This window comes from Anabrus simplex, chromosome 2 (genome assembly GCF_040414725.1).
Source record: "Anabrus simplex isolate iqAnaSimp1 chromosome 2, ASM4041472v1, whole genome shotgun sequence".
Taxonomy (NCBI): Eukaryota; Metazoa; Arthropoda; class Insecta; order Orthoptera; family Tettigoniidae; genus Anabrus; species Anabrus simplex.
This window is the reverse complement of record NC_090266.1, coordinates 53,192,091-53,336,269: the sequence shown is the minus strand read 5'-3', so window position 1 is coordinate 53,336,269 and position 144,179 is coordinate 53,192,091.

Sequence of the window (144,179 nt, the reverse complement as noted above, 5' to 3'; positions counted from 1 at the left end):
GTACTCCGGTTTTCCCTGTCATCCTTCATTCCGGCAACACTCTACGCTACCATATCATTTCATCTGTCATTCATTAATCATTGTCCCAGAGGAGTGCGACAGGCCTCGGCAGACGGCAAAATTCCTATCCTCGCCGCAAGATGGGGGCTTCATTCATTCCATCCCTGAACCGGTCACTGACTGGAAAACCGGTTGTAAGTTTTTAATAAATAAAAAAATCAATTATTATTATTATTATTATTATTATTATTATTATTATTATTATTATTAGACTATTATTATTATTATTATTATTATTATTATTATTATTATTATTATTATTATTATTATTATTATTATTATTATTATTATTATTATTATTATTATTGCGAAATGTGAACCAGAACATGGTTGTTACGCCAGTGACGGACGTAGGATTTCTGCATTGATATGATCGACTTATTTAGCAGTTGTCTCATGAAAGAGAAATTTCTCAGATTTCTGTTGGAGGTGAAAGCGGGAACGTTGTAGTACGACAGGTGTTCTTGTGGGGCAGACAGCGAGACTCGGGTAGTAGCTGGCTTGGTGCCACGCTGTCTGTCCCGAGAGCAGGTGGGCACGCACCCCCTCCCCCGCCACAGTGAGGGCCGCACCCTCAGACATGGACACCATGAATGGGCGGATAAAGGCCATACAACTTGCTGAGAAAGACGGGCTTTAAATCACCTTCAAGCAAGTGAGCGGCTCAACAGCGACAAGCTCTGCTTAATCCAGTTCATATTTTTAGCTTAGTATACTATGTAAGCCTATAACTTGGCTAATTTATAGATTTAGAAGTCAGCCACTGTTTTATAAATCGTAGGTTATGATAAGTAACTCGCAGTTGACATATGAATCATTTCAATGCCTAAAATTCTAGACTGGTCAACAGATTTACTTTTGTAAATCACCAAAGTTCGACGGAATAACTGACTGTGCAGCATATTCCTCAGGATTGACAAGTTGACGTGGTTAAGAGATGAATAGTTCGATCTCATTGACAGAACTAAATAGTTTTCTCCGTTTGTCTCCTCACCTGTCTCAGGTAAATCAAATCCTGGAGTACCTTCTCCAGAACTATCCACAGATACAAATTGACACTAAAAAACTCAGGATGTTGGATAGATTTCACTTACGTAATTTGTGTGAAGTCCTCTGGTGCCACTACAATATTACAATACAATGAAAGAAAAATCCACAACCTGTTTCCATTCATTTGACTGGGTCAGGAATGAAATGAATTAGGACTCCATCTAGCGGCCAGGAGAGGAATTGTGCCGGGTGTCGAAGCCTTTCGCACTCCTCTGGGGCAATGATGAATGACTGACAGATGATATGAAATGATATTTGAGATTGTTGCTGGAATGGAAGATGACAGGGAAAACCGGAGTTGCCGGAGAAACTGACCCACCTCCACTTTGTCCAGCACAAATCTCACATGAAGTGACCGGCATTTGAACCACTGAGTCCAGTGGTGAGAGCCCGGCGCTTTGGCGCCTGAGCCAAGGAGGCTATCCATTACAATACAATACGTTCTGCAAATCGTTATACACAGACAGTATATCGTCGCTGAAGGAACAATACCTCGTATGTTACAATGTTCTTCCTGTCCATTAGACCTCTATCACTTAAGACTTGTCACGCCTCCTAGTCACATATGGACATGCAGTACATCATAACAACGTTCGTTATGTTTTTCCTGGGCTGGGAGGCGTGACGAGTCTTCAAGAAAACCATGGATAAGAAGAGCATTGAGACTACGATGTTTTATTTCTTCAACGGTCAGCACATTACATTTTAATAGTGCCAACTTTTTAGGTTTTCACTTTATCGAAAACACTAATGATAACAGATATAATACTATGGCACACCTGTAAAAAGCACACTAATAAAACATGTAGGTTATAGTGTTTCTCCATGGCGCAAGAGTCCCGAAGGGCCATGGCCTACCAAACGACCGCTGCTCAGCCCGAAGGCTTGCAGATTACGAGGTGTCGTGTGGTCGACACGACGACTCGTCACGGCTGTTATTCTTGCCTTTCTAGACCGGGGACGCTATCTCACTGTCAGATAGCTCCTCAATTGTAATCACGTGGACCTCAAACTGGTCGTCAGATCCGGGTAAAATTCCCTGACCTTGCCGGGAATCAAATTCGGTGCCTCAGGGTAACAGGCAGGCACGCTACACCTTATATATTTATTATTCTTATTTCTATTTTTCTGAACAGACCAGGTGAGGACCGCTACGAAACGCGCCGGTACTGGTAGCAAATAAGGCCCCCGTCCGGGGTGCCTAAACAGTAACATTTTGACCTTGAGGTCGTATGCGAAATTAACTGAGTTGACACTCGAAAGTATGGCTTTCTTCTTAACGAAACGTTATTAATAGTGTCGATTGGCTCATTGAATATTAACTTACATTGAACTAACTAACTAACTAACTAACTAACTAACTAACTGTACTACGGTAGGTATGTACTAAATCCGGGGTACGGGCTGGGTGGCCAAAAACATGATCTGAACACTACAATGCACTAATAAAGGCAATATTAAAATATTTTTCAACTTGTATTAATTTCTTCTTCTTCCTGGGTGGGGCCGCTGGTGTAAACTGTGATGGAGATGTGACGCGTTTTACGGCCCGATGCTCTAAAAGACATCAGTCCGCGCCCTGCCTGTTATAAGCTTAGGCTTTAATTGGTGTTCTAGTGTTCTTACAGCTTCATCTTAAGCGAGTTACGCCCCTGTATATATCGTCAATCAATCAATCAATCAATCAATCAATCAATCAATCAATCAATCAATCAATCAATCAATCAATCACTACTGATCTGCATTAAGGGCAGTGGTCCAAATAACAGATTCCCTATCTGTTGCTTTCCTAGCCTTTTCTTAAATGACTGCAAAAAAAATGGAAATTTACTGAACATCTCCCTTGGTAAGTTATTCTAATCCGTAACTCCACATCCTGTAAACGAATGTTTGCCCCAATTTGTCCTATTAAATTCCAACTTCAGCTTCGTAATTAGGATCGATCCTTCTTTTAATGACACCACTCAAACGTATTCGTCTACTAATGTCATTCCACGCCGTCGCTCCACTGACAACTCGAAACATACCACTTAGTCGAGCAGCTCGTCTCTTTTCTCCCAAGTCTTCCCAGCCCAAACTTAGCAACATTTTTGTAACGCTACTCTTTTGTCGGAAATCACCCAGAACAAATCGAGCTGCTTTTCTTTGGAATGAATCAAGTTCTTGAATCAAGTAATCCTGGTGAGGGTCCCATACACTGGAACTATACTCTAGTTGGGGTCTTACCAGAGACTTATATGCGCTCTTCTTTACACCCTTATTACAACCCCTAAATACCCTCATAACCATGTGCAGATACCTGTACCCTTTATTTACAATCCCATTTATGTGTTCATACCAATGAAGGTCTTTCCTTATATTAACACCCATGCACCCACACTGATCCCCAATAGGAATTTTCACTCCATCAACGCAGTAATTAAAACTGAGAGGACTTTTCCTATTTGTGAAACGCACAACGTGACTTTTAACCCCGTTTATCGTTGTACCATTGCCTACTGTTTATCTCACATTTAATCCCCACTTCTTGCAAGTCTCTTTGCCTCCGTGAACCAGGGTCCTTTGGTTTTCTTTCCCAGAAAGTTGGTATTGTCAATCTCATGGGGCTCCTTCGTGCTGATCATAAAGTACAATTATTTATTTCCGCATCTCTTCAGTTATTTCTTGCCCGTGGGTGAAGATTTCGTGGTTATATCGTCGTGTATTTCTCCGTTTTAATTTACTGGACCCAAGATTTTAATCAGAATGTTTCTATGACTTCATGTTACTCCATAAGGCATTTCCTTTGCATTGCAAGGCACTCCGCAGCGTATACGGCTTGCGGTCGGATAACTGCAGAGTAATACCTAAGCATGGCATTTAATGATATTGATTTTGATTTTAGGTGCCCTTGGTTAACTGATATGTTGTTTCCACTTTTTCACCCGTGATATGAGGGCTTCCTCCTCGGTGATGTTGTGCTCTATCCACTCACCTAGGTACTTGAACTTTCCTGTCCTCTCGATGTTTAGGTGTCTAGCGTCTATTTCTCCAAGTGGCAGATTCAGGTTACGCATAAACTCTGTTTGCTTAAAGGAGATATTGAGGCCTGACTTTGCTGCTTGTTTCGGGAGTTTATTGATTTGTTCCGCGGCTGTATCAAGGGAATCCGTAAAATCGTGAGAGCATCTACAAAGGATATTCAGTCCACTGTCAGCTTCATGTTTTTTAGCTCAGTCTGATCCCATTTTGGTCCCCCTTTCTTGATCACTTCTCTCCGCCACTCACGGATGACTTTCTCAAGTACGCTATTGAAGAGCAGAGACGGCAGTCCATCTTTCTGTTTTACCCCGGTCCTGATTTTAACGGCGTCAGAAAACTCTCCACTGAATTTTACTTTGGAAGGAGAATTGGTTAGGACTTGCTGAATGATGGCGATAGTTTTGATGTCCAAGTCTAGTTTTTTTACGGTAAATCGATTAGCGGAGTCATACGCCTTACTATAATCATTGATCTCCAATCTTGAGATATGCAAGGACGAATTTAATATGTATGATCTGCTCAGCATACGAACGTACTCTCCTAAAACCTCCTTGGTATTCTCCCAATAGGGGATTCAGTTGTTTTTGTTGTACCCTAGTTTAATTAGATTTCGAGAGGATCTTGTAGGTTATTGTGAGAAGCGAGGTGCCACGGTAGTTGTTTACGACTTGCTTATGAGGAGGATGAATCAGGGCTGAGATCAGCCGTCAGGAAGCTTCTTTCCAAATCTCACATATTACCTCAGTTAAGTAATGAATAGCCTTGTCACCAGCATGCTTCCATAGTTCAGCGATTATAGAGTCCTCGCCGGTGACTTGTTGTGCTCTAGTAAATGAATGATTTGTTTAATTCTTCTTTTATTGATGGAAGAGAATCTGATCTGGTTGACCGGGCGTATCATCTACGAAACTGAACGTGGATGCTGGAGTTTCGCAGTTGAGTAGGGACTCAATGTATTTAGTCAGGATTTGGCAATTACCCTTGTTATTCTAAGCAGATTTCTGTCGGGATCCTCGAAGTATGTATGGCCTTAGTAGAGTGTATATATTGTGGTACTTTATGAAAGTTCTGATTTATTATTATTATTCTTTCTCCGTTAGGGTTTTCTAGGGACCACGAGACAATTTCAATGCTTCATCCTTTGTTGTTCTTTCTTCCTCCCCCAATACTCCTTCATCTGCACACTATGCCTCCTTTTCCTCTCCTCACTGTTTTTTCCCTCGCGACCTTAGAATCCTTCCATTTTTAACACTTTCTTCTTAAAAATCTCTTTCTCTCTGTTGCTTCTTTATCCCTTATGCTGTTTCCTTCCAAATCCTTCTTGACTTCATGAATCCAGGTTGTTGTTGACGTCTTGTTCCAAGGATGTTTGGTTAACGTCTTGTCATCCATTCTGTATAAATGCCCAAAAATACCAATCGCCTCTTCCGCATTGCATCTGTTATGTTTTCTATCCTCTGCTATACTTCTTGATTTCCAGAGTTCTGTACCGGGCGAGTTGGCCGTGCGCGTAGGGGCGCGCGGCTGTGATCTTGCATCCGGGAGATCGTGGGTTCGAGCCCCACTGTCGGCAGCCCTGTAAATGGTTTTCCGTGGTTTCCCATTTTCACACCAGGCAAATGCTGGGGCTTTACCTTAATTAAGGCCACGGCCGCTTCCTTCCAACTCCTAGGCCTTTCCTGTCCCATAGTCGCCATAAGACCTAAAGCAAGTAGCAAAAAAAAAAAAGTTCTGTAGCTCTTAGCGGACCGAAGATTTTCCGTATAATTTTTCTTTCCAGTACTTGTACAGTAGGGGCTGCCTGGCCGAGGCGGTAAAGGCGTGCTCGGTTCGCCCGGAAGGACGTGGGTTCGAATCCCCGTCAGGAAGCCTTTCCACTTCCGGAGGTGCATATGGCCCTGAGGTTCACTCAGCGTATACCAAAAATGAGTACCAGGTTAATTCCTGGGGGCAAAGGCGGCCATGCGTATAGCTAACCACTCTACCCCATCAAGTGCCGAGGTTACGAAAAGTGGAAGCCTTTACCTTCCACCACTCCATGGGCCTTCATGTTCTGGACGGAGATATCTTTGCTTGGCGTTTAATTGTACAGTAATTTATTCAGCTTGTAATGAAGTACTAGACATTCACTCGCCAATATGCATTCCGGTTTGATTACTGTGTTGTATTTTGAAGTTTTTAGATAAATCCTTTTTGTTGTCGATATTCCTAGTATACCGTACGCTATTTCCATTTTGTGTATCCTGTTTTCTACAGCGGAATTTCCCGAACCATTTTCTTGAATTGTTTCCTCCAAATATTTGAATTTCTTTACCTTCTTTATTTCACCAATTTCTGTTTCTAGAAATTCTGGAGGATGTTTTATATTTGCCATAAATTTGTATTTTCTACAGAAATGTTTAAACCTGTTCTGGTGTATATTTCAATTATTGTTATTATTATTATTATTATTATTATTATTATTATTATTATTATTTCTTCTTCTTCTTTTTCTACCGCTCTTTCCACACCAGTGGGGTCGCGGATGCGAACTGCGTCGCACGTGTGGATTTCGCCCTGTTTACGGCCAGATGCCCTTCCTGACGCAACCCTATATGGAGGGACGTAATCACTACTGCGTGTTTCTGTGGTGGTTGGTAGTATGGTATGTTGTCTGAATATGATGATGAGAGTGTTGGGACGGGCACATACTCCCAGTCCCCGAGCCAGAAGAATTTATCAGAAGCGATTAAAATCCCCGACCCGGCCGGAAATCGAACCCGGGACTCTCTAAACCGAAGGCCAGTACGCTGACCATTCGGCCAACGAGTCGGACATTATTATTATGATTATTATTATTATTATTATTATTATTATTATTATTATTATTATTATTATTATTATTATTATTCAAAGTCTGTCTGTCAGGCTCACACGGTGTTTAGACTAGTCCACGAGTTGTTCTGACAATGCTCCCAGTTCCCTGTGCCAGGATCCTATTATCCACGGCTCCAACTTTACCTGCCTAGTTCACATAGTCCACTCTTAGGTTTTCGACCGCTAGAACCTCCTTCATCTTCCCGTCTTCCAAAGCTCTTCTTCTTCTTTATTCCTTGCCCTCACCATTCGGGAGAACGAGAAATTCTCCGAACGAGCCGTATTAGTTTTGGATACGTGCTCACCATCTATGCTCGAGACTGTGTGTTCGATTCCGAGCGCAGTCACAGTGAAACCTCGGGAGGCCCATGCAAGTAGATATTTTTGTTTGCTAGTTGCTTTAGGGGCCTACGTCGCACCGACACAGATAGGTATTATGGCGACGATGGGACAAGGACGGGCTAGGACTGGGAAAGAAGCGGCCGTGGCCTTAATTAAGGTACAGCCCCAGCATTTGCCTGGTGTGAAAATGGGAAACCACGGTAAAACATTTTCAGGGCTGCCGACAGTGGGGTTCGAACCTACTATCTCCCGAATACTGGATACTGGCCGCACTTAAGCGACTGCAGCTATCGAGCTCGGTTGTAGATGTTCTACCATGTAACAATACCTCCTTTCCAGGTAAGATGTCCCACTTTGATGCCTCCTAAAAGCCTTTTACTCGTTCAGTGATTTAGCTGCTCAGGCTTTTAGAAATACATACATACATAACGGAGAGTGTTGCTATGCCCACGAGTCGTGAAGCTGTTAACTTGTATTCGGAAGACGGCAGGTTCGATCCCCACCATTGGCAGTGCTAAAGATGATTTTCCACGGTTTCCCGTTCGCACACTTGGCAAGTTATTCTCTTCCCTATCCTAAGCCTATCCTATTACACTGTCGCTGTGAACCAGTATGTGTTAGTGGGGCGTTAAAACTAATAATAACCTATATATGGCCAATCCTGTGTTGGCATGGTAGTGTGCTTATGCCGGAGGCCCTGAATTCGATTCTCTGCTCGTCCAAGGATTTCAGTTTTAGCCGGGAAGTTGGAACGGGATTCAGTTATTCAGGTGAGTCAGGGGCGTGCTGGTTAACCCAAGAGGACGGTGGTTAGACCGGTACGGGGGTGCCGAATGCCGGGAGTCTGGGGGCTGGTATCCCCGCTTCACCCCTCCAAGAAAGTGGGGTTCGAGGATCCTCCCGAGGGAAATTTTTAATTAAAAGATGTCTCAAAACACGATTTTAGACTATTTAATGACATTGTTTAAATAGGTTTTAATTTAAAGTCTGATCGCAATTGAAATAAAATCCGCTTCCTGTTTCCGGTCATTGATCGGGCCAGGAATGGAATGCATGAAGCCCCGATCTAGCGGCGAGGATAGAAACTGTGCCGGCTGCCAAAGCCTCTCGCACTCCTCTGGGGCAATGTTTAATGACTGACAGATGAAATGAAATCATATTGGAGAGTGCTGCTGGAATGAGAGATGACAGGAAATTCCGGAGTACGCGGAGAATATCCTGTACCATCTCCGCTTTGTTCAGCACAAATCTCACATGGGGTGACCGGGATTTTAACCCAGCTGTGAGAGCCCGGCGTACTGCCACCTGAGCCACCGAGGTTCTACAGCAAACTTAATATTTACAGTATGTGATACAGTAGCGTAAACATTCCGGTAATGCAGGTGACATTCACTCAACACAGAACGCTGGTGCACGACGGAAGAAGAGTTCAGTGATATCCTACAGGAGAAATTCTTAAATACGAACTTTTAACATTCTCCTCAAGGGCGAGTTTAGGGCGTATACTATTTTATCACCTCTCGTCCGTTTCTAAAAATGATTAAAATATAAGTACACCCATCACAGTGGTCTTCCGAGTATTTCTAGCCTCCTCTTCGTTTTAACATTTCTCGTGAGCACTGAATCACTCCTTGGTCGGAGTCCCTCCTTAACATCACTCAACATTGAGTTAGAGACTTCCATAAACATGGTCCACCATTAACATCGGAATGTGCTGCAGGTGTTAAGGCAAGATGGAGAAGAGATAACACCTTTGCTCAGAGACGGCTCTTAAGGGCCCACCTGGGACACCAAAGCTTGTCAATCGATTCCGAACGTTTCTTAAGCTTATGGAAACTAATAGTCATATTGTTCACATGACTGGTAGATCCTTGTGGCTCAGTTGGAGTTATATCAAAGGCTCCGGGAGATCGTGTACTTTCAGGGTGGTATCGTCCGATTTGTTGGCTGAATGGTCAGCGTACCGGCCTTCGGTTTAGAGGGTCCCGGGTTTGATTCTCGGCCGGGTCTGGGATTTTAACCTTCATTGGTTAATTCCAATGGCTCGGGTGCTAGGTTTTTGTGCTGTCCCCAACATCCGTGCAACTCAGACATCACACATAACACAATCCTCCACCACAATAACACGCAGTTGCCTACACATGGCAGATGCCGCCCACCCTCAACGGAGGGTTTGCTTTACAAGGGCTGAACAGGGACAGAAATAGCCAAACGAAATTAATTAAGGGTGATATCATATTGAATTCCTTCTTACTATGTACACTTATCACTAATATTACTGCACTTATTCTACAATTTTCTTTACGTCGCTCCGACACCGATAGGACTTATGGCGACGTTAGAATAGGAACGTGCTAGGAATGTGGAGAAAGCGACCGTGGCCTTAATTGAGGCAGAGCCCCAGCATTTGACTGGTGTAAAGATGAGAAACCCAAATGTTACTGTTCGAATGATGTGTGATCTGCGAAGAAGAAGAAGAAGAAGAAGAAGAAGAAGAAACTGAAGTGAAGACGTAAGGTCCATTTCATACAACCAGGAAGGAGCACCAGTACCGCACCTTGGCGGCCTCACCTTTTATGATGAACAGGGTCCTTGTGGGGAATGGGAAGATTGGAAGTGATAGACAAGGAAGAGGGAAGGAAGTGGCCGTGGCCTTACGTTAGGTACTATCCCAGCATTTGCCAGGAGAAAAAGTGGGAAACCATGGAAAACCACTTCGAGGATGTCTGAGGTGGGAATCGAACCACCCCCAACCCGTCTACTCGTTTGACCTCCTGAGGCTGAGTGCACCCCGTTCCAGCCCTCGCTCCACCTTTCAAATATCGTGGCAAAGCCGGGAATCGAACCTGAACCTCCGGGGATGGCAGCTTACCACACTAAGCACTACACCACCGAGGCGGACGAGAGCCTCAGTTATAATTAAATATATAAAAAGGGTAGTTTGTTCCTCTGTTCAGAAATGTTCTGGGGATATTGAAATGAGAACATTCCAGAAAGTTATAAACCAAACCAAAAATAGCCGGGACCATAGGGTACTTAAATCAACCCGTAGTTCACAAGATTTAGGCCTACAAATTCTTCTTCATATTATTATTATTGTTGTTTTTATTATTATTCTACTACTTTTTCCACACCTGCGGGTTGCGAACTATGTAATATAAGTTTTACGACCGATGGCCCTTCCTGACGCCAACTTTATATGAAAGGATATATTCACTACTGCGTGTTTCTGTGATTTTTTTTTTTTTTTTTGCTAGCGGCTTTACGTCGCACCGACACAGATAGGTCTTATGGCGACGATGGGATAGCAAAGGTCTAGGAGTTGGAAGGAAGCGGCCGTGGCCTTAATTAAGGTACAGCCCCAGCATTTGCCTGGTGTGAAAATGGGAAACCACGGAAAACCATCTTCAGGGCTGCCGATAGTGGGATTCGAACCTACTATCTCCCGGATGCAAGCTCACAGCCGCGCGCCTCTACGCACACGGCCAACTCGCCCGGTTTTCTGTGATGTTTGGTGTTGTAGTGTGTTGTCTGAATATGAAGAGGAATGTGTAGAGACAAACACAAACATCCCGTTCCCGAGTCAGAACATTAATCAGAGGCTATTATGATCCAAAACCCGGCCGAGAATCGGACCCAGGAGATTAATTTATATGGCATAAATATACGGGCGGATGCCAGCCTTAGCAGAGGAACTAATAAAGATGAAATGAGTGTTGGTGAATAAAATTGTGTAATGTCCCCATTTCTACCATCAAGGTAATTTGCCCCAGACTAGTCAGCCGCTCTCAGAGATGCTCAGTTCGAAATACGATAAGGAAAAAGTCCTAAAATTACATACACCCTGGATTTTGATGGGGATCATATAACAAGATATGGACACGGTTAGGTCAACTAAAACTGCAAAATAAAGCAAGGGGAAGCATGACGTCATTTTTGGAGGAAAATCTGTTTATTGAAATAAACATCAAAACTATGAAAAATTGCAAAAATTATCAAATTATCAAATGATACAAATTTTTACATGACTCAAAATTTTTCTTTCAGCTTGATGAAGTCCATCTTGAGTATCAAAAAGAAAACATACAAATATACAATTGCATGCCGACGCACATACTTAACATATCAAATCAAATCTTGAGGTTTCATTAATTTCAACACATTGGCTTGCGTGCTCGCACCACGCACCTGGCTTTATATTATATATTTGTTAACACCTTCAACTGTACATGAGTACATTTCCCTTTCCTGCACACTTGACATTGCAGTGGAGATCACTAACCTTAAGGATAGACGTGATTTCATGCGCAAAGGGGGGACAAAAACTAATCTAACTGTACAACGCACAAATATATACACCCTGAATCATGAGCAATCTCATGATCACAACAAATTAAAGTGGATCGAAAAAAAACCAAACAAAGACCAATCCCCACAGCCCTTAACGCCCTTGAAAGGGCCTTGGCCTGCCGAGCGACCGCTCCTCAGCCCGAAGGCCTGCAGATTACGTGGGGTCGTGTGGTCAGCATGACGCATCCTGTCGGCCGTTATTCTTGGCTTTCGAGATCGGGGCCTCGATCTCACCGTCAAATAGCTCCTCAATTCTAACCGCGTAGGGTGAGTGGAACTCGAACCAGCCCTCAGGTCGAGAGAAAAATCCCTGACCTGGCCGGGAATCGAACCCGCGGACTCCAGGCGAGAGGCAGGTACGCCAAGCTTCAAACACGAGGCCGGCGGATCGGAACCACACACCAAAAAATCAAATAAATGGCAAATATACACAACCAAAGACACAAAAACATAATGTCATATTTTCAGAGGGCTCACCAAGAAAGCCTGCGGCACTCACGCATATCTCATTCATTCAAAGCGTCGATGGAAAGTATAAGGAAACATAATTATGCACTTTAAGTAACACTTCCTATTCAACCTAAGTTCCTGAAATTAATTGCACGACACAAAATCAATCAACTATTGGACTTTATAACGACACGCACAAATCAACATGGATGCCTGAGGTAAATTACACGACACAAATTCATTTAAAAAAGAACAGAGTAGGCTCTAACTTTCATCACATAATTAAACGTTGGTCCCTGAAATAGATTACATGACACAAAAATATTCCTCAGCGCGGTAATATCGTAAAAGAAAATCCAAACGAAACGTCGCGGTATAAAAATCTCGTCTACTGCAACACGTAGTGACATGGACAAAAACCAAAAATCATCACGAAGTGTAGGCCGCTAAAATAAACTTTCCTCGGTAGACGCACATATCACCCAAGCCAGTACTCGGCGGAATGACTCCAAAGTCTAGATTCAGTCTCCCAAAATAATGCAGGAATCACCAAAAATACACAGGGTCCAACACTTTAGACACGCTGCTCAACAGTCTACCCGAGGCAAGTCACAGATTCATGAAATAAATGCAGGCCATTCAAATGAAGAACGCGTCCTCTTACTGAAAATCACCCTAAATAATATCAAATGTCCTAAAGTTGCCGAAACTGAATAAGTGTACAAAATGACGTCGTCTAACATTCGCTCGTATGAAGAGAAACAAGACCGCGCTGGTCACAAATCATAGCACTCGCGCTTGTAATGCTAAACTTGAATGATAAAGTGGCCAACTCTGAAATAATACCATAACTGAAATTAGGAAATTGCCACATAGACAATCGATCATGTCTGAACATCGGAATGTTAATCAAATATCTCAATCTTACAACTCGAAAAACTCGCATTAAGAATATTAATAATAAAATTTTACAGAAAAAGTCATTCTAACTATTCGGAACTTGAAATACGAAACTGGGTTCTAGGAACACTTGAATCAATTACTACTTTACACTCATCTTGATATTTAAATAGTCGTGAAGATGACGCTATCAAAGTTTGTGTATCTTAACTCCACCATCTCACGCACTCTCTCATTCACACATCACGCCATAAATCCCAGGAAACGCGACGGCATGTTTCCGTACATTTTGAGCTCCCATTAATAATACTTTAATCTAGTCCTTCCTGACTTTCATTTGAATCCGTATTTACATTTACATTTAAGCCCCGAGAGGTACACTGCGTCTCAAACATCAAAGCGAAACAAATCAAATAAATGAGGCTAAAATAAGAAACTGACTCGTAAAAGAAATGACGCTAACCACTCAACTAAAAATCTGCATAAAATGGAAAGAAAGTCTGCTTTGACCTTATGCAAACGGTCCATATTTACGTTAAAAATATACTGTATTTACATTAACAAGCTTCCTAACATTTACTTCAAATAGGAAAAAGTCCTTCCAAACAAAAGCTAAATTTACTGAAATAAAAATTTACACTAAACGATTTCCTTTTGCAACATTAAAACACGTTCTCACTCACATCATTACATTGAGAATTCTGTACTCAACTATTTCGTTGACTTATCGCCGCCAGCTTTTCGGACAGCCGCCCCCCATTATTTAACCAGCAATAGCGAAGATGATGCCTTCAGAAAACAATTTGATCATCCCTTGGGTCTCCATCGTGGCATAGAACTGTGATCTTGTGGTCTCCGTCGCTTCTTCTGCTTCTGGATGTCGTCAAAAACATCCCCTCGTTCACGATGTAGGAAAAGGGGTCAACATTAAGCCACCAGTTACCAGAGAACTACAGCCGGGGTAATTCCCACTACCCGTGAAACCAGTTTTCATTCGGTCGCGGAACATCTTCCCTTATCTAATGCCGTAACTAGGTCAAATATTTCACATTTAAATGCAGGACTGGAAATTACTGAATTTGATGTCCTCGTAAAATATGTTTACACCGACAAGATACCAAACATTGAATGACTGTCTGGAAAGTGTTCTTCCCTCCGGAAATCGAAAAATAAAAGCCATTCTCAAAATTTTAACATCTTGAATAATTGAAATGCAGACTGAACGTCTTAAACCAAAGTTCAAGTCCCCACGCGATCAAGAAACACAAGTTCTGACCCACAGTCGCGTAAATAATACGTCTCTCGATGTTACCTGCACAGAATCTTGCCGAATAATAGGGTAGCTATCCCATGCTCACATGGACATTTTTTATCAATTCGTCCTCTAAGTCGCCGTTGTATCCTCGATCGGGGCCATCACTCGCATAGACCAATGCCTAGGCAAGTTGACTCCGGCTCTATCATTTCATTGGCTCAACATGTCGCGTACCGGACGCTTGCTTCAAACGTTTATTTGCAGCTCCTCTAGCCTCTCGCCGGGCCTCCGAAATGTTGTTCGTTGGTCTGGCCGTTGGAGTTCTATTGTTTCCTTGTTCTGCCTTGTGTACGTCATGTCGCAACTCCTCCTTCTAAACTTACCTGCCGAGTAAATAAACCCGAGCTCCAAGCTCCCTGCAGAAATTGCGGCATGGGCTACTGAATGTAGTTGTTCCCGGCCAGTTACTATTATTTAATAAAATAAAATCTTCTTTATACATTCGAATAGATGACTGATTAATTAAATGAGCACTTCAATAAGGGCTCAGAAAGTAGGTGGAAAGGATCGGATGTGGCCTATGAATAGAAACTCTCCCGGCATTTGACCGGAAGTGACAATGGCAAACCACAGAAAGCCAATCACAAGACAGTGGTGTTCGAACGCACTCGCCTACCGAATGCAGAGCTTGACTGCATAGACGCAGCGCATTAGCACGCCCGACCATTCTGCTCGTATATTCTTATTCTTATTCTTATTCTTATTCTTATTCTTATTCTTATTCTTATTCTTATTCTTATTCTTATTCTTATTCTTATTCTTATTCTTATTCTTATTCTTATTCTTATTCTTATTCTTATTCTTATTCTTATTCTTATTCTTATTCTTATTGAAAATGAAAACCTACAACCTGTTTTCCAGTCTTTGACCGGGTCAGGGATGTAACGAATGTGCCAGATATAGGCTCTTATTACTCCCAAGGTGATACAAATAACTGATAAATGATATGAAGTGATAATGGAGAGTGTTGCTGGAATGAAAGATGACAGGAAAAACCGGAGTACCCAGAGAAAAACCTGTCCCGCCTTCCCTTTGTCCAGCGCAAATCTCACATGGAGTGACCGGGATTTGAACCACGACATCCAGCGGTGAGAGGCCAACGCGCTGCCGTCTGAGCCACGGAGGCTCTGTTTATTATTATTATTATTATTATTATTATTATTATTATTATTATTATTATTATTATTATTATTATTATTATTATTATTGTACCGGGCGGTACACCTCCACGCCGCTATTTCAAACTTTGCGCCAGTTGAAACTCCCCTACTGGAATAAGTCTGAACTTTGTCTTATGTGTTAATTTTCAAGTTACCCTGAAGATGTCACTACTTGGAAATTTTGAAGTTTCTGAACTGGGTCGTTTTCGACGTATTTTTGTTTTGCTTGTAGTAAGAAGTGTGAACATTCTCTTCTAGAGGACACTACTGAAGAACTACAACGGTGCACCCTAGTGCGAAGCGAAAGAACTGTTTTTTTGGAGAAAATTTAATTTCAAAAGTTTGTTCCTTGCTAAATTTCTTTCAGTCATTGTTTAAGTTGGCAATATTAACCCTTTCTTTCCCCTTGTTTTGAATTTAGCCAATCCCGAATTTCTTTAATTAATTTTCCACCAATAATGTGTTTCTTCTTCATCTTGTGTAGGGGTTTTCTTTATCCACCAATAAAATGTTTGTGGGAGGGTGTTTTCCTTCCTGAAACGCCTCGAACTTTCTGCGAGAGTATATAAACTGCTGATTTTAGGGTCTCTGCGCCACTTTAGTAACATCTTTCAGTGTGTAAAGTACATAGTAGGGGGCGGGAAGCGCCTCTTTCTTCGGGGAGCAGTTCAACACCAAGGTAATGGCCTTTTAATAACTTCTTTTCTTGCTAGCTCAGCAGTTTAACTCTCGGGGCGGGTCCGAGCGTTTCTACCATGTAACTTTCCCTAAAATGTAAAGACTCTTAGCATGTATTCTCTTTTAAAGCTACATATTGGGATAGAGAGTGCTTAACCCTCTCGAGCTCCCACTCATATTGTTTTGAGGTGAACTTATTTCTCACAACCGATTCTTCCTTAATGTAATGTAAATTGTTCTTTTCTAAAGTCACCTCCGTAGTATGGGATTAGCCCTTGCATTAGCGGCCTAGAGCCAGATTAGGTTTTAAACAAAATGTCTTAGGAGTGCAGATCGCCTCCTCTCAAATTGTTATTTTAGAGGTCATGTAATTAACCTTTTTCTCACTTAATAGACCTCAGTAGGTTGGGTATTTAACCCCTGTGTATATGTCGTTAGAGGACAGCTTGAAGGTGGAATTTGGTGTGGCCTTTGACAGGCTTAAATTTTGAGAGCAAGTTGCTCTTTCTTGAAAATTTTGTTTTCTGCGCGCCTCAAGGAGGCCTTACTGTGTAATTTGGAGCAAGTGCTCCTGGGCATGAATGGGGTTTTCTGCCCCTCTGTTGAAACTTGTTTTGGGGTAAAGTTGGGCTAATTGCCCAAGAATTGTGAGTTAGGGGCTCGAAGCCCAAACCTTGTGAATACTGTACTTGTAATTTGTTACCTTGCTACTCTGTACCTGCCATTCGTGTTTTTTCTGAATTTTGGAAAGAAAATATAACCTTGTTAAATTTTAAATTAATTTTAATTTCGTAGCTTGAGACCTGTTCACCCCCGCACCTTCTTTCACCTCTACCTACCACAAAAATACGGTAACAATTATTATTATTATTATTATTATTATTATTATTATTATTATTATTATTATTATTATTATTATTATTATTGCCAGGTTCAGATGTTTGAGGCGGTGGCCTTCTGACCCCAACTTGGTAGGTTCGATCCTGGCTCAGTCCGGTGCTCAAATACGTCAGCATCGTGTCGGTAGATTTACTGGCACGTAGAAGAACTCCTGTGGGACAAAATCCCTGCCTCGGCGTTTCCGAAAATCGAAAAGTAGTTAGTGGGACGTAAAACCGATAACATTATTATTATTATTATTATTATTATTATTATTATTATTATTATTATTATTATTACTATTCAGTGAGAAAGCTTAGGCGTTCGCCTGTAGCTGTACTGCACGTTTAACAAGACAAACTCACTGATTCAGTGTCTTTTTGTTGGATATTCTGAAAGTGAGCAAACACAACAGTGGATGTACTGAACTCTGCGGCAGTGTGCTGTAGGAGCAGGATCTCTGTTTAGGTGTGCAGGCAAACTAAAGCCGAAGAAAGGAGAATTTTAAAAAATACATGCCAGCTAAAATCTGAGGCGAGGTACAGCACCTAAGGATTGTCTGTTGTGTGTGTCTGCTGTGGCCAATTTCTTCATGGAAAACTTCGAAGAGAAAGCATTGTCGTCGGCACCTTGCAAACCGAAGATCTGGTGGCGATATGTGGATGATACCTTCGTCGTATGGACAGAAGGTGAAGACAATCTTGGTCACTTTCTGGATTACCTAAATCGCCACCACCCTTCCATTTGTTTCACCTTGGAAATGGAATCTGACGGCAAGATACCATTTTTAGATGTTCTCGTCACCAACAAAGTGGATGGATCTTTAGGACACAGTGTGTATCGTAAGCCTACACACACCAATAGATATCTCCAAGCATATTCTCACCATCACCCTGCCCAGAAACATGGTATCCTTACAACTCTGACTACCAGGGCCAGGAGGATTTGTGAAGCGTCAGCTCTACAAGAGGAAATTAACACCTTGAGAACCACCTTTGAGTGCAACGGTTACAGCAGAGATTTGATCTCAAGGGTTCTGAAATCGACACATAACCGGACGTCTGTTGATGTAAAAGGAACTGCTTACCTATCTTACATACATAACACGACGGATCGTATTTCTAAAATCTTACATAGGTACCATGTACGAACTGTTTTTCGAACATCAATTAAGATTAGGCAACTCCTGCGACCAGCTAAGGATATTTTGCCTAAATTGCAACAACCTGGTATCTACAGAGTTCCCTGTACTTGTGGCAAGGTTTATATTGGGCAGACTTCGAGAACGGTGTGTACTCCCATCAAAGAACGTACCAGATGTATCAGACACAACCGACCTGATAAATCAGCTGTTGCTGATCATGCCTTAACACCTGGTCATGATGTCTTGTTCCAAGAAGTGGATGTTATTGCCTCGTATAAAGCAATTTTCAGGGAGGCGGTTGAAATACGCAAACATCCAGATAATTGCAACCGCGATACAGGTTACAACCTCAGTGAATCATGGCTACCTATTATCAGAACCATTAGAGAGTAATGCTTTGCTGTTGCCATTCATTGTCTCTGGCATGGGGCTAAAATGGCGTCCCTTTTACATCTTTGGGCACCATTTCAAGCTTCCTTGTTGCTTTCTCCTAGCAAACATTAATAAGTCGTTTCTTTTCTCTGTTGTCTCTTGATAGAAAGGCAAGGTTCCTTTCGAAACGTTGAGTGTGCTTACAATTATTTACACGGCATTAGCCCAAAATATAACTCGTGAAATGTTCTTTTTAGTTTTAGTAGCAGATATGTACCATCCCCTTATCATTTAAGGCGACATTCGGGAGACAAAAAGAGACGTTTTCGTCATTTTGGTGAAATTTTTATGACTGAAATTGAAAGGATTGAGTTTCATTTTTCTTGTCAGGAACTTACTCTGCTGAATTCAAACACTTTATCACTGTAATAATGCTTTGTTTGCCAATTGTAATTTTACATTTAAATCCCATATTCTCCCATAATATTCTGCCAAATGTGACAAAATTTATATGGTATATGTATAACAGCTACATCAAGAAACCTGCGTATGGAATTTTTTATTGCAGGTTTTTTCAAGTAGTAGGGATTTTTTAGTCCAAAATTTTAGAACATAAAAATTACACAAAATTTAGTACGAATATATCTCCTTATACAAATTATGTACAGAAAAATCGATACGCAGTTCTTTAAAAAAGTATTATCTACCTAATTAAGAATTAACATTAACACGTTAATTAAATTTCATGAAAAATGAAATTAAAAATTCAAAAAAATATTTTCTAAAAACTATTAATTGTATATGAAAGAAATGATCGTTATATCTCTATTTTTATGTAGGCGACATTCTCGCGAAATTCCGTAAAAATCCATGCAATAGGTAAAAATATATTTTTATCTCCGGAATGTCGCCTTAACTTTAATGTTGGAATTGTTTACTTAATAAATATATTACTGTATTAGTCGAACTCTATAACTAACGCTAATGATCAATTTCAGTACAAAACTATGAATAATTTTAAATTGTTACAACTTAGAGAATTTGTACTTAAAATTGCAGGTGATTGAAAACTACAGTTACTATCTTGTAAGGTATCCAGGATTTAATGCGCCAGCAGTTTGATGCATGTATCAATGCTAACAGAGAGCATTTGACCATTTGATATAAGAAGGATTTTCATATGGTATGCTGGTACGTTCTGTTCCGTTATGTTTCTCGCGACTCGTGTGCTATTTAGAGTTGTTGAAAATGGGTTCTAACGTGGAAGTTATGCGTTTCCAGTCCCATGTCCATATAACATATTTTCTCCTTCTACGTGTAAGGAATGTGTCCTGAAAGTTTGGCCTACCTTACTGTCACACCGTGTATACAGGATGTATCAAGACTATACTGACAAAAATTATATTCAGGGATGCTCTTCGTGTTATGTTAAAATCGATGGTGCAAACGGATTGGCGGAGAAAATTGTTCTTTTCGAGAAAATGAAGCTATTTTGTTACTTTGGGGCGCACGAATCAAAGTGACGAACTCGCCGTATTTGCTATGCCTGTATAGTTCTGATACTGTATAACGTGTTCAAGATCAGGCAAAGTGGACGAGAGGATTCTTAAACAATGACCTCCCTCCTGATATTGGAGCAAAATGTTGTTTGGTTCTAAATTCAATTTCACTCCATCAACAAACTGGGTTTGTAATTCCGGATGCACATTCAGATAACAGCCATTCCACCCGGTTAAACTTCCCCTGTTTATCCTTTGGGTGCACACCTTTATCGTCAAGGGAAGAAGTTCGCCAAGCTTCTTGTGAACGAGTTTTACTCCACAACAATTGACGTCCAGAGTCGTAGCGCTATCATCAACCTTAGTGTGCTCATCCACAATCATTTCAGTGGCCCCATATTCAATAAGATGATTGATCCTGTCTGGACATATCGTCGCTATTCGGGCAAATGGCCATGTCTCACAATGCTCTTCCTATTCATTATTTTCCTTTAGAAACCTATAATATAGTATTGTTAATTTTTTAAAAGGTTGCTTTACATCGCACCGGCACAGACAAGTCTTATGGTAACGATGGGGTAGGAGGGAATCGTACGTTTTTACCCCTCCTGTTAACCTAAGGAGTTATATATTAGATCAATTGATGTAAGGTCCATATTTTTAGTAAGTATGTTGGTAAAATATGGATCTCTTATTGATGAAATTATTAAAATTAATGTTATAAATAATAAAGTAATGACAAAGGTTTTTATAGAAGTATATGCAGTCCATCAGAACGATTTTCGTTACGAACATTTTCGTAGGCCAACGTGTAAAGAAAAATTAACCTTAAGTACATTATACTGTAAGGGTGCGCAAATAAGTCATGCAAACATACATTCCTAGAGTGCGGTGCGGTAAGGTTCATTTTCTTTTGCTACGATACATAGCTGAATGTGGTGCATTTGATGTTCTTGACAACGTTAACTGGGACACTGAAGATTCGAGATGCTCATCTCCCAACTGCACTAATGCATCATTCATCCAATGTACTTATTGTCCTCTAGATTTGTGCTTGACATATTTTTACATCAAGTCACAGAATCTTCTTTAAGCATATCGTCGCTGCGCGAGCAATTTTTTTAAAAGGTTGCTTTACATCGCACCGGCACAGACAAGTCTTATGGTAACGATGGGGTAGAAAAGTTCTAAAAGTGGGAACGAGGTAGATTTAATTAACGTATAGCCCCAGCATTTTCCTAGTGTGAAAATGGGAAAGCACGGAAAACCATCTTCAGGGCTGCCGACAGTGGGATTCGAACAAACTATCCCCCGAATGCAAGCTCACAGCTGCTCGCCCCTATCCACACGGTCAACTAGCTCGATGCTGCACGAGCAACACCGATTATCTGACAATGTTCTTCATATCCATTACTTCCCTTAGTACAGGTCAATAAAAAATAATCTTAATCATTAAATAATTAATAATTAAATAATAAATAATCATTATTGATTGCTCAGTTTCCTCTCATATTCATTATAATAGCCTACAAACATTTATCTAGGGTCATAAACATGTGAAATATTACCGCTATAGGCAGCTAAAATTGCTACATTAAGCAATGGTTACAACAGAAACTTTCCCCTATTTGATTTTACATCATTATCAATCAGACACTTCGCGAATATTAGTAGCAAGTGGAAGGATCTGTTCACTATTGATAGTTGGCAGTATGATGCGATGTAAGGATAAATGAAGAGCTGTTTATTAATACGAATATAATCGCCTATTCCCCGAGCGAGAGGAAATAATCGTCCGCCTCTGCGGTGCAGTATTTAGTGTGATTAGCTGCCACCCTCGGAGGTCCGGTTCGATTCCCGGCTCTGCCACGAAATTTGAAAAGTGGTACGAGGGCTGGAACGGTGTCCACTCAGCCTCACGAGATCAACTGCGTAGAGATGGGTTCGATTCCCACCTCAGCCATCCTGGAAGTGATTTTCCGTGGTTTCCCACTTCTCCTCCAGGCAAATGCTGGGATGGTACCTAACGTAAGGCCACGGCCGCTTTCTTCCCTCTTCCTTGTCTATCCCGTATTATTATTATTATTATTTACAATGAACATAATTTCTCTGTTATGCAGGAAACTTTATGACTAATAACACCACATGGGTTGTGACTAGAAGTATAATTTTTTCTTTACAAAAGAACATTTAATGTGCCTCATAAGTAAAACTCGACAATATTTGTGTCGCTGTTGTTAAGCACCGTGTATCTTGTTTTATGTGATCGCTGTTAATTTCAGATTTTTAACGCTGAGCATCATTTTTAAATGGTGACATTTGTTTCCCACATAATATATCAGCTACGAACATGGAGTATAGAGGCAAGCAGGCGCATGACAGGGGTTAGGGGGTGTTGCCAGAGCGACATTAATCTCACCATTATCGGCCTGTTACTCGAGACGGCCAACTACTGCTTAATGCTCGACTCACGCGAGCAGTAACTAGGATGTGATAGCATTATTATTGGACTCAGGATAATGTTTACTACATTATACCAATACACTCCGAAACATGGACAAAACTCAACACTACTCTACAAGCCGCAATATCAAAGCTACTTCTCGCAATTTACCACCAGGTGTCACTAAATACAAACACGTGTCGCTTCACTAATTGCATAATTTTCGCGATTTCTTTCTTTCTTGTTGTGGTGCAAGTTCATTATAGTGCGCTTACAACGTAGCTGTATCGCTTTATAAACAAAGGTGGTTTGTTTCCCCCTCCTTGTTCTACAAGCTCTAACTCACGCCATTTTTCTGGAACTTCCTTTAATGCGAGTTTTGTGGTTTATGGCACCAGATGGCAGGGCAAGCGACACAACATTACGCTACACCATTCTCGCCTTAATTACAGTGGATTGCTCACTTTAAAACTCTCTGCTCTCAACTTTTACATTAATCCCCTTACAATGGTGAATTCTCACCACCCAGAAAGTTAACTTTCCTTGTGTGACGTCACCAGCTCGCTTGACTCCGAGAAGACTTAAATAGTGGTTCATTTAAAAATAAACTGAGCAGTGAAAATCTCTTTGTCGTTCCTAGTTCGTTGTACGGATTTTAAAAGTCGCTGAGGGACTGACATTGAAGAAGGAATATTGTACACCGGAAGTTGAGGGTGGCAAGGTGAGGGGGTGGTAAAGCTCATTCATCCCTTTCTATTCTTTAGAGGTGTTAGGAGCGCTGCGGCCTTCGGACATTGAAACCTGTTCCTTGCAATCTCACGTAGCCCGCACCTGTAGAGTGCGTCTTTACTACAGGTCAGGTTAGTTCATTCACAAGTGCAGAGAATGGGCTCGTAGGGGGGAAGTAACGTCAACGGGGGTGTCAAAATCTAACTGTGTTGAGTCAGGACTAATACCTCTCTGAGGATTTCGCGTATTCTTTGCTCAGACTTCCTCCCCCAAATTTCTGAAATCCAGTCATTCAGAGGACCAGTGCTTGTTATTAACCAGGATATCGTCAGCAGCTCTACTCTGATCGAATGTAGTGTTTAATTAATGTACGAATTTGTTTATTTTATTCTTCGGCCTGTCTGTTTCAGTTTTCTCCGCTAAACTGCCCATATACCAGAATTGAACCACTTGGAATTTAATACGATAATAATAATAATAATAATAATAATAATAATAATAATAATAATAATAATAATAATAATAATAATAATAATAATAATCGAGCAAGTGGCCACGCAGTTTCGGTCATGCAGCTATCAGCTTGCATTCAGGCGATAGTGCGTTCGAACTCCACTGTCAACAGCCATTAAGATAGTTTTCCGTGGTTTCCCATTTTCACATCAAGCAAATGCTGAAACTGTACCTTCATAAAGGCCAAGGTCGTGTCCTTTCCACTCCCGGCCTTTCGTATCCCATTGTCACCATAAGATCTGTCTGTGTCGGTGCGAGGTAAAGCAACTTGTTAAAAAAAGAATTACCGTACTTCGGAAGAGCCTCATCCAGGTAAACAGTTCCACAAAGGTTAACAGTCCAATAATAGAGTTCTCATATCCCTCTGCGGATCAGAGGTTGAGTGCCGACCTCTAGATCCCAAAGTCGTTGGTTCAAACACGGCAGATATAGTCGGATTCTTGTAGGGCCGGAAAAAAGTATCCATTCGGTGCTAGATGTCGTACGATGTGGAATTTAAATGATCTCTGTGACACATTTGGTGTTTGTTCGACAAAATAAATTGAAAGTCAGACAAAGAACGCCCGACAGAGATTCACTTCTCTGCGATGATAAGACGGAATGTCGAAAGTGACACGGTGGCAGCCTAGACGGCGTCATCTTCTGCTTCAGGACCCTCGCTGTTTGGCGGCTGTGAATGGCCACAACGTTCAGTAATTTGAATAACTTGAAATGTTGAGCCCTCATTTTTTTTTATTTACCGCAGACCGGAGCCGCTATCTCACCGTCAGATCAATCAAATATTGATCTGCATGTGGGGCAGTCCCCCCAGGTGGTTGATTCCCTATCTATAGTTTTCCTAGAATTTTCTTAAATGATTCCAAGGAATGTGTAAATTTATTGAACGTCTCCCTTGGTAAGGAATTCCAATCCCTATCTCCTCTTCCTATAAACGAATATTTGCCCCAATTTATTCTCTTGCTCCTCAGATGTAATCACTTAGGCTGAGTGTACTTTGAACCATCCCTCAGGTCAAAGTAAAAATCCCTTACCTGGCAGGGAATAGAAGTAAGAACCTCCGGGTCAGAGGAAGGCGCGCTAATCCTAGACTAGCGGGCCAGCAGTAATTGAATACCTCGCCGGAATAATGATGTAACCAACAAATCAGTAATTTTTCAGGAGAGAGGAAAATTATTTTTGGGCTTTATTTCGTGGTATACACTACTTGAACCACTTGCATATGCAAGTGCACAAATGAGTTCATCTATTTTTAAAAAAATATTGTTATAACTGAAGGTTTAAAGTAAAATGTTTGAATTGGAAGTGATACAAGGGGAAGTAAGCTGCAAGTTTGTCTTATGCATACAACAGTAGATAAATCCTGTACATGCACTTGGAACGCAAATGATAGCAAATAACTTTGGTGTAATAATAAAAATAACAACAATAACAAAATGGTCCAGGTCGCCAACACAAGCACTGTCCACCATCATGGCTGATGTTCCATCCTTACACCACGGAGGACAAAGTTCTGTTGGCTGTAAACCAGCTTGAAGTTCAAATGTAAGACATAAGATGACACCACAGCACAATCCGACCCGTTGGCTGAACGGTCAGCGTACTGGCCTTCGGTTCAGAGGGTTCCTGGTTCGATTCCCGGCCGGGACGGGGATTTTAACCTTAATTGGTTGATTCCAATGGCCCGGGGGCTGGGCGTATGTGTTGTCTTCATCATCATTTCATCCTCATCACGACCCGCAGGTCGCCTACAGTTGTCAAATAGAAAGACCAGCACCTGGCGAGCCGAACCCGTCCTGGGATATCCCGGCACTAAAAAGCCATACGACATTTCATTACCACAGCACAGAGGCGTGTCCACTGAAATCTCATTTTTCAAAAATTAGTTGGTTGCATCCATATTCCTGGGAGATCTTCAATTACAACCACCAACAACCATGAATTATTCAGACAGGTCTGAATTTTATATTAGACACTTGTTCACTTCACTTCTACAGACAACTCTGAATTGTATACTACCGTAACGATGTCTTAAAAAACGAAAGAAAACAATATTGGAAATGATGGATTTTTGAAGGTAAACCATTAGGAAAATGTCAATTTAGAAGAAAGGATATGAAATGAAGTTAGTAGAAAAAAAAAGGGCATTGTGAAATTTTGTTTAGGAAAGAAGCTAATAGGGAAATAGTTCATATAAAATTAGTTTAGGAAAATCGTATTATGAAAAATAATAGGGAATCTTAAAACAATCTGTTTCCAAATTCAACCCAAATTTTCTCGCTGGCCGGTCTGTTGTTGGCAACTTCCACCTTAGCTGCAATTGGTTCTAGCTGCCTTTTACGGAAGTATTAGATGTATCTCTGGTCAAGACAGATTCAGAAATGTTTAGATCTGTGTGACTGACAGCTAGTACCTAGTCGTCAGGACAACCGAACTTCTGAGGCGTGGTTTTAGGAATGTCTACTATATACAGGCTAAACAGAATAGGGGGTAAGACAGATTGTTAAGCTTTACTTGCGAGCTTATCTTATTGCTCACAAAAGCTTAGGAGCTCGTGTTGTTGGTCATGACATTGACGAGACTGTCAGTTTTCAGACACGGGTCAGTTCCCAATAGTGTATATGTATTACACCATACCTCCAAAGCCGCTTTCAAGTCGGTACTTGCAGCTGTAGTCTTCCGTTGTTTCTGAAATCTGTCATCTATAGAGGTTGTTAGTGAAAGCAACTAGTCTGTAAAACTGCGATTTGGACGGTGAACTGCCATTTCAACAGAACTAGTTTGGAAGATCTTCTCTCTGATTATCACTAATTCGGTTTTTTTAACCTTGTAGAGTTGCCATGGTAATCAATATCATGCAGTAATATATTTAATAATAATAATAATAATAATAATAATAATAATAATAATAATAATAATAATAATAATAATAATAATGAACTGAGGAGGTTCTTCTCTGTCACAGTGTACAGGCATTTGGATTTGACGCCATTTGATCTGTTTGAGTGTCAATATCCATATTAGTTTACAACGTGGAAGGGAAACCAGATTTCTATTAGGCGATCTATTGCTGAGATTCGATTTTTTTTCGGGTAAATTTGCCACCAGAGATTGCAATGTTGGTATTAGTGGTACTACGTCTCACGGCTTGTGGAGACGCTGAGATGCCAGAATTTTGTCCCGAAGACTAACTTTTATGTACCAGTATATCTACCGACACTGGCGTATTTGAGCACCTTCAGATACAACCGGACTGAGCTGGGATCGAAAATGCACACTTGGACTCAGAAGGGCAGAGCTTCTGCCATCTGAGCCACTCAGCCCGAGTCACCAAAGTTCTTTTTCATGGCGAAATCATGGGACAATGAGTCACGAACGCACATCTTTCTGCACGTCTAAAATCCATCTAACTCAACTGATTTTGGACCGGGAAGCAGACACCCTACCTCTGATCCATGTGAGAAAACAGGCCAGAATCAAAATCTGATAAGTCGTAGAATATGAGTCCTAGGAATAAACAATTTGTAGAATAAATCTGGATAAGGTTTTGTTACTGCTGAGTAATATTCTTCTCTGTAGACAACAACTGTGTGGAAATGATAATACTATTACCACTAACTATAGGCTACCAATTTTATATATTTAAACAGCCATCCAGAAAGAATACACTACCTAAGAACTTGAAATGCTGAATCTGCTTCTTATTTGAAAGTGCCGAATTCAATTCTTTGCTCGTCCAACATATTTAATTGAGAATGAGGGTTCACTAAGTCCCGGGAGGTCAACTGGGAAGTAACTTATTCCCATCGTGACCTAAACGCCTCACCGAGGAGGTCCAACTTTATGATACTTGAAAGAAAAGATACGCTAGCAAAATGATGCCCCAATAAAGCACAATAAAGGGACACAACTTGAAATTAATTGTCTGTGTATTTTGATATATTTTAACTGCTAATACATTTTTTAATTTCGTGTGGCTATTTGTAGCCGGGTGCAGCCCTTGTAAGGCAGGCCCTCCGATGAGGGTGGGCGGCATCTGCCATGTGTAGGTAACTGCGTGTTATTGTGGTGGAGAATGGTGTTATGTGTGGTGTGTGAGTTGCAGGGATGTTGGGGACAGCACTAACACCCAGCCCCCGAGCCACTGGAATTAACCAATAAAGGTTAAAATCCCCGACCCGGCCGGGAATCGAACCCGGGACCCCTCTGAACCGAAGGCCAGTACGCTGACCATTCAGCCAACGAGTCGGACATTGTAACTGCTGTTAAATACCGTATTATCGTTATCAGCTAACTTTTTTAAAATTATGACTTATTATTATCTTCAGTCGTGAGGTATAATCACGAATGGCACATTATGTATTCCCATTCTTTCCAAGAAACTTCAGGTAGCAAATTTCGAGGACGTTGTTATCACGTCGAAATTCTCCCCTTGGTTCAGTTTATCGCATGTACGCCATCCTACTCATAACCTTCACATATTATGTTTAATATATTTTAATTACCTGTTATTAACTGTTAAGTGTATTGTAAATTTGTATAACCTCAAATACGTATTGTGAATACGTCTAACCTCAATATCTGTGCAGTCGATAACTGTAGAAAGCTCTGCAATATCCGTATATCGGGTATAATCTACAATCATTCTGATACATATGGAGGTTTCTGGAAACTTACTGTAATGAGTTATTATCGAGATACATGTAGAAACATTAGAAATGTTATAGACTTGTCCATGTGGTGTTTGTAAACTGTAATCGACCATTCGAGTTTGATCTACTCCAATCGAGAGGCATGTCGATCGATTGTTCCTTATATGTTCGGATGCGTTCCATTTAGTGTTACAAGAACATTTCCAGAAGTCGATATTTCTAGACGGTTTGTAGAACGTATATTAACTGAAACTCTTGACTGGTCTACACACGTAACAAATACATGACGCTATACCCACTGAAGCGACATAAGGACATTTTGCCACAAGACGTAAAGATAAAACTACTTCAAACTTTGATACTACCAATACTTGACTACTGCGACATTGTCCTCATTGATGCTACCCATGAACAAACTATGAAACTTCAACGAGCATTGAACTCTGGTCTTCGATTTGTTTTTAACTTGTGCTACGATGCTCACATAACCCCTAGCTATACATTTCTTTCCTGGCTGAAACCCAAGAGGCGACGGAAATTCCACGGACTTACGTTGATATTTCGAACTCAGAAGGAAAATCTACCCAAGTACATCTCTTCAAAATTCCATTTATTATCCTCATTCCATAATTGTAACACTAGATCTGGCACTTCCCTCAACCACTCTTCAACATATAACAGATCCTTCGTTGTGGCTGGGTCACGACTTTGGAATTCACTCCCAGCTGCTGTCAGGAACTCAAACTCAATATCGAAATTTAAGACTGCATGTAGAGATTACCTGTTGAATACGCTGACTGTTTCGTGTGTATGATGACGTATGATAGGTTGTGTGATTGTTGTTATTATTATTATTATTATTATTATTATTATTATTATTATTATTATTATTATTATTATTATCATAGTGCAATGTACATAATATTTAGCTCCTTACTCATGTACGTAGATCACTTTTATGGCCATACTTATAATTCGATTTACTTATTGTGTTCTCTTTATGCAATGCTTATTTTTTTTTTCAGTTTGTATCTCACTTTTTCATTATGACTTTGTCTCTTTCTCATTATCTATATGCACCGAATTTTATTCTATTTTATTTGTTAAACTCTGCTTGCTTTCTTCATTATATGTTGTCCAAATCTGTAATTTTTAGCTTATCTTTGATTTTAAGATAGAATAGTACATTTCTTTAAATATGTATTATCTGTAGATTAATTATGTGGTTAAGTGTAAGACAGGGCCACGAGCCGTAACTTCGCCACTGCTAAAGTCAATAAATAAATAAATAAGTAAATAAATAAATAAATAAATAAATAAATAAATAAATAAATAAATAAGTAAATAAATAAATAAATAAATAAATAAATAAATAAATAGATATATCGAGCTGACAGGCCGAGAGGCTAGAGAGTGTGAGATTGTAGAGTATGGGTTAGAGTGAGTGTTACACTGAGCTGAGGATTTGGTTAATATCTGAACTTGTCAGAATCGACTTGAGTTAGAAGGTACTCAGTCTTGCCTTCTGATGGTAAAGTGAAAAATCAGTGTGAGGATTTGGTTGATATCTGTACTTGACAGAATCGACAGTAAATTGCTTCACTGTATTTCCATTCATAGTGTAGTAGTAAGGTAAGGGTGTATTCTGCCCGAAGGCAGGTCCGAAACTCCGCAGAGGTGTGCCGGAGTGGTAGGGTCGCCAGTTCCTTTCCGCTCCTCCATTCCCTTACCCTCCACCAATAGCAACCCGTCCAAACATTGACCACGCAAAATGTAGCTTAACTGCGGAGATCTCACGGGATCCGGCCTGTCAACACGGCCACGGCCGTTGGCAGTATTGTTGTAGTGTTGTGTATAAATGTGTTTAACTATGTGTTGTTAAGGAATAGACCTAGAGGCAATAAAGTGGTCTAAGCAAGGAAGTGAACGTATCTCGTGTGATATTTATTTACATCAAACTAAAATCACATGGAGAACGATAAGTTCTGCAGTACCCCCAACTATACAGAAACTTTTTCGATTAAGAAGGGTTAATTGATCATTTAACGATGTGTTATAGTATGGACACTTTATCAACAACGTTTTAAGAATAACCATGTTATCATCGTCGTCATCATCATCGACGCATTTTAATTTTTATTCGTTTCTTCCAAATAATTTCCTCGTCTTCCTCATTCGGCTTTTGCTGTAGGTTCAGGGTAATTACTAGCACAGGAGCAGACATATTTCAACAACACCTATGGTGAATGATCAACCATGTTATCCTAAAATTAATGGTAATAATAATTATTCTTACAAATCAACGGTAATATATAAATTCATTTCTGAGGAATGTCTGGAAAATGAGATGTTGACAACACGAACAGAAGTCCAAGCTCTACAACACGTTCCGCATATGAATACACGAAAACATTAGATTTTTCTACTTCTGTACCGATTATAATGAAAGCAAAAATATACTGTATTATGAAACCATGGTCATATTTCTTGTACACAAAAGTGCGTACTACAGTGGCAGAAACAAGGAAACTGCCAGATTCCCGTTCAAAGTAGTTCGTCTTGTCATGCTGTGGACAACCTATGTTACTGCGGTAGGCGTGCAGTGGTGTTCTACCAACTTTCATAGCAATTGAAGCCTTCGATACAGCACGTTCATTTAAAACTGCAGCAACTAATTATTACTATTTGTAAGTAAAGTTAGACATAAATTTGGTCTTCTCCAAAGATATCTGAAGTCCAGCTTTCTCTGAAATTTCTTTCAGAAGTTTTACCTGCTTAAGGGCTGTTTCTATATCTATTCTCAGAAAGGATTGAAATATCGTCAGCCAGGGCTAAACAGTTTATAACTGGTCCTTTAAATTTTGACCGTAGCATTATCTAATGGAGAACTCCTCTTTCTTTTGGCCGATGATCTAGATGTTCGTCCCTTTTATACGACAAACAAGCAAGATTCCTCTTTCCATGCTCTCATTACCTCTTCCAAGACACAGTTAAGAAGAATCGCGGACAATCCATCCCACTATCTCAAACCAGTCTTCTTTTTTTTTTTTTTTCTATCACTCTTCCCACACCTGTGAGGTTGCGGGTGAGAACTCTGTCGCACATGTGGATTTGGCCCTCTTTTACGGCCTGATGCCCTTCCTGACGCCAACTCTACATCAGAGGGATGTAATCACCATTACGTGTTTCTGTGGTGTTTGGTAGTGTAGAGTGTTGTTAGAAAATGAAGAGGAAGGTATTGGGACAAACACAAACATCCAGTCCCTGGGCCAGAAGAATTAATCACAGGCGATTCAAATCCCCGACCCTGCCGGAAATGGAAACTGGGACCCTCTGAACCGAAAGCCTCAATGCTGACCATTCAACCAAAACAGTATTCATTGGAAATTCCCCTGAGATCACTCCCTTGAACTTCACTGTAGAATTTGTGTTCTTGAGAGTATGTCTGATTATATTGATTGACTGTGAATCTACTCCGAATTCCTCCAGAATCGGAAATGAGGAAGTTCTACATATTAGATCATAAGCTTTCATGAAATCCACAAATGTTATGACGTAGTATTTGCTGCTGGTCATTCTGCGCCGTATTAATGTTTTCAGATTAAATGAATTTCACAGTTAAATTTATTATCTTTTAACTGATCATCCTACCAACTTTCAGTACAACCGGTATGATTCTACCCAAACACTTCCTTACTAAGAATTCACTAGTGGCTTTACATCGCACCGACACAGATAGGTCTTATGGCGACGATGGGACAGCAAACGCCTAGGAGTTGGAAGAAAGCGGCGGTGGCCTTAATTAAGGTACAGCCCCACCACTTGTCTAGTGTGAAAATGGGAAACCACGGAAACCATCTTCAGGGCTGCCGACAGTGGGATTCGAAGCCACTATCTCCCGGATGCAAGCTTACAGCCGAGCGCCCCTAACCGCACGGCCAAGTCCCCCGGTGTAAGAATTCGCATAATGTGAACAGCTTTTCTTGTAAAATTCCCCCTGTATCGCATTGTACGTAACATAGGTCCTGACGTTTCGTGGAGAGACTTTCGAAGATTGATATTGCCGTTTCCTTACAGCTGTGGACTGGTCTCTTTTCTTCGCCAGTGGATGTACTTCCTCTCAGAACACAAGAGGAGTTTTCCGGTGCTCACCCACACTTGACATTCCTTACCGCTAAGCATTCGCTCAATAATGTATTGTCCCTCAGACACACCACACCCTCAGGGTATACAGTAACCGCCCGCCCACAAGTGACCATATTGATACTCTTGAAGCACCTTCGTGCGTGAAGCTCTCCGTCAGAAATGAACGTATTTCGTAACTTCTTACTACTGGAGAACTGGAGAACATGACCTCGATAATGTTGTGAGATGGACAGGAGGCAATGATATGATGACAAACGGGATTAAAAGTCAGGATGTGAGTTTCACAAATCAGTTTTTATCACTGTGTTCATGGGGTGAAAGTTTTTTATGGGAATCATTGTAAGTATATATGTGTTAATATAAGGAAAGATCTTCATTGGGGTAATGACATAAATGTGATTTGTTCTCTGCACATGGTTATGAGGTTGTTTAGGGGTTGTAGTAAGGATGTAAAGGAGACGGCATATATGGCTGTGGTAAGTGGTTAGACCCAAACTAGAGAATGGTTCCAGTTGTATGGGTCCCTCGCCAGGGTTACTTGATTCAAGAACAGGAAAAATCCGAAGGAAAGCAGCTCGATTTGTTCTGGGTGACTTCCGAAAAGAGAGTAGCGTTACAAAAATTTTGCAAACTTTGGGCTGGGAAGACTTGGGAGAAAGGAGACAAGCTACTCGACTAAGCGGTATGTTCCGAGCTGTCAGTGGAAGAAATGGCGTGGAATGACATTAGTAGACGAATAAGTTTGAGTTGTGTTTTTAAAAGTACCGTAGTCTAAGAAAGGTCACAATATGTAGATAATGTTGGAATTCAAGAGGACAAATTGGAGCAAATATTATTTTATGGGAAGGGGAGTTAGGGACTGGAATAACTTACCAAATTTCCAATTTCTTTGAATCTTTTAAGAAAATGCTAGCAAACAAGAGATGGGGAATCTGCCACCTGGGCGACTGCCCTAAATGCAGATCAGTAGTGACTGACTGATTTGATTGATTGATAAGTACCAAAGTATGGTATTAAAACACTTCATGGCAAAATAGCTCTGATGGACCTTGATCTACGAAGCGATCGCTGCTCAGCTCTAAGGTCTGTGGGTTACAAGGTGCCACGTGGTCAGTGGAAATACTCGGGCATCATCTTTTGTTGTATAGACCGAGGCCACTATTAGCCCTCAGATTAAAGTAAAAATCCCTGACCCGACCGTGCATAGAATCCGGGGCCCCTAAAATAAGTAGCAGGTACGTTACTACTAGACCACGGTGCCGGCTAAAAATATTACTTTAAAACTAGAAAATATGACATAAAACAGAAGAAATCCAATGCTGCAACAGCCCCGAAGAGCCATGGTAGACCAATCGACCGCTCCCCAGTTTGTAGTGTGGTCCGCTCTACGAACCCTCTCGCCCGTTGTTATTATTGTTGTTATTATTATTATTATTATTATTATTATTATTATTATTATTATTATTATTATTATCGTGCATTTAGAGTAGTGAGGTAGTTTGCCGTTGCTTTACACATCGAGCCCACTGAAATGGAAGCGCCCGTGGCATTTTCATATCATTCTAACAGGGGCTGGCTCTATAAGGTATGTCATTACCAGAATTTTTCAAAATCTTACCTCAGTCACTTTCAATCAGTGAATCACCACTGATCTGAATTTAGGGCAGTCGCCCAGGTGGCAGATTCCCTATTTGTCGTTTACGAAGCATTTTCTTAAATAACTGTAAAGAATTTGGAAATTTATTGAACATATCGCTTGGTAAATTATTCCAATCCCTCACTCATCATTCTATAAACGAATATATGTCCTCTTGAATTCCAACTTTATCTCCATATTGCACCCATCGAATTGAGCTACCGGCTAAAGGGTGCAATATTGTAATATTTCCTACTTTTAAAAACATCGCTCAAAGTTAATCGTGTACTAATGTCACAACACGGCATCTCTCCGCTCACAGTCCGGCTTGATGGCTAAATGGTTAGCGTGCTGGCCTTTGGTCACAGGGGTCCCGGGTTCGATTCCCGGCAGGGTCGGGAATTGTAACCTTACTTGGTTAATTTCGCTGGCACGGGGTCTGGGTGTATGTGTCGTCTTCATCATCATTTCATCCCCATCACGATGTGCAGGTCGCCTGCGGGCATTAAAACGAAAGACCTGCATCTGGTGAGCCGAACTTGTCCTCGGACACTCCCAGCACTAAAAGCCATACGCCATTTCATTTCATTTTCCCCGCTCACAGCTCGAATCATATCATTTAGTCGAGCATCTCGTCTCCGTTATCCCAAGTCTTCCCAGCCCAAACTTTGCAACATTTTCGTAATGCTACTTTTTTTTCGGAAATCTCACAGGCACATCAAGCTGCTTTTCATCAGATTTTTCCCGTTCTCGAATCAAGTAAACCTGGTGAGGGTCCCATACACTGGAACTATACTCCAGTTGGGGACTTGCCACAGACTTACATGCCCTCTTCTTTACATCCTTTCTACAACCCTTATATATCTTCATAACTATGTGCAGAGAGCTGTACTCTTTATTTACAATCCCATTTATGTGATTACCCCAGTGAATATCTTTCCTTATATTAACACCAACGTACTTTCAACTATCCCCGTAAGGAACTATCATCTCATCAACGCAGTAATTAAAATTGAGAGGACCGGGCGAGTTGGCCGTGCGTGTAGAGGCGTGCGGCTGTGAGCTTGCATCCGGGAGATAGTAGGTTCGAATCCCACTATCGGCAGCCCTGAAAATGGTTTTCCGTGGTTTCCCATTTTCACACCAGGCAAATGCTGGGGCTGTACCTTAATTAAGGCCACGGCCGCTTCCTTCCAACTCCTAGGCCTTTCCTATCCCATCATCGCCATAAGACCTATCTGTGTCGGTGCGACGTAAAGCCCCTAGCAAAAAAAAAATTGAGAGGACCGAGCTCGATAGCTTCATTCGCTTAAGTGCGGAGAGTATCCAGTATTCGGGAGATAGTGGGTTCGAACCCCACTGTCAACAGCTCTGAAGATGGTTTTCCGTGGCTTCCCATTTTCACACCAAGAAAATGCTGGGGCTGTACCTTAATTAAGGCCACGGCCGTTTCCTTCCCACTCCTGGCTCTTTCCTGTCCGATCATCGCCATAAGACCTATCTGTGTCGGTGCGACGTAAAGCAATTCGAAAAAAAATCTGAGAGAAATTTTCTTATTAGTGAAACTCACAACTTGACTTTTAACCCCGTTTATCGTCATACCATTGGCTGCCGTGCATTTCACAAATGTCATATCGTCAAAGCCAAGCATCATACTGAGACAGGTCGGTGAAAGTAAAACATTCTTTCCAAGCCCATAGCAGAAGACATAGTGCACTCTAAACACTAGTTCTAGCCAGTCAAGTCATATCTTAATTATAATAATAATTATAGAGTAATATCCTGAGCTGAGTGACTCAGACGGTTGAGGCGCTGGCCTTCTGACCCCAACTTGGCAAGTTCGATCCTGGTTCAGTCCGGCGGTGTTTGAAGGCGCTCAAGTACGTCAGACTCGTGTCGGTAGATTTACTGCCACGTAAGAGAACTCCTGCGGGACAGAATTCCGGCACGTCAGTGTCTCCAAAAACCGTAAAGGTAGTTAGTGGGACGTAAAATATTATTATTATTATTATTATTATTATTATTATTATTATTATTATTATTATTATTATTATTATTATTATTATTATTATTATTATTATTATTACCGGGATACCCGTGGAGCAGAAAGAGGTTAAAGAAGGTGCCGGGGTGAATGGGTCTATCTACGACATCAAAATTGAATTAAAACCTTAAAAGGTTATATTTCTTTTCCGAAAACAAACTTAACAGTCTTTTTCACTGAGTGAACATAGGAACATAACAGGTACAAATAGCAATCTTGACTAGGAAAATCCAAGAATAGTGAATTTTACAGACTCCGCCTTCAAGCCTCTAGTTTACAAATTTACAATTTCAAAGTGGTAGGCTATAACTTAGGAAAGGGCAGAAATCCCCCAATTCAAGAGCACTTGCTCCAACATACAGTACAATATCTAGCCTTTCAGAGGCACACGTTACTATTACAAAACTTGAAAAAGAGCTAACAGCCTTTCAGTTTCTTACTGGCCACTCAAGGCAACGTTATATCAAAATTTTCAATCTCTGGCCTCTCAAGCCACCATTTACAAATTGAACTTACTTTTACAGGGGTATTTAACACCCAATCTACTGAGCCTTCATGGAAAAATAACAAGTTAGATAACTGGCCCAAACACAAAATGAATGGAGGCGTACACTGCACTCCAAGATAATGAAAATTTAAAAACCCACAGGGCTCTAGGCCGATGAAACAGGGGCTATTCCCAAACTACTGAGGTGGCTCGCATGGAAATTACTGTAATCCATAACAAAAGGTTGCGAAATCGCAGACACCTCAAACCAAGATGCAGGGGAGCTCGAGAGAGTAACTTAATCTCTATCCACAATTTATAATTAATGAAGTTTTTGCATTAGCCGAAAGAAAAGTTACATTTTAGAAAATGTTACATAGTAAAGATTCGGACCTTCCCCTCGAAATAATTTGCGGCTACAGCAAGAAAGATGGAATTATGTGGCCATTACCTTGTAGATGTTCTGCTGACTGAAGAAAGAGGCGGCCCCGCCTCCTGCCTTAAGACACACAGATTGACGATGATCAATTGGCAAGGAAACGTGAAAAGCCGCAGTTTATATATCCTCAGGGTAGGTTCGAGAGCAGTCAAGACTAATCCAGCCACACCCTCTCAATTTAATTGGTTAATCTCAAAGTTACACTCAGAATCGAACAAGAAGCCTGTGATAGGTTGAAAATTAATCACAGAAGTTCCTGATTATCTAAATTAAAAACTGGCCGAAAGAAAAGGAAATGTTGCCAACCCAAAAATAAATGAACACAGATTCAGTTATGGACAACCTAGAAATACGAAACTTCTTTAAGTTATAAGTTCTTTCACTTGAACCAGAGTGCATGATCATAGTTTTTAGTAGTGTCATCTGTAGAAAAATGCCCAAACTTCTTGATGCACAGCAAAATAAAACAAGGAGAAATTCAGTCAGTTTAGGAAACTTCAAAACAACACAATTACTTAATATTTCAGTGGTGACATCTGAGTAAAGTTCCAAGTTCGTATAGTGTCAGTTTCACCTTTCGAACGATAGAGGCGTTCATTAAGGCGCTTATTTTGAATGCGCGACGTTCAAGTGTACCTCTCGGTACAATTATTATTATTATTATTATTATTATTATTATTATTATTATTATTATTATCACGTTATTTGTTTTACGTCGCACCGTCACAGATAGGTCTTATGGCGACGATGGGATAGGAAATAGCTGGGAGTGGGAAGGAAGCGACCGTGGCCTTTACCAAGCTAGAGCCCCAACATTTGCCTGGTGTGAAAAAGGGAACCACGGAAATCAGCACTGCCGACAGTGGCGGTTCGAACTTACTATCCCCAGAATACAAGCTCACAACTGAGTGACTCAAACCGCGTAGCAAAATCGTTCGTTATATTATTATTATTATTATTATTATTATTATTATTATTATTATTATTATTATTATTGTTATTATCAAGATCATGCTCACAGAACGCCAGAGGTGAGTATAATTATTTCTTCGCTTCTTCACTGCCCCATGTCTTGTTCTCGTCATGGATTCGAATATTGAGACGATTATTTAGGACTCTATGCGATTTAATGAACCTCAGATCTACCGAAGGCCTCTCCAGGCGAAGCCATCTTTCGTGCTATCTGTACTAGGAACAGTCCATTATATGACCGTTGTATGGAACGAGTACCCCAATGGCCTGAAAGCAGAGAATACAGGCCTATTGTGAGCACCGGAAGCAGAGTGGAATGTCGTTCCGCGAGACTCGGATTATGAGCTACAAAGGAATGTCACTGTAAAGTCAGAAAGAATCTGCATTGTAATATCCTCAAAAGGTTTTAAAATGACCTTTCTTGAATCCTATGTTGAAAGGAAATTGTCTAATAGAAGTCAACATACATTTCTAACGGATAAAACTCCTGCAACGGACTGACTGTAGATTCTGATTACCTAAAGATGTGGAATAACTCCCATCCCTGAGAGAGCTGAAAAACTATTTTATTAGTCAGATGGGTGAAATTGAGAATGGTGGATACTGTTCTCCGTTACTTGTCTATGAAAATCTATTACTTCTTAGAGTTTTGATCTGAGTGCACAGCGGTTCGTTTAGCTAGGATACCACCACTCCGTAACATGGAGTGCTAAACATGGCATAAGGTCGGTGGTTGGCTACTTCAGGGTTCATCACTGCCAGCTCAGTTGAGGAACTAGTTGAGTTATATTATTGAGATGAAGATCATTTGAAGTTAGTCATTTCCTTCGGAAGAGACAATCCTTTTTAAGGTCAGGCTTTCAAACCTGTGAATGTCAATTGCTGTGAGGAGATCGATGGCCATATTAGTCTAAATACATTATTCATGTTAGAACAAGATTAAAGACCTGAAATCGCAAAGAGGTTAAGTGCCCAAAATCAACATTTCGAGATGTTAGCAAAGAACTAATTTAAATGTTCCACATTATTGTGTGAATGCAACGAATTTATTTATTTATGTACAATTTAATTTACTTCGCACCGACTCAGACAGGTCTTACGGCGACTAAGGGCTGGCAGTGGGATGGAAGTGACTGTGACATGAATTATGGTACAGTCCCAATACTTGGCCTGGTCTGAAATTGGGAAAGCACAGGAAACCATTCTTATGCCTATTGCTCACGGTAAAATGTTTCGTAAAATTTATTGAACAATTAATTTTATAAAAATTTGGTGAAAACAAGTTGTGTTGCTCACGGTAAAATTATTTTATAAAATCCGTGGAAACATCGGGATGACTATCTATGAATTCACTTCTGAACAAAGATGTATATGTGCTGCCATCTATCGATAAACTTATAAACGATGAATCAGCTGTTCAACTTACAGTGTGTTTGAGAGTATGGCTCCAACAAACAAAGCAACACTTGCTGCTTTGGCTGCAATTATATGTTGTACAGTGGTAAAAAGGAAGAAAAGAAATGCCAGGAAATGCTGGACTCGGGATTGGATCAAAAGAAGAGAAGAAGGTAGAGGATTGCTGTCGTTGGTCGAAAATTAGTTGAGGTTAGAAGACCAGCATTCATATAGGAATTGCGATTGTGTTTTCTGCGTCTCTTCTTGCATTTCTATTGTGGTAAAGTGGCGTTTTAACCTCGTACAAATATGGGTAATTCTGGTATTCGTCCAGTAAAACACTAACAGCTTCCTTAGTCCACCCGGGTCCTGCCATTTTACAAAGAAGTGTTTGTTTACAATCGAGCTTCACAATCTTATCACGGCGTAGCGCCAGCATCATCGTGATGTCAGCTTCGCTGATTGGTTCGTTTCATAAAATTTATTTTATGGTATAGAACATGTCCTATTTTATAAAAAGTTCTATCAAAGGTTTTATAAAACTTGAATTTGACCTTGAGCAACAGAAATTTTATAAAATTAAATTATTGTACAATAAATATGACAGAAGATTTTACCGTGAGCAACAGGCATGAGAGTTGCCGACAAAGGGAATCGGGGCCGCTCTCTCCCGAATTCAAGCTGACAGCTACAAGACTCAAACCACGCAGCCACTCGCTCCGTCAGGATATATCATTCCTTCGAACTACTACAAACTTCAAATTTAATAGACAATGAACCCCACCAAGTGACCGCTGCTCACCGCGAAAGCCTGCACATTACGAGGTGTCGTGTGGTCAGCACGACGAAACCTCTTAGCCGTTATTCTTGGATGTCTAGACAGGGTCAGCAATCTCACCGTCAGATGGCTCCTCAATTGTTATCACGTAGGCTGAATGGTCCTCGAACCAGTCCACGGATCCACGAAAAATTCCCTGGCCTGGAGAATTGAACCCGGGGACTCTCGGTAACATGCAGGCACTCTACCGCTACACCGTGGGGCCGGCTGCTAGACCACTGACAAGTGTTAAACTTTGGTTGGTGACATTTTCCGGACACTTCTTTGTTATTTTACTGATTGTTTTTCAATTATGCTATAGAATAACAACTTTTGTAAACTACATATACCAAAATAAGAAATGATTAGAATAAACAGCACCCTCTCCCGGATCTGTGGTTTTCGAGATTATGGCAGACGGAAATTATCTAATATTATATTTGATTTGCAAAAGATGCATGTTGCGGGTAAAGGCCACGTGATAGAGTAAATATGAGCTCAATTTTTCATCGAAATGTCCAAAAGAACTATCAATTTAGCATATTTCTGAGAACAAATAATCGATACCAAATCAATACTACTAGTTACAAGTACAATGTATTTAAATTAAGAATATACCACCTGCAGTCCTGCCGATGACGGGATCCGAACCCACTACCTCCCGAATGGAAGCTGGCAGCTACGAGGCGTCAGGATATCTCTGCTAACATAAATTTAACGTACCTGTTTACCATATTCGGCAAGTTTGCACTTCGCCGGCATAACTATTACACAAGATACGAAGTGTTTCATTAGTAACATACCAGGACCTTTCAAACGCAGCTTAATTATGAAGAAGATATAGAACTCCAACACAAAAGTGCAACGAATCTCATAAGGGATCTATGGACATGACAATAAAAATTTATTGACTTTAACCCGTTATCAATGTTGTTTACTATGTTTAAACTATATTCTTAGATTAAGTGATGTTCAGTGATTTTTATATGTTCTTAAGCAGCTATGGATTATCGATTGTAGATCGAAACCGGACCTGAAGATGGTGTGTTTTTAATTTAAATATATTTTACTTGTAACTAGTAGTATTGATTAGGTGGAATTATCCCCATTTTATAATTGTGAGATCTATCAATACGAACATGAAAATAATAAACTATAACAACTTTCATGTGACCTAGTTTTCCAGGACATTCAGAATCAGAACACTGACTTCGATTCATATCGCAATACTTCTTGGCTTGAGGTATTTAGGAAGATTTCGCGAAAACCAGGCAGTACGACCGAGAATGTCGTAAAGCTGTCCGCGCACTTCTCCAATATCTGCAGCCTGAGTGGGCAGCAATCGTCTTTGTGAGCCGAGGTCCTGAGAAGGCAATATGAGCCACGGGTTCCTCTATCGAGTGTAATATGTAATACGTATCTGGTACAATCTACATACGTGTCTAAGAATTTGATTTCGGTATAGAAGGAATCGCGATCAATTCCCTTACGTTAGAAAAGGACGACTCACTGAGCTTCACCTTTGATTTCTCATCCCCATCAACCCACAGTGCCTAACACACGTTTGAGACCACCAGCGAAAATTGGTTAATGAACTCCTGGTCCTACAATTATTGTAAGAATCGGTCTGCAAACTATTTTGTGGCTTATTGTGTTGATACACAGATTATGAAAAACAACCGTTGGAATATCAAATGAGGTTTAAGGGTTATTGTTTTTTTCACACTTTGAAAACCTATAAGAATACCCCACTTTTTGGGGATGTGTTTTGAAATTTCACGTTTAAATAATAAAAAATTACACCGTATTTAGAATTGCTTGATAAAGCTTTGGAATGAGCTACCGTCACCAAATTTACACTCCTCACGCAGAACAAGCTTCGCTCAACAGAACGCAGGGGTCGATACAGAGAATTAGGCCTATTGCTAACTGGGGTTTTACCATTGAAGGCACAGTCACGGTGCGAACTGGGGAGTAAGTGTCGTGAAAAATGCAGAATAAGCTACCCTTGATATTTTCATGTTTCGGACTTTATGGAAATATACACTCTATTGGATAGAGACACATTACCTGCTGCAATTTAGTGAATAGGGTAGCCTTTACACCCAATTTTACACATTCTCAACATGATTAAAAAATTATGGCTCATAAACTTCATTCGATATTCCAACGAATGTTTTTCATAATCTGAATATGAAGACGGATAAGCCACAAAATATTTTTGAGGCCAAGGACCAGGAGTTCATTTTCGCTGGTGCTCTTAAAATTTTGCTTCCTGGCCGAGGCGGTAAAGACGTGCTCGGTTCGCCCGGAAGGACGTGGGTTCGAATCCCCGTCAGGAAGTCGTAAAATTTAAGAAACGAGATTTCCACTTCCGGGGGTGCATATGGCCCTGAGGTCCACTCAGCTTACACCAAAAATGAGTACCAGGTTAATTCCTGGGGGCAAAGGCGGCCGGGCGTAGAGCCAACCACTCTACCCCATCACGTGCCGAGCTTCCACTCCTCCAAGGGTCTTCATGGCCTGTAAGGAGGTGACTTTGCTTTTGCTTTACTGTAGATGATGATCAAGACTCTATAGCAGGGCCTGTCAAACGCCCAAAATCTCACGCATGCAAACCGAGGCGCAGAGGTTCTGTCCACTGTGCATCAGTCCTACTCGGCTCGGTTCGGACCAGCGTTCTGTCTCAGGGCTACTCGGCTAACCTCGGTTCAACTCTGCTTGGATGTCGGAGCGATGCAGAGTAAGTGCGGAATGGGGAGACAGGCGGAGTGAGCGAGGCAGGCGTAGAGAAGGAGGGAGACGGCGCTATTGATCCAAATAGAGGAGTAGGGGTCTGTACTCTGGTCAACCTAGTGAAGTCGTCTTTTGCACCTTGCGCCGCGCTACGCACAGGTGCATGCACCCCGAGAGGCCCTGCTCTAAAGGATGAATATCAGTTAGATCCACGGCTGTACACCTACAACTAACACGGAAGTAACTTATATGTACAGTATTTTCTAAGTGTGACCTGATATCTTGTGGAAATTAAAACCCCAATACTCAGCAACTCCGACAGTTCTTGACAATGTCTTCAGACGCGGAGAAATAGGACCACACTGTGCACATTACATATATCCATTTTATTTGTTAATCAAAACACCTTTCAATGGATGTTGGGACAATGTAATTGACACTATGTGCAATATATTGGCCACGGAGGAAATCTTGCGCTGATCTGGCGGGTAATTGGAACGAAATCGAAGAAACTTGTGACACTTCACAACCTCTAATCAACGAACTCAATCCTGTTCGTTTCTTTAAGAAAAAAAAAAAGAAACAAATAATAACATCGATGATGAGAGACGCTGGCTATGGAGACCTTAACTCAATTGCCTGAGGGGCATCCTTACTACACCCATGCTCAGAAATTAAGGATAATGCTGATACATGGTGAAACAACGCTATGGCGGGCGGTTTGCGGTTTTAAATCACCTCGGGTATGACCATGTGGTGCATTTGACCTGCGATCGTCGCACAGTGGCGCTGGCAGCAATTCAAATACGCAGAGGTGTGTTGGTGCATGTCAGAGTACGGTGCAGCGGGTAAGTGTGCAGATGTTTCCAGACGTGCTAATGGTGACTGTGTGGTGAAAATGGCTCAACGAACACATATTGATGACGTTATGAGGGGTAGAATAATAGGGCGACTGGAGTCTGGTCAAACACAGCAGGTCGTAGCACGGGCCCTCCGTGTTCCACAAAGTGTGATCTCAAGATTATGGCAACTATTACAGCAGATAGGAAACGTGTCCAGGCGCTACAGTACGGGACGTCCGCAGTGTACAACATCACAAGAAGACCGATATCTCACCATCAGTGCCCGCAGACGGCCACGGAGTACTGCAGGTAGCCTTGCTCGGGACCTTGCCACAGCCACTGGAACACTTGTCTCCAGACACACAGTCTGCAGACGACTGAACAGACAGTTTATTCGCCCGGAGACCTGCAAGGTGCATTCCACTGGCCCCTTTTCTCAGGAGAGCACGTAAAGCCTGGTGTCAAGAACACAGTACATGGTCATTGGAACAGTGGTCCCAGGTTATGTTCACGGACTAATCCAGAAATAGTCTGAACAGTGATTCTCGCCGGGTTCTCATCTGGCGTGAACTAGGAACCAGATACCAACCCCGTAATGTCCTTGAAGGGGAGTTGTATGGAGGTAGTGGTTTGATGGTGTGGGGTGGGATTATGATTGGTGCACGTACACCCCTGCATGTCTTTGACAGAGGAACTGCAACACGTCAGGTGTATCGGGAAGTCATTTTTCACTAGTATGTCCGCCTTTTCAGGGGTGCAGTGGGTCCACCTTCCTCCTGATGGATGATAACGCACGGCCCCACCAAGCTGCCATCGTGGAGGTGTACCGTGAAACAGAAGATATCCGGCGAGTGGAGTGGCCTGCCTGTTCTCCAGACCTAAACCCCACCGAGCGCATCTGGGATGCTCTCGGTCGACGTATCGCTGCACGTCTTCAAACCCTAGGACACTTCAGGAGCTCCGACAGGCACTGGCGCAAGAAGTGGAGGCTATACCCCAGCAGCTGCTAGACCACCTGATCCAGAGTATGCCAACCCGTTGTGCGGCCTTTGTACGTGTGCATGGTGATCATATCCCATACTGATGTCGGGGTACATGAGCAGGAAGCAGTGGCGTTTTGTAGCAAATGTATTTTGGGACGGTTTTCTCAACTTATCACCAATATCGTGGACTTACAGATATGTTTCCTTTGTGCTCACTATGTGGCTATGCTATTAGAGCCAGTTTTGTGTAGTGCCACGTTGTGTGGCACCACAATATGCAATTATCCTTAATTTATGAGCATGAGTGTAGAAACCACCGTTTTAATTTAAGAATGAAATAAAGAACGTCTGGAGATCTCTAAGATTGGTTTCCATGTGAGACTGCATATACCACTATAATGATTCCTGATGATCCAGATGTGATGTACAACATTTCCCACGCTAGTTTCGGGGGTCTCCCGATTATCCAAGAAACATCAAATTACTTTCCGTCGTATTCCTCTGACATTTTCACGAAATAAGAAGATTGACCAAAATGCGTCATAGATACAAAAATAAAATGGTTACATAAGGAAATGAACAAATGCACTTTACAAAAAGTAGTTTACATACCTGGAAATCGTACGTGGCCTTGCATTATAACAGGCTCACCAGCCTCTCTCAATCTCTTATCTAATCATCTCGACAGATTGCGGCTTTACAAAATGTACTCTTCCTTTCATCAGGATTCCTATCCTAGGTAAAATGTTTGTATTAATTTATATCATTCAAATGAAAATAACGACTTTCACACGTTCTCTTCCTCACGAACCAAACACGTTCGTCAAATCACCGATCCGCACACGCGATCAAGCAAAATAATGATATTTTTTCATTCAACTGCAAGGATTTCGTCATTATTATTACCGTGTGTTGCCTGGACGTGAATCAACATGGCGGATCCACATTTCAGAATACCGCTAATTTGCCTTCTAATCTATCTCCACTTGGAGATGACGTTATATAGCCACCATTGGTCGAAACTGCCTTCCCTTGACAAATTTACAATGTTAGTCTGAATGACGTGCGGTCGCCTCGAATTCAATGGACACAACGCGGAGATTGCAAATAACGTGGAGTGTTTTTCTGAATTTTTCTCCCACTACCATGCCATCCGCATTTACCGCGAAAAGTTTACCTCACAGAAAATGTAATTGTGGCTGATTATGACATAACACATAGTTGCTTAGTTTAGTAGCGGTGTTGATATGCATAAAGGGTTTCTCTTAAGCAATTGAGTCGTAAAATTAACTCATAAACTGGGCACTATATTTTGGTCGATTTAACGGAGTTTAAACAAACAGGCGCGTCTTTCGAGAATTTTCCTTCTCGAGCTATTTAGCGGTCTGAAGTCTTTACCACTAACAACCAAATTGTTTCACTTAAGATTTACTAACTTTTACCACGGCGATTTCGTCTCCAATTATCTTAAAATGGACTTTTAACAAAAAAATAGTTCCACCAAATTACTTTGTATCCCTGCACATTCTACACGTATGGGTGACGTAATATCTGTAGCGTGAGAATGAGAATCACCCCACCTGTTCTCCACGTGACGTCTCTGGTCAGAAATAAAAATGCAACTACGGCTCCTCATGACTTGTAAGTTATATGGGGCCTCATGTAATGAATTTAGGACTCTGGCTCCTTATGATTCAAAGGTCTTGGGTTCAGTGTTATGAATTACTTTTAGTAAAAATTTTATTGGATGGATAACATTGACATTGAGCATTATAAAACAAGGTTGTAATTATCATGTCTTCATTATATTATTTTTTCCTGTTTTTACAATTGCTTTACCTCGCACCGACACAGACAGGTCGCATGACGATGACGGAATATGAAAGGGCTAGAAGTGGGAAGGATGCGACTGTGGCCATATTAAGATACAGCCTGGTGTGAAAATGGAAAACCACGGAAAACCCTGTTCGGGGCTGCCAACAGTGGGCTTCGTACTCACTATCTCCCAAATATAAGCTCAAAGCTGCGCGCCCCTAACCGCACTGCCAACTCGCTCCGTCACTATATTACTTTAAAAATTAGGCATGAAGACATGTGACAGCACACATTGTGGAAGATATTTCGTACGAGATGTTACGTTTACAACGAGGTCAGATCGCGCACCCTTTGATCGCTACAGAAAACAGCAGGAATTGTACATACAGCAATTCAATTACATAAAAACAGTTGCACATTTTACCGATTAGGAACACCGTCCTGCCAAGATGACTGCTGTCCAGACAGACGTTGGATGTCACGTTGTCAGCCTGACGACTTTCTCATCAATACAGCTTGGTTTTTGTGAGCGGTCTATTGCCTGTCACGTAAGATAGCTTCTCAGTTGGTCCCACGAGGCTCAAAGGGCTCCATTCTAGTCCTCGTTCAACCGGCCGAGACTCGTGCCCGGGGCCTTCAAGTAACAAGCTGGCACGATATCCCTTCGCCATGTGGTTGAATGCCTTTGACTTAATTACGTTGTTCAAAATTATCGCTTTAAAAGTGTTGTGCCAGTTAAGTTACAGTGGTCTGTATTTCTACAGTTTGGAAAGCGAAAGTGAATTTTGCGTGGTTTCACGTAAGTGAAATGCAAAAATGTTCCGTCCTGTTCAGTCCCGTGTCTTCGTGTCCTACGTGATGCTGTTTCGTCAAGGGCAAGGGGCGTGGGACTAAAATTATGGTACTCATTGAAAATGTCCAGAAGGTTGATGTAGGTGAACCCAGAATAGCTGGAAGTTGTCGTCGTTCACCTTAAACTAACAATCTAAAATGTGTTATTGCTTTTTGGATGAGAGTAATTCTTCCTCTTCTGCTACCGCTTTGCCAACACTTGTGGTATAGCGAGTGCAAACTGTATCACACATGTGGATTAGGCCATGTTTTGCGGATGGATGCCCTTCCTGACGCCGACACTATGTGGAGGAATATAATCACTATTGCGTGTTTCTGTAGTGGTTGGTAGTGTAGTGTGTTGTGTGAATATGAAGAGGAATGTGTTGGGACAAACTCAAACACTCAGTCCGTGGGCCGGAAGAATTAATCAGACCCTCTGAACCGAAGGGCTCAACGCTGACCATTCAGACAAGGAGTCGGACTTGGATGAGAGTAATTCTTTGGAATATTTCCAGTGTACGGTAATTCTTTTCACAACGATATTGACAGAAATAATACGGCTGAGACGATCCCCATGACCATATAACACAAATATGACACAAATATTTATAGGCCACTTCGGAGGGCAGTAGTCATCTTGGCACGTCCTAGATTGTTTACTGGCCGGGCTGAGCGGCTCAGACACATGGTTGGTGGGTTCGATCCCGACTCAGTCTGGGTGTATTTGAAAGTGCACAAATGCGATATCCTAATGTCTGTACATCTAATGACACGTGAAATAATAATAATAATATACGAATTTATTCTATATTTGGTAATACACACAATAAATGTGTTATTATTATTATTATTATTATTATTATTATTATTAATTTTTTATCATACTCAGAACAGAATATACTGTCAAGCAATTTATCAAAGTCATTTTAAATCTGACTTCCTTATGGAGAGCTGCTGCATTCCTCGTAGTCCTCTATCTCTTATCAAAACAATGAAAATACCCTCTTACATGAAAAATAGCATCCTCTTGTGTACCCGTGTGATTTGGAAGAGGCCCCTTACTAAAAATGACCTTCTATTCGTTATTCTTAGCAATTTTCTCTCAAGTGTTACCACCTGTGTTGAAGAGCTTGAAACAGTAAGACAAAACAAACAAGGCTTGCATCATTTGGAGTGAATGCTGAGACCTGGGATCGCTGGAATGGCTGCTCATCTCAGCGCATCTATCACTCCTCCGTGTTGACAAATAGCTGGATGAAGAAACTTTCCACGGCCTCTTTTTATTTCCATTCCTCGTTTTCCTCTTCCCCTCGTGCCTCCTTTAAAACCATCATTTCTTAACATATATACACACACTCTTTCATGTTATAAAAGCCTGTATTATAAATGGGACTGTCTAAAAATTTGCCTGTAGCCGTTTTGGTTCTGTCGTTATGAGAAATTGTTTGCTGGGTATAGCAGCAGATGGTTCGTTATTTCCACTTGAAATTGGAACGCGACTCTGATTCCAAGTCTTAATCCCCTCAGAATGGTGCTGTATCTTCAATTCATCTCCAAGACATTTTCACTAATGATCCTTAATAATTTTATATGGAAAATGTTAGGTTATGAAAAATGTATCCTACAAAATTCCATCACTTTCTAAATAGCTATCATTACCTCCACCGTTTCGCGCTCCACGTTGAGTGATGTCTGACTACTTATATCCTTATATTTTGAACACGAAAAAAGTTGCAAAAGACTTTTTTGCTGCCTATAACGCGCTTAATACGTTTGTTTGTTCCGGCAATATTCCTCCCTCGCCCCTCCTTTCTCCTCATTCTGCATTTCTTTATTCTTTCAACAGCCCGTGATTTATATTTCAGATGAGAGACTAGAAAAAAGCGAACATTGACAAATTTGTACCACTCCTTCTCAATCTCAATAGTTCTCGTACGGGGAATGGGATTATTATAAGTAACCCCCCCACTTCTCAGGCACTATTGATAAATTCCAGCCAATAAACAAGCGACGCAAGCCTCCAGAAATGGGGGCACATCTGCAGGCATACGACAGGTGAATAATACGCCAAGCCTCTTACTACAGCTTGGAGACGAGGGAGCAGGAATTCCCTCTCTCATACATACTGCAAATACTATCTCACCCTATATTAGACAAACTGTTAATTTTAAAATACTATTAGGGAAGTTCTGCAAAGCAAGGGCTTTTTATAACCTTCAGCGGTTAGTGTATTTAGTGACAAGAAATTTCTGTAGACATTTGGAGCCACTTCTGTTTGACTTCATAACTAGCTTTTCCTTTGTGAGGGTGAATGTTTAAGTTGGTAGTGTCTATGTTAAAATATCATAATCGTTAAGTAATTTTTTTTTTACAGCGCTGATTGTTCGAACACTATACATTCAGTATCGAGAGCCTCCGTGGGTCACGCAGCGCGTGGCCTCTTTTCGCGGAGTTCCGTTTTTCAAATCCCGGTCACTCCATGCGAGATTTGTACTGGGCAAAGCGGAGGCGGGACAGGTTTTTCTCCGGGTCCTCCAGATTTGCCTGTCATATTTCATTCCAACAACACTCCCCAAGATCATTTCATCTGTCAGTTATTAATCATTGCCCAAGAGAAGTGTGACAGGCTTCAGCAGCCGGCACAATTCCTATCCTCGCTGCTAGATGGGACCTTCATTCATTCATTCATTCAATTCCTGACGTGGTCGAATAACTGAAAACAGGACCCTCATTTTTCTTACGGTCTGTATCAGCGCACGTTATAAAATATTTAAACCATAACCGGCTTTGGGAATGCTTGTTTCATCATCAGCGGATATTTTGAAATTATTTTTACAAACTAAAATCGCATTATTGTGTCATCCAATTAGTAAAAAAATGATGATGTCACTTATACGTCAAGACTGACAGAACATCCTGTGTTAACTGTCACCCGCTTACTGATCGGCCTTCACTTTAACTTTCGCTTTCCACAAATTGTTCTGCTCTCACCAACTTGACTCACTATTTCTTGATTTATTATCCAATATACCAATCTCAACTTCAGCTCTATTATTTAACACTACGTTTTCAAGAATTATATATAATTTTATATAAGTTACTACCCATACTTCCATTCCTTGGAACATCATTTATTTATTTATTTATTTATTTATTTATTTATTTATTTATTTATTTATTTATTTATTTATTTATTTATTTATTTATTTATTTATTTATTTGATTTACCTATTGTTCAATAGGCATTTATGCCCACTTACAGAACATTTCCATTTCTTATTTCTTATTTTATAAGTAATTTACAATAAAAATTAAAATATGAAACCTAATGCTATATTTATGAACTATGGACACCGGTAAGCGTATGTTTCAGCTTATTATTTTAATTTCTCCTAAAATATACATCGTTAATCTAAATTAATCTAAGGACTAAATTATTCATGGTTCACAAGTATGCTACTCTAATTTATGCCTTCTCTCTGTGTGTTCTCCTCTGACTGACCTTAACAAGACACTTTCCTCGTGATGTACGTCCACGTTTGGCAGTTTATTAACTGACTGGCTTTTTCTGTCTAATGGTGAATTCATATGGTAATTTGTGTTTGACTTTTTAATAAAGAAAGTTAAATTATTTTTATTACTTCCAAACGGTGCGTACAGGTTTCTTTGGTGGAGTAACTCTGCTTTACCTTTGAAAATTCTATTTAGGTATTTTACACTCGTTAATGTTCCCCTAGTATGCAACTTATCTATCCCAACATTTTTATTAAGTCACTATATGCCACATATTTTGCACTAGTTTTAGAGATATAGATATACAGATATCTCATAATTTTAGCTTCAACATTTTCTATTTCTTTTATACGTTTAATACATGATGGATTCCAGACTATACATGCATATCGTCGTTGCCGGGACAAAACCTCCTATGTGAAATATTTTAGCTTAGAACTTTGGCCGGTAAGGTTCTATCATCTAAGGTGCAATATCGTGTGAATATTGTCAAGGCATTCTCGCTCTTCATAATGTATATGCTGCGGGTCAGTATATCTCCAAAAATATTATCACATAGGAGGTTTGGTCCCGGCAACGACGATATTCTATTACTGTTACTGTTCTACTGTTAAATGCAAAAATCCTCAAAAACAACTACTAGGCATTACTACGTCGAAAGAGAGTCATTTTTCTTCTTACGACTTCTTTTTTAGAGTTGGTCTGAATACCCCCTCCTGAAGTCTCTCGTCAAAAAACGTTCATCTATATAATGTATCCTGCCTCACCTGACTGTACTTGAATGCATTCCAATATTTTCTGATAGGGATTCCTTCCTTTTAACCATGTACACAGGACGTTGTCATACCATTCAACAGCCCCCCCCCCCCGACATCTTCTTCCTACTGCAATAAAATTACAGTGTCATTGGAAAATTTCAAACGATTTTCTCTCCTAGAACTGCATTTTACACATTCCAAATTTCTCTTTTATTCCCTTCACTGTCTATTATCTATAAACATTGAGGAGTAGAATGGACAAACTGAAGCTCATATCTTTCATATCCCTCAATTATTTTTACTGAGGTTTGAATTTTGTTTAGATTCCGGACAACTCTTCATTTTTCAGTATTTGAACCCGATTTATTTCAGAATCTGAAGAAACTTAGTCAAATCAACGTTATCAAATACCTTTACTAGGTCCAAAGATGTAAAGGAAAATGAACCTTAAATACATCATACTCTATGAGCGGGTAAATACGTCATGTAAACATACATTCCTACCGTACGGTACAGAAAGGTTAATTTTTCTTTCCACACCTGCGTAGGAAAATGAATACAACGAAAATTGTTCTGATAAGCTGCATATCCACATATGGCTTGGAGGCATGACCACTCCTGAGTAAAATAGTGGAGAGAAATATAATTATTTTGACGTGCGGGGTTTTGTTTCTTCAACGAAGGTTTAACGATCTCATATCGTTCTTTCCGTACATGTCTGTGGAAAGTGTCCTGAAACATTTGGCCATACTTTATTGTTACAACCGTATACGACTGAACCATAGTCAATGATCGGGAATATCAGACTCTGAACAAGTAGCGTTCGCATGTAAGTTAGTGTATGAAACGTTATTTTGACGTATAATCAGACTAGGATAAGGTTGTATAAACTATTAGACGAAGATTGTTAACTGTATCACTGTAAGTGATATCCGTGTCTAGAATGTTTTTCGCTGGGAAGAATTTGAGATCAACAGTTTTCATGACTTTTACGTATGATCAGAACAGGATAGTTCAGTAGTCATTAGACGAAGACTGTTAACGGTATCACTGTAAGGGAAGAATTTGAGATCGACAGTAAGTCGGGTCTTAGCAGTATTTAATTGGAGATTATGATTTAAGCTCTATTCGGTCAATAGAGAGATGTCTTGAATAAACCGCCTTGTAATAGAAGGTGCGTTAGTGAGACTAACGTGGAAGTAAGCTCTTAATTTGTCAGAATACATGTGCAATGCACTACTTTTGAAGACTTAAGAGATGTCATTAATACAAATAGGAAAACGTAATACACCAATGACCGATCCCTGTGGTGCGACAAATTCTACTGGTTTGCTAGCTTGAGGATCAACCGGAAAGGAAATTGGGTATGATGCGCAAAGGTATCACCCAAATATCACTATAAAATTTGTCACAAATGGAACATAATAATTGCTTTTACACATATCAAGTGAAAAATCCCCGGCAAATTAAGAAATACCGTCGTTATTTGAGAAATATGAAAACATACTTAAGGCTTGTAGACAGGACTGGTTTATGTCGTACTACGCTGCTGGTGCCGTCTTTTGTTACTTTATTCAGGTCCAGGGCTAGCACCGTGGAGTGGGAGTGCTATGTCTGTAAATTCTCATTATCTTTGGCCAGTACAAACAGCAAAATGGAGGTCAAAAGAAAAATAGCATGATCCCTGGACCAATAAATATTTTTATTTCTGTTCGAACGAAATCACTAGTCCACTGAGTTTTTCTTATGTACATTGGCCATATCATTTTGTCGCCTATTAAATATTGCATATCGCGATACAATTCATGAAATGATGTCATTGACAAGTGAAGAATGAAACGAAAGCAAAGAACTTCAGTGAACACAGATATCACACACGAAATTGTTCAAAGTGTAAGACAAAAGACATACGTGTGTCACTGTGAGCGCAACACCAAATGTACTTGTAAAGTAGTAAAGTACGTATTAATATTCTCCAAAAAACATATATTTCTTAATTTGCCAGGGATTTTTCGCTTGATATGTGTAAAAGTAATTATTATGTTCCATTTTTGACAAATTTTATAGTGATATTTAGGTGATACCAATGCGCACTATACCCAGGAAATTTACTCTTTTGATCTATGAGGCAGATGTGATTCAGACCACGACAGAGCACTCTGTGAGAATCCAACTGGCTACAGCATAGCAAAAAACAACTCGTGAATAACAGACACGTGCCGTAGAGAAATCAAAGAGGCATGAGACTGTAAGCTGCCGCGCGTATATTATATGTATCATTTAATAGAGCACTAGTAGTACTATGGTCCTTAAGGCAGATTGCTGGGGATTTAGAATGTGTCATTTACGCAAATAATCACACATGTGCTAATGTTTAATTTTTCTGATGCCTTACTCAGTGTACAGATGATGGTGATAGGCCCAAAATCAACACAGACTGCTGGTATTTTCTTATTGGTCTCAGGTCGTACGTTGCGACCATTTCATTTCGACGGATAAACTTCATTCTGAAGGGAAAAGTCAAATAAATTCACAAGGGCAGAAAGAAATATGTGAGTGAGGGGAGAAATCATTTATATTAGTATCTTATCTGAACCTTTAGCTTTGGTCCAAATTGATCATACCGTTTTTAAAAATATAGAGACTTCTCACATTCAGTAACTCAGGTGGCTCAGGCGAAAGAAGGTTTGTAAATGTTTCAATCTAATATTTCTCCTACTGCATAGGCCTACAGCAACTGAAGTAACTCCACTCACCAGCACATGCCACGCGAATGCTAAGCTATGTCAATACCTCCTCTGCTATTCTCAGCAGTTTTATCCACCTCCAGTAAGTCCTGTCATTTTCGTCAACTTGCAATGCCAGCTCCCGAAGGAAGAGCAAATTCGAAGGTTATTTTATGAACTATCTATAATAATAATAATAATAATAATAATAATAATAATAATAATAATAATAATAATAATAATAATAATAATAATAATAATAACATTTCTTCAGTTAATCCCAGATTTTTCTGTAGTCTCTGGAGCCAGCCAGGCTCATTTGAGATTTGGCCGGGGGTTTATGGCCGCATACCCTTCCTGAAACCAGGCGATTCTTGAGATGAAAACCTCAACTCAGGCATCGACCGAGATTCGAACCTCAACGTTATATGTGGGAAGCCAGCAGCTAAGCCACTCAGTTAATCACGCTTCTTCCTCCCCCCCCCGGCTTCTGATTATTATTATTATTATTATTATTATTATTATTATTATTATTATTATTATTATTATTATTATTATTATTATTCCTTTGCCTGCTGTCATTTCTTGATGGATACAGTACTTTTGTGTCCATCTCTTGGCACAGGCCAGAGTAAAGTGTAGCTTTCACCGAAGTCCCAGTCTCATCCATGGCTGTGACAATATGGAAGCTGCTGGGGTATGGGTAGTTCTGAGTAATGACATTCAGAGCACGACTAGTGCATCTGAGTGTCATGAAAGGTGTTGCTCATAGGGTCAGTCATGCTGCAATAGCACTTTCTGACCCAGTGAGGAAAGCAATGGCCAACTACCTCACTCCTCGTCTTGCCTAGTACGCCTCATTTTGGTGCTGCCATTGGTTTTTGCGGTTTCCTTATAACCGCATAACCTTTGGTGGTGCTATTTGAGGATCCAACCAGCCTCTGGGCTGATGACCTAACAGACATTATTATTCCTTTCCTTGCCTTCTTGATCTTTCTTAATCCGTTTACCTTCCAGGGTTGGTTTTTCCCTCGGACTCAGCGAGGAATCCCACCTCTACCGCCTCAAGGGCAGTGTCCTGGAGCGTGAGATTTTGCGTCGGGAGGATACAAGTGGGAAGGAGGACCAGTACCTCGCCCAGGCTGCCTCGCCTTCTATGCTGAACAGGGGCCTTGTGGGTGGATGGGAGGATGGGAAGGGATAAACAAGGAAGAAGCAAGGAGGCGGCTTTGGCCTTAAGTTTGGTACAATCCTGGCATTTGCCTGGGGAAGAAGTGGGGAAATCCACGGAAAACAACTTCCAGGATGGCTGAGGAGGGAATCGAACCAACCCTCTTCTCAGTTGACTTCCCGAGGCTGAGTGGACCCCGTTCCAGCTCTCGTACCACTTTTCAAATTTCGTGGCAGAGCCGGAAATCGAACCCGGTCCTTCAGGGATTGCAGCTAATCACAGTAACCACTACGCTACAGAAGCGGACATTATTATTATTATTATTATTATTATTATTATTATTATTATTATTATTATTATTATTCCTTTCCTTGCCTTCTTTATCTTTTCTTTCTTTCTTTCTTTCTTTCTTTCTTTCTTTCTTTCTTTCTTAATCCGTTTACCCTCCAGGGGTGGTTTTCCCTCGGACTCAGCGAGGTATCCCGTCTCTACCGCCTCAAGGGCAGTGTCGTACAGCGTGAGACAATGGTTCGGGGTGATACAACTGCGAAGGAGGACCAACACCTCGTCCAGTCTGCCTCACCTGCTGTGCTGAGCAGGGGCGTTGTGGGGGGATGGGTAGATTGAAAGGGACAGGCGAGGAATAGGGAAGGAAGCGACCGTGGCATTAAGTTAGGTACCATCCTTGCATTTGGCTGGATTAGAAGTGGGAAACCACGGAAAACCACTTCCAGCATGGCTGAGGTGGGAATCGAACCTCCCTCTACTCAGTTGACCTCGTGAGGCCGAGTGGACCCAGTCCGAGCCCTCGTACCAATTTTCAAATTTCGTGGCAGAGCCAGCAATCGAACCCGGGCCTCCGGAGGTGGCAGCTAATCCTACTAACTACTACACCACAGAGGCGAACATTATTATTATTATTATTATTATTATTATTATTATTATTATTATTATTATTATTATTATTATTATTATTATTATTATTATTATTATTATTATGTGGTTACTCTCCAGGAAAAGCCGTCTGAATTAATAGTGGCTTACTGTGGCCACATTGGAACACCTGGGTCCACACTACCGTACCTTCCTCATACAGTAATAATCACAACAGTAAACCTTAGGACTTGGCTTATTCAGAAAGAAGCCGCGCGGTTATATTAATCTGAGTTGTTGTACAGGATTCAGATATTTGCCTTGGTTTAACTGTCGGCATGTTGTGGCACTATTCAGAACTCTTCGAGGGGATACCAATGATACGTGATTTATTGTCCTGGTGTTTCCGTAGCTCACCGCGGAGCGTCGCTAGCTCCCTTACATCGGCCTCTTGAGTCTTATAAATTATGGCACCTGGGGATTTCCGAAGGAATCAATAATTTCTGCATGTATATATAGAGATGGCCAATTATTGACTCTATTGAGATGTCAATACATGTAATTTAGTGCTCTAATTGAGGATTTACGGCAGGGATTAATACAGAAGCCAGGTACAAATAATTCAATGCTGCGATTTAAACATATTTATGAGTTTGGGACTGCCTCATGTTTCTGCCCCGCCGGGCTGCCGCTAGATGCTCAAGGGTGCGTCATGGAGCTGGCTGAACTACATAGTCGAGAGTACTAAATAATAATATACGTGTTTAGGAGTCTTAACTATCAACCGTCTTAAGGAGCACCAGTGTGTCAGATATTTGTTTAGAAAGATGGTTATTTAACGAGTCGGTAAATCTACTTCCTCATTACGGTATATTTTAATGAATTTGTTTTTTAAATCCGTTAGCTACCCACTTCCTTACTTTGTATTATATGTTTAAACGTCGTAAGTCACCGACCTCCTTATTTTGTCTGCGATTTTAAAACCCGTTAGTCACTCATTTCCTTAATTTGTGTTGTTTTACTTAAACTACTTAATGACCCATTTCCTTATTTTTTATATGAATTTAAACCTCGTAAATCACCCATTTCTTTATTATTGGTATGCGTAAATCGGCCATTTCCTTATTTTGTTGTATGATTTTAAACCTCGTACATCACCCATTTCTTATTTTTGGTATGTTTTCGAACCTCGTATTTCACCCATTGCATTACTTTGCTTTATATTTTCGAACCTAGTAAATCACCCATTTCATTACTATGTTTTATGTCTTCAAACCTAGTAAATCACCCATTTCATTACTATGTTTTATGTTTTCAAACCTAGTAAATCACCCATTTCATTACTATGTTTTATGTTTTCAAACCTAGTAAATCACCCATTTCCGTATTTTGTTGTATGTTTTCAAACCGCGTAAAACACGCGTTTCTATTTTTTTGCATGTTTTTAAAACTCGTAAATCATTTTCTTTATTTTGTTGTAAGTTTTTAAACCTCATAAATCACCCATTTTCTTATTTTGTTGTATGTTTTCAAACCTCGTAAATCACCCATTTTCTTATTTTGTTGTATGTTTTTAAACATCGTAAATCACCCATTTTCTTATTTTGTTGTATGTTTTCAAACCTCGTAAATCACCCATTTTCTTATTTTGTTGTATGTTTTTAAACTTCGTAAATCACCCATTTTCTTATTTCGTTGTATGTTTTTAAACTTCGTAAATCACTCATTTTCTTATTTCGTTGTATGTTTTTAAACTTCGTAAATCACCCATTTTCTTCTCTCGTATGTTTTTAAACATCGTAAATCACCCCTTTTCTTATTTTGTTCATGTTTTCAAAACTCGTAAATCACCCATTACCTTATATTGTTTTATGTAAGAAAATAACAGTAGCAACGTGGACTCATCCCGGATGCGTCCATTGAATGCTACATTTTGCACATTTTGTTGAACGCGCTTTTGAACGGTCATCTATTGAGTGTGCTCTTGTTTGATCGTAGTGAAAAAGTAGTTAAAACCTACTGTAATTCATTAATTTTGCGTAAGCATGATCCATTTAGTGAATCATTAGGAATAAGGAGTAGTGATATTTAATAAAATGTTCTAACAACTAGTTCAGTTGGTGTTCGATCGATTACGTGTTCTAGGTTTCGAATTTAGGTTTAGGAAATAATTTACGTAATAATATTAACTTTTTAAATTTAAATATCTGTAAGATCGATGATATAATACACAGTTCAAAAACATTAGGGGAACATGTTTTGTAACGTCTGGTATATGAACGTAAATTTGGTAGATAGGGTTCCAATGGTCATACAAAATACCTTGAGACCTTAGCTACTCAGGGCATGTGAAATCGAAGTTATACTCCATCTTTAGGCGTAGCCATGCATTAAACTGTCAGGTGACCCCTCAGAACAAAGTGAATAGCCGTGCGTCCATGTGTCTTCGTGAGGTATACAGACTACTGCGGTCATTTGAGCACGTTTTACGTCAACCAGCACATCCCATGAGACATCTTAACGAGGTTAAAGTCGCAAGGGTCGCCTCTTTGATCCAGGAAGGATGGACGTTTCGTCGTGTTGCTGTAGATCTAAATGTCTTTCCGTCAGTTACTCACCGTTTGTGGAATCGCTACAATGAGACAGGCCAGTTCACAAGGAGGGTTGGACAAGGTCGTGGACGCATGGCAACCCCACAAGATGACCGATATCTGATCATCTGTGCGCTGCGGCGTCGTTCAGCAACTGCCAGAGAACTGCAGCAAAACCTCAGGAGGGTGACTGGAGTCACGGTGTCTGACCAGACAGTAAGGAACAGGTTAAGAGAAGTGTCCTTACGACCCAGACGTCCTGTTCGAGTGCCCGGATTAACGCAGCAACATCGCGCAGCTCGCCTTCTATTTGTCCGTACGCACGTCAACTGGCAAATTCGCCAATGGAGACCTGTGTTGTTCACAGACGAATCCAGATTTCCCTAATACAGCGTGATGGCCGTCAACGTGTATGGAGACGCCGTGGTGAGCAGTACATGCCAAATGTTGTGCAGGAAGGCGACCGATTCAGACAAGGTTCTGTGATGCTGTGGGGTGGCATCAGTATTGATGGCCGTAATGATCTTGTCGTCGTCCGTGGTAATCATACCGCTTGCGGGGTACATCGAGCAGATACTGCTACAGCATGTGTTGGTTGCTGCATACGGTCTTGGAACTTAATTCGTACTCAATGCCAGGTCTCATGTAGCGCGCATCACCAGACCTGTCTTGCGAGAACAAGACATTAAAGAGATGGAATGGCCAACAGTGAGTCCCGACCTTAAACATATCGAGCATGTGTGGGATAGGCTCGACAGAAGTGTTTGTGGGCGCCCTGTTCCACCACAGACTCTCCAAGACATCAAACAGGCTCTCATTGAAGAATGGGACCTGATAACGCAACGCGACTTCCGTCGACTGTTCCAAGCTGTGATAAATGCTCGTGGAGGACATGCACCATACTGAAGCTCTCCAACTGTGATAAAAATTAACCCTGGAGGACTGTTATCACTTTGTTTTCGCGCCTATTTGGACATTTCCCTTTTTGTTCTGGAAATGAACGCGAATCCATCGATGTTATTTTCTATACTTGAACGGTAAAGAATAAAGGTTTAGTTGGTAATATATCTGGTTGTGAGGTATTGTTTTGTGGAGCATGCCATATGTTCAAAGGCATGTTCCCCTAATTTTCTTGAACTGTGTACTTACAAAGACAGTTTATTATAAAGAGTTGCAGCTTCCGCATCTTTTACATTCGTTTAGATATCCGTTCAAACTATCACGAAGGTAAGAACTAATTCAATAACACGATACACCTGTGCAGTTTGATTTTAAATAGAAGTTAAACAGAATATACGGTATTTCACTGGATAATTATAGTCTTTGAACTGTTGACGATTGCTGCATTCCGAGAAGGACAAAGAGTATACGGTTGTTGAGAAAACAAAACAAGAGCTAATAACTGTATTCCGATTAATTGTGGTTGGAAGTCCACGATGAACTTTGTACTTAGCACCTTCGATTATTCATCGACAAAAATTAATAATCAAATTCCTATATCCCGATAATTACAATTCAAGTTCCCGGTATAGTTTTGGCAGAAGGGTTTGAGAAATTACTGAAAACATCCTCCTATTTTTCAACATCCAAGGACAGTTTTAATCTCCGTCCTGAGCAGTAGGGAAAACAATAGTAATCCACCAGGTGTTATAATCACGTAACCACGTTTCAGTTGTGAATTATTCGGCTCCATGGCTAAGTGGTTAGCGTGCTGGCCTTTGGTAACAGAGGTTCCGGGTCGATTCCCGGTAGGGTCGGGAATTTTAACCATAATAAGTTAATTCCCCTGACACGGGGACTGGGTGTGTGCGCCGTATTCATCATAAATTCATCCTCATCACGACGCGCAGGTCGCCTATGGGGGTCATATAAGAAGATCTGCACTAGGTCCCTCCAGCGCCCACACGCCATTATTAGTATAGTTGTGGATTGTGGTGCAGATATCATATTAGATAGTATTTTGTCTGCTATATTCATGTGTGTCCTCGTGTACAGTAACGCTTTCAATTTTTGTAGTGTAATGTAGTATTTTATTAGAAATATTTGTGAAATATTTGTGTAGTAGAAGTATCTCCCTAGACCCTCTCTTATTAGAATTTGTTGTTGTAACAGGATAGGCTTAACTGCAGTTTAGAATTCTGTAATTCTTGTGAATTCCTTTCAATATTCCGAAATTAACGGCAGTTTTCGTTTATATTACGGTGTTTAACGATAAAAATATAATACGACTAAGTAGTATTGTGGTGTGGTAGTATTTTAATTACCTTATTGTCGTGTGTTCCTTGTACACTAACTTAGAAAGTATTCCTTACCTTTTATGTTTTTGGCAAAGAATAAGTTATTTTATCTTTTCTTTTTTTGCTACACTTCTGTGCTAGTATAGGTTTAGCAGTTACGAATACATTCTTCAAGCATAAGGCTATTCACCGCTATACATGGGAGGCTAGGGGTACCAGATCCATAATAGACTATATCTCAACCGACTTCGAATTCAGGAAATCTGTTAAGAATGTAAGAGTTTTCCAGCGATTTTTCGATGATACAGACCACTATCTGATCTGTAGTGAGCTAAGTATCTCTAGGCCTAGGGTATAGAAAGTGAAATCTGTCTGCAAACGAATAAGGGTAGAAAATCTCCAGGACGAGGAAATTAGACAGAAGTACATGGATATGATTAGTGAGAAGTTTCGAACAGTAGATATTAAGCAGGTTCAGGATATAGAAAGTGAATGGGTGGCATACAGGGATCCTGTAGTAGAAACAGCAAGGGAATGCCTAGGAACAACTATGTGTAAAGATGGGAGAAAGCGAACATCTTGGTGGAATGATGAAGTGAGAGCAGCCTGTAAACGTAAAAAGAAGGCTTATCAGAAATGGCCTCAGACAAGGGCCGAGACGGACAGGGATTTCTACGTAGATGACTGAAACAGAGCGAAACAAATAGTTGTTGAATCCAGAAAATGCGTGGGAAGATTTTGGTAATAACCTGCAAAGGCTAGGTCAAGCAGCGGGAAAGCATTTCTGGACAGTAAAAAAGAATCTTATGAAGGATGGGAGAAAGGAAATGAACAGTGTTTTGAGTACTTCAGGCGAACTCAATATAGATCCAGGGAAACACTGCAGAGGTGGAGGGAATATTTTGAACATCCTCTCAACATAAAAGGAAATCTTCCTGGTGGTGTTGCGAACAGCCAAGCTCATGGGCAGGAGGAAAATGATGTTGGTGAAATAACGCTTGGGGAAGTGGAAAGGATGGCAAATAAACTCCATTGTCATAAAGCAGCAGGAATAGATGAAATTAGACCTGAAATGGTGAAGTATAGTGGAAGGCAGGGATGAAATGGCTTCATAGAGTAGTAAGATTAGCATGGAGTGTTGGTAAGGTACCTTCAGATTGGACAAAAGCAGTAATTGCACCTATCTATAAGAAAGAGATCAGGAAGGATTGCAACAACTATCGAAGTATCTGATTCATTAGTATACCAGGCAATGTATTCACTGGCATCTTGGAAGGGAGGGTGCGATCATTAGTTGACATGTCTGATACTTCTAACTTATGAATAAGATACCCTGAGTCCACCCAGCGTTCGCTGCCGTAAAGCAAAGTTGGTCTGAAAACAGACCGATGTAAAGATAGTTTCGTCTGGGAGCTGACTTCCTTCATACAAGATACTGTTGATCGCAACTACGAATTCACTGCATTCGCTTTACTACAACTTAATTCAATCTCCCTTACTATATTACCATCATGGGAGAACGCACAACCGAAATAATTGAAATTATCGACCTTTGCACCACCAATCTGACATTCAATTCTGTTGAATTTCTTACCTACTGACATCAATTTAGTCTTCGAAAGGCTAATTTTCATACCATACTCATTGTACCTATTTTCAAGTTCCAGGATTCCATAGTCCCTCAGTATGGCAACATTTCTTCCCTCCGTACCCTGTCATAATATTCCTCTAGATCTACGAAACATTAACACAACTGACTATTCCTCTCGTAGACTGCAGGCTTTCGGCAAAATCTGCCATTAAGACCAAGTCGCCAGCATAGGCCAGACAGCTTACTACATTTCCTCCTAACTGAATCCCTTTCTGCCACTTTATACCTTTCAGCAGATGATCTATGCGAACTACGAACAGCAAAGGTGAAAGATTACATCCTTGCCTAACCCCTGTAAGTACCCTGAACCAAGAACTGTCTGTCTGTCTGTCTGTCTGTCTGTCTGTCTGTCTGTCTGTCTGTCTGTCTGTCTGTCTGTCTGTCTGTCTGTCTGTCTGTCTGTCTGTCTGTACACGCATCACGAGAAAACGGCTGAAGAGAATTTAATGAAAATCTGTATGTGAAGTCGGGGGATTAGCCACTACAATCTAGGCTATAAATAATTTTACTCACGCTGAGTGAAATGGTAGTTTAGGGGAAGGCCTAAAATTTAATTCTCAAATATTGATATTATTAGTGGTCCTAACGATAAATACTACATAACTAAAGTTGAATAGAATTAAATTCTGATCATTTATGTTATACATTGTTACCTTACCGGCTTTGATAACACAGATATTCATGAACTTGTATTTTTGTTGCCAAGTCCATATCAACGCCGAGCCACGAGAAAATGGGTAAACAGAATTTAATGAAAGTCGGTATATAGAGTCGGGGAATAAGAAACTACAGTCTAAGTTATAAACAATTTTATTCACCCTGTCTGTCTGTCTGTCTGTCTGTCTGTCTGTCTGTCTGTCTGTCTGTCTGTCTGTCTGTCTGTCTGTCTGTCTGTCTGTCTGTCTGTCTGTACACGCATCACGAGAAAACGGCAGACAGACAGACAGACAGACAGACAGACAGACATTACGGAAAAGTAAAAAATGCATTTTCTTGTTACAGTGGACATGACCGATACAGAAATACCATTCTTTTCAAATTCTGAGCAATTTACAGACAAAACTTTTATTTTATATATATATATATAGATATATATATTGAACCCATGACCTTTGTGCCCTAAGAACATTATGCATAATGTAACAATTAAATTAAAAGTTGGATTCTTGATAGCATGGATTTGACACGTGACGAGGGGGTGATTACCTTCGGTCCCACGCTCTGGGGTACGTGACGTCAACCACACGTGTCGACGGCGGAAGAATCTCAAGTCATTTTTATGAACTATTTCAAAGCGCGTGTACATGGCGTGACCACGCCAAGTCAAAAAATATAGTGCCTATCAAAGGAGATCAATCATCTCACAAATCGAACCCGTAAAAATTTTAAATGTCCATGAACACTACCGCCAGAAATGTAGCAAGCATGTAGTCACTTTCAAAACTCTTGAAATTACAGTTTAGGTAAGTCAGAAAATTTATAAAAATTTTCTTGGCGGCAAAGGGAGAGATCCGAAGAGAGGGGGTAACTGCTATAAATATGAAGGGACGCCATGACGAAGCTTCCTTCTCCGGCATTTGTGATACAAAGCGGACGAAAAATTGTTGAGCTGCTCTGCGAAATCAAACCAACGAAAGTAGACTGAGTTCAACTGCAGATTTTAGCCATTGCGGCTAAGTCTTGACTCCATGAGGAGATAGTTTTCTTGAGTGAAATAACTGTACCAGATAGGACGGTCAAAGTACTGAAATATTCTAATGTGATTAAGTAATTCGTGTGCGGGAATAATTATAATCCATCGTGTGCGCTCCGCAAACAAGTGAAGGGTATTTCTTTTTTTTATGCTTTATTCCAGGAAACCTGAAGAAACATAATGAGATGTACAGCCATGAATGTAAAGATGGCTAAATAAAATGCCAGGGTCACAGGTGAGCCCTAAGACGAATACTGGCGTGACGACATGAGGTAGGTGGCTTTCCATCTTACTACCTCTTATATCTCGTCTCGTGATTTCTAAAAGTGTATTTGCATGGGGATATACGACGCAGTGGTCGCCCTACTAAGTTTTGTAAATGTGAGAGTACGACTAAAAGAGTCATTTGTTTTATTTTCCACTTGGATAAAATTTTGAAGTCTTGCGAGTGGCGTATAATGTTGTAAAAGTTATTGAATAGGATTCTGAAGTGATATCACGTCCAATGTAGATCGTCATCCGTGTGAGTGTACTGCTTGTATTTTGTGATGTCGAAGTAAGATGTTCATTCGATGTAAAATTCTTCTGTCTGCAATTTGACGTTAATAATAATAATCCATGGTTACTCATTTTCAATCGAGTGGAAGCGCGCTGTCGGGTGAGAACCTAGGGGATGAATTTGGTCACGGAGAGAAAAGTTCTTTTTAATGCCCATTTTAAACTGTGTCTGACTGACAATAAAAAGGATCTAGTAGAATGTTTCAGTCATTTCTCGTAAAAATCAAGTTATTAAATACGATATCATTTATGCGAAGTTATTCATGAGTAATGCATTGTGCGATATTAGACGTCGGGATTTCTAGTGAGGATTTTATTCCAGTTCTTTGTCGATGATAATTGTGGAGCTGGGAAACAGAGGTTAGTTTTGTGAATCAGGTTGGACCTGTCATTGAAGCCGGGACACGGAAGCCCGAGGAGTGTTTTATATGAGTTGAGATGAGATGTGCGAATCAGGTTAGAGTCCTGTCATTGAAGCCGGGATATGATAGCCCGAGGAATATTTTATAATGTTGGGAATGGAAAGAAATTCATAGAAATCCATAGCGGTATCAATTGCCGACGCGTATAATTAGTGTGGGCATCTTGAAGCATAATCTGTGCATTTTGTTGGTTAGAATATCGTATTTGTTTAATCATGTCGGCAGAGTTTAAAGGGAGCATTTTGAGAAGTCAGTCAGGTAGAACGAACCGGGTGGTTTATGTAACTGCCAAGCGAGCATGGGGTGAGGGACCTCAGCTATGATAGCGGGAAAGGAGTGGACTTGAGATTGTACTGTAATTCTCGGCCAGGGGATACGTTAAAATGCTGGATTTATTTGAAAATTCATAGCCGGTAATGATCTAAGTATTGTGAAATACTGTAATTGAGGACGTAATGAACATTTGAAACCATGAACTTTGAGTATAAGGAACAGAGTAAGCAAATTTAGGGTTGTCCAAAATATAGAGCGATGGTCGTGATTGATCGGTTTGTCTGTGAGGGGTGTGCAAAATTCATAATGGTAATGACGAGATATGACATCGTAATTATATGGCGAGTTGTTTGGTTTGTACGTAGATTATTAGGATATCCAAGTGTTAATAACGGTTAGGACTAGATTAGAATTTTAAAGTGTGATATTGCGAGACGAGATATATAGCTGGACATGAATGATGTAACAAATTCTTTTCCAGCCAGATAAACATCGCAATATTGAATTCACATCACAGCTGCGTAGAAAGTTGTGAAGAAACCAGAGTCCGCGGAGATAAAATTTACTGTTCTTTAACATTTCGATAAATCATTTAAATTTATTAAATTATTAAATTCAGTGAAACCGCATTTTGAAATAACTTTAATCAAGCGAATAACTTGGAGATGCATTCTGGAAATTTTAATTTGTTGTCTGGGGAATATTAAAAATAAAGTAAAGATAAAAGGGACATATCCGAAGGAAATGGATTTTTCTGCCACAAAGTTTGTGAGCATTGCTGTTGTTGTAATTATTGAACTTTGATTGATTGAGCAGTGAATGTGCTGGGGATAGTAAAGTGGAACTTTGGTCATCAACCGATGTAACTTAATTGTGTGTAGCCTTCAGCTTAGAAACTTGGATGGTCAGGGGGTCATCAACCTCAGTGACTTAGATTAGGGCCATATGCCATCGTAGCATCATTTCCTTGCGGTCATCATCCACAATGACTTTAAAGTAACTTAGAAGATTAGATGTCGGTCCATGACGTAGACGCAGGTCACATCGATTCAATTAAGGGTCCATGCCGTAGAACCACTGTGTGGCACACACCGATTGGACGGCCTTAATTATAACCAGAGTCCAGAGTTCGTGTTACGAGGGCTGGACCATAACGAATCACTATGATGGTACATGTGGTCTCACATGGAAGCCGAATTTAAGGATTTCCAGACCTTCCTTTCTTAAATGATTAATAATTGAGACAATGGTTTCTAGTAAGAATGCCCATCAGGCAATTACGTTAAAGTCTCACACCAGTGTTCTGACATTTATGTAAAATGATTGTGGTGTCTAGTGGACACAATTGACTTCTATGATACCATTGACATGCTTCAGAATTTTCCTGAATAAATAGGAATCTTTTAAACAGACCTTTCATTCCGGTAGATAGATTAGAATTAATGAATCCTATCTTTACCTCAGCAAGTGACGAAGAACCCGAAACGACCCAAGAGACAGATCTCATGAACTTTGCTGATAGGTAAGGAAGGTAGGTATCCCTCAATATGGACCTAAAGGGTTCAATATAGATAAGAGTTTTGTCTGTACATTGCTCAGAATTTGAAAAGAATGGTATTTCTGTATCGGTCATGTCCACAGTAACAAGAAAATGCATTTTTTACTTTTCCGTAATTTCTGTCTATCTGTCTATCTGTCTGTATGTATGTATGTACACGCATCACGAGAAAACGGCTGAAGAGAATTTAATGAAAATCGGAGAAAATAGGGGAAGGCGCCTAAAATTTAATTTTGAAATACCTATGTTATTGGACCTATCGAAAACTACTACACAACAAAAGTTAATACAATTTCCGACCATTTATGTTTTATTCAGTTTTACAGTAGCGACTATGATAAGAGCGGTACTTCAGAGTCGGAAGGAAACTGAATGTGAAGGCCTACATTACTGAAAGCGTATTACATTGATCAACAATAACATTACATTGACCATTGTTTGTTGTGATGTTCTTTGTCTTTTATGCTGCCGCTCAACTCAGATAGATGGGATTACTGCTGCGTACCGAGTATAACAGCCTGACTGAATATTGGTGGGTAATAGCTGGGGAGTTGAAAACTTTCTTCTTTAGCATGCCATTCCTCTGGATCATACATTTTCTGACACCGTACTGCTGGTACGTAACAGACTGGTTTATCATAATATTCTAGCTATTCGATCCCTACTCTGACGCGCTGGTTTGAATGAGCAGTGTGCATACTTAGGGCAGAAGCTCATGTAGTAGTAGTAGTAGTAGTAGTAGTAGTAGTAGTAGTAGTAGTAGTAGTAGTAGTAGTAGTATGACCTTGTCTAGACTTACAGTTTAGGCCTATTCCAAATTATAGCACCACAATTCACTAACTCAAAATTCAACCCTGAAAAGAGCCGCTTCTTAAGAAAAGCTTCTTCCTCTTCACTTTTATTAAATTCTACATTCATTTTATTGGAAATTAGCAGTGAAGAGGGGGTTTCTCCTCTGGCTTGGAGGAAAAATTTACCTCAAAGTCAGATAGATTTTTCCGCCGCCTGTGTAGTGAACTGAAAATTTCCGACTCATCGGGTACTGCTAGGAAGCAGATTAGTAAAAGGGCATAGCTTTTGTGTCGAATTGTGGAGACTCTCAGGGCGAAATAAGACAAAGAGTGTTCACGGATCACGGCTGTCTGCGGCTTGGTCATTCCAGCTCTGAAACTTTGGACTGTTAGATCGGCAGCGTAGTACTGCTCGTTAAAAGTAAGAAAATGTTTTTTTTTTAATTTGATAGAGTATTTCATATGAAAACATTGCTTTTAATCGCGCCATTCCTACTGACGTCATTGTAATGACCTACGACGGTCTTTCTGAGGATGTAAAAAAGCAGGTGGAGAGTGAGTGACAGCTATTATAATGAATACTCCCAACCTGATTGTAACTGATGGTAGGAAAGGGGGCCTACCATTACAATGAAATTTCCCTAACCCAGTCTTCATATGATGAAAGACGTTTGGTGACTTCCCCGTCTTGTTTCTAGGTTAACGTTAAGTGTTCTGCAATTTAGTAACCTAGAATTCCGTACAGAGTGTAGAATTCCGTAGCGAAGCACGGGTACATCAGCTAGTACTTAATAAAATGAAATATTTTCTGTACATTCGAATAAATGACTGGTTAATTAAATGAGCACTTCCATAAGGGCTCAATAGTCCAAGTGAGGATCTCTCCTCTAACGGGTTACTGACCACCGGTGGATTGTATAGTCCTACCAACCTGAGCACAAGGTGGGCTATGGCTCAGAATATGTCCGAGATGCCCACTCCCATCCCATAGCAACTGGTATCCCGACTCTCAGGACCACTTACTAGGCCACTCAGCCGTTGACCATGGTTCACGAACTAGGACGTGGCTACAGTGGCCCACACCATGATCCAACCTCTAATTATGTATGTTTGAAATGTTCCTAACAGGACATATGAAAAATTAAGTTTTGACAAACGGTATTCTATCAACATCAACAGTCCTTCAGTAGTCAGCATCAAAGCAGCCGTTGTTTCATATTATAATGACCCTTTAGCCCTTCCTCTGAATTTGAAGAGACTGGAAACATTAAGCTGTTGTTGAGCCTCACCCCTTTACCTGGTGTCTTGACATTGACAACAGGCCACCAATATATTTTTATTTTAATATATGATTCTGTTTCTTTATAATATAGTAGCTTCCACTTTTCGGCTCTTCTATAACATGATCATTGAAAACTTGTAGAGCTAATTTTGCATTCTGTCTTTCAAATGATGAAGGAGCATAACGAAATTTTATGAATTTTTCATGCTCAAGATCATATAATTTCTTAATTGTAAGAAGAGGAACACACTGCGCAGCACTGGTATCTTCAAAATCAGAAAAGTTCATGCACATATTCTCATCCTTTCGTTTTAACCAGTTATTGCTAATACATTTGAGCAAGTGAACACTATCAAACACAAAGAAAAGTGGTCTGCTCTCATCAGCAGGATGAGGATAATCATATTTCAATTCATTTTCAGGTGAAAATAATGCATGAATTTTCTGTTTAGAGAACCATTATCACTAATAACACACGCAAATTAAAACCCTGTTTCCTCTAAGCCTACAATGACTTTTCTTAGTACACCTTGCAAATATTCTCCAGTAATCGATTTTACAGGCAATATGTGAGCTACTTCCTTAAAATAAGATAACAAACTTGAAACCATGAAACTATAAGCACTTGTTGGTAACTGCTCATCATTGAATGCTTTGCCAACATTACCACCTTTACAGTCTATTAATGGTTTAACATGAATTTCGTCTATCATAAGCACAATGAACTTAACACTATCACTGTCACAAAATTTGTCTCTTATGTACTTAAGGAGATTGTTATTATGCTGTTCTATTCTAGGATATACTTTTAAAGAAGAAGAAAGCCTCCTTATGGTACATGGATGAGGCAGAGAAAATAAACTGAGATGTCTAAGGCACTATAATCTATCAGCTTCATTGTCCGTATTGATAATTTAAGAACACAAGTATGAAGGATGAGTTTTCCACCTAAACAATGTAGATAATTTCAAACATTTTGTAAATAAAGTATTGATTAGGTGGAAAACTCATCCTTCATACTTATGTCTAAGGCATGCGTAGCTATGGGGTGAAATGGACAGCAATATTGAAGATAAAATAAGAAAGGAAGGACTATAACTCCTTCTCCCATGTGACCAAAGAACAATTTGTTCAATCAGGAATTCAAGTGGTCCTTTTCAGTCCCGTTTCTAACATGCTGACTTGTTTCATAAGGTATTCTGATCAACCTAAAATGTTTTTAGTGCTGTTTGCACTGTGAACCACAGAACTTAATGTGTCAACTTTTTGAAGAAGCACTGAAATTTCATCCAAGTCCTTTACAGACTGTGGGAAATGAAAGTTACCAATATTGTCTAATTTGATGTTAACTCCAAAGTTTCATTGAAAATTATAGAACTAATTATTTCAGGTTCTGGGTTCGACACAATTTTTAACAATTACTATATTTACGCCTTTGTGAATTATGAATATCCCATGATTCACCTACGTTAAGATTATTTAACTTGTCCTTCAGGTCAGTGAAATTAGAAAAATGTTGTTCTATTCTTGTGTAAATTATATTCTACTTCGCTCTCCTCGATTGCTGTCTGGATATTTTCTTTCCCTCTTCTTCTCCTTCTCTCCTCTTCAGGACTTTCTCGATATGTTTTTGAACTTCTCGAGTAATTTGGTAAAAGTAAAGGAACAGCACTGGGGATAAGTCGTGGAACCTTCAGGGGTAAAGTTATAAGCTGACCATCCTCACAGTGAAACTCTGTATGTTTTCATATTTCGCACGGATTAACATGTAATTCACAAACCTGCAATTATAGGCAATCAATTCACCTAAACTGGACGAATTTCACCATGCATATCGGTGGTTAGGTCCCGTCTAACCTAACAGCCGTTTTTCAGATATCTCATATCTCTCTTGAATGTACGAATATATGAACACAATATGAAATAAGAATATTTTCAAATATAAAACACATAACCTAGTATCTAGTTACTTACCATTTAACACTTCGTTGTAACGAAATTCTCACTCTTCATTGCACACATCCATTTCTTTTCTAGATCTTCATCTTTCGGAAATCGAAAAATATGTACTTTTCTATTAGCACTGTCGTTTCTCTTACAATTAGGCACAAAACATTTGTAGATCATTATTGTAATTTGTAAGACAAAATTAAGGATCACTTTCACAAGGCATTGCCTCAAAAGTCCGCCATTTTCCTTTTAATCTCGACACAATGCACAGGCCTTATATCTAGGTGGTGTTGGGGATTGGAATAATTTACCGAGGAAGATGTTCGATAAATTTCCAATTTACTTCAAATCTATATGTATAAAATAACATATCCTGATTGACTGACTGACTAACTGACTGACTGACTGACTGACTGACTGACTCATCATCGCCAAACCAAAGTTACTGGACATAAACAAATTACATTTTTGGAATACATTTATATTGCGGTGTGGGTGCACACTAAGGAAGGATTCTGGATATTCCTTCGCTAAGGGGATGAAAAGGGGGATGAATATTCAAAGTTAGTATATGCACATCTCAAAAAAATTAACAGTTTAAGGACGGGGTGGGGTGGCTGGGGCTTGTTCGAATGACTGATAAAGGGTTTGAATTCATTTTGGAGGATACTTACATCTCAAAACTGAATATGTTACAGACGTGGAAATAGGTATTAGGAATCTCCTTTAAAAATAACAAACCACGTATTTTTTTGTTTTCGACTTGAGACAGGACTGTTTCTCACATGTGCAATTCCATGTCGCATGTTCCAGAGTTAGCTCTGCCAGTAGCCTGGTCACTTTAGCCCCAAAAAGCAATACATCAAACGTGGTTTACAAAGAGGTTCTGGGATGAGAGAAACTCATTTTTCGGTGAGTTTTGATACTTCACGAATTTTCATATAATATCTTAGTTCAGCACGGAGGAACTACTATTACTTTTATCAAATTACGAAATTACGAGAGCGTAGCCGCGGGAGACAGCTAGTTATTTAATGAAACGTTAGGTATGCAACTGATAGGGAATCTGCCACCTGGGTGACTGCCCTAATTCAGATCAGTGGTGATTGATTGATTGATTGATTGATTGATTGATTGATTGATTGATTGATTGATTGATTGATTGATTGATTGATTGATTGATTGATTGATTGATTGATTGATTGATTGATTGATTGATTGATTGGAAGCTTTATATTCCTATTTTCCTCTGACAAGGAGAGCGCACCAATGACTATCCCACATGTCAATTCCTCTTCTAACGCATACATATCATCTGGAATATTACTTGTCTATATTGGAGATAGTTGTTATCCTCCTTTTGAAAAACGTGTTCGTATATCATGCTGAAAAATGACAGCTTAATATTCTGTCAGAGTGGTGAATTATATCGCGTTTTAACGTTGTAAACAGGATTAAGCCAAATAACGGCGAGGAGAAAAGGCAGTAGGGGCTGATATTGTGCCTAGCAGCTTTCCATAAACAAACACTGCATCAGCACAACGTCTTTTACAATAGAGAGCTTATCCCCACATTGACCTGGCCATCTGGTGAGGGAATGTGCGGAGATTCCTGGGGCACAAATAATAATTTGTGATCAGTACAATCAGGTGATAGTGCACTAGGCCCTCAACATCCTGTAACTAGATCGACCTGCCCTTGAATTAGGAATTCATTTTAATGTTGAAAACCTTTCTTGTAGACAAAGTAGTGTCCACATACAAAGAAAAACCCGTAAAATTAAGCAATTTCTTCAATATTGTGCCTAAAGTTGAAGGGCTAAAGGGCCCGGAAAGGTTTCGAATTGTGAGCCTTGGATAGCTCTATCAAACTAAACACACAAAGTTTCCGGACTAAATGGAGTTCTGGAAATATACGCAAAAATCGCATGTATTTTTACTCGTTTTTTTTTTTTTTTTTTTTTTGCTAGTTGCTTTACGTCGCACCGACACAGATAGGTCTTATGGCGACGATGGGACAGAGAAGGGCTGGGAGTGGGAAGGAAGCGGCCGTGGCCTTAATTAAGGTACAGCCCCAGCATTTGCCTGGTGTGAAAATCGGAAACCACGGAAAACCGTTTTCAGGGCTGCCGACAGTGGGGTTCGAACCTACTATCTCCCGAATACTGGATACTGGCCGCACTTAAGCGACTGCAGCTATCGAGCTCGGTCGCTTTCTTTTTTCATTGAAATGCTAAACAAATTTACTTATTTACATAATAATTTCTGTAATGCTAGTCCGACTCACTAGATGAATGGTCAGCGTTGAGGCCTTCGGTTCAGCTGCTCCCGGGTTCTATTCCCGGCCGTTTTGGGGATTTTAATCGTGTTTGATTAATTCTTCTGGCTCGGGGACTGGGTTTTTGTGTTTGTCCCACCGCTTTCCTCTTCATATTCAGACACCACTACACTCCCAACCACCAGAGAAACACGCAATAATGATTACATCCTTCCATATAAGGTTGGCGTCAGGAAGGACATCCGGCCTTAAAACAGGGCCAATTCCGCATGTACTGGACAGTTCGCACCTGCGACCCCATAGGTGTGGGAAAAGCGGTAGAAGAAGAAGAAGATTTCTGTAATGTGTTCCGTGGTTCAATTCCTCAGGCGTTTTATGACATATTTTTTTGAAAAATGTCCACACAGGGATTAAGTGAAACCCTGCGTTGACTCACTTTAGCGCTCGTAGTGGTGCTAAAGTAAAATAATGCATTGACTCACTTTAGCGCTCGTAGTGGTGCTTAAGTAAAATAATGCATTGACTCACTTTAGCGCTCGTAGTGGTGCTTAAGTAAAATAATGCATTGACTCACTTTAGCGCTCGTAGTGGTGCTTAAGTAAAATAATGCATTGACTCACTTTAGCGCTCGTAGTGGTGCTTAAGTAGAATAATGCATTGACTCACTTTAGCGCTCGTAGTGGTGCTTAAGTAAAATAATGCATTGACTCACTTTAGCGCTCGTAGTGGTGCTAAAGTAAAATAATGCATTGACTCACTTTAGCGCTCGTAGTGGTGCTTAAGTAAAATAATGCATTGACTCACTTTATCGCTCGTAGTGGTGCTTAAGTAAATGCTTTGACGCACTTTAGCGCTCGTAGTGATAAAAAAGGCAAACTGCTAATCTAATCGGCCGGATAACGATGATTAAGAAAAATATTATAATATTTGGGAATGAATAAAGGATATATTCTCGTACTTTATAATATTTTATTTATCTAAAATTCGTAGCTCATATCCCTAGGATGTTTTCAACATTGAGTGGCTTGTCTGAAGGGCTAGAACTGAGGATTTTTCTTAATTTATTGGTAACTATACTTGCTTGCTAAGACAATGTTAAGAGTCACGTTATCAAAATATGTACAGTACATGTACTTAGTTAATTTATAACTTCAGTCCGGATGTCGGACTGTAAACTAATTTGGTTATTAGGGAATATCGACTAACCCACTCTTCCGTAATGTGGCGAGAGTAAGATAAACTCTAGCGGTTCTGATGAATTCTATATCCAAATGTGGTTGAGAGGCGTGACAAGTGTTAAAGAAAATAATGGATAGGAAGAGCATTCTGAGATATAACATTTTGCCCGAACATTGATGATATAACGACAAATTATATCCTAAAAGAGAAAAACTTAACTAAATGTTTTCTTTTTTCAGTTAATTTCTTCTTCTGTTGTGCTCAGTCCGAAGACTGGTTTGTAGCGGCTTTCCATTAACTCCGGTCTGTGGCTAGTCTCTTCAAGTCAAAGTAATTGTGTCAACACTTCTCGTGAATAATTTGTTTTATATATCCTAGCCGTGCTCTACATTTACAGTTCTTTCCTTCCACACTGCCCTCAAGTATTTTGTGCAGAAGGCTTTCATGCCTCAAGGTATGTCCATATCAAATGCCTCTTCGGTCAGTAAGCATGTTCCATAAGCATGGATTCTATCCAATTCTTTTCAGCTTTCCTTCATTAGTGATTTTGTCCACCCATGTAATTTTCAGTATTTTACTGTAGCACCACATTTCAAATGTTACTATACGTTTCTTATCAGCCATGTTAAGAGTCCAAGTTTTACTACCATACAACAGTACGCTTCACACATATATCTTCACACGACATTTTCTGAGGCACATACTAATGTTTTTGCGTGTAAAGAGCTTTCCCTTTTTGTTGAACGCTATTTTAGCTTGGTTAATGCGGATGACTATTTCTCTTCTACTTCCTCAATCTGCTGTTATTTTGCTACCAAGATAAGTGAACTCCTGTACATTTATCAACTCTTCTCCATTTAGAGTACAGCGATGAGGTTCATACTTCCAGTAACAGAGAAGGACTTTGGTTTTTATTTTGTTAATCTTCATGTTATCGTTGTCTTACTTCTAAAACCTCGTATGTCACAATGCTCTTCCTAACCATCATATTCCTTAAAACTGGTCACGCCTCCCAGCCACATATTTATATGCCGTCCATCAGAGCAATTTCCGTTGTGTTCATTTTCCTATGCTGTTGTGTAAAGGCAAATGGACCTTAACATACCGTATTGTAGGGATGTTGTTTGCATGGCGAAATCAGGCTGCCCCACAGTTTGATGTATTTAAGGTTGATTTTCCTTTATGCATTAGCATAGGAAAATGAACACAACGAAAATTGTTCTGATGTACTTTACATCCATATGTGGCTGGGAAGCGTGACCAGTCTTAAGGAAGGTAATGGATAGGAAGTATATTGGGAGATACGATGTTTTAGAAGTAAGGCAACGTTATATTTCTTGAAGGTGGATCGCATTTCTGATAATGTATAATTAAAATCATCTTCGTTTTCTGCCAGGACTGTTATGTCATCTGCAAAACGAGGAATGGTAATTCTTTCTCTTTGAATCTTGAGACATCCAGTCATTGGCAAATTATCGTTCACTTCATCTATTGCTTTGTGGATGTATGCATTAAAAGAATTGGTGAGAGCGAACAACCTTGCCTAACGCCTTGCTTAATGCTGGCCTCTGTTGTGGAATCTCTACATCGTATAACAGCTATCTGGTCTTCATACAATTTCCATTTTGTCCTCCTGTCCTTGTACTTGATATCCAGTTCTTTCAACACCATGAACGGTTTATCCCACTCAAACTTACCAAATGCCTTCTCCAGGTCTACGAAAGCAGTGAATGTATCAAGATCTTTTTGTGGTCGTTTCTCTATAATCATTATTAAAGATAGGATTGCATCCCGAGTCCCTCTTCCCTTCCTAAATCCAAATTGATCTTCTCTCAATGCCAACTCAACCTTTCCTTCAATGCGTATCAAGAAAATGCTGATGAGTATTTCGGAGGTATGGGTTACAAGGCTCACATCTATTAGCAGAAGATTTCTTTGGAATGGTCACTATGATTCACTTCCTTAAGTCCGATGGGATATTTCCCGTGTTAAACATTTCAAAAATCAGATCAAGTAGAGCTTTCTTCACATTGTCGCCAGTGGCCTTTATCATCAGTTCTGCTGGTATATCATAAACCTCAGAGGCCATTCCGTTTTTCAGCCTTTCCATTGGTTGATTAAATTAATCCAGGAGTATTTCATCTCCCTAAACTTCCTTTATCTACTAGCTCTTCTTTTTCTAGTGTTTCATAAGGTGTATGTTTTCCTCCATATAAAGGATATTTTCTTTCCATTTTGAGGCAATATCAGAATCTTCATACACCAGTTCTCCATCATCTGTCGTCATTCAATTATACCTAATCCGATTGTCTCCAAGGACAATTTTGATTACCTTAAAAGCTGTCTCAAATTTATGATTTTTAACTAGTTCCTCTACTTCCATGCAGTACAATTCCACGAATTTTTCTCTGGCTGCCTTCGCCTTTCGACTTATTTCATTTCTCAGTTTCCTTTATTGTTGTTGTCCTCCTTCAGTCGCAGAGTTCTTGAACTTTCTTCTTGTGCCTATCTTCTGAATTAATTCATTAGTTATCCAGGCTTTCCTGTTCTGTGCTTTCGACTTTCCGACAACATCTCTTGCTGCTGTTAGCATTCCAATTATTCTCCATACTTTTAAGTCTATTGCTGATATTTCTACCAGAAGTTCATCTGTCTTCTTCATAAAATCTATAGAAATGCTTTGACCTCTTAGAGCTTCAGTATTCCATTTTTGACTATTCTTCATTTTCATTTTCTTCAGTTTAGTTGACATTCGCTCAAAACCATGTTGTGGTCGTTACCAATATCTAGGCCAAAAGCAGCTTCTAGAGTAATTCAGCTGTGTCTTATATCGCTGCTTTACTAAACTAAAATCGATTTGAAATCCATTCCGAAAACCTGGCATTGTCCAAGTATAACGTCTTCGTTCAAGGTGTTTAAATAATGCATTTGCAACCACCAACTGATTGTAGGCGCAGAATTCCAATAAACCATTTCCTCGATCGTTCCGTGTGCCAAGCCCAAATTGGCCCACAACCATTCCATCTTTACCCTCTCCTATAACAGCATTCCAGTCTCCGAGGATTATCAGATTCTCATCTCCTTTAACACCTTTCAGATCATCGTACACTCTTTCCACTTCTCCATCTCCGTAGGCAGTGGTTGGCATGTAGGCTTGAATGATCACGGTGTCCCTTGGTTTAGGATCTAATTTCACTAAAATCAGTCTTTCTCTCTGCTGAATGTCTCCTTTAACTCGCTGACTCATTTCCTTCGTCAGCATTACTCCAACTCCTCCCTCTCCTGGTTTGTCCATAATGGTTCCCGTGTGGATTATTCTGTAATCTCCACTCCAAAAATCTCCATTATCTGGCCACCTCACTTCTGCTATTCCTAACACATCTATATTCATCTTTCCAATCGCAAGCTTTAGGTGTTTCAGCTTTCCACATTGAAGAAGTGATCGAACGTTCCATGTTGCAATGCGTCTCCTATATTGAGCACTTGTAAAAGCACACCCCGTCCTGAGATCCGATTGCGGGGCCGATCCGGAAAATTTTACGAGTACAGTTTTCCTGACATGAGCCGCTATTCCATTGGATATCCAGAGGATCCTTAATGCAGTGGCTTCCCGTTGCCTTCTGCATTCTGTACCTTTGACGATTCCTTGTTCGTTCATCCACCCTTAGGGGTGATTTCTCAGTCCAAGGACAAGAGAGTGCCCTGTACCTAGTACACGCTTGAAAGAGGGAGACGACTTATACCGGTGGTCACTCGGTCGGACGTCATACCCGGCACAGATGTAAATGTAAACTCGTGTCCTCATCCTGAGGTGGTGCAGCTCTTTTCAGTGGAGGTGAGCTGCATGTACCATTTTAACCACATACCAGCCCTCCTGCCATTCTTAAATTTCTGGCAGTACCGGGAATCGAACCCGGGCCCCCGAGGACGGCAGCTAATAGTGCTAACCGCTACGCTACGGAGGCGGACGGGACAGAGGCAATTCATAAATTTGTATTAATTCACAAATTTGTTTCGAACAGATTGAAGAAATTAAGTGTCATAAATATCACACCAGGTGACCCTTCAGCCTCGTGCTTTCTCCTTGCAAGTTTCCCGCATGCACTAAAAATACCACCTTCTTAAACTGATCTTGCAGGGGAAAACGTGAAGGGCGAAAAAGGCGCTCATGGCTGGAGACCTGCAGGACTGGTCAAGACTGGGTTCTAAGACCTTAATGAGAGCAATAGATGATCGAACAAGCTTCGTCAATATTGTAGCCAACCTACACTAATGGAGACGACACCCGAAGAAGAGAAAGAAGAAGTATGTAAATAATTATGTTTCTTGCGAATGTAATATGTAAGCGACCAAAACTCGTAAAGGACTAAACCCTCTGATGAAGATCCCTTTGAGGCTCAAAGTTGAGAAAATAAAAAAAATTAATTTGAGCTTCTTGCTGTTTTTAATACGCTTCGAATAAAACGTAAAATCAATCTTGTTGAAGTTCAACAATCCGAAATATCCAGTTTCCATATAGACGCCTAAGAAGCAATACCTCGTGTGTCATAATGCACTTCCGGTCCATTATTTTTCTAAAGACTGGTCACGCCTCCCAGCCACATGTGGATAAGGAATCCATTAGAACAATTTCCGTTGTGTTCATTTCGGTATGCTATGTATAAAGGAAAATGAACCTTATGCACAGTATACTGTAGGAGTGCGTAAATACGTCCTACATAAGTGTATGGTACGGTTCATTTTCCTTTACACGTAACCATAGGAAAATTAACACAACGAAAATTGTTCTGATGGACGCCGTATCCACCAAGTAGCTGAGAGGCGTGACCTGCGTTAAGTAACATAATCGATAGGAATAGCTTCGAGCCTCAAAATGCTTCCCAGTATTACACGCCTATGAATAAAGCATATATATTAAGCCTTACACCATTGCCCTAGTCCTATGTGCAGCCTCTCACCTTGTTCCAAGTTTAGCTCCAAGACCTAACGCCACCTTCCAATGTGTCCGACTCGTTAGCTAAATGTTCAGCTTACTGGCCTTCGGTTCAGAGGGTCCCGGGTTCGATTCCCGGCCGGGTCTGGGATTTTAACCTTCATTGGGTAATTCCAATGACTCGGGGGCTGGGTGTTTGTGCTTTTCACATCATCCCTGCAACTCACACACCACACATAACACTATCCTCCACCACAATAACCCGCAGTCACCTACACACTGCAGATGTTGCCCACCCTCAGCCTTACAAGGGCTGCACTCGGCTAGAAATATCCATACTAAATTATTATTATTATTAACTTCCAACGTTACTATGCCATGAATAAAGCACGTGCATTAAGTCTTACATCATCTCCCTAGTTCCAATACTACAAAGTGTAGCTGCTAAACTCGTGGTGGGGGAAGGGAAAGCGGTTAGGTTAACACCTGATCAGCGTGCGGTTGAGCCTGCACAATTAGCTAGGATGTAAAGTTTTGTCCTAGCTGGTGTAGGGAGTGGCAATCGTCGTACGAAAGTTACAAGTTGTGAGCCCCTGAGGCAGCTCTCTAGTTAAGTCTGTACGAATAGAGTATAGCAGCCATTTTCCATAGCAGTCCTTGCCTCAGTCCTCAAAGTTAAGCCAATAAGACAAAAATGATTTAAGTTACATGTTGTTAGCCCCTGTAGTAGCTCTCTAGTTAGGTCTATACGAATAGAGTATAGCATCCATCGTGCATAGTAGCCCTTGCCTCAATTCTCGAATGTTAGGCTGATAAATCTAAAAGGTCATAAGTAACAAGTTGTGAGCTCCTAAGGCAGCCCTCTATAGCAGTCTTCTTGCATGGCAGCCCTTGCCTCAGATCCCGAAAGTTAGGCTCATAAAACTAATAGGTCATAAGTTACAAATTGTGATCCGCTGTGGTAGCTTTGTAGAGTTAGGTCTATAAGAACAATGAATCACCATTAGCTCTTAGTCCATCTCCTTAGTCTCATATAACAAATGTATAGCGGCCATCTTACCTCGGCGGCCCTAGCACTAGGAATTTGGACGCAGCCTCCATCTTGCTTAATAGTCCCTAGGCCATCTCCTTATGTCTTATGTATACCACCTATCCTATCCTGGTGTTCTTTGAGAATCTTTGCTAGGTGTTCACACTTTGCTCTGCTTATGCCCTCGATGTTAAGCTGGCATATTTTCATTGAAGGGCCAATGTTACGAACTTGACGCCTGGAAAGAACAATGGCAACAGCAATCCGCATTACCACATCACCACATCATTGAGAACCCATGCAAGTGCCCAGATGGTTTTTCTCTTCCCAGACGGCAGTGGAGGATGCTAAATCGAATTAGGACCGGCCAAGGTAGATGTGGAGCCACTCTCTTCAAATGGGGATGGAAGACATCACCGCAATGTGACTGCGGACAAGGGGAACAGACAGTGGAACACCGTGCATTTGAGTGTCCTTTGCGTAGTTACAGAGGCTCTATTGAGGACTTAAACTGTGTCTCAAACGAAGCTCTTCTCTGGCTATTAAATTTTGACATGGAACTTTAGTTACGAGCTTGAGATGGCAGTTGTATATATTGTAAATAATATTGTATTCATCATACGCTAAATAAATAAAATAAATAATCCTATCCTGGGCCAGCTTTCTCCATAAGAGCCTATATATATTGCAGCCATCTTGCGCATTTGCCAATGGCCCAAGTCCTAGGAGTTAGTCTCATAAGAGCCTATGTATAGCGGCCTTCTTCCGCACCGTTTATCAAATCATTAGGTCACTTTTTTCTTATGCCATCATGTTCTAGACAGGCCGTACCACGGTATTGGAGGGCTAAAATTTTGTCCATTTTGCTCTACGACGTTCTGTTTTCGAGATATTTGACATTTTGCATTTAGGCCGCAAATTTGATGAATCGAACCGTTGTGCCTAGCACGTTATGACCTATGCCATGGCAAGAGCAGATCAAGTTACGGAAGTTGTTCCAGGACACAACATAACAGGCTATAGCAGACCAAATGTCAAAGGGCTTAAGTAGGAACCGAACCGCTGATCCCATCATTAGGTCACTTGTTTCTTATGCTATCATTTTCCGGATATACGGTCCGTCGGGAAGGGTGGAGGTCTAAAATTGTGTCCGTTTTGCCCTACTACGCCCCTTTTTCGAGATATTTGACATTTTGCATTTAAGCCCCAAATTTGCTTTTTGACTTTTAACTGTTTCTCTGAAGTTATCGTGTTCTAGATGTTAACCATTGTGTCTGCGACATCTCGAATGTCAGGCTGATAAAACTAATAGGTCATAAGTTACAAGTTGTGAGCCCCTGAGAGAGCTCTCTAGTTAAGGTCTATACTAATAGAGTATAGTAGTTATCTTGCATAGTATCCCTTGCCTCAGTTCTTGAATGTCAGGCTGATCGAACTAATAGATCATAAGTTACAATTTGTGAGCCGCTGAGGCAGCTCTGTAGAATTAGGCCTATATGAACAGAGTATAGCAACCATCTTGCCTCAGGGCACCTACCACTAGGAAGTTGTACGCAGCCGCCATCTTGCTCAATTGCCCCTAGGCCATCTCCTTAAATCAAATGTCTCCCCTGGACCAGCCTTCTCCGTAAGAACCTACGTATAGCCGCCATCTTGCACATTAGCCCCTGCGCCAGCTCCGGCCTTTTTTCCCTACTTCACTGCTTTGAAGAAGAAATGTGGTGGCATTCGCCCTATTGCTGCCGGTACCCTTTGGCGTCGACTGGCTGCAGAAATCATATGCTACAGAATCCGTACACCAGCTGTGGACTTCCCACCTCCCCACCAGCTTCGAATGTGTGTTGCCAATGGAGCTGAAGCTGCTGTCCATGCTGCACGTATCTATTAATCGTCTCCTCACCAGTGCCCGAAAGCTTTCGTTAACTTAGACTTTCGTAATGCTTTCAACGAGTTACATCGTGGTACTATGTTGTAGGCAGTGAAGAATGAGTTTCCTTCCATCTATCGGTATGTCCATCAGTGCTACCCCCAGCCTAGTGACATTTTACTTAGTGAAGAAATTATACTTTCTCAATGTGGAGTTCAACAAGGTGACCCACTAGGTCCTGCTCTTTCGCAGTTACTCTTCAGTCGATTGTCAAGTCCATTAATACCGAGTTTAACACTTGCAATTTGGATAATGGTACCATTGCTGATGAACCTGACTTCGTCCTTTCATCTCTGGACATTAGCACACAAGCTTCAAACATTGATCTACATCTTAATTTTCTAAGTGTGAAGTGGGTTTTCTTGGCATTCTTCCGGAACAAGCTGAGATACTATACGAGAAGTTAAATGCTTCTGCCCCTGGAATTTGTCTTTTGACAACATCAAATACTTGCCTGCAGCGCTATCCCCTGAAACTCTGTGCAGGATATTGGCTGAAAAGACGACGAAACTTAAGTTGTTTATTTCACGTCTTTCCTTGGTTTCGGCACATTCAGCCTTCTTCTTGCTCCGCACTTCGTTTTCTGTCCCACAATTGATGTACTTCCTGCGTTGTCCGTCTTGGCGTGAGACCTCACTGTTGGAGAAATTCGATTTTGTATTAATTTTTTTTTGCTAGTAGCTTTACGTCGCACCGACACAGACAGGTCTTATGGCGACGATGGGATAGGAAAGGCGTAGGAGTTGAAAGGAAGTGGCCTTAATTAAGGTACATCCCCAGCATTTGCTTGGTGTGAAAATGGGAAACCACGGAAAGCCATCTTCAGGGCTGCCGACAGTGGGATTTGAAGCCACTATCTACCGCACGGACAACTCGCCCCTTTGATTTTGTGTTAAAAACTGGCCTTGAAGCCATCCTCAGTTGCTCTCTGAGTGGCAATGCCTGGTTACAGGCTTCTCTTCCTGTTGGTTCTGGTGGCATCGGCGTTCGTGCTGTGGATTTTGGCCTTTCCGTCGTTTTTAGTGTCTTTCCACGGTTCTCTTCGTCTTGTCGAGGCTCTCTTTCCACCGTCTGCGAGCTTGTGGGGGCTATGTTGATCAACGTGGCCTCCATGGCCTTTCCTGTTTGAAAAGTATAGGCCGACACATACGCCACTCCACCATAAAAGATGTCATCTTGCGGGCTCTGATTTCGGCAGAAGTTCCTTATATACGAGAGCCCACTAGCTTCTGCCCTTCAGACGGTAAAAGGCCAGACGGGTTGACAATTGTGCCATGGAAAACGGGGTAAATATCTCTTGTGGGATTTTGCCTGTGCCGACACGTTAGCCCAGTCCAATCTTCCCCTTTCGTCATTGAGTGCTGGAGGTGCAGCCACGAATAGTGAAAATGCTAACAGAAGAAAATACAATGATTTGTTGGACAAATTCTTTTCATGCCAGTAGCCATTGAATCCAGTAGTACCTGGGGTAATTAGGCCTCAATTTTATCAAATAGGTTGGTCAACGGATTGCTCAGATTACAGGCAATAACAGATCAACTGCTTGTTTTATTCAGCAGTTCAGCATAGCTCTAATGCGTTGTAATGTCAGATATATTCTCGGGAAACTACCACCTGGTAAAGAGCTGGATGAAGATTTTCTTCTCTAATGCATGACTGTATTTTATGGATATTCAGGTTATATTAGATTACCAGTTTAATAAGTATTTTTCTTCATAATATTTTGAAATATGAACAATAATTTGCAGATGCATGTTGTAAGAAAGAAACTTGTAGCAAAATACTGTGTTATTGTAATTAAAAGTAGCATTAAGAATAAAGTTGTGTTAATTTTTCAAAATTATTTCTGCATAATATCTTGACATGTAATGTTAATTCTACCCTTAAGCAATATTCAATGTTGTAGAGTCGCAACATTTACACTTTCATGTTCATTTGGTGTGATAAATTGTCATAAAATTCATGACAGTCTTTTGGAATTATACTTTTTAGTTTTCTGAAATTGATAGAACTGTTGAGGGACTTCGTTTTTCGTTGAATGTACTTTGCCTCTGTGGTAGTTCCTGACCCTTAATATTGTAGGCCTTCATAATGTTTTCACCCTACACTGCATTTTCCTCACTTCTGACACCGGGGGATCTGGACGAATCGAATTAGAGTACTGCAATGATTTCTGTTGAAAAATTAAAGGAGAAATATTTTAGGTCATAAGGATGTATAATTTTTCCTACTTTCTAGATAAACATGTCTTCGATATTCAATTTGCTCTCAAGAGTAGCATGTGCACTGTTGTGCTTCATTTGGCCAGGAATTTCACTGAATATTTATGATCTACCTACATCTTTCTCGTCAGGTTCGGTCATGGTATTCGATATTATTCAACTACTGTAACGAATATGGACGAAGTACTGAATTTTTCTGAAGTGGAGGTAGCACATTTTCAACACACTCCCCCATTTATTGTGAAGATATTTAGGTTTATTCAATAAATATTCAGTGTTGAAAGTGAGAAGGAGAAATTACCGTGATACGTGTTGTTAGCAGCTGCATTTATTTTGAAACCTATACGTGGTATTAGAATGAATCAACTTACGTAATATTAGAAAAGCAATTTTAGAACACGACATCGAATATTACCGTATATAATTTGAATTAGAATAGTTTTGTAGAACACACAATTCTGCTTCTGTGTGTAACTTCTTCTTCCACCACTTTTTCTCACATCAATGGTGTCGCGAATGCGAACTGTGTCGCACACATATATATATGTAATGTGGATATGGCCCTGTTTTACGGCCGGATGCCCTTCCTGACGCCAACCCTACATCGAGGGATGTACTGTAAATACTATTGCGTGTTTTTGTGGTGGTTGGTAGTGTAGTGTGTTGTGTGAATATGGAGAGGCCAGTGTTGGGACAAACACAAACACCCAGTTCCCGGGCCAGAGCAATTAATCACACGCGATTAAAATCCCCGACCCGACCGGGAATCGAATCCGGGACTCTCTGAACCGAGAGTCTCATAGCTGATCATTCAGCCAATAAGTCGGACTGCTTCTGTATACAACGTAACCTCATATTTACCACAATGTCACTTATGTGGTATTTGAACTACGCCATGGATATAAAGAACACAGATGAATGATAAAAATAAACTGAACATGACATAAGGGACACGTGGAGAAGCTGAAATCTGTATCCCATCGAGCTGAGGATCTTGCTAATTTACCCGCCCTCTCATTTTCAATACAGTGGTTCCAGCGTGACCTTTTGCCCAAATAAAACAGATATGCAAGAACAGGAGAACATGGAACTGTAAGTAAAGTACTTAGAAATACCAGTTACAGTTCAAGAAATAAAAGGAAATAGACAGTACCTAGAAAGGGTTAATATTTTTATATAAATCTCTACCGTTGTTTCACACATTAGTATCAAAAACAGTTATAATTGTGTTGCTGTTTACATCCATAATGATATAAAACATTATTCTTAATCATACATCGTCACCATACCCTTTGGCCTCAAACATTAGGAATTTAAATCTTATCCAGCAACTTGCATATCTGTTTTATTTGGGTAAAAGGTCACGCTGGAACCACTGTATTGGAAATGAGAGGGCGGGTAAATTAGCAAGATCCTCAGCTCGATGGGATACAGATTTCAGCTTCTCCACGTGTCCTTTATGTCATGTGAGAAAGATATTAATATGTGAAATGGAAGGGAGTTGGAATTCTGTACTGACAAATAGCATGTCACGCGTTTCAAAATACAGAGGGATACATTTGTAAGTGCCAATCACAACAAAAGGTAGCTCATTTAATTTTCTATTGTCCACTAAATGCTATCAAAGGGAGGAATTTGTTAGGATACCTGAGTTAGTGCAATATAACCCCCCCCCCCCCCAGTTTCTAATATATTTGTGAAAAGGTGTGGCACTTTTGCTTTTATCTGTTTCCTAGATAAGGTTTTTAAATCATCGCGATATTCTGTGCAGTATTTTGTTCTACTAGGTAATGCATTAATAATATTCAATATCCTATTCTGATAAATTGTAGCCGTAACACACTTTTAGGTAAATATGGCTACCTTCCTTGGAGAATAAGTAATATTAATTCTCATTCTTTTTCTACCGCTTTTCCCACACGTGTGGCGTCGCGGGTGCGAACTGTGTCGCACATGTGGATTTGGCCCTATTTTACGGCGTCGGCCGCCCACCGCTGGGTTCCGTGGCTCAAATCGCAGTCACTCCATTTCAGATTTGTGCTGGATAAAGCGTAGGCGGGTCAGGTTTTATCCGGGTACTCCGGTTTTCCCTGTCATTTTTCATTTCAGCAACACTCTCCACTATCATTTCATTTCATCTGTCAGTCATTAATCACTTCCCCAGAGTAGTGCGACAGGCTTCGGCACAATTACTATCCTAGCCGCTAGATAGGGGTTTCATTCACTCTATCCCTGACCCGGTCACTGACTGGAAAACAGGTTGTAGGTTTTCATTTTCAATGTTCTGACTAGGTTGTCAACAAAGGATCGAGAGCTTGCTCCTTTAGGGTACATATCAGTTTGGTTTTGAAAAGATGCTAAGGAATGAAGATTCAAGCTTCATGCAGAGCATTTGCTGTTGTGGGAAAGCGGTACGGAGCGTTAATGGAGTGTTAGGTGCATATGAGGAGTCAGTGCTGTTCTCTAGTGTCGTATACATGAATCAGCCCATCGAGATGTTTCCAGTGCCTTAATTAGGTACTACAGAGTACCGTCAGAACTTAATGTTACTGTTCCAATATTCTGTGATTTTGTATAGGGCTAAACTTGATATGCCACTCCAAATTGCCATCAGGACACAAAGGATACAAGACTTGGTATGCTAAGACGATGTTGCTAATCCAGATGGTCTGCGGTATCAGAAGCTGAGCTTTAAGAGACATAAACATCCGTGTATATCGTCGCTGCCGGTACACAACCTCCTATGTGAAATATTATAGCTTAGAACTTTGGCTAGTAATGTACTCTCATCTAAAGTGCAATGTTGTGTGAAAGTTGTCAAGGCATTCTCTCACTCATTTTTCATACGGATCTTCATTTGATTTCAAACGGAAAATAAGCTCATTTCCAGTTCCTTTCTTGAGTCCCAGAATTTTCCTCAGAAATCTACGCACTTTCTTTTCTATTTCGGTAATCCCCTTTCTGGCAATTGACTCTGCTGTGTAGAGGCATTCAGGTTTCACCACGGTATTATAGTGTCTGAGTTTGGCTTGATAGGAGAGGGATTTGGATTTCAGTTTCATGGCATTGTCTGAATGCAATCTCCATCGTCCTTGCTCCTTCCTCAATAGCTGGCTTCGCGTTGTTGTTAGGAGTCAGAATCTGCCCTAGATATTTGAATCTGTGAATTCTCCTTATGTCACCATACTTGGTCTTCAATGTCCCTGTTGGTCCTTTGGGATCTATGTCCATGTACTCAGTATTCTCAAAGGATATTTTAAGTCCTGCCTTTTCTGCCGTTTCTTGCAAAACCTCTGTCTGTGTAGCGGCAGTCTCTAGATTTTCAGCGAAGGACACTAAGTCATCTGCAAATGCAAGACATTCAAATTCAAGTCCAGCCTTTTTGTGTCCTTTCATGATTCCCTTCGGGATATTTTGCTGACTCGTTCCTTTTCGCCATTCCCTTATCACCTTCTACAAGACGCAGTTAAAAAGGACTGGGGAGAGGCAATCTATTATAATTATTATTATTGTTACGGAGTTTTCCGTGGTAGTTAGAGGTGAAAGAAGGTGCGGGGATGAACATGTCTCAACCTACGAAATTACAGTTAATTTAAAATTTAACAAGGTTATATTTTCTTTTCAAGATCAATAATTAACAGATATAACAGGTACATAGTAGCATAATAATAAATGAGGAATGTACAATTACCGAGGTTACAGGATTTGGGCTTCGAGACCCAACTATACCCATATATACAATGTTCAACAAAGGGGCAGAAGACCCCAATCATGCCCAGGAGCACTTGCTCCCAATTACACAGTAAAGCCTCCTCGAGGCACACAGAAACAAATTTTTGGGAAGAGCGACCAGCTCTCAAAGTTCCAGCCTATAAAAGGCCACACCAAACTCGACCTTCAAGCTGACCTCCAAACACAAATAACACAGGGGTAAAAATACCCAACCTCCTGAGGCCTATTCAGTGAAGAAACAGGACAATAACATGGCCTCCAAAATACCAACTTGAAAGGAGGCGTAACTTGCACTCCTAATATACTTTACTAAAACCTACTTGGCACTAGGCCGCTAATGCAAGGGCTAATCCCATACTAAAGAGGTGACTTACATAAGAAGACAATTTACGTTACATTAGAAGGGAAGAAACGGTTGTCAAAATAAGTTCACCTCAAAGCAATATGACTGGGAGCTCGAGAGGGTTAAGCACTCTCTATCCCAATATGTAGTTTAAAGAGATAGAATTTATACCGAGTGTCTTTTACATTTTAGGAAGGTTACATGGTAAAGGCTTCGAACCTGCCCCGAGAGTTAAACTGCTGAGCTGGCAAGAAAATAAGTTATAAAACGGCCATTACCTGGTGGTTGAACTGCTGCCCGAAGAAAGAGGCGCTTCCCGCCCCCTGCTACATAATTTACACAATGATAGATGTTACTGAAGTGGCCCGGAGACCCGAAAATCAGCAGTTTATATACCCTCGTGGAAAGTTCGAAGCGTTTCGTGAATGATAACACCCGCCCACAAGCATTTTATTGGATAATGGCAAAAACTACTACACTAGACGAAGAAGAAACACCTTATTGGTGGAAAATTAATTACAGAAATTCCTTATTGGTCAAATTCAAAACTGGCGGAAAGAAAGGGTTAATATTGCCAACTTAAACAATGGCGGAAAGAAATTTAATACAGAACAAACTTATGACTACAAAATTTCTTCAAAGAAAAGTTCCTTCACTTTGCACTAGAGTGCACAGTTGTAGTTCGTAAGTAGTGTCCTCTAGAAGAGAATGTTCACACTTCTTGCTACAGAGAAAACAACAATGAATCGAAATTGACATCGTTCAAAACACTTCAAAATTTACAAGTAGGGACATCTTCTGAAAAGCTTGAGAATTAACATGGTAGTTAAAGTTCAGGTTTCCTCCAGTAGAGGAGTATTAACTGGCGCAAAGTTTGAATTAGCGGAGCGGGGGTGTACCGCCCGGTACAATTATTATTATTATTATTATTATTAATATTATTATTATTATTATTATTATTATTATTATTATTATTATTATTATTATTATTATTATTATTATTATTATTATTATTGCTTTCAATCATTGAAACAATGGTGATAGTCAGGAGCAATTACGTCCAACACCCTGACAGCTTATACATTCAAAATAATTTCCATTTTTATTGAGCGTGAGTGTCCCGTCGTTGTGTCTACTGTTATCGAACAACAGATCATTTAGTATCTACAAGTAATAGTACAATAGTCCGATTTAAATATTGTAAAGCAGGCTCCATTAACCGAGTTCTGAGGGCGAGGGTGATTTTTCCCCCGTCCCCTGCTCGTGAGTATCATGCTGTCATTGAACCAATCCCCTTCCACCTCTCTTCCCCTGGTTCAGGGAAGAGAGTGGTGATTCCCATGGACAGACAGCATGTTTGTGCCGAAAACCTAAATGTAGCGTACTGAATGAAGGCTTCAGAAATGTTGATGTTGATGATAATGATGATTATGATGATTGTTGCTTTAATGGGCCTAACCTTGAGGTCAAGTGCCCTTTCAGAAATCATGAAGGGCCGGGCTGAGTGGCTCAGACGGTTGAGGCGCTGGCCTTCTGACCCCAACTTGGCAGGCGCGAAACTGACTCAGTCCGGTGGTATTTGAAGGTGCTGAAATACGTCAGCCTCGTATCGGTAGATTTCCTGGCACGTAAAAGAACTCCTGCGTGGGTAAATTCCGACACCTCGGCGTCTCCGAAAACCGAAAAAGTAGTGGGATGTACAGCCAACAACATTATGATTATTATTAGAAATCATGAAAACTTGTAATTTAAAACTGAATTTAGGTAGTTTTGTTGTTATATGTAGATAGCTGCACCGGTATTTTTCGGATGTAAGAATGAAACAATCACGGAAGAAACTTCTCGTTTGCCTACGATGAGGTTCGAACGCTAAATCTCTCGAATGCAAGCTTACAATTACGCTACCGCGAAGCCAGTTCTATAGGTAACACTCATGCCATAAATATATATTTATTGTATAAAATGTATGATACCGGAGAAGTACCATCCTATTTTACACATAATGTTGTTATGCCTATTCCGAAGACAGCAGGTGCTGACATGTGTGGAAACTACCGCAAAGTCAGTTTATTATCTCAGGCTTGAAAATTTTTAACACGTATTATTTGCAAAAGGAAAGGGAAGAAAAGTTGAAGCTGATCTGGGAGAATATCACTTAGGCTCAGAAGAAATGTAGGAACACGTGAAGCAATCCTAAATGTACCTCTCATCTTAGAGGATCGAATTAAGAAGGACAACCCACGTACATTCGTAGATCTAGATTTGGCATTCGATAATGATTATTGAACCAAGTTATTTCAGATTCTGAAAGTGATCGGGATCAGATACCAAGAAAGGATGATTATCAACAATCTGTACAAAAATCAGTCTGCAGTGAGAAGAATCGAGGGCTATAACAAAAAAAGCAGCAGTTCATAAAGGAATGAGGCAAGGCTGCAGGTTGTTCCTCCTCCTTTTTAAGTTTTATGTATAACACGTGATTAAGGAAACCAAATAGGAATTTGGAAAGAGAATCACAGTTCAGCGAGAGGAATTCAGAACACTGAGATTTGCCGATGATATTGTCATTTTTATCTGCGTGTGAAGAAGATCTGGAGAAATTTATGAAGAGTATTGAGGCAGTCTTGGAGAAGGATTACGAGATGAAAGTAAGTTCAAAACAAAAGTAATGGAGTGCATTGGAACAAAGACCGGTGATGCAGGAAATATTAGATTAAGAAATGAAGTTTTAAAGGAAGTAGATGCTAGGGGCTTTACGTCGCACCGACGCAGATAGGTCTTATGGCGACGATGGGATGGGAAAGGCCTAGGAGTGGGAAGGAAGCGGCCGTGGCCTTAATTAAGGTACAGCTCCAGCATTTGCCTGGTGTGAAAATGGGAAACCACGGAAAACCAGGGCTGCCGATAGTGGGATTCGAACCTACTATCTCCCGGATGCAAGCTCACAGCCGCGCGCCTCTACGCGCACGGCCAACTCGCCCGGTAGGAAGTAGATGAATACTCTTACTTGGGTAGTGGCATAACTAACTATAGCAGAAGTTAGTAGGACATAAAATGCAGACTAGCACAAGCAAGGAAGGCCTTTGTTAAGAAAAGACATTTGTTTGCTTCGAACATTGATGTTTTATAATACTTTCACCTGGAGCGTGGCAGTGTACAGAAACGAGACAAACCAGCTCAGAAAGGAAGAGAATTGAAGCTTTCGAAGTGTGGTGTTACATAAGAATGTTGAAGGTGAAGTGGATAGGTAGAATCACGAATGAAGTGATGCCGAATCGAATTGATGAGCGAAGAAGTATTTAGCTAAATTGGACCAGAAGAAGAGATATAATGGTAGGACACATCTTGAGTTACCCAGGTTTTGTTCAGTTAGTTTAGGAGGGAAGTGTAGGCGATAGGAATGGTAGAAGCAGCACAAGGCATGAATATGAAAAGGGTGAATTTGTGAAGATATAGAATGTAGTAGTTAAGCATAAATTAAAAGCTTAGCAAAGCATCGCCTATGTTGGCATGGACGGCTGCATCAACCAGTATGTGAACTGATGACCCAAACAAGAACAGTGCTATGTGACGTGCGATTTTCCTTAAAGTCTTAACTGTTTCATGCCATCTATCTGATCTTGTAATAATAGTAATATATTATTATTATTATTATTATTATTATTATTATTATTATTATTATTATTATTATTATTATTATTATTATTATTATTATTATTATTATTATTATTATTATCAAGTCCGACTTAGGTTCAGAGGGTCCCGGGTTCTATTCGCGGCCAGGTTTGGGATTTTAATGGCCTCTGATTAATTCGTCTGGCTCGGGGACTAGGTATTTGAGTTTGTCCCAACATTCTCCTCTTCATGTTCAGGCAACATACTACACTAGCAACCAAACAGAAACGCACAATAAGGACTACATCCCTCCATACAGGGTTGGCGTCAGGAAGGATTTCCGGCCGTAAAACAGTGCCAAATTCACATGTGCGACAACGCTCGCATCCGCGAAGCCTCAGCTGTGAGAAAATTGGTATAATAATAATAATAATAATAATAATAATAATAATAATAATAATAATAATAATAATAATAATAATAATAATTACTATTATTCTAAAAATGATTTTTCTACGGCCCAGTATCTATATTTTTACGGGGTTCGGGGATACTAAAATGCCTCGAATTTTGTCCCTAAGGAGTACTTTTCCATAGGTCTACTACTAAACCTACCGACCCAGGGTTGGCACATTTGAGCACTTTCAAATACCATCGGACTAATCTGGAATCGAACCCTCCCATTTCGGTTCCAAAACCTAGTACTACCATCTGTACCATTCAGCCTGCTCCAACAGCCATCTCTCCATTATTATTAGGCTGCTATTTATTATTATTAGTATTATTATTATTATTATTATTATTATTATTATTATTATTATTATTATTATTATTATTATTATTATTATTATTATTATTATTATTATTATACAGTGGTAGGATCGACAGGAAGCTCTGCTAACTAACGATTGCATGTCACTTGAATGTTTCCTCAATTCCCTAGACGGACTGAAGCTAACGAGGAACATCGTTGTTTGCAGCGACTGTACTCGACCGCGCTGACAATATCATGCACACAATATGGGCCTCCACTCTAAGCCTGTATAAGCCATCTTTTCTGTCCGACTCGTCTAAAGATGGCGGTCAACAAAGCATATGGATATCTAAGCGGCCACCCCTTGTCCCAGGCAGGTCTTGCTATCAGCTCAGAATACACAATGCCAGTAATGGGATAATAGTCCTAACTGAAGTCAATAGGTCTTCCGTTCAGCCACTTCCTACACAAACTCGGCTTTCAGAAGTCACGGACGTTGTGGCACAACAATAAAAGGCCGAGATTCTTGGCAGGGAGCTCCCACCACTACAACCAATTACAAGAGTCGCATGCTTGTACCAATTAGCCTACCAGCTGTGCTGCTCTTAACTGCGAATTCAATACAGTAAAACAACGCGATGTTTGTGTGCAGGAGACCTGCAATATCTGCGAGAAATATCGTGTATTGGTTGCTTGCTTCATTTACAACAGCTCCAGTGAACATAATTGTCGTGATATTAAGTGTTACATGCTTCAAGCTGGTAATATGCACCTTCTTCGTACACATGGCGTTACAACATTTATAACCGCAATCAATAAAGTTTTGTAGGATTTATTGTCAGTTTCTAGAAACAGTCCATAAGATTTTCATATTGAACCCATGACCCTCATGGGTTCAATATCTCCATGCATTACATGCATATTTCCTAATGAGCGGTCGGTCTTTTTGATTCCTTGGCTTATTGGTCAGTGCCATGGCCTTCGTTTAAGATCCCCAGCCTAACTTCGAAGCACTTATGTACATCGTTGACTTAGCAAGAAAAACTCGTATCTCCCAATTCTTTTCCTGTTCATGATTTTCCTTAAGACTGGTCGCGCCTCTCAACCACATATGGATATGCAGACCATGAGGACGAATTTCGTTGAGTTCATTTTCCTATGCACTAGTGTAAAGGAATCATCGTCATCATCATCATCTGTTTACCCTCCAGGTTCGGTTTTTCCCTCGGACTTTGCGAGGGATCCCACCTCTACCGCCTCAAGGGCAGTGTCCTGGAGCTTCAGACTCTTGGTCGGGGGATACAACTGGGGAGTATGACCAGTACCTCGCCCAGGCGGCCGCACCTGCTATGCTGAACAGGGGCCTTGTGGAGGGATGGGAAGATTGGAAGGGATAGGCAAGGAAGAGGGAAGGAAGCGGCCGTGGCCTTAAGTTAGGTACCATCCTGGCATTCACCTGGAGGAGAAGTGGGAAACCACGGAAAACCACTTCCACGATGGCTGAGGTGGGAATCGAACCCACCTCTACTCAGTTGACCTCCCGAGGCTGAGTGGACCCCGTTCCAGCCCTCGTACCACTTTTCAAATTTCGTGGCAGAGCCGGGAATCGAAGCCGGGCCTCCGGGGGTGGCAGCTAATCACGCTAACCACTACACCACAGAGGCGGATACCACGTCAAGAACAAGATTTTATTGCGTGCATTTTATGTATTAAGGAAGTGTAGGCGGTAAGAACGGTAGGAGTAGACCATGGCATGAATATGACAAGCAGATTAGAGCAGATGTGTGATGCCATAGTTAAGTAGAAATTAAAAGGTTAGCACAGGATAGGGTCACGTGGAAAGCTGTATCAAACCAGTCTATCGACTGATGACTCAATCAACAACGACAACAACATGTTCATTTTCAGTGTATTTTACTGTGTTTTAGAAAATGTATCTGAGTTGGCTGTATGGCAATCCCGAAGCCGAAAGTCATAAATAAATAAAATTTTCAATAAAAAATCCCAGCCCTGAAGACCAGCACGCGGGCATAACCTGGGTTAGCGTATGCTCATTGGGCTTGTCAGTAGGTTTATCTCCTTCTGGTGCTTCTCAACCAGAAACGTGGTTTTCAAGCATATTATTTTACCGCGATGCCAGGGACGGGAGGAGTGATATAGTTTCCCGTTGCTCTCCTAGCTGTTTCAAAATGTGCTGTTACATACCAGTCTGCAAGCTGATTGATATGTAAAAACCAACTGACCCTTTGAACGACACTTCTACAACAGTCGTCGCAATGATTAATAGCAGCTCTAACACTTCAGTTATTCTCACACTGTCAAAGTCAAGCATGAGACTGAGAAAACAGAATGAAAGCAACAAATTAATTCGAGCCTTTCCCAGTCGGCGCAGTGTACAGTAAATCAGTATTTCACTAACAATCCGTAGTTCCCGGGTACGATTCCCGGACAGGTCAGGTTTTCTTTTACCTGAATCTGAGGGCTGGTTTGTGATCCACTCAGCCTACCTGATTACAATTGAAGAGCTATCTGACGGTGAGATAGCGGCCAAGGTCAAGGAAGCCAAGAAAAACGGCCAGGGTGATTCGTTGTGCCAACCACACGACACCTCGTAATCTGCAGATTTTCGGGCTGAGCAGCGGTCGCTTTGTAGGCCTTGACTCTTCGCAGCTGTTGTGCCATGGGGTTTGATTTGGTTTGATCATGCATCCGGTACATAAAAGGGATCTTCAGTCCCAATGAACGTAAATGATCAATGACTACACGCTTAGCTTAATTCAGGGGCTGCTTGGTCGAGGTGGTAAATGCGCGCTCGATTAACCCGGAAAGACGTGGGTTCGATTCCCCGTCAGGAAGTCAAAAAGTTAAGAAACGAGATTTCCACGTCGGAGATGCACAATGTCCTGAGGTTCACTCAGCCTACACTATAAATGAGTACCAGATTAATTCCTGCGTACAAAGGCATCCGGGCGTAAAGCTAAGCACTCTACTCCCCCAAGAGCCGAAGTTAAGGATAGTGGAAGTCTTTTCCTTCCACCCCTCCCAATGCCCTCATGGCCCTGAGGAGATGACTTCGCTATTTGCTTTTAACTTAATTCATGTACCGTATCTCACTTCCTGCAAATGCTGAAGTTCATAGCCGCCGACAAACTTAGAATAAAATACACTACTTCAATTGCTCTCCGTTTGAGGAACAATAAAACTGTCTGCAGATGGCTTACTTGATGTGCCACCCCATGCTGCAGGGGTGGAGTGTCTGCTTCTTACCCGGAGGTCCTGGATTCGTCACCCGGATTTTTAAAAGACTGTAATACTGAACTGAACTGAGGGATAGAACGGTGTTTATACAGCCTCGCGTGACCAACTGAAGCGCTTTCTGTTATGAAGAGCAACGGAGCCAATCAATTTGGCGGAGGATTTTTTCATGCTGACCGCATACCTCCCTAAATCGATCGACTATAGTCGCCTTGGCTACCCAGCACTTCTCGACGTTTATGTACCACAAAGAAGGTATAGTTTCTGAGCACCTATCTCTCTCTTATCGTTCCCTCAATACTGAGGATCGTGACCTCCGAGGAGGCTATTGGTCAGTTGTCCCCATCTCTGAGGTCTGCTCAACCCAGTTATATGGTACTCTTGATAAAGTTCGACCGTCGAGTGGTTAATCGGACACGGTCTCTCTTGCCGGGAACGTTTCCAAGAATATTTTTTTTCTATGCTGTCATTCCCACGTCGCATAGTGTGTCCAAGAAATAGTAAAACTTTTCGTTTGCATATTGATGATAATCTGATTCGAAGGTTAAGTTGATTTCAAATGGAATCATCGGTGCGAAATGCAGTCCAAGATAAGCGTGACATTCGTAGCCAGGAACATATTCCAATTATTATAATAATAAAGTCCGTCTCTGCGGTGTAGTGGTTAGTGTGATTATCTGCCAACCCCGGAGGCCCGGGTTCGATTCCCGGCTCTGCCACGAAGTTTGAAAAGTGGTACGAGGGCTAGAACGGGGTCCGCTCAGCCTCGGGAAGTCAACTCAGTAGAGGGGGCTTGATTCCCACATCAGCCATCCTGGAAGTGGTTTTCGGTGGTTTCCCACTTTTCGTCCAGGCAAATGCCGGGATGGTACCTAACTTAAGGCCACGGCCGCTTTCATCCCTCTTCTTAGTCTACCCCTTCCAATTCTCCCATCCTCTCATCAGGCCATGTTCAGCATAGCAGGTGAGGAACCCTGCACGAGATACTGGTCCCCCCAACTAGTTGTATCCTCCCGACCCAAAGCCTCACGCTCCAGGACACGGTCTTTGAGGCGGTAAAGGTGAGATCCCTCGCTGAGTCTGAGGGAAAACTAAGCCTGGATTGTAAAAAAGAATCAGAATGGAATAATATTGTCATTGTCTTAACGTTCCACTAACTAGTTTTTACGATTTTCATAGACAAGAACGTGCTGCAATTTAGTCCCACAGGAGTTATTTTACTTGCCAGTAAATCTACTGACATGAGGCTGACCTATTTGATCACCTTCAGATACCACCGGAATGAGCCAGGATCGAAACTGCGTCGTTGGGTGTGAGAAGGCCAGCGCCGCAACCGTCTGAGCCACTGAGCCCGGCGCACCCCATATCACATGAATCCATTTCTTCAAGTCTGTATTCTCCCGTCACCGAGAGAACCGAACCTGATGTAAACAAAGAAAAATATGTATCCATCCGCGGTCTAAACGCTCATTGGAGAATCACTGGGCTACTCCCGGACACATGGCAGGAACCACGTGGGCAGTCTTGAAACTGTCGTTACTTCGCTTCATTGCGGCGATTACATCAGGATTAGCTCTGCATAGACTGTTGCCGGATACCACTGACGTCAACATGTACGGTAGTTGACAGGCAATTGTGATGCGGATTACGGCAGAAATTATACTCACTGTCCGCGAAAAATAAACTACAATGAATGATAAATGGCATCTCGATATTTAACATATCAGAAAAGAAAGGTAGATTTGAATTTATGGCCAAAACATAAATACGTAATAAATCAATCATAACAGCGCATATAAGTAAAACTTCACACATTTAATATTTTAATCAAGTAAAATTCTAGCGAGGAACTTAGAAAAGGAAATATTAAAACAATAAAAAGTACAGTACCGGTACTTTACCTAATCAGAATATGATAAAGGACGAACGTCTTCCAAGTAAGCGCTTCTTCGATTTCCCAGATGTTCTTACCAATCCTTGGTGCAGTCGTTCGCTGCGCGCGGTATTAATGCTCCACTCCGAAACACAAGTGAACTCGGATGTCACCTTCGCAAATCCTTTAAAGCTAAGGTCGGGTATTTCTTACAAAATTTATGAAACACATTCAATGCAATTGCCTTCTCGCCACTTTTCAAAGGTTTCCCTTTGCGATGCTTAACGAACTCAACTCGGTGATCCACATTGCACAAGAACAATAATGTCTCACTCACTCACGCACTGTACTGCTTGCTTCCTAAGTTCACAGCTTAACAAAATGGCGGGTCAAGCATGAGCGAATGCGTCCCTTGTGCTCTTCAACTCGAAATGCTTGTTTATGTTAAATAACATGGAATACAAATAGTTTTTTGTATATTTCTCTGACTTAAATTATTTGAGGAATTATATTTCGGACATTTTGCATCTAGGATCGCATTAGCCATGATGTGGCTAACCAACTAGTTTCATGTCTCCGCGTACGTGTCTCGCGGCAGCATTAACCAATAAACGTTAACCCAAGCACGTGCTTATGTTTACATCACGACTGGTTCTCTGGGTGAAATCTGTATAGCACGAGTAGTCGACGTCTCGGCTCAGTTTCAGTGGCAACGAGATAGAGTGACCCTTCCATAAATGGAAAAAAATTCGTCATTACATGTTTGGTTGGCCATATATGTTCTTCTCTTAATCTCAAGAGCACAGCTACCTAAAGTGGAAATGACTGAACCAACGTTCTCCAATTCCTGCAAGTTGTCTGTGCTGGCTCATTTCTCGGCTCTGTCAACAATAATAATTTTGATCTCGTTTATATTAATTTGCAGTCCCACCTATTACCTTCTGTGAATTTAAGAACTGGTCAGGATATTGAACTGTCTAAATATGCACGTACTTTTGAATCGTTCATAAATTTCTAGCGTTTGCATATCTACAGATTATGGTGTGTTACTTCGGACCTTGCACGCTTAACGATAAAAGTCTGTCTACTTGAACAGATCAGTAGCGCAGTGTCGCACGTTTCATTATATCTATCACAACTCTATTCCCACAATAGTACAGCACTTCCATCCATCAAATTCAGTGGAGCTTTAAACTTGAAATTGAAACATTGGGAGCACGCGTGTCACATCCATATGCAAGCGCAAGATTCAGCTATAAACTGAGATAGAAGCGAAAGGAGCAGATTTGATAACATAGGATGAAGCAAGGCTGATAAAAGAAGCCCAGAGCAATTTCACAGTTGGTGTGTGAAAGGGAAAGAGGGTTGGGTATAAAATGGAACAGATTCAAACCAGCCAATCACGTCTGCATAAAATTCCCATTCCGAGCTGCTGATAAGAGGCGGGCCGTTGTAAAGTGTAAAACCCCCATTATCCTCTCCGCTGCCACGGTTCTGCTCCCTCACGATGAGCCCTCTGTCTAATAGCGAGGGGCATTAGCTCACACAGATGTAGAGCGCTCCACGATAGTTACTGTTAGATCAAGGACACTCATCCTTATCCGGTCAATAGAAATAAAATCTGAAGATGCCTTTCAAGCTCATGTATCTACCAAATAGAGAGACCTAAACTACGTAATTTGCAGGTCCATCTGAGACCTCATAAGAGCTGTATAGTCAATGCTAGCAAAAGTAGGCCTAAATGCTTTTGGGGGCTAAGGAACGGCCGTAATACCGGTCATATCACGTAGGTTCGAGCTCTCGTTCCTGAAAACGGTTAATATTCGGAGAATCATTACAATATGTTATTTTACTAGGATTCTGCCCAGCATTCAGAAATTAATAATAATAATAATAATAATAATAATAATAATAATAATAATAGTAATAATAATAATAATAATAATAATGCTTCTTCAACAGCAGTAGGTCTGAGAAGACACGAGAATTGTATAGGCTTGTCCTTAACGAAATTTCTCTAACGTACCGGTATGTTCAGTGAGCCTCCAGAACGCTAACGCATATTTATAAAATGTAAAAAATTTAGTTAAATTAAACCGAATAAAATTACACTATATTATTATTATTATTATTATTATTATTATTATTATTATTATTATTATTATTATTATTATTATTATTTTTTGCTCTACGTCACACCAACACAGATTGGTCTTACGGCGACTATTGGAAAGGGCTAGGAGTGGGGGAAAAGTGACCAAGGCCTTGATTAAGGTACACCCCAGCATTTGGTTTGTGTGAGCATAGAAAACCAAGGAAAACACCTACAGGGCTGCCGACAGTGCAGTTCGAACCCTCTATCTCCCGAATGCAAGCTGAATGCTATGAGATTCAAACCTCGCAGCCACTCACTGTGTTTCCTTTTTATTATTATTATTATTATTATTATTATTATTATTATTATTATTATTATTATTATCATTATTATAGAAAACCAAACCCCATGGCTCAACATCTTCGAAGGGTCATGACCTACCAAGCGACCGCTGCTCAGTCTGAAGGCCTGCAGAATACGAGATGTCTTGTGGTCAGGACAACGAATACTCTCGGCCGTTATTCTTGGCTTCTTAGACCAGTGTCGCTATCCCACCATCAGATAACTCCTGAACTGTAATCACGTACGCTGACTGGACCTTGAACCTGTCCTCAGATTCAGTAAAATTCTCCAGGTAAAATTCGCTGACCTGGCCGGGAATCGAACCCGGGGCCTTTGAGTAAGAGGCAGGCTCGTTACCCTTATACCGCGGGGCCGGTATTATTATTATTATTATTATTATTATTATTATTATTATTATTATTATTATTATTATTATTTTATTCGTCACTACGAAATTATATATGAAAGTAATGTAGGCCTACCTATAAGATGCACACTCATATATGAATATATCGTCACTGAGGGAGCAATACCAAGTATCTTACAATAATGCCCCTGTCCATTCGTTTCCTTAAGATACGCCACGCCTCCCAGCCACATCCCGTGGGTGAAGAAACAACACCTCGTATCTGACAATGCGCTTCCTATCCATTATACCCCCTAAAACTGGTCGCGCCTCTCAGCCACATATTGATATTCAGTTTATCAGCACAACGTCCATTGTGCTCATTTTCCTATGCGGAGGTGTAAAGGAAAATGAACCATAAATACAGTATACTGTAGAAGTGCGTAAATACGTCATGCAAACATACATTCCTAGTGTGCGGTACGGTAAGGTTCATTTCCCTTTATACACCTGCATAGGAAAACGAATGAAATGAAAATCCACAGTCTGTTTCCAGTCATTCGACCGGGTTAGGAACGGGATGAATGAAGCCCCCATCTAACGGAGATGATAGTAAATGTGCCTGCTGCCGAAGCCTGTGGCACTCCCCTCTGGCAATGATTAATGAATGATTAATGAAATGAAATGATATTGAAGAGTGTTGCTGGAATGAAAGATGACAGGGTAAACCGGAGTATCTGGAGAAAAACCTGTCCTGCCTCCACTTTGAATAGAAAAGTGAACTCAACGAAAATTATTCTGATGGACTGCGTATCACTATGTGGCTGGGCGGCGTGACCTGTCTTAAGAAAACTAATGGATAGGATATGCATTGTCAGATACGCGGTATTGCTCTCGCAGCGACGCTGTACTGGAATTATTGATTCAACGGTTCACTAACTACTTTTATGAACGCAGTATCTTGGGGACTGAAGGAAAATCTCTAACCGCCTGAACCACAATTTTAATTTTGGTTGAACCGGACTTAGGTAATTATTACTCGACTGTCAGGTTGAGCTGAAGAGGAAGGGGTATGATCTCTGAATATCGTAAAGTGAATATTTCCCTCCACACCAACATCTTGCGTACGGAATATTGCGTCCTAATCCAAGTAGAATTTATATGGGAAGCGATGCAACAGTTTGAAGCTTCCGAAATCACTTTTGGAAACAATATTTTGCAACCTCTCCTAATGCCTTACGACGCTGCTTTTACGTTATTTTTTGATGAAAAATCAAATTTTTTCAGATGTCTCTTCATCCTGGAAAAGAAGTAAATTAGGCAGAGGAGAAACAGACAGGACAAACTCTGACACAAGTTAGTCAACGATATGCAGGCACCTTGTCATTGAGAAGGTACCACTCGTTTACTTAACCACATATCAAGCCACTCCACGGATAAAGCTTCTTATTTACAGGGTTCCAGCCAGAACGCCCATTATAGTCGATGAATTATTGGCCTCATTTTAAACCCTGATGCCAGTCGAAGACTTTTTAAGTCATTTTCATAGAATAACCGTACATTGCCGTTACCATTATGAAAGTCACTCAAGGTATTTTTCCCAAACAGTGAGGAAATTTAAGATTTGTACTTTGCCCTTAAAAATCTCTTACTTTGCAGCACTAACACAACTAGAAAACCGGACTTGCATGAGTCGACGTGTCACTGTTCATTCAAATTATGTAGCGGAGGGATGGTAGAATACATTTCAGGCATCTTTAACTACATGCTCTACAGTTTATTGGGCGCGTGCAGTCCATGAACGTTTATATCCCACTTCGAATAACTATACGCTCAGGAAATAAGTAGCCTAATAGGAGAACCTTGAAGTCGCGGGACTTGTGGTCGGAGCTTGTGGTACGATAACGTCTTTCTTTATCGACCTGCAGTACACTCAGAATATTTTCTGCTTTTAAGAAGGAAGCTTTTTTTTTTTCAGTTTCGACACAGTTAATATAACTTCAGAGCTTTAACGTTATAGTATGCCTGCAGAAATACTCTACTAATAAATAAAGAATGACATGTTTCGGTCTAAGAGGGCATCCTCAGATTCTATAAAATCACCTTTAACCATACGTACAATATTGTTTACTTTGCATAAAATTGCCAATGCGTGTGTACTGGTGATCTTATGAACAAGTGAGTCAAATTATGAATGCAGAAGTCCTCCATTTTCACTTTTGTAACTTTGACAAACTTTTCTTTACTTATCTTAAGCAGCTAACCGCCAGTTACCTCCAGCGACAACGTTTGGACTCAATCACTACGCTATATGTGTTATAATTATACTAGTGTTTCAACTGTTCGAAAAGATTTAAAGTTCTATTACATTCGGAATTGGCAAAGATGTCATCATTTGGCGTTGCACTCACAGCACGTAAAGGGTCTATCAGGATAGATAGATAGATAGATAGATAGATAGATGTGTAGATAGGTAGATAGATAGGTAGATAGGTAGATAGATAAAAGCCTTTATTTTCTGTGGCGAAGTTAGGGCTCTTGGCCCTTTCTAACACTTAACCACACACATAATATTATTTGTTAACGATGACAGTGATCAACTTAAAATATTAAGAACTACAAATAACACTAATTTTTAAGACACACATTTTTAAGACAAGAATATGAATATATACAAGCAAAGAAGAAATAAATAAAAGGAACTGCCCAGATAATACAGATTTGAAAAAATACTCATTTCAATACACAACGAAATAAATACTAACGTAAACATACTAGTAGGCTTAATAAAAATATTAAATGAAATTTAACCAATTGTATCCTTGCAATACTAGATCTAAGTTAAACACTGTAGTTACTACTAGCTATGTTTAGGCTACTTCTAATTCGTAAATACAGTACGGATATTTTTAATTTAATTTAAATTATCATATTAACCCAATATTTTATTTAATTGTACAATAATCTCATATCATTTTCACACACAATCACTCGTTACACTCATACAGGTACCTTGCTGGAAGAACTTAACGAGGAACTGCTGGTAAGAGGTTTTAAATATGCTTTTTGATGCAGCATCCTTGATGTCTTTGGGAAGAGCATTCCATCATCCCGAAGGGGTGTTGGGGATAACGAGAAACAATTTACATCCTCAGTTAGTGCGCAGCAAATCATATATTTTCTGGATGTGTATCTCATTTCCATGATTTATTACTGCTTTAGGCTATTAAGATGTAAATTTGCTCTAGTAGTCTGAATCAATCAATCAATCAATCAATCAATCAATCAATCAATCAATCAATCAATCAATCAATCAATCAATCAATCAATCAATCAATCAATCAATCAGTCAATGAAGTAAGCAAGCAAGCATGCAAGCAGTCAGTCAGTCAGTCAGTCAGTCAGTCAGTCAGTCAGTCAGTCAGTCAGTCAGTCAGTCAGTCAGTCAGTCAGTCAGTCAGTCAGTCAGATTCCCTATCTGTTATTTTCCTAGCCTTTTCTCAAATGATTGCAAAGAAATTGGAAATTTATTGAACATCTCCCTTGGTAAGTTATTCCAATTCCTAACTCCCCTTCGTACAAACGAATATTTGCCCCAATTTTTCCTCTTGAATTCCAACTTTATCTTCATATTGTGATCTTTCCTACTTTTAAAGACACCATCCAAACTTATTAGTCTACTGAGGTCCTCCCACGCCATCTCTCCACTGACAGCTTGGAACATACCACTTAGTCGAGTTCAATCAATCAATCAATGAAGTAAGCAAGCAAGTATGCAAGCAGTCAGTCAGTCAGTCAGTCAGTCAGTCAGTCAGTCAGTCAGTCAGTCGACCGATCAATTGATCAATCAGCCAATCAACCGATCTATCAATCGGACAATTAACTAATTAGTCAATCAATTAATCAATCGATAAATCAATCAGTCAACACTCATTTCCATTTAGGGTTGCTGCCCAAGTGACAGATTACCTATCGATTGTTTACCTAGTCCTTTCTTAATAATTACTGCGTTGATGGGGTGAAAGTTCCCTTTGGGGATCATTGTAAATACCTATGTATTAATATAAGGAAAGATCTTCATTGGGGTAATCAGGTAAATATGATTGAAAATAAAGGGTACAGATCTCTGCACACGGTTATGAGAGTATTTAGGGGTTGTAGTAAGAATGTAAAGAAGAGAGCATATTTGTCTCTGGTGAGACCCCAACTAGAGTATGGTTCCAGTGTATGGGACCCTTACCAGGATTATTTGATTCAGGAACTGGGAAAAATCCAAAGAAAAGCAGCTCGATTTGTTCAGGGCGATTTCCGACAAAAGAGTAGCGTTACAAAAATGTTGCAAAGATTGGGCTGGGAAGACTTGGGGGAAAGGAGACGGGCTGCTCGACTAAGTGGTAGACTATGTTCCGAGCTGTCAGTGGAGAGATGGCGTCGGAAAATATCAGTAGACGAATAAGTTTGGATGGTGTCTTTAAAAGTAGGAAGGATCACAATATGAAAATAAAGTTGGAATTCAAGAGGACAAATTGGGGCAAATATTCGTTTATAGGAAGGGGAGTTAGGGATTGCAATAACTTACAAGGGAGATGTTCAATAAATTTCCAATTTCTTTGCAATCTGGAAACACTGGGACAAATAATTAGCCTAAAACAACACACAGGGAATCTGCCACCTGGGCTACTGCCCTAAATGCAGATCAGTAGTGATTGATTGATTGATTGATTGATTGATTGATTGATTGATTGATTGATTGATTGATTGATTGATTGATTGATTGATTGATTGATTGATTGATTGATTGATTGATTGATTGATTGATTACCACAGGAAACCATTCTCCGCACAGCCGACGGTGGAGTTTGAACCCACCTGTATTCCGAATGCAGTGCTTGCCTCCATAGCCCCGTAGCGCTCTAACACGCGCGACCACTCCGCTACATAAATAAAACATTCAGTTCATCTCAGTTCAATCATAGAATCAATGTCCACCAAACATTCTGAGCCTTGTGATCAGGTGCTGCTCGAACGTCGTGTCATCGTCGGCGCGTTAATCGCTACAATATGTATTTTTGAATACGTGTGTGCCAATTCCTGTATTATTTAGTCGACATTGAGCATCATTACTTCGGGGTGGGGAGAGTGGAAGTTATTCACCGCGACAATAATTGGCTGTAAATCCGCATGTTCGATAATCCAAGATAGCGACACTTTGATTGGTCGTTACATGAGTTCACGCCTAGGTTGGCCTCTCTCATTAAGTGCACCCTTCACGCTTATCAGCACGCGGCCGCACAAGCTGAACCCCATTACAGCGCGGCTCCACGCGTGCCATTATCGCTGCATCTACCACCGCTCCCAAGAACTACATCTGCTCGTCCGCTGGAATACACAATTGAGATCGAGATTGAGCGAAACGGGGCTAATTATTTCCGTACTGTCAAGTAGAGATGTATGAAGTCTGAACATCACAACGTGTTGCAATGTACTCATCTGCAATGAAATTCACGTGATCATTTTCACGTGACTTCAGAGCCAATAGGTCATCTACTTGCACTCAAAAGCTACACTGAGGTTATTCCACAGGTTTTGAGCACTCCTTCTCCTGAAATTCGGCTTCTTGTCCAAGGAATGACAAGAGAAAGCTAATGAGTCGAAAGCTTCCTTTTAAGAAAAATCCAACGAAGCCATAGCCTACCAAGCGACCGCTGCTCAGCCCGAAGGCCTGCAGGTTACGAGGTATCGTGTGGTGGGCACGATGAATCCTCTCGGCCTCAAATGTAATCACATGGACCTCGATCCTGAGATCCAGGTAAAATCCCTGACCTGGGTGGAAATCGAACCCGGGGCCTTCGGGTAAGAGGCAGGCATCCTTTCCCTACACCGCGGAACCGGCAGTTTTTAGACAACGACCTTTGAAACTTTGAATGTTGTTAGTCACGTCGCTAAGGAACAATGCTAATTATTTGTCCCAATGTTTCCAGACGATCATTCTGCTGCATGTTTATTGCTGCAATGCGTTATGGATAAACTCGTAGTGTTCACAATTTGTTAAAGTGGACGTCATTTCCTTTTTTTAATTCCGGCTTAGTAAATTTATAACCTTTCACTTTTCAAGTCTGCCGAAACAAGTGCAATTTTAGGAAAATATTCGAAAATACCTGTAAAAGAAACCATTTAATTAAAGACGGTAGAGATTTATTTCTAAAAGTGCATCTTCAGATTCTAACAAATTACTTTTCTTATTCGCAATATAATTCTTTCCTAAATGTTATTGACTAAGAATGAGTGACAAGTGCAAAAACCGTTTCATGTTAGAATTCTGCGTCAGACCATTTATAAATGTGGAAACATTTGTTCAAGTTATCTCTTTGCACTCTCTGCCGGCACGCGGTGTAGCGGTAGCGTGCCTCCCTCTTATCCGGAGGCCCTGGGTTTGATTTCGTCCAGGTCAGGGATTTTTACCTGTATCTGAGGGCTGGTTTGAGGTCAACCCACCCTACGCGATTACAATTGAGGAGCAGTCCGACGGTGAGATCGCGGCCCCGCTCTAACAAGCCAAGAATAACAGCCTAAAGGATTCGTTGTAGGCCTACTTACCACAAGACACCTCGTAATCTGCAGGCCTTCGGAAGGAGCAGCGGTCGCTTGCTAGGACATGGCCCTGTGAGGCTGTTGCACCATAGGGTTTTGTCCCCTCCTCTGGACTACGCCGTGTCAGATCTTTGGTCTCACCGAAAAATTTCCACCCGCCATGCATCGATGACATCATGGGTTTTCTACTGAATATAGTTGTAAGAACCAGGATATTGGCTAATAAACATTAAGCCTTCACTTAAACCTAAGCATCTTTGATTTCCCATTCAATGGACACTTGATGCAAGTGCAATGTATTAGTTAAGTTGGAAACAATATTTGTATTACTATTATTATTATTATTATTATTATTATTATTATTATTATTATTATTATTATTATTATTACTTGTGATGTATGGCTACGAATTTGTTTACATCTATTATTATTATTATTATTATTATTATTATTATTATTATTATTATTATTATTATTATTATTATTTCCTTTACTGTACATACTCTCTGCATGCTCCACTACATGAGTAGTACTACATGCACTTACAATACATTTCCTTACAAATTCACAAACATAAATTACATTTGAATAATTAAATTTCTAGATGACTGTTAATCTTACCAATATCAATCAATATCAGTCTTCCTCAGTCTTCCTTTTTCCTGAGAGCTTGAAAGTCCAGAGCATTAACAAATTTGGAAATTTCCTTTAAATACTTTTTTAATAGCACAGATTTCTTCATTGGCCAATTATCACCTCTATTAATACTATTTATCAAGAATTGCCTGATATTTTTCACTTCACTGCACTCGAAAATTATATGATCTATTGTCTGAGGGCTGCTGGTACAGGAACACTCGGAGTTACGTATAATTTTAAGTCTGCATAAGTACGAAGCAATATTTCCATGTCCAGTCAGTATTGTAGTCATATTTGGTGTTAAGTTGATTTGGGATTTTAATCTGCCTGCAACTGTTGGAAAGGATTCCTTTGTAAGTGTGCCTTTTGAAGTTTGTTCCCATATTTTCTGCCATTCATGAATTGATTATTCTCTGAGATTTTTCTTTAATGTAGAGATGGGTATTCTAAGGAAACAGATTTCACTTAATTTTGCGGTCTCCTTTGCAATTTTATCAACCAGTTTATTGCCTTCAACTCCTATATGTGCCTTAACCCATTCAAATTTTATTCTCCAATTATTTCTTTTTAGAATAGCTGTAGTCTTTCTTATATTCTCAATCAGTTGGTTATGATTTCTGAAGTCCGCAATGGAGTCAGTCAATTGCTATCTTACTATCTGTGTAAATAATTGCTTTCTTATCTTCATCATTCTCTGTCCTAGTAGTTACTAAGAATTCCAGAGATTTTAATATGGCTAATTGCTCCGCCTGATTATTCGAACAGTTGTCTTGCAATTTAAATTTAAATTGATCTATTAATTCATGAGATCTGTATATAGCTATGCCAGCTCCCACTCCTTCTTCACTTTTGCTTCCATGTGTGTACATTTTCCATGGGATATATTCATTTAATGCTATTCTTGGGTCTTCGGCACCAGGAATCTTGGCTGGGTGGAGCCATCTCATAGGTTTTTCTGGGTGATCAATGACATAATTCATAGTTGTTTTGCCTAATTTGATATTGTATAGAGTAACAACCTCTCTAGCCTTGATATCTATTGGAGTAATTCCTGTGATGATGCACAGTGCCTCATGAGATACAGTACGGTACGATCTTGCTATTCTCGATAGAATAAGTCTTTGCACTCTCACGTATTTAATCAGATTGCATTTCTTTTCCAGGGATTCTATCCAGATCGGTGCAGCATATATCAGCATTGGTAATATTGCTCCTTTATATATTATTTCCAAAGCCTGGTGTTTTAGACTCCATCTTATGCTTGCCGATTTTATAATGTGTTTATTAATTTAATACATTTTTCACTGACTTTATTGATGTGGTCACTGAACTTGAAGTGAGAGTCTATAGTTATTCCTAGATATTCCATCTTGTCTACTTGTTCAAGACGTTTCCAGTTCATAAAGATGTCAATTGTTTTCTTTGCTTTTCTTCTTCTTGAAATTAACACAACTTTTGACTTACTTTCATTGAAACGGGTTTTGTTGTCTGCTGATCACTTAGTAACTTCTCGTAATTCCATATTCACAATATTTTCTGCTTCAATTTCAGTTTCAGCCCAGACTGCAATTATAAGGTCATCAGCAAATGCTATAGCTTTGGTGTTTTTCCCGTATTCCAAACTGAGCAGTGTATTATAGTGTACATTCTAGTACCCCGGTCCACAGCATGAACCTTGAGGACATCCTTTATTAACTACTGTTTCGACTTGGATACTATTGGAATTCATAAATGCTGTTCTATCCTTAAAGTAGCTCTTAGTAAGGTAATACAAATTTCTCGGGCATTTAAAATCTTTTAGGGCCTTTAGGACACATGGCCACCACGCAGAGTCAAAAGCTCCTTTTACATCAAGACTAACAATAATGGTTATTTGACCATTTTTGAACGCTTCAGTTATACATTCCTTAAGTGCCATAGCTGCATCAGTAGTACACTTTTGAGCTGTGAAGCGATACTGATTTTCGTTCAGTAGTTTACTGGTATGAATGTAGTGATTAATTTTATTTATTAGAAGTTTCTCTAGTACTTTGCCCGCCACATTTAGCAGGCTTATTGGTCGGAATTTGGATGGATCCTGAAGCTTCTCTTTCCCTGGTTTTGTGATTGGTACGATTCTCGCATTTTTCCATCGCTCCGGGAAACAAGCATTCTTCAAGTAACCATTATATAAAGATGTCATAGTTTTAGGTATACTTTTATACGTCCACCATAATATTTTGCTCGTGATTCCATTTTCACCTGGTGTCTTTTTAAGACCTATATCTTTGATTGCAGATTTTATTTCTTCTTCTGTAAATTCCCAGTCGTCCGCAGTGTCTATTGGCTCCTCTACTTCCTTCCTTATTTGCTTTTGCTGAACATTATATTCCATTTCGTATCTTTCTGAATGAGATGGTTTAATATGCACTGCATCGTTTCCCTTAAATCTCTTGTGTAGTGACCTTCAATGTTCATAAGAGTTGATAATATTTGGGTGTTCTAAATTTTACCTGACGCTGATTTATAGACTATGTCCCAGGGATCTGAAGGTGTATTACTACAGTATTCTTTCCAAGAGAGCATCTTTGCATTTCTGATTTTTGCTTGGTATTTAGCTTTTTCAGCAAAGTATTCGATTTTGCGCTGATCTCAGACGACATTGTTATTTAACGTTCTCTGGAATTTTCTTCTCAATGCATTTAGTTTCGTCCGCATTATCGCAAGTTCTCCATTCCACCAAGGCAGTGTTCTGTGATTTGGGCTAATAGTTTATTATTATTATTATTATTATTATTATTATTATTATTATTATTATTATTATTATTATTATTATTATTATTATTATTATTATTATTGTTACCGAGTTTTTGTGGTAGTTATGCGTGAAAGAAGGTGCGGGGTGGTGAACAGGTCTCAAGCTACTAAAGTAAAATTAATTTAAAATTTAACAAGGTTATATTTTCTTTTTTAAAACAAAGAAATAACAAGCATGGCAGGTACAAAGTAGCAAGTCCAAAGGGTAGTTACAATATTTACAAGATTTGGGCTTCGCGCCCTGACTCCACAATGCTAGGGCAATCAGCCCAGTTTTACCCCAAACACAAGTTTCAACAGAGGGGCAGAAAACCCCATTCATGCGTAGGAGCCCTTGCTCCAAATTACACAGAAAAGCCTCCACTAGGCGTACAACTCTCAATTTTCAAAAGAGCCACTCGCTCTCAAATTTAAGTCTCTCCCAGGCCACACCAAACTCCACCTTCAAGTTGTCCTCAACGGACCTAAACACAGGGGTAGAATACCCAATCTACTGAGGTCTATAAAATGAAAAGAAGGTTACTTAAATGACCTCTAAGGTAACAATTTGAGAGGAGGCGAACTTGCACTCCTGATACACTTTGATTAAGACCTACTTGGCACTAGGCCGTTAATACCAGGGCTAATCCCATACTAAAGAGGTGACTTAAGAAGAGAACAATTTGTTTTACGTTAACGAAGAATAGGTTGAGAAAAATAAGTTCACCTCAAAACAATATGAGTGGGAGCTCGAGAGGGTTGGCACTCTCTATCCCAGTATGTAGCTTTAAAAGAGAATATATGAAAAGAGTAGTTACATTTAGGAAAAGGTTACATGGTGGAACGCTTAGAACCCGCCCCGAGAGTTAAACTGCTGAGCTAGCCAAGAAAAAAGTTACTAATTGGCCATTACCTTGTTGTTGACCGCTGCCGAGGAAAGAGGCGCTTCCCGCCTCCTGCTATGTACTTTATACACTGAAAGATGGAACAGAAGTGGCCCGGAGACCCTAAAATCAGCAGTTTAAATACTCTCGCGGAAGGTTCTAGGCGTTAGGGGAATGAGAACACCCTCCCACGAGGATTTTATTGGTTCATCAATAAACCCCCTACACAATACTAAGAAGAAACACATAATTGGTGGAAAATTAATTTAAGAAATTCGGGATAGGCTAGATTAAAAACAAGGGGAAAGAAGGGGTTAATATTGCCAACTTAACCAATTACTGAAAAAATTTAGCAAAGAACAAACATTTGAAATAAAAATTTCTCCAACAAAATAGTTCTTTGACTTCGCACTAGGGTGCACTATTGTTGATCTTCAGTAGTGTCCTCTAGAAGAGAAAGTTCACACTTCTTACTTCAAGCGAAACAAAAACACATCAAAAATGACACAGTTCAAAACTCAAAATTTTCCACGTGGTGACATCTTCTGAGAAAGTAGAGAATTAATAGCGTAGATAAAGTTCAGACTTCCTCCAGCAGAGGAGTTTCAACTGGCGCAAATTTTAAATTAGCGGCGTGGAGGTGTACCGCCCGGTACAGACCTCCCCCCCCCCCCCAAAAGTACCTCCAGGGGTGGCACATGAAATCTGTTTGAAACAAGGTCCATGTTATGCTGTGGATATGAAGATTGATTGCGGAAGCATTTATAAGATTTTCTTAATTTGGTTTGATTCAGTTTCAAAATTTTGTTGTTGCAGGTGAAGTAAAGTCTTTATATTTGTAGAAGTTGAATTTCTGAAGATAAACTTTTAATACTTAGAGGTGAAGAAAAATTTTGCAATTGCCACCAAATATTGCTGTTGAATTCCCAAGTGTAGTCATTGCTTATCGTAACTGTCCATGTAGTTGATGTGGATTAAGATGAATGGCCAGACCGGCCGTTGCAGCTTGCGTCCAAAAGGAGGCCGCTCGGACCCCTCAAGTACCCTGAGATACCGCTCGCCCGCACTATGAGGGGAGCAGAGGTGTTGAAACACGCCGCGCCCGCGGTGAACATATACAGGCTGCGGGCAAGTAGCAGGTCGTGCGCCGCGCATCAGCCTTGGCCGGGAGGAGAGCTCCGGCTCGCCGTGCACCTGACGTCCTCGCTGGAGAAGAGGGGGCCCGTCCTCTGCCCCAGTTGCTGCACGGCGCCGCGCGGCTGCGGGGGCACTGAAACATTAAAGCTAGGCGGCAGAATTGTGTTGGACCATCATCTTTTTGAGGGCACAGGTTTGGTGAAGAGGTTGAGGGGTCAGCGGCGTGCAGGTGTCCATGGCATTTAATGTAATCAAGCCGCAGTGTGTATAGCAGGAGACGGGAGCGTGGTAATGGCCATGGTAAGGACAAAATGGCAGTTTAACGGATCGGGGAAGGTTTTACAAAAAGCTTACATATAAGACAAAATATTATAAAAGGGGCAGAAAGCCTTAAACGTGAAACTCAAAAAAAAATATAACCTTCATATTCCTTTCAAAATAATATGAAGCAAGTTAACACAGAAATTACACCGGTTTCACCTGGGACAGGTGAACTCTAAATATCCTCTCGGTGGCTGGATTACTTAACAATAAGGTAACCGGCGTAAGGAAATCCAGAATAATGCATGGCCCATGGAATCTGGGGGCAAGCTTGCCCGCGGGAACAAAGTTCTTGACCATCACCTGGTCACCTACCTTCAAAGTGGTGGGTCTCCGTCCACGATCATACCTTTCCCTAACCTTTTCATGAGATACGTTAAGATTGGCTTTAGCCTTCTTCCAAAGATCTTTAATATTATCCGGATCTATTGTCTCGGGTAGAATGTCACTCAGAGACCAGAGGTTAGAGAGCGGCGTGTTGGGAACAAATTTGAACATCAAAGAAGCTGGAGTAAATTTATGTGATTCATGAACCGCCGAATTCAAAGCAAAAGCTAACCAATGCAGGGACGTGTCTCACCTGGAATGATCTTCATGATGATAGGCAATAAGTGCGGACCTGAGATTACGATTAACCCGTTCAGCCAGAGATGGTTGAGGGTAATAAGCAGAAGTAGTTACATGAGAGATGGATAAGTCAAAACAGAATTTACGAAATAAATTAGATGTAAAAGCCTTAGCATTATCAGATACAATATATTGGCACGGACCAAAAGAAGCAAAAATAGAATTTAAGCAAGTAATGGTAGACTGAGCGGTAGCCAGCTTAGTCGGAAATAACCAAGAAAATCTGGTAAAACCATCTACGCATACAAGGATGAACTTGTTAGCATTACCCTTTGACTGGGGGAAGGGTCCTACATAATCAATGTACAGGCGTTCCATGGGGCGTGACGCTTGATGGGAAGACAAAAGGTCTACCTTGGTGGACATGGTTGGTTTACTAATCAAACAGGATTTACAAGCCTTTACTAGTTCACGGATTTCACCGTCCATACCTTTCCAGATGAACATTTCACGAATCTTTTCACGGGTTTTAAAGATTCCAAGATGCCCTCCTAATGGGGTCTCATGATAATATTTGACGATCATAGGCACGAGAACAGCTGGAACGACAACCTTCATCATCTTGTCATGCCTCGATGGGCAACATAAAACACCATTCCTCAGAATATAAGGGACAACATGTTCCCCAGAAGAAAGGGTTTCCATTATCGGAGCCAGCGTCGGATCTTCACGTTGGTATTTCTCAATATCCCTAAAAAGCATGGGAGCATCAGTTAAGATGGTATTAACATCAGATAGTGTGGACTCGGAAGGTGATGAACTGTCGACCGGTTCATGGATCTCAACGTCGTTTGAAAACATACGGCTGAGTCCATCAGCGACAATATTTTCGGTACCTCTGATATGTCTAACATCAAACTGGAAGGCAGAAATACGAATGGCCCAGCGGGCTATACGACCAGTACGACGCGGCCTACCTAAGACCCAGCTTAAGGCTTGATTATCTGTCTCCAGGTCGAATTTAACATGTTCCAGATAGAGACGGAACTTCTCTAAGGCGAATAAGACTGCCAAACCTTCGAGCTCATAGATGGAATACTTGGCTTCTTGAGCCGACAAAGTCCTAGATGCATAGGCGATGGGTCGCCTCCCTAGTTCAGTCTCTTGAAGAAGGACTGCAGCTACTGCTGACGACGACGCGTCGGTTTGGACGATGAATTTCTTCGAGAAATCAGGCATAGCAAGTACAGGGGCATTACAAAGAGCTAATTTAAGGTCTTCAAAAGCGGCTTGTTGAGAAGGTCCCCACTCGAATTTGATGCCTTTCCTACGAAGAAGGTTTAAGGGCGCCGCTCTATTAGCGAAGTTAGGAATAAACTTCCTGAAGAAATTCACCATACCAATGAACCTGGCGATACCTTTAATGTCCTTGGGAGGTTTAAAATCACGGATGGCCTGTGTTCTAGAATGATCGACGGCTACACCATCAGATGACACAATATGCCCTAGGAAAGACATAGAGGGCTTAGCAAAGGCGACCTTGGACAACTTAACAGTTAACCCAGCCTTGCGAAGGCGATCGAGAACTTCTCGCAGATGATCTAGATGCTCTTCAAAAGTCTCTGAAAATACGACTACATCATCCAAGTAGTGATATAAGTACTCAAATTTGATATCGGAGAAGACCCTATCTAGTAGCCTAGTGAGTACAGCTGCTCCCGTGGGGAGCCCGAAAGGCACGCGGTTGTATTCGTATAAGTTCCAGTCCGTGGCAAACGCTGTAAGATGTTTAGACACTTCGGCAAGGGGAATTTGATTATAGGCCTGATTCAAGTCCAAGATAGTAAAGAACTTGGCCTTACGAAACCATGAAAAACAAGAATGAAGGCCAGGAAGGGGCACAGATTGCAACACCACCTTCCGATTGAGAGCCCTATAATCAATGACAGACCTGAAGCCTCCTTGGGGTTTCGGGACTAGAAAAATAGGCGAAGAATACGCCGACTTAGAGGGCCTAATAATACCATCCTTCAACATCTGATCGATAATTTCTTTCAGAGCCTTCATTTTAGGTGGAGATAGCCTATACGGTGGAAAACGGACAGGAATCGAATCCGTGACCTCAATTTTGTATTCGATCAGGTCAGTAACACCAAGAGTATCAGAAAACACCTCTGGAAACGACTGACACAGCTTACGAATACTATCAGCCTGCTCCTCAGGTAGATGTCTAAGATCTAACAACATCTCATCCTGGGTAGGCGAAATAGAAGAACATGATGCAGAATTACACTTTAATAGAGGGATATTACAATTAGAGGCAAATTTGAAAGTGCAAGACCTACTCTGAAGATCGAGCACAAGACCAGTCCGCTCCCAATATAATGGGGCAAGACAAATGCTTGGCCACAAACAATTTAACTTTCCATGTGAATTGAAAAATACGAATTTTGACATATAAGGAACCGAGAATTTCTAATGGAGAGGAATTAGCCGCAACGTATTGGATCGCCGACAAACAATAGTTAGGAAGCTTGCAAACAGATTTCAATTTTGAATACCAATCAGCCGAAATAATAGAACAAACACTACCTGAATCTAAGAGAGCTGTTATAGGCTCGTTATTTAACTCAATTTTGAGAAAGGGGACCGGTGCGGGGGAATCCGCCGCAATCCTAAGACACTCTTTGGGACCTTCAAAAGATAAATTTGAAAATTGCTCGTTCCCTGAATTTACAACCTGTTTACTAGGGGCTGAGTCTCGGGAAGATGGATTAGTCGACTCAGCCGAAGCCACTAGTCACTTTTTATTATTGGCATAGGTAGAATTTGCACCAGAAGTTGAGCAGGAGGGGGTGCTAACCGAGTTTGGGCAATTCTTGGCGATATGTGAGAAAGCCCCACATTTAAAACAGCCTTGTGCTGAACCAGCTCCATTATTTGCCCTACTAGTTTTGACCAATGGACATTTATTGCGAAGATGGTCAGGCGACCCGCAAGCATAACATTTACGGGGTGTGACTGGTCGGCGAGGTGGAGGCCGAGTATTACTAAATGAAGGAGGGGGTTATTTTGCCACACGCAAAGAGTCAGCGTACCTCACTCCTTCCGCTGAGACGGCCAACGCTTCAAGTTCAGAGAAAGTTTGCGGGCACGCCGCGAAACACAAATATGACCTATAAGATGGTGAAATGCCTTCTACAATAGCCTGTACAATCTGATCTTCAGGAAAATTAAGGGCAAACACCCTAGTATAAAACTTAATGTCTTGTATGAAATCAGCCAAGTTCTCATCCAAGCGCTGTACACGATAATAGTACTTCTGAATCAGAGATGACCTCGCGCGGGCGGGAATAAAATTTGCAAGCAAGTGTGCATGAAAATCTTCAATAGATGACTGTTCGGCTATGGCTCTTACTATTTTGTCAGAAAGAATACCAATTGCATACGGATAGATGATTTGCAAAATTTGACATGGAGAAAGAGAAAACACAAGGGCATGATCCTGAAATTCAACCAGAAATCTTAAAAATGAAATTACTTCACTGGTGGTATTAACCGAAAACTTCGAGATACCTCTGAGCAACATTGCCAATGGATGAGGCAAGCTGCTAAACCCGGGTGACATAGTAGGTAAAGATTTCAATGGCAAGGTAGTTAATTCAGAACGGATGTTACTCAACGATGCACGGCGTTCAGACTCGTCCAATGGGGCAGAAGTTGTTTGAGCAGCAACGGTTATCCTATTGACTTCTCCCTTATGAGGCTCTTCCTCGCTACCTACCTTCACCGTGACGGGTTGATCAGTTTTGGGAGGACCCTCCTCAGTTAACAATTGAGTGACCTTGCTAGATAATTCAGACATATTTTCAAGCAGCGTACTAGCTTCCTTCTTCTGAACGTCATTCAACTTCAGAGACAACAGATCATTAACTCTATTTGAAAAGTGATATTGCCTAGCTTGCACACGCTTAATTTGATTAGGAGAAGGATCATTTTCATCAAAAAAACTAACTACAGAAGCTAGCCCAGTAATATTCTCCGTGATCGTGGAAAGAGAGTCGTCAATTTCTTTCTCTCCCAAATTGGGGATGGAAATGGGCAAATCTACGGACTCTCTAAGCTTGTTTGTGTCTACTGCAACCGTGCCTCCAGATTGTACATTTCTAATAGTCAATTCATAGATCAACTCCTCCTTGCGCAAATAGTTAAGATGGAGAACATCGCGAGGGCCGGGCATGGTGACAGAACAATTTTGAAAAACTCAAAAAATTCCAGCAACTGGGAAAATAGTTAGAGTTCGGAACAAAACAATGTTTAGCCGTCAAAAGGGGCTAAATTGAGACCCATTCAACCACGCTCTGCTACCACATGTTACCGTGTTTTTGTGGTAGTTATGCGTGAAAGAAGGTGCGGGGTGGTGAACAGGTCTCAAGCTACTAAAGTAAAATTAATTTAAAATTTAACAAGGTTATATTTTCTTTTTTAAAACAAAGAAATAACAAGCATGGCAGGTACAAAGTAGCAAGTCCAAAGGGTAGTTACAATATTTACAAGATTTGGGCTTCGCGCCCTGACTCCACAATGCTAGGGCAATCAGCCCAGTTTTACCCCAAACACAAGTTTCAACAGAGGGGCAGAAAACCCCATTCATGCGTAGGAGCCCTTGCTCCAAATTACACAGAAAAGCCTCCACTAGGCGTACAACTCTCAATTTTAACTCTCAATTTTCAAAAGAGCCACTCGCTCTCAAATTTAAGTCTCTCCCAGGCCACACCAAACTCCACCTTCAAGTTGTCCTCAACGGACCTAAACACAGTGGTAGAATACCCAATCTACTGAGGTCTATAAAATGAAAAGAAGGTTACTTAAATGACCTCTAAGGTAACAATTTGAGAGGAGGCGAACTTGCACTCCTGATACACTTTGATTAAGACCTACTTGGCACTAGGCCGTTAATACCAGGGCTAATCCCATACTAAAGAGGTGACTTAAGAAGAGAACAATTTGTTTTACGTTAACGAAGAATAGGTTGAGAAAAATAAGTTCACCTCAAAACAATATGAGTGGGAGCTCGAGAGGGTTGGCACTCTCTATCCCAGTATGTAGCTTTAAAAGAGAATATATGAAAAGAGTAGTTACATTTAGGAAAAGGTTACATGGTGGAACGCTTAGAACCCGCCCCGAGAGTTAAACTGCTGAGCTAGCCAAGAAAAAAGTTATTAATTGGCCATTACTTTGTTGTTGACCGCTGCCGAGGAAAGAGGCGCTTCCCGCCTCCTGCTATGTACTTTATACACTGAAAGATGGAACAGAAGTGGCCCGGAGACCCTAAAATCAGCAGTTTAAATACTCTCGCGGAAGGTTCTAGGCGTTAGGGGAATGAGAACACCCTCCCACGAGGATTTTATTGGTTCATCAATAAACCCCCTACACAATACTAAGAAGAAACACATAATTGGTGGAAAATTAATTTAAGAAATTCGGGATAGGCTAGATTAAAAACAAGGGGAAAGAAGGGGTTAATATTGCCAACTTAACCAATTACTGAAAATTTTTTAGCAAAGAACAAACATTTGAAATAAAAATTTCTCCAACAAAATAGTTCTTTGACTTCGCACTAGGGTGCACTATTGTTGATCTTCAGTAGTGTCCTCTAGAAGAGAAAGTTCACACTTCTTACTTCAAGCGAAACAAAAACACATCAAAAATGATACAGTTCAAAAACTCAAAATTTTCCACGTGGTGACATCTTCTGAGAAAGTAGAGAATTAATAGCGTAGATAAAGTTCAGACTTCCTCCAGCAGAGGAGTTTCAACTGGCGCAAATTTTAAATTAGCGGCGTGTAGGTGTACCGCCCGGTACAATTATTATTATTATTATTATTATTATTATTATTATTATTATTATTATTATTATTATTATTATTATTATTATTATTATTATTATTATTATTTACGTAGTTATATACGGACGATCGTATTAGTTGTGAGGTTATGTCATGAAATATCTGCTGTATGTATATCAATATGAGTTTATTTAAGGTAAGAACATGTAATTAAAAGTATACAACTTATTATTACCTGTATATATGATGTATACATCCAATGCAATATTGTGCAACAGATGGTATTAGTCCAGAAACGCATCTTGTCACTAGAATTGTACAGAAAATTATTTTAATTGTAAATGCGCTATTGGATACTCTCGAAATTACGAGAAAGTATGTTGTGTCATATTCTTCTAGAATCCTGGCCAGGCAACGTATATAAAGAGGCAGTCTTGGGAGTAGAGTTGAGTTGTTTTAACGAGACTTGTTTGGAAGTCGTGTTAGCCGAGTGTTTGAAGTCAAGTATGTTAATTTGTCACGTTGGTAGTTGGTTGACATGCAAGTGTGCAGTCTTCTGCTTATTCTTCCTAACAGTGTATTGTTCATCATGACAGTTTGTTAGTGCGTGTGTGTAGAATATGTATATATAATTAGTAAATAAAACAGTGTACACAATTGACAGCATTTCGTGTATGCGTCTTTGTGGTAACATCACACGTTAGATTGATTATTTAGACAACAACTTCGAAAATGTGTCAATAACAACAACAAAACTATAATTACCGACATAATCAGAACCTGAGCAATAAACAAAGACAGACAACAACAACAACAACAAAAACAGCGGAAAACGGTTTGAGTTCCACTCAAAATGGAAATTAACCGATTCAATAAAACGTGTTCAAATTTGACCAGAAGGAAAGCTACAAAGATAGGTCACATCTTAAGACACCCTGGATTTTTTGGTTTCTGAGGAAATTGGGTCTGGTTCTGGTGGATCCTAGGTGGGCAGGGGGGGGGATAACTTAGCCCTCCTTCTCCAGCAGGCACGCTCGACTCTTTACTTCAGTGTAGTCTGTGGTGGTGGTGGTGGGGTTTGTGGTGGTTAGCAGTGTTGTTCTTGTTCACCTATATATGGGTCTACTTATCTTTTTTGCTCGGCTTTATCATTCCTCTCAGTGATCAGACCACCACCTCCACCCTCCTGATACTCCTGTTTTGTATGTTTGCTTGATTGGGACGGGTAGACCAAGGTATGGATGTGACAAACATATTAGAGCAGATGTACGATGTTCTAGTGACATAGAAATGAAAAGGTTAGCACACGATAGGGTGGCATGGATGCTGCATCTAACTTGTCTATGGACTGATGACCCAAACAACAACATCAACAACAACAACAACAACAACCTCTAGTGTAGGTTGAAAATGTTAACACTTATATATCAGAAAATACACTGACTGACAGAGCAAATGCAACACCTAGAAGGAGTGGTTCGAAAGGGATGAAAGTTGGGAAAAAACAGAGACGGCACGGACGAATAATTGATGTTTATTTCAAACCCATATGCAGGTTACACAATGCGCACGGCATCGACTCAGTAGGATGTAGGACCACCGCGAGCGGCGATGCACGCAGACACACGTCGAGGTACAGAGTCAATAAGAGTGCGGATGGTGTCCTGAGGGATGGTTCTCCATTCTCTGTCAACCATTTGCCACAGTTGGTCGTCCGTACGAGGCTGGGGCAGAGTTTGCAAACGGCGTCCAATGAGATCCCACACGTGTTCGATTGGTGAGAGATCCGGAGAGTACGCTGGCCACGGAAGCATCTGTACACCTCGTAGAGCCTGTTGGGAGATGCGAGCAGTGTGTGGGCGGGCATTATCCTGCTGAAACAGAGCATTGGGCAGCCCCTGAAGGTACGGGAGTGCCACCGGCCGCAGCACATGCTGCACGTAGCGGTGGGCATTTAACGTGCCTTGAATACGCACTAGAGGTGACGTGGAATCATACGCAATAGCGCCCCAAACCATGATGCCGAGTTGTCTAGCGGTAGGGCGCTCCACAGTTACCGCCGGATTTGATCTTTCTCCACGCCGACGCCACACTCGTCTGCGGTGACTATCACTGACAGAACAGAAGCGTGACTCATCGGAGAATACGACGTTCCGCCATTCCCTCATCCAAGTCCCCCTAGCTGGGCACCATGCCAGGCGTGCACGTCTATGCTGTGGAGTCAATGGTAGTCTTCTGAGCGGACGCCGGGAGTGCAGGCCTCCTTCAACCAATCGACGGGAAATTGTTCTGGTCGATATTGGAACAGCCAGGGTGTCTTGCACATGCTGAAGAATGGCGGTTGACGTGGCGTGCGGGGCTGCCACCGCTTGGCGGCGGTTGCGCCGATCCTCGCGTGCTGACGTCACTCGGGCTGCGCCTGGACCCCTCGCACGTGCCACATGTCCCTGCGCCAACCATCTTCGCCACAGGCGCTGCACCGTGGACACATCCCTATGGGTATCGGCTGCGATTTGACGAAGCGACCAACCTGCCCTTCTCAGCCCGATCACCATACCCCTCGTAAAGTCGTCTGTCTGCTGGAAATGCCTCCGTTGACGGCGGCCTGGCATTCTTAGCTATACACGTGTCCTGTGGCACACGACAACACGTTCTACAATGACAGTCGGCTGAGAAATCACGGTACGAAGTGGGCCATTCGCCATCGCCGTGTCCCATTTATCGTTCGCTACGTGCGCAGCACAGCGGCGCATTTCACATCATGAGCATACCTCAGTGACGTCAGTCTACCCTGCAATTGGCATAAAGTTCTGACCACTCCTTCTTGGTGTTTGCATTTGCTCTGTCAGTCAGTGTACATTACGAATGAGTCTTTACACGTATTTAATAAAAATATGTAAATGTAGTAAATTCCTTGGATACGTCTCCAGTGAAAAAAACGAGTTTCTTATCTACGGACTGTTTAGAAAGAAAGCACGGAACAACTTAATTATAGAAATCAAGTTCAGAACTGAGAACTGAGGAGTGTCTGTTCAAAAGCTGCTATTTCCAGTTCGAAAAAATAAATCAGCATTTTATCCACATGCATTACAGTTAGAGATGAGCTTAAGCGATATTTCAGAATATCTGTGACACAAAAATATCTGACTTATCTGTGATTCAGTCGCAGGAAGCACGAGCATATGATTATCGTCACGGTCACTCTTTGGTCGCGGGCGGCTAGTGTGGAAATATTTCTAGTTGAAATGATGACAATGTCGAGTAGTATTTTTCGGAAGATTCGGGACATTGTGCAATAAATTAACAAGCGGAAAGTGATTACCCGTGTCGTGTCTCCCGGATACCAAATACACTGACTGACAGAGCAAATGCAACACCAAGAAGGAGTGGTTCGAAAGGGATGAAAGTTGGGGAAAAAACAGAGACGGCACGGACGAATAATTGATGTTTATTTCTTAACCGATATGCAGGTTACACAATGCGCACGGCATCGACTCAGTAGGATGTAGGACCACCGCGAGCGGCGATGCACGCAGAAACACGTCGAGGTACAGAGTCAATAAGAGTGCGGATGGTGTCCTGAGGAATGGTTTTCCATTCTCTGTCAACCATTTGCCACAGTTGGTCGTCCGTACGAGGCTGGGGCAGAGTTTGCAAACGGCGTCCAATGAGATCCCACACGTGTTCGATTGGTGAGAGATCCGGAGAGTACGCTGGCCACGGAAGCATCTGTACACCTCGTAGAGCCTGTTGGGAGATGCGAGCAGTGTATGGGCGGGCTTTATCCTGCTGAAACAGAGCATTGGGGAGCCCCTGAAGGTACGGGAGTGCCACCGGCCGCAGCACATGCTGCACGTAGCGGTGGGCATATAACGTGCCTTGAATACGCACTAGAGGTGACGTGGAATCATACGCAATAGCGCCCCAAACCATGATGCCGCGTTGTCTAGCGGTAGGGCGCTCCACAGTTACTGCCGGATTTGACCTTTCTCCACGCCGACGCCACACTCGTCTGCGGTGACTATCACTGACAGAACAGAAGCGTGACTCATCGGAGAACACGACATTCCGCCATTCCCTCATCCAAGTCGCTCTAGCCCGGCACCATGCCAGGCGTGCACGTCTATGCTGTGGAGTCAATGGTAGTCTTCTGAGCGGACGCCGGGAGTGCAGGCCTCCTTCATCCAATCGACGGGAAATTGTTCTGGTCGATATTGGAACAGCCAGGGTGTCTTGCACATGCTGAAGAATGGCGGTTGACGTGGCGTGCGGGGCTGCCACCGCTTGGCGGCGGATGCGCCGATCCTCGCGTGCTGACGTCACTCGGGCTGCGCCTGGACCCCTCGCACGTGCCACATGTCCCTGCGCCAACCATCTTCGCCACAGGCGCTGCACCGTGGACACATCCCTATGGGTATCGGCTGCGATTTGACGAAGCGACCAACCTGCCCTTCTCAGCCCGATCACCATACCCCTCGTAAAGTCGTCTGTCTGCTGGAAATGCCTCCGTTGACGGCGGCCTGGCATTCTTAGCTATACACGTGTCCTGTGGCACACGACAACACGTTCTACAATGACTGTCGGCTGAGAAATCACGGTACGAAGTGGGCCATTCGCCAACGCCGTGTCCCATTTATCGTTCGCTACGTGCGCAGCACAGCGGCGCATTTCACATCATGAGCATACCTCAGTGACGTCAGTCTACCCTGCAATTGGCATAAAGTTCTGACCACTCCTTCTTGGTGTTGCATTTGCTCTGTCAGTCAGTGTATTTACAGTACTTAATGTAAATGACTAAAAATAATACGTTTATGAACTTAATACAAAGATTCCTCTCATATACAGAGTTGTCAGCAAAGTTGTTGTCCATCTCAAATAACTCGTGAACGGCTAAAGATTTTAACATGTTGCTTTCACTTTCAGTAATGCTAGCAAAGGGCTAATAATCGGACTTAAAAAATATTAACGTCATGACACAGTACTGATATCATGGTACTAGCTTCGCTTTTTTGAAGGGTACCACACTATTTTTTTACACATAGCTGTAAATCTACAAACATTGCAAATTCAGCACAGTGATTATTTTGAAAATCGGACAAATACTTCTCGAAAAAATATTATGTATTCACACATGCCTCTTTTGCCAGCTGAGGACTGATCTGTACGATTCGCGCTAGGTATGAAAGAAGAGCTAGCTATTGACATATAGAGTTGCTAGATAGGTATTCTCTCTACTATGCTAAAAATACACTATGATAAAATATATGATTTAACACATTTAATGTCACCGTAGGTGACTGGTAAATGATAAACGGATATAGACTTGAGCTATAGCGGATAACATTGCCCTGCGACCGCGATCCATGTACACAACTTAAACGATATTCTGTCTCGATACTTCCGTGTCAGCGTATCTGATATATCGGTGACAGAAAAATATCGGTGACAAAGTAAGAGGCTGTGATTTGTCGACCATTTCTAATTATGTAGTTGAATATCATCGACTGCCATGAGCAAACCAGACCGAGAAGATGTAATTCCTTAAAAGTTGTAGGCCTACCGTATCCGATCATGGGTACGTTCCATGTGCCTTTTGTCTTATGTTTCTTGCGCTTTTCCCAAAACGTCCTTATGTTCGAAATAGCACCTTTTGAACAGATATTCCTCAATTATATTCTGTGATGTTTGTAGCAAAGAGGTAAGTGAAATATCGTTTATAATTCCCCCTAAAGTGTTATTATCAATTTGGCATATAAAATCGAAATTCAATTCATAGATGTCTATGACATTACTAAAACTGAAGCGGCCTAAAATACAGAATTTTAGGGGTATACGTGCAGATATTCCTTGTAGCAGTAGAGGATGAAGTGACGAACCACTATATATATGTTTTTAGTAATCGTCGGAAGTTAACTTCGTGAGCAAAGGGCTAATATATTTTTAGAGTAGTTAATACGCCTCTTTGATCGGATAGATATCTTTGCTTGTTTATGTATATGGGCAGCCTGTCCACGATAAGAGTTGAAGGCTGGGGCTACTGGATTATGACAAGTTTCGCTCGATTCTCGCCAAACTTGTTTTGTTCATGTGTTTGGGCAGTCTGTCCAAGATAACAGCCTAAGGCCGGTGTTACTGGTTCATGACAACTCTAACCAAACCGGTTAATTTACGGGTATATGCATCCTGTACAAGATAACACCTGTAGGCTGGTGCTACTGTTTCATGTTATGTTCCGTAACATTCTTCCCAAATCAGTGTTGTTTATTTAAGAGCAGCCCGTCCACGATAAATTGTTAGCATTTTCTTTCCGTTTCAAGATATTCAGACGCCCATGGTCATCGATCTCGGTTAATGGAGATGTTTCGAATAGGTGGTGTTAATGTGGGTTCTGTTGCTGTTAGGTCCTTTTGGGGGATTGGAATATCTGTGGTCATCTGACCCATAGAGTACGATCCCCATTGTGCATTTTACCCGGATGACAGGGATCGTAATTTAATCATGATTTGATATACGAAGGAGAATATGGTACGCATGTTAAAATGGAGAGAATCGGGTAACAATATTTCTGGCCGAAGGAGTGTGGAAACACAAGCTGACAAGGCGACCGTTTGGAGCCGTGAGGATTAGTCTGTCACAATGGCCAGAGTTGCTCAGCCCGGTAGGGGGCCTATTAATTTACCGACCAGAAGATAAGGATGTTCCCCAAATGTGCGTCGCACAATAAGGGAAAGGCGAACCAGGAACAATAGCATAGGCGCTGCGAAGATGTATTTCGGTCAGTCAGAAGTTTCCCTTGACGTCACGCGTTCTCGGAAATGGAGAGTGGAAAAGGCCAGCGCTTCAGGGCAGATGTGTGTTAAGTTGTCACTGAGGAAAATTCAAATAAACCGCTTGCTCTAGTCCAATCACAAAATTCATTTGGCCAGCCAGGAATACCATCTTGAAAGAGATGAAATGAAATATCAATTATTTCCGAAAGTAATCATTAATCCAACATTGTAACCATATGAATCAGATTAAGGAACCTTTCAGATGTTATGCGTAGAAAAATAAGAAATAATAATCTGAAAATTTAATAAATTGAAGACTGAAATTCCTGGAACATGGCCATCTCGAACGCTATTGGCCGAAAGGTGACCACGCCGAGAGAGACGCTACTGAACCCGCGAAATATTGAGGAGCGATATCTGCTAATATCTCGGAAATCGGCGATCGTTAGTAGATCATATTACCACCAAGTGTATGTTCCAGAAGAGGGGATTAATTTGGTATTAATTATAACTTCATATTCGGACTGCCAGTGCCGATTTGAGGAAACCACCCCCTATCTCCGAGGCGTGACGTCAGTCAATCCATCAGTAAGGCCCTCCATCAATAAATACGAGTGAAAGGGACCATACTATCAATTGTACTCGGAGCTCGGGCAAAGTGACTTGTATTCTGTGTCAGGCTGTTGTGTCCCAGTCACCCGCGTGTCGAGTAAAGTTTACATCAAGCCAGGTCGTGTTATGGTCTGAGTCCACGATTTGTATGTTGTAAATTCAAGTGAAGATATAATAACAGAGAGTGATAAGCTATCTTCTTTTAAAGTAATACTGGAAGCAGGTATATTAAGTCGTGTGACGGATAGTAAATGGAAGTTGTAGTGAATACTTGAGCCTGTACTTTAGGTAGCTGAGATAAACCGCCGTCCATATGAACACATCAAGAGTGCGGTCTGATAATAATTCGGACGTGCCGTGTCGGAGATCGTGAACGCGACGGGCGATTTAATCGACACTCCGTCCTTTTTTGTCCAGTCCTTTGTGCGGGAAAGGACGAAGATTAATTAGTGTATATAAATAAAATTGGGTCTTAGATACATCAGTGTTATTATATGTTAAAGTTAAAATATCGATGTGTTAGTGTTAACATATTAAAATATTCGATCAGTGTTGTAATGGCGGAACGCCGTGTAATCAGATGTGAATGTGAAATGAAACCAGCCATTATGGAAGAATAAGACGGATGAGGGACGAAAGGGCCTCTTGTCCGCAATGCCGACCAAGGATAACAACTAAAGATGAGTACTAATATGTAAATTTATTTAGGGATGTTGCCGTGATTAGGGGGAACAGTATTATTTTTGACTTGGTTACTTCATGTAACAAATGGACCGCTTCCCTAGTCCATTCTAAATTTAGGATAAACAGACGGAATCAAATTGTATTAATATAAATGTCGGGTCCGATAATATATTTACTTTGCTGTACATAGTTTATCGTAGGTGTGGAGTAGTGATTTAAGTCATGCATGTATTATAATATTAATCTAGTCGAGCTTTTTTCGATATTAATTTTGTGTTTAGTGTTCGCACTGACCCAGAGTTTGCTTTTTTTATGTCAGTCATTTGACGATAATTTGTGTGATAATTTCTATGGAAAATTTAGGAACTTGCGATGCTACTGTTTTGCGTTGTATTAAATTTCTTTTCTTGTTCTTTCTGTTTTATTAAATTTACGTTGACAAATTTTGTAGGGAATGTCACGAACTAATAATAATGATTCATGAAATGTCGTATTCAAATGTGAACAGTGATAAACATTTAAATTTAAATGGATAATATGTTAAGATAAATGGGGATCGTTAATGACAGAATAGATTTTCTAATTGGACTTAAAATATGGCGATAATTAAAAAATAATAATTATGAGTAATGATACCGGTGAAAACAAACCCTAAATTCTAGTAAACGTGTTGTTTGAATTACGGCTCTAATATTTTATAAATACTTGTCAGATATTTAATTTGCAAGTATAAGTAGGACCACGTAGGCCCAATAATTACGTGATCATGATTGTCGAATTTAGGCGAATATAAACTCAGACCTTTGATGTTATTTGTGGAGAATGTCCTCAGTAGTAAATCACATGTGGAGAGAGATGTTGTAAAATCATGCAGCCAGGATATAAATATGTCGTAGGTGTCGTCGATGAGAAATGAGTCTGTTGAAACTCTGTGATTAATCTATACATATAAAATAACATGTCCTGCCTGACTGACTGACTCATCATCGCCGATCCAAAACTACTGGACGTATTGAAATGAAATTTTGAGGATACATTTATAGTACAATGTAGGTGCTCGCTAAGGGAGGATTTTTGGATATTCCGTCGCCAAGGCGGTGAAGAGGGGGGTAAAATTTTAAAATGAGAGTATCTATATCTCAAAACTTTAAAAGTTTAGAGATGTAAAAATTGATATTTAGAATCTCCTTTAAAAATAAGGAAATACGTAATTTTTGTTTTCGGAAAATCCCAATAGCAGGGGTGAACAGGGGTGAAAGAGGGGTTGAATGCCCTTAATGAGAATACTTATATATCAGAAACTGAAGATATTACAGACCTGAACATTGGTATTTGGGACCTCCATTGAAAATAAAGAAACACGTATTTGTGTTTTTGGAGAATGTAATTAATGGGAAGGAAAAAAGGGGGGTGAATTTTAAAAATGAGTTTATCTATATCTCAACACTTTAAAAGTTTACAGATTTAAAAATTGGTATTTAGAATCTCCTTTAAAAATAAAGAAACATGTATTGTTTTGTTATCGGAAAATCCTAATAGCAGGGGTGAAAAGGGGTAAAAAAGGGGTGAATGCCTTTAATGAGGACACATATATCTCAGAAAGTGAGGATATTACAGACCTGAAAATTGGTATTTGGAATCTCCTTTAAAAATAAAGAAACATGTATTTTTTTGCTTTTGGAGAATCCAATTAATGGGGGTGAGAAGGGGGTGAAGTAATAAAATGAGTGTTTCTCAAAACTTAAGTTTACGGATGTAAGAATTGGTATTTAGAATCTCCTTTGAAAATAAAGAAAGACGTATCTTTTGTTTTCGAAAAATCCCAATAGGAAGGATGCAAAGGGTGAAAAAGGGGTTCAATGCCGTTAATGAGGATATTTATATCTCAGAAACTGAAGGTATTACAGACCTGAAAATTGGTGTTTGGGATCTGCTTTAAAGACAAAAAACCAGGTATTTTTTGTTTTTGGAAAATCCAATTAATGGGAGTGAAAAGGGAGTGAATTTTTAAAAAGCGTGTATCTATATCCCAGAAATTTTAAAGTTTACAGTTGTAAAAATTGGTATTTATAACCCCCTTTAAAAATAAAGAAACACGTATTTTCTGTTTTCGGAAAATCCCAATAGGACGGGTGAAAATGGGTGAAAAAAGGGTTGCATGTCTTTAATGTGGATACTTATATCTCAGAAACAGAAGATATTACTTACCTGAAAATTGGTATTTTGGGATCTCCTTTGAAAATAAAGAAGCACGTATTTTTTATTCGGAAAATCCCAATAGGAGGGGTGAAAAGGGTGAAAAATGAGTTGAATGCCTTTAACGAGGACACTTCTATCTCAGAAACTGAAGATATTACAGACCTGACAATTGTTATTTGGGTTCTCTTTTAAAAATAAAGAAACATGTATTTTTTGTTTTTGGAAAATCCAATGAGTATATCTATATCTCAAAACTTTTAAAGTTTACAGATGTAAAAATTTGCATTTAGGATCCCCTTTGAAAATAAAGAAACACGTATTTTTTGTTTTCGAAAAATCCCAATAGGACGGGTGAAAATGGGTGAAAAAGGGTGAAAAATGGGTTGAATGCCTTTAATGAGGATACTTATATCTCAGAAACAGAAGATATTACTTACCTGAAAATTGGTATTTTGGGGTCTCCTTAGAAAATAAAGAAACACTTATTTTTGGTTCGGAAAATCCCAATAGGAGGAGTGAAAAGGGGTGAAAACGGGTTGAATGCCTAAAATGAGGACACTTATATCTCAGAAACAGAAGATATAACAGACCTGAAAATTAGTATTTAGAAACTCCTTATAAAATAAAGAAACACGTATTTTTTGTTTTAGGAAAATCCAATTAAGGGGGGTTAAACAGGAATGAAAAATTCGGGTGAATTTTTAGAAAGACTATATCTGCAGTATATCTCAGAAACATAAAATTTTACAGACGTAAAGATTGGTATTTGGAATCTCCTGTAAAAGTAAAGGAACATAGGTGATTTGTTCTTGGAAACTCCAATTAAGGGGAACTAAGAAGGGGGTGAAGTTTCGAAACGAGCATTTCTACAGTATATCTCAAAACTTAACATGTTACCGAAGTAAAAATTGTATTTTTATCTGTATGAAAAAAGAAACATGTTTTTTTCTGAAAAACCACTTGGGTGGAAGTGTAAAAGTGACTGAAAATGGGGTTGAAATATTTTAATTAGGATACTGATACATCAAAAGATGAAGATGTTGCAGACGTGAAATTTGGAATTTGGAATTTCCTTTAAAAATAAAGAGATACGTATTTTTTGCTTTCGGAAATGCACCTAAGATTAAAAAAGTAGTTGAATTATTTGTATGATAATACTATTATCTCAAAAACGAAATATCCCTCAGCTTGAGACTTCGAACAAAGATAATAATCGTATTTCAACCGGCAACAAGACGACATGCCGTGCGTCAAGTTACTGTAAGACGCGGTTTGTTTATTTTACATGAGGGGTGAGAGGAGGGTATCGTCCGGTATTTCCCGTTACACCTCTTGTTCTGTTAGTGTGACATTGACTTACTCAGACCAGGCTTTCGATCCTGGCAAAAATTAGATCATGAGTCAATATTTGCAGTAACGAGTTCAAGTGGTATGGCATCAGCTGGGTCAATTATAGGGTCCGTCCGTGAAATAGACGTTCCCTAATCATCATCGTAGCTTTACTTAACCCGATACGCCGACCTCGGGAAATGTATATAGTTGTCGGAGGTACTCTATATAAATTGGACCGGGAAGCCGACAATAAAGTTGATTTATTCTCGGGCTCCCGAGGTAAAGAGGGGTTGTCCTGGTGGACCACCTGATCGTACGAACGCCCGTTCGATCCCAACGGGATCAAGTGGTGAATCATACCCCGAATTTGTGTTTCTTTTTCAGGATTGACATTATAAGTGTATTGTCGCCGCTTGCGGTGAAGCAAGAAATCTTATAATTTGATGTGTTGTCAAATTAATATTGTGATAAATTGTATCTAGATTCAGGGCACCGGATGGCGCAATGAAATGCCCCTTATGACATTTATTTTCAAAGGAAACCATTCTCATAATCTTTTTATTGTAGTTAGCTATGATGCCCTTGAAACTTCTGAGTGTCACTTCCTAATCCTATCATGGAGTCCTTAAATTCATGTTTACATTGAGAATCCGCCAGTTTAATTTTTGTATGCCCCGTTCATCCCTGTGTTCACTGGTGCCTCTATATTTATAATGAGATTTTGATGACTTAAAAAATGAACCGACACCCCCTGAGATTAATGCTAGTCTGGGACTCAGAGTGTGGACGGTTGCAGGGTAGGAGGAAGAAGGAAAAATCATGTTGACGCGTACGTAAACAAAGTTCATTACGTCAACGAAAGAATACAGGGATACGATGTCCAATTGAGTAGTGACAGAACTGATCTATCGAAGCACATCGATCGTTTTGTTTCAAACAAATAATGGACATGTTATAAAACTAAATACATTAAACGTTCCTACATTTCGTGCTTCCTGCCGGGCGGAGTGGCTCAGACGCTTGAGGAGCTTTCTGACCCCAACTTCGCAGTATCAATCCTGGCTCAGTTCGGTGGTATGTGAAGGTGCTCAGATACGTCAGCCTCATGTCGGAAGATTTACTGGCACGTAAAATAACTCCTGTGTGACTAAATTCCGGCACCTCGGGGTCTCCGAAAACCGTAAAATAGTGGGACGTGAAGCAAAATAACATTAAAAGGATTATTGGTCCAAGTAACCGACCTCCTACTACACTCATCCAGATATTAATTGAGAACCGATGCTGAAATTGCCTTGACGTACTGCGTGAGGATGTTCCACACCCCATGAGTGAGTGTTGTGAATATTAAACATTCTTTGTCGTGTGGAAATTACCTCATCTGTCACGAGTACACCCGACATAAAGTCTGAATTGCGTACTAGATAAATAAACCAGCGGCAGAAATCCGCTCTTGGTTCGTAATCATCACCGAGCTCGAGAGCTGCAGTCACTTAAGTGCGGCCAGTATCCAGTATTCGGGAAATAGTTGGTTCGAAACCCCACTGTTACCAGCACTGAAGATAGATTTCCGTAGTTTCCCCATTTTTACACCAGTAGCTTCGTTCCCGATCGTAGCCCTTTCCTGTCCCATCGTCGCCACAGGACCTATCTGTGTTGGTGTGCCGTAAAAGAAGGTAATCAGCTGGTGAGAGACACTGCGCCCGTTGAATACGATAAGGATGCATTGGCTCTTCATGCTGTGTCCTATGCACGGTCCTAGTTGGAACACCAATGGCACGTGTGATTACTACGCGTACTGCACCTAGGATCATCGTCTACCATTGTCAGGATGTATCCTTCCGCGTCTAGGATTGCACGTCGCCGTTCAGACCCTCGCTTTTTCATAGTGTGATATAACACAACCAGCATCGCGAACACGCTGTTTTTCGCCGCACCGACACAGGTAGGTTTTATGGTTACGACGGGATAGGAAAATGCTAGGAGTGAGAAGGAAGCGGCCGTTGCCTTAAGATAGGTACCAACCCGGCATTTGCCCGGAGAAAAGTGGGAAACCACGGAATACCACTCCGAGCATGATTGAGGTGGGAATCTAAACCCCTCTACTCAGTTGACCTCCCGAGGCTGAGTGGACCCCGTTGCAGCCCTTGTACCACTATTCACATTTTGTGGCAGAGCTGGGAATTCAACTCGGGCTTCCGGGGATGGCAGCTAACCACACTGACCACTCCACTACAGAGGCGGGCGAGCATGTACTTGAACGCCCGAAGTCACTGTTCTATTCCTCCATAGGAAATGCTCGAAATGCCTTCTGTTAGATCATCGACAAGCTTCCATGCGTTGACCACGAAGCTCTCACCCACCTCCATACCTACACGTCAACTCTCACATTTGCGACGGTATCCAAGAATGGTTGTCGTAGAGTTGCTTCATCGGTAATTTCCACTTGGTACACCAAGTTCTTTAGGTGCCCCCAGAAATAAAATTCGAGTGGATTTAAATGGGAGGACCTCGATTTACAGCAGACGGGACCGTATCGACCAACACACCTATTCGGGAAACGGCGATCTAGATATCGACGAACGTCCATACTGACATGAAGACTTGACCCGTCGTGCATGAACTACATCCGCTGATGTACCTGTAGTGGATCGTCGTCCAGAAGCTCTGGCACAGAAGACTGCAGAAAATGGAGGTACCTTAGTAGTGCTGAGAGCGCCAATGGACCAAGAAGCTGATCTCTCAAAATCCCGGCTCAAGATTTATAGAAAACCTGTGTGGGAAATGAGGGTTTTCTTCTGTCCATGTATGGGCATTGTTAAAATTAATGAAACCCTCCCCGATAAAGGGTGCCTCATCTGTAACCAACACGTCGTGCGGAAAATCTGCATTACGTTCACATTGGTGCAAGAACCAGGTGCAGAATTCAGCTCTTGGTAAGTAATCTGATTCTTGGAGATGTTGCACTCTGTGGTAGTAGTAGTGCCGGCCCCGTGGTGTAGGGGTAGCGTGCCTGCCTCTTACCCGGAGGCCCCGGTTTCGATTCCCGGCCAGGTCAGGGATTTTTACCTGGACCTGAGGGCTGGTTCGAGGTCCACTCAGCCTACGTGATTAGAATTGAGGAGCTATCTGACGGTGATATGGCAGCCCCGGTCTAGAAAGCCAAGAATAACGGCCGAGAGGATTCGTCGTGTTGACCACACGACACCTCGTAATCTGTAGGCCGTCGGGCTGAGCAGCGGTCGCTTGGTAGGCCAAGGTCCTTCAAGGGCTGTAGTGCCATGGGGTTTGGTTTGGGTTTGGGGTTTGGTAGTAGTAGTAGTAAGTATGGGTAAACTAGCTGTTCATGCAATCTACGATGAACAGTCCAGCTAGATGTACCTACAGTACTTGCCTTGCCAATATCCTTGGTCTCTCTTCGACAAGTCATAAAATTTCTTCTTCCCGCCGAAACTCGGCAGGATCGCGTTGCGGTCCACGACGGTCCGAGGAGGAAGCGAACCTGTGTCCCAGAGCCATTGATGTACAGCAACGAACGTTCGGCTATTAGAAATGCGGTGGATTGGAAATCGTTGTCTATATAGCTCCTTCACTGCATGTGAAGATTCTCCAGCTGCTCCGTAAACGAGGTGAATATCAACTAACTCGGCAGAGGTTAATGTTTCTAACATGTAATCAACTGGCTACATTGATGTTATTTCTACAACTGTCCCACGACTGAGCGCCAATGGAGCCTAAATTCAGTGCCGCCGCCGCATTCAATTGTTTATGCTGAGTTTAACGTCACTTGGATTGTCGGTGTAACAACTGCGTCAATTTTTCCCATCTGTTTGCTATACGTGGTGTTATCAATGTGCTGAGGTTAAAAAAGAGTACATATACAACAAGAACACATTTTAGAATAATCGTTGGAGTGAAGTCATATATAATAATAAAATAATAGTAATATTGATAATAATAATGGAAATTAAAATCTACATCCTGTTTCCAGTCATTCGACCAGGTCAGAAAATGAATGATGATTAGTGGCTGACGGATCAAATGGAAATGTATTGGAGAGTGTTGCAGGAATGAAAAAACACAGAGAAAACCGTAGTACACGGAGAAAACCTGTTGCTCCCCCGCTTTGTCCAGCACAAATCTCACATGGAGCGATCGGGATTTGAACCACGTCACCCAGCGGTGAGAGGCCGACGCGTAGCCACCTGAGCCACGGAGGCTCATATTATTATTATTATCATTATTATTATTATTATTATTATTATTATTATTATTAGGGGCTGCCTGGCCGAGGCGGTAAAGGCAGACTCGGTTCGCCCGGAAGGACGTGGGTCCGAATTCCCGTCAGGAAGTCGTAAAATTTTAGAAAACCGGGCGAGTTGGCCGTGCGGTTGGAGGCGCGCGGCTGTGAGCTTGCATCCGGGAGATAGTGGGTTCGAATCCCAATGTCGGTAGCCCTGAAGATGGTTTTCCGTGGTATCCCACATTACACCAGGCAAATGCTGGGGCTCTACCTTAATTAAGGTCACGGCCGCTTCCTTCCAACTCCTAGGCCTTTCCTATCCCATCGTCGCCATAAGAACTATCGATGTCGGTGCGACGTACGGTCACTAGCAAGAAAGTCATTTAGAAACTAGATTTCCACCTCCGGAGGTGTACATGGCCCTGAGGTTTACTCAGTCTACATTAAAAATGAGTACTAGGTTAATTCCTGGGGGCAAAGGCGGCCGGGCGTAGAGTTAACCCTCTACCCCATCAAATGCCGAGGTTACGGATAGTGGATGCCTTTACCTTCCACCCCTCCAAGGGCCTTCATGGCCTGTACGGAGATGACTTTTCTTTATTATTATTATTGTTCCGAGGCTTCTGTGGACCAGCAGAGGTGAAAGAAGGTGCGGGCTGGAATAAGTCTCAACTACAAAATTAAAGTTAATTTCAAACTTTAACAAAGGTTATGTTTTCTTTTCAATATCAATCAGTAACAAAGTATAATAGGTACCAAGTAGCAGATTAACAAATTAAGAAATTACAAATTACAGTTCGTTACAAGATTTGGGCTTTGAGCTCCACAATCACAATCCTTGAGCTATTAGCCCAACTTTACCAAGGTACGAAATTGAACAAAGGGGCAGAAAACCCCATCATGCCAAGGAGCACTTGCTCCTAATTACAATGTTAAGCCTCCTAGAGGCACACAGAGATCAAATTTAGGAAAGAGCAGACCCGCTCTCAAAGTTCGAGCCTATCAGGAGGCCATAAGCAGACTTCACACTAACTGCCCTCAAGGCACACATATAATGGTACAGGGGTACCTCGTACCCAATCTACTGGGCCTTCTCAGGAAGGAAAACAAAACGAGTTAAATAAATGGCCCTAAATACAAAATTGAATGGAGGCGATTACTTGCACTCCTACACTAAAGTTTTTTTAAACCAATATGTCGCTAGGCCGATAATACAGGGGCTAATCCCAAGCTAGGGAGGTGACTCGTATGAAAAAACATTAATACATTAATGAAGAGAAGAAACGGTTACAAAAACATAGTCACCTCAATTTCAAAATGAAGGGGAGTTCGAGAGGGTAAAGCACTCTCTATCCCCGCTTTACAGTTAAAGAGATTTGTAGTTTTTACATAGACGGAAGAGGAATTTACATTTTAAAAGTGGTAGGTTACATATTAAAGGTTTCGAACCTTCCCCGAGAGTTAAACTGCTGAGCTAGCAAGAAATAAAGATGTTAAAAGGCCATTACCTTGTTGAAGATCTGCTGACTGAAGAACGAGGCGCTTCCCACCCCCTGCTACATATTCACACACTGAGTTAGATGTTATACTAGTGGCCCCGGGACAAGAAAATCAGCAGTTTTTATACCCTCGTGGAAAATTCGGGACCTTTCAAGAATGAGTAGACACACCCCCTCAACTTTATTGGATAGATTAGAGCTACATATCCATACCGAAGAAGACATACATGATTGGCTGAGAATTAATTAAAGAAATTCGGGATTGGCTAAATTCAAAACAGGCGGATAGAAAGGATTAATATTGCCAACCCAAAGATAACAGAACAGAATATAGTAAAGACAAAACTTATGAATAAAAAATTTCTCCAGGAAATTTCATTCCTTCGCACCAGAGTGCATAATCGTAGTTTTTATGTAGAGACATCTGGTAGAGAACGTCCACACTTCTTTTTCAATGACAAACAAAAACACTTCAAAATTCACACAGAGCCATCTTCTGAGAAACTGTTGAGTTAATACAGTTTTTCAAGGTTCAGGCTTTCTCCTGTAGAGGAGTTTCAATTGGCGCAATATTTGAACAAGCGGCGTGGAGGTGTACTGCCCGGTACAGTCCTTCCCCCCCCCCCCAAAGTCCTTCCAAGGGGTGACACAGAAGAGAAGTTCTTCAACAAGGTTAAAAAATTCCATATTTAAAAATTTAAAAATGAATTGGATTCCAGCTTCCTTGCAATTAGATGGGTGAGAAAATATTGACGGAACATTAATAGATGAAAAAGTACTTTTTGCTGAATAGCCGTCGAATTTTGAAGAAAGAAAAAAATTCAAGGTCTTTCTGTGGTTATTAATTTAAATTCAAATTGAGAGATAGGTGAAACCACTACACGCTGCTAATGCTTGACGGCCAGACCTGCCGCCGCAGCCGATGTTCATACGAGTCGCCCGGACTCCTCCCGTACCCTGAGATACCGCTCTCCCGCACTATGAGAGGGGTAGTCGTGGTGAAGCACACCGCAGATGCGAAGTTTGGTAGCAACCCTCGAATAACTTGCGGTTGGTGCGCCGCACATCAGCCTTTGCCGGGAGCTGAACCCCGGCTCGCCGTTCTTAGAGAGTCTTCACAGGAACGAAGGGGGCCCAGTTTCCGTTCAAGTTGCTGCGCGGCGGTAGATGGCTGAGGGGGGCACTGAAACAGTAAGATTTCCGCGACAGACTTTTTGTTGTAAATTTTGTTTTGGGTACTATCATATTGGTGAGGCTGAGGAGCCAGCGGCGTGGAAATTTTTTTGCCATTGGTGCGGTTGAGCAGGAGGCGGGAGCTTGGTAATGGCCGTTGGGCAAGGACAGCAGAGTAACCATGGGGAAGGTTTTACATAGTCGTTTAAGGTTGATGGACAAACACAGGGCAGAAGGCCTTAAAAATAAAACCCAAAAATATAACCTTTAGAGTTCTTACAAGGAGTTAAAGATCCCATGAGCAAGTATTTTACACAGGTTTCACCTGAGACAGGTGAACCCTGAAGATCATCTCGGTGACTGGGTTACTTACTAAGAATGTAACAAGTGTCAAAAACTAAAATGACACACGGCCCATGAAATCTGGGGCCAAGCTTGCACGCGGGAACACACCATTTAAACAAGAATTGATCTCCGACGTTTAAATGGGTGGACATCCGTCCATGCGCATATCTAGTTCATTACCAGGGTACCAAGAGAAAGAAAGAGCAACTCACTTTACGATATGAAAACTCTGAATCTAAAATAGGGGGACACGGGAATTGAGAAACATTCTATCAGGGAAGATTGTTATGATACACTCCCGAAAGAATTTAACGGAAGAAAATGAATGGCACCTACTTCCCAGGAGGAATTCTTGAGGTGGTAAAACCAAAACAAACATAAAAAAATATCGAGGACTTCTCAGGGATGAACCTCAAATTAACGATGCAGATGGTTTACTACCGTATAAGAGCCTGCCCCAAAGAAAAAGCACAACTCCCAGGAGTAATTAATGTGTAGAACCTCATCGATAATTCCAAAGGCCGAAACACGCCTCATAGCGATATAAATGTCCTACCGGGGATAATCACTCTGGGGTGACTACGTTACACCCAGGTTAAAAGACAAATTACCCTATACAAATTACACATGAAAAGAGGTTACACCATGACCTCACAATACAGAGGAGTAATACCACGAGAAGATGCATCAATTCCCAAAAGGTGCAACTACTCCCAATACATCCTCCCAATCTCTTACATCATAAATACCCTAATTCACAAAAGAGGAAATGTATATCCGAAAGGAGTCTATAACTCCCATACAAGATCTCCTATTACACAAAAAATATAACCCTGCAAAGCATCAAAATACAAAAGACATCATGGGTGAACTTGAGCAGGAGGACCGGATAGCGGGTCGAAAGAGTAGAAACACATCTCAAATGAAAGCAGAAATTCCTAAACTAAGTAGGCACTGTCAAAAATAGAGAAGTGAGACCGAGAAATGAGTACGTCGTGAGGACGAAAACATGGAAGATCAATAATCATGACGGAGACCACTTTAAGTATGTTGGAAGCTTTACCCCATCTGACCCATCACCAACGGGAGGGATATATAAGGTAAAGACACAGCAGAATGTTGGGCGAAAGGAACACATACTTCGTTTGCATACCTCTCAATCACGCAAACTTACCAACCAATACGTGCCGCAAAAGTAGAGTACCCAACGATCAAGCCTAGGGAATAGACGATATACAGATCCTACCTAGAGAAGGGTACAGGTCCCAAGGAACTTAGATTCCACACGACATAGAAGGCTTCCATTACAGAGAACTAGGACGTAAGCGACACCTGAACGCCACAAAGCTCATTCGATACACGGGAATAATTGGGCAGAGAAATGCCCGACCCAGGAAGAAAAATAAGACGTGCAAATAAAATATACACATTTTACCATAGCAGACAACCATCAGAAGTGACATCCAGCAAGGCTTAACAGGAGAGATACGGAGAGGTTGGTCTGAAGGCATAGTGCCTATACAACGAGAGTAGGTCTATCGCAAGGAATTTAGCCCATGAACGTACCCAACGACCTCGCCCAAAAACTACATTTAAAAGGGGCAACCGATAGGAAAAGTGCAGATAAGAAGCACTCGAAACGAATGACTAGGTTGATGTCACACGACCAAAACAATGATCATCACTCAAAAGAAACCACTTGAAAGGGGCAACCAGACGGAACCTTAAGTTTCACAAACCCTTGAACAAGCATGCCACCAGATTCGACCTTCGTAATGGGGAGTTATAGAAAAATTCCTCCTTGCGGAAGTGGCCAGAATGGAGGACTTCGCGGGGGCCAGACACGATAGAAAAGATTTTACAAATTTAGAAAAAAAATTCCAGCAACTGAGAAAATACTTAGCGTTCGATACAATATTTAGCCGTCAAAAGGGGCTTAATTGAGACCCATTCAACCACGCTCTGCTACCACCTGTTACGGAGTTATCCGTGGTAGGCGGAGGTGAAAGCAGGTGCGGGCTGGAATAGGTCTCAACTACAAAATTAAAGTTAATTTCAAACTTTAACAAAGGTTATATTTTCTTTTCAATATCAATCAGTAACAAAGTATAACAGGTACCAAGTAGCAGATTAACAAATTAAGAAATTACAAATTACAGTTCGTTACAAGATTTGTGTTTCGAGCCCCACAATCACAATCCTTGAGCTATTAGCCCAACTTTACCAAGGTACAAAATTGAACAAAGGGGCAGAAAACCCCATCATGCCAAGGAGCACTTGCTCCTAATTACAATGTTAAGCCTCCTAGAGGCACACAGAGATCAAATTTAGGAAAGAGCAGACCCGCTCTCAAAGTTCGAGCCTATCAGGAGGCCATAAGCAGACTTCACACTAACTGCCCTCAAGGCACACATATAATGGTACAGGGGTACCTCGTACCCAATCTACTGGGCCTTCTCAGGAAGGAAAACAAAACGAGTTAAATAAATGGCCCTAAATACAAAATTGAATGGAGGCGATTACTTGCACTCCTACACTAAAGTTTTTTAAACCAATGTGGCGCTAGGCCGATAATACAAGGGCTAATCCCAAGCTAGGGAGGTGACTCGTATGAGAAAACATTAATACATTAATGAAGAGAAGAAACGGTTACAAAAACATAGTCACCTCAATTTCAAAATGAAGGGGAGTTCGAGAGGGTAAAGCACTCTCTATCCCCGCTTTACAGTTAAAGAGATTTGTAGTTTTCACATAGACGGAAGAGGAATTTACATTTTAAATGTGGTAGGTTACATATTAAAGGTTACGAACCTTCCCCGAGAGTTAAACTGCTGAGCTAGCAAGAAATAAAGATGTTAAAAGGCCATTACCTTGTTGAAGATCTGCTGACTGAAGAACGAGGCGCTTCCCACCCCCTGCTACATATTCACACACTGAGTTAGATGTTATACTAGTGGCCCCAGGACAAGAAAGTCAGCAGTTTTTATACCCTCGTGGAAAATTCGGGACCTTTCAAGAATGAGTAGACACACCCCCTCAACTTTATTGGATAGATTAGAGCTACATATCCATACCGAAGAAGACATACATGATTGGCTGAGAATTAATTAAAGAAATTCGGGATTGGCTAAATTCAAAACAGGCGGATAGAAAGGATTAATATTGCCAACCCAAAGATAACAGAACAGAATATAGTAAAGACAAAACTTATGAATAAAAAATTTCTCCAGGAAAGTTCATTCCTTCGCACCAGAGTGCATAATCGTAGTTTTTATGTAGAGACATCTGGTAGAGAACGTCCACACTTCTTGATCAATGACAAACAAAACACTTCAAAATTCACACAGAGCCATCTTCTGAGAAACTGTTGAGTTAATACAGTTTTTCAAGGTTCAGGCTTTCTCCTGTAGAGGAGTTTCAATTGGCGCAATATTTGAACAAGCGGCGTGGAGGTGTACCGCCCGGTACTATTATTATTATTATTATTATTATTATTATTATTATTATTATTATTATTATTATTATTATTATTATGATTATTATTATTATTATTGACTTCCTGCCAATAATGTCTGCCCAGAAAACACTTCTAATCGGTCATATCTATGGATCACTACGTTTGTTAGACATGTGAGGAAACTGTACGGAGGAAGGGGAACCAGGGTAGAGTGTTATCCAGGAATTAAGTTGAGGCAGATGTTGTGGAAAGTAGAAGAGAAGGAAGAGAGAAAGGAGAGGGTGGTAGTGTTTCACGTTGGTACTAACAACGTAAGACAAACATGTAAAACTACCAACAGATTTGGGGATGTGTGGGATCTGGTAATGCAGCACTGGTGAAATTTAAGGAAGCGGAGATTGTTATTAGTGGAATACTGTGTAATGGGGATACTAACTGGAAGGTGATTGTGGATTTAAATGTGACTATGGAGTGGGTAAGTGGGGAAACAGAGAGTGAGATTCCTAGGACCTATTGGGTGGGTAGGGGATAGGGATCTTCGCTCTGATGGCCTTCACTTTAACCGTAGTGGTACATATAATTTATTAAATTTGTTTAGAAGTTTTATAGACAGGTACATTCAGGGAAACAGTGTGGCCTAGGGAGCGGTGATAAGGGTTCAGGGAAATAGAAGTCAAGTAGCGATGACATAAAAATGTTGTGCTCAACTGTAGAAGTGTTGTAAAGGAGAGAATCAAGTATTTTAATAGATATATTCTTAACAGATATTGTAATAGGAGTTGAATCATGGCTAAGAAATTTTGTAATGGGAAATATTCTCACGGAACGGGAGGGTGTATCGTAGAGGTAGCATATGAATGGTAGGAGGGTTAGTATTCAATCTGGTGAAAGAAGAATTTTTAAGTTACGAAAAAGCTACGGATGACAAACATGAAATTCTAGGTCTAAGGCTCATCTCTGAAGGTAATAGGCAACTTGATGTCTTTGGATTGTACACGCCGGGAAAGGGTAGCACTGACGCAGATTCAGAATTATGCGATAAGATAATCAGCTATGTTGGAAACGATATGGAAAGGAATGTGATAGTCGCAGGTGACCTCAATTTACCATATGTCAATTGGGAAGGTAATGCGAACGACAGGAATTGTGAAAATCAAATGGCAAACAAGTAAATATGGGAAGAGCATCTGATTCAGAATGTGATGGAACCAACTAGAGGGAAGAATATTTTGGATGTGGTGCTGGTAAAACCAGATGAGCTCTATAGAGAATGCGAAGTAATAGATGGCATTAGTGATCACGAAGCTGTATTTTTCGTTGTTGAAAATAAATGTGAAAGAAATGAAGATATTAAAATTAGGACTATTAGGCAGTACCATATGGATGATAAAACAAGCAAGAGGGAGTTTTCAAAATAAGTATGATCGGAGGAAAACGGTAAATAAAAATGTAAACAGACTCCGGGACGGTTTTAAAGCAATTGTTGAGGCATGTGAAAATATATATGTATCTTTAAAGGTGGTAAGCAATGGTAAAGATCCACTATATTATAACAGAGAAGTAAAGAGACTAAGAAGGA